We start from the raw sequence: 131,349 nt of genomic DNA on the forward strand, positions 1-131,349 counted from the left end.
TCTTCTCGGGTGCTACACAGGTTGTCGGCTACCTCTCGAAAGGGTGGCATAAGATCAAAACGGATCAACGAAACAAAGGGGTTGAAAGCTCTATTTGCCGCTGCTAGTGGTGGCGGGCATGAAGCGTTCGAACTCCGATACCGAGTGAAACTCCGAGAAGTTTAGTATAGTGCACGTGTTATTTCAATGATCAAAGAAGCAGAAGGTGCCGTAGAATGCAGTCTATACCGCATCACGAAAGAGCTTGCAAATATTTACTTTGATGGTACTGTGAAGAACGTTAACAGTCGATCTCTCATCCAAGAAGATGAACAACTGAAGAAGTGGAAAGAACACTTGGTTTTCAAGAGTATCACATCCGATGAAGTTTCCCTTCTTGTGGATGAAATAACTCGTCACCGTAACATTCGGTACGGACTGTTCCCCCAAGCAGTAAGGAAATCATTTTGGCCATCAATGCACTCAAACGGAGTAAAGTCGATGAATTTGACTGTCTGGAGATCTGCTACTACCACTCGTACGGAAATCTTAAAAATATGAGACCTTTCCAAGAGAGTGGAAGAAGGCTATGATCGTTAAGATCCCAAAGAAAGGGAGTTGTTTTGACTGCGAAAATTGGAAGAATATCTGTTTGCTGGTGTCGTAGAGGTAATGGCTAAAATAATCCTGGAATGCATCTAAGAACACCTCGAAAGCTAGATCGACAGTGAACAGACCGGCTATCGCTTTGGATCTTCCTGCATTGACCATAGTGCGAGTCATTTTGAAACAATGCGCGGAATCCAAATCTTCACTGCGCCTGTTCTTTATCGATTTCAAGAAAGCTTTCCATAGTGTGACTAGGAAGTGTGTCTGGTGCAAGAGGGGCTAGGAAGAGATATGATGACGCAAAATGTCACTTGCAGTGCCAACGTTAAATCTCGGAGGATTTTGAGGTTGGAAGCGGTGTCCACCAAGGTTGCATTATGTCACCGATATTATCTCTTCTTGTTATCGGTGACGGTCATCATGCTGCTTTGTCTGGAGGACGTAGAGAAATTTAATGGACAATGACATTTTTCCTCAAACCCCCAGACTAAGCTAATGTCATCTGTTTGCTCTCTCCCCGATCTCATCGAGTCATGGACCTTGGCCAAATAAATGGCTCTGCATTTGGAAAGAGACGCAAGATAAACTGAAGTTAAACACCAGCAGAACCATGGTTGTCAGTCTGACGTGTTATCGAACTGTCCCTATCTGCATTAATGGGCAAAGCATCCAAGAAGTTTGTATATCTAGAAAGCGTGGTTTCTGCCGGCGGTGGCACCAAGCTGGATGTTGCCCGACGCTTTGGTAGCGCTGGATCCGCTTTCGCTGCCCTGTCTAAAATCGGAAAATGCAACGCGACGATTGCATTGCAGGCTACGCCATGCAGTGAGAAGAAGGAAGCAATTTATTCCCCCATGACCATCTAACCATCCTTCATGACGGGGCGTTGGTCAGGATGGTTGGCTGTCAGTCTCTTAATGTCGTTGCCAAGGATTCGAACCTGGTCGTTTTGGATGTTTGTGCTGTCCCGCTGCTGTAGGCACTTGCGAGGGATTAAGTGTAACGATAATGAAACTGAAGCACAGTCCGCCAAGTATAGGGTATTCACACAGTTAGCTTGTGCTTTAATTTTGCTATCATCACTGTGCAAGTGATAAGCTCACAGTAGCGAGACACATATAAAACTAACACAGATATCTATATGTGACTGGGATTCAAACCCAGAGCAGCGAAATCGGTAGGCTGACGCTCTACTCCCTCAACCATTGCGCTATAGTGATATTAAATGGCTTCCAAACGTCTGCCAAAGAAAATGGACAGGCATTGGGGATTCAAAACCCTATCATTACTGGATATTTTATCGTTTTTATCGCGGAGTTTTCAATGTCATACACTGATTCTGGAAACGAATTAGAGTGAACCATGTCACCAATGTCCACCAATGATGTGAATTATTGCATTATAACTGATGACCTCCCGACGTTTGTGGATGACAGATGTATTCAAACTGTCCAATGGTCTTCCAAACTGATCGTTCAGCTCCTTGGTAGAAGCTCAAAACACACCACACCCGTCCTCTCTCATCAAATTAAGGGCATAATTTTTCTTTAATGAAAGTCTGCTTTCCAAGTCGTGTAAAAAGTTGATATCTAGACCGTTTGCAATGCGAATTTATGTAAATGATTCCTTTCTCCAGTTATCATCCTTTTCAAGAAAGGATCGCTTTCTTCACATTTCAGCAGCATGTCGCATTTAATCAGCATCGTCAAATCTTCTTTAAACTCAAATATCGAGCTTGTTAACATATCCAAATTTCTTTAAGTACAAACGACCACCTTTTTTACGAATCTTTTTTATCTTCAATTTGGGTTTAACTTCATCATTGCGCAATTCTGCCGTCATCAATCTCGGTGGCCTCTCCTGACCAAGGAAACGTTCAGTATCAAAATTTCCAGCACCAAATTTATAAGAGCATTGTCACTGTAGACTTTACACACTTTTCCAAAGACTTCGCTCACGTTTTTCCCGCTACGGAAGTAAAAGATTAAAATATGGCAAAAATCCTGTTTGTCCTTTCATTTTCAACTTCTTTTGAAATCTCAAACAACAAATCGCTCAGTAAATTCTAAACCCTCTACTGTCAAGCCGTATCTGATAAATAAATATATATACCAACAGCCGGAATAATGCCAAATTTACACATTATCTGCTGCAAAACGCAATACAATAACTAAATAGCGAGAGAGAACATAGAAAGACTGCTTTTTGGTCCCTTATCTGAGTACTAACCATTCTCAATAACGCTTAACCTAGTTAACCACTTGTCACTTCGGCTAATTGGAACACATAATGATGAGTTTAATTTTACTGGAGCAGAATTGTAGGATTAACATCCAATAATATATGACTGGTCACAATAATTTCGTCTGCAAATTAAGCCCCTTAATATGTTGGACTATTCACTATAACTTATACTGGAACCATATAATTTCATAACCTGCAGTAAATTTACAGGAAATAAAAAACTTCAACTTGCTTCAACTTTTATAATTTTGGATTGTATAATACTTGAGGGGGGTTTTCCCCTAAATTTAATATAACTTTAATTAAGCTGAATCTGGATCGCATATATTTTGAGGCCTCGATTCTTTAGATTTTTCCGTTGGATAGGTTCTCAGAACAAGATTTATCTTAATAAATGATGGGTATCCTTTGACCCCTAGCTTTCTCATTTTTTAGTCAATATTAAAGGTTGATTCAGTTAAAAAAATTACTAATGAACCCTATAAGACCCCAGATGGCCATAACTTCAGAAAACAAATGCAACCTACTTTGGCATATGGAGAGCTCCCGTAAGATCAAAGTCACCATTCTCTGGGTATCCAGTCATAGAAACTTATAGAGGACGACAGACTGGCTATGTGAAGCTCTCCTCTCGGTGGACTCGGCGTCTCGCTAGCGACTTTAAATGGTGGAAATTTTTTCATGGTTTCATGGCATGTGTTTGTAGTCCTAGTCACACTCCTTGACCTTAAGATCCACGATTAAATTTTGTATTTAGCTACAAAAGTCTTCAACACTAGGCGGATTTATTAAACTTATCAGCTCTAACATGAAACCTCCTTTTCGGTTCTCCTGTATGCTGGTAATATACATCATATTTCCTCTAAATCTTTCAGACTTAAAATGAATCCTTACCTTCTCCCTCTTTTTCGTAGTATTTTCTGTCGCAACTTCAATCCAACTGTCACGATCCTTTCGCTTCATGGCTTGCTGGTACTTGCTTTTTGGGTGCAACTTTTTCATCCCAAAGTGACGAGCACTCACAGCTTGTGTCGCCTATCTCTCTTCGTATTACAGACCCTTCCGCACCTTTATAGTATTATAGGCATTCCATTAAGCGACCAAGTGCATTTACCAACCCACGTAATCGGTGGAAACAATAACTAATAAATATTTCACAAAAAGAGTGGAGAACAACCTACAATGCTACAAACCACCACAGCCATCAGAGATATTGTTAAAGATTCAAATTAACTGTGATCAGTAGTACATACTAACGAGTGGTGAAATACAAATTGCGACTCCTAAAAATAACTTCCATGATTTTAGTTTTCTCCAGCGAATGTGTTTGTATTGTATAAAAAAAGTAGAGACATCTGCACTGCGTTTGTAATCAAATAAACCTCAATAATAATTTGCATAAATTCCATAATCTTTGTTCGATTCTTGAACTAAACTCAAACCAACACGGCGGCATCAGAAACGGTTTCCCGTAAAATTTTCTCCGTGGAAATATTCTCTATTAATGTCAGCACTCGCAAGAAAAACATCTTTATTAAAAGACGTTTGGTACTGCCACATTTTGCACTTTCCATGTAGTAATAACACTGCATGTATCTTATTAGAAGGATGCGATCTTGGACAGGTGTTAATTATTGTAAACATGATCCAAGCAAAGAGTTCATAATGAACGTGCTTCCACGATGTTTAAATCTCAAGCCAAATGACCGGTGCGGCTTACCTTTTTCCCGATAATTATTCGATAGGTTAATAGCTGAGATATAGCAAGGAAGGCTGGGGAAATTGAAAACACCTTCGCCACCGTACCATGTTCCACAGTTCTTTTGCGTCGGTTCGGATTCTCATTAAGGAAGCACTGACGGCAAATAAGAAAGTTAAAGATCGCACCTCGTTCTGTGTCTTGCAATCCTATGCGAATATGTGGGTATATTTGCAATGGCAGAACTAACATCTAAGACATCTGGTGAAGATGGACTGGTAGACGACTGGTTGTGTTTCGATTGCAATCTTACTTGTAGCAACGGTTTCAAGACGTAAAGAACCTACAATATCTTATCTAGATACAAACTGAACTTCTTAGGCCTTTTTGGGCACTTTCTACATTCCCTCTGTTTACTGTTATTTGAGAAGACTAAGTTCAAATCGAAGTCATACGTATTTCACTACTGTACGCAATTTGGTAAGGGTTGTCGGCCAAGATGTACATACAGCATTTTCAATATAGATCGAGTAACCGACTATATTCCATTTTCAAGAAAAATAAAACGAATTCTCGCCCCTGCCCTTGCCCTTTCGATATCGACGAAAATCATTTAGAAAAATTATAAATAATGTCCATCAAAATTCGAAGAACCGACAATTAGAGGAGGGAAAGAAGGGAAATATCTAATTTGGGCACTTAATTGCAGATGGGTCAACTTCAGAAACGAGCTCCAAAACCAGTCAGTGCCCCTTCGACTGGGCAGTTCACTGCCATTGACAGTAATAGTGCCTGTTTCATGGGGATCGGTTGCGTTGCAAGATGCGATCATTCCACTTTTAAATAAGCTGCTCGAGGTAATTTTTGCTATGAAATGCCAGCAAAACATCATCTGCATAAAGCAGTATATAGAGCGTTAGACATTGGATGTCCCGTGTGATAGTGTCCACAACAAGAAAAAAGGCGAGTGGTAAGGTGGCGCTTCCCTATTGAACAGATACACGAAGCGGTTTTGATACACCCGTCACACTTCGAACTTTACTGTTCGGATCATGGTAGAGCCATTTAATCCAGCGGTGCTGTCGTATAGCATACCAGATGAATTCGTATAGCGCACGGTCAAACGCCTTCTCTAAATCCTGAAATGCAATGTAAAATGCGCGATGTTTCTCCATGAGTATCTGCGAGCGTATATTGAGTCAGTAGCTCCACAGTTCTTGACAAACCCGACTTGATTCACGGTTATTTCAACGATTTCGCGAATACAGTTGCCAAAAATCATTCAAAAATCTTCATGGCATGGAACACTACCGGATCGGTAGATAATTTAAATGCTCTGTTGGACAACCCTTGCAGTCAGATGGTGTTCTACCTTCCTCACCTGATTGAAAAAGTCACTGAGCAATAGTGTTAGGTCCCAGCTCTTCGCATTCCAGAACTCAGATGGGATATCATCAGGTTCTGTTACTTTCCTCAATTTCATTCGTTTTATTTCCTCCTCGACCTCAAGGGTGATGACAGGTGGAAGTGTTGCAAATGTCGACAAAACTGGCAGACACGGCGGATGAACAAATTCTTCCGTTGAAATCTGCTCGAAATATTCTCGCTATCTATCCCTCGTGTTCGATATCCTGTGTGCATTCGTTTCGGCTTTTGACAAGTTGATACAGATCTCTCCCGCTATCTCGAATGACCAGTTTTTGGTGGAGATCTTTGACAGTTGACATTCTTTTAGATTTGCCAATTGGCCAGCATTTTATCGTTGAGAAACTTGTATTAGAAGCGTTTTTTTCCGCGAATTTTCACTTCAAGATCCGTATACCAACGTCAGGTATCTCGGTTGATGAATTGCTTACCTGACTTGATCACCCCGAGGGTTACAGAGGCCACTTTATAGATCGTATCTTTAATCTGTTTTCACGATTCTTTCACATTCGTAATGGTTGGTAATCGCGTAAGTGAGATCATTTCTTCTTTCTTCTCTCGAAATTGCCACCATTTAATGGGTGGCGATTCAGTGCGGTCCTCATGCTGTTTTATCGGTGGCTTGATTCGCAAGACGGCAACCAACGGTTGATGTTTAGATGCCATGATCTTATAGGGAATGGCTTTGCAATCAATGACGGTGGAAAAATGTCGGTATGAGAATATAGTCGATTTGCGTTTCACTATTCCCACTATAAAAAGAAAAGACAATCTTTTGATGAACTATGTATCGACAATTACAAGGTTATTTGTGTCCTCAAAATCGACTATACGCTCGCCACCATCATTGCATGCTCCAAACCCTTTTCCCCCCTTAACACCTGTTACTGTTCCCGTTTTCACCCACATGGTCATTAAAATCGCCTGCAATGATACAGTCTTCAGCAGGCATGTTGCCAGTCTTTGCGGTCCGTCCTGTCGCGTCGACTGAATGTTACGCCCTAGCATTTTTCCGAGGTGTATGGCTCAACACAATCATTTTATTTTTAATTGGACGCATTAACTTGGTCGACCAGTCGTGGGACCTGTCACCAAGAGAGAACAGGTAGAATTTAACTTAATGGAATAACTCCAACTATACTTCATTTATCTCTTTTCATGATCTGAGCATTTTATTTTTGTTTTATTCAGGACAGTACAAAATATGCGCCTTACACCCTATGTATGGTTTGGTAACTGAGCTGCAAGTATTCATTTGAGTACGGCCTTTCTCGGAAGTCACGTTATTTTAACGGGAATCCACCACCAATTTGAGCCGGAAACGTGCACCTCCATTGACTTGACGAGGAATTTTAACGTTTGTTGTTACTTTTTGGAATTAGGAATATCAAATCATTATCGGAACCTTTTCGCAGCAGCCAACGAAATTGCTACAAGCAACTGGAACTTGATGCAGGGTACAACAAGGCGCCGGTGACCCTTATTCCAAACAATGATACCCCTTTTTCCGCAGCAAACGAAAAGTGGTCCTCAACCAACGCCTCAACAGGACATCTTTATAATCCTTATAGTTACTGAGGAGGAACGACGGGGGAAATGTGGACGTATTAGAGATAAGCAGGCTTCGAGTTCGTAGAAAACTTTAAACAAGGATCTCAAGTTGGGTTGAAGTTCCAGTGATTCGCAAGCATGGTAGAAATAGTGTTTCCCGCCCAGTGTAAGAAGCAAAAGTTAGTTCTTCTATCGAAGGCCTAAAGCCCATCCGTCATGTTTTATGGTCCTCTCTGTCCTTTTGATACTATAGGAATGATGTCGAAGAGGGTGATATATAACAGGCTGATCTCTTTCGTCTTGCTTGTATCAACGATATCTATCAGAGCGCCAGCTCAACGAACGAGATAATATCAATGATCATAGCTTCAGCTTGGGAGATGATATCCGTTAGTCAATTCTGCAAGATAGTGACTCGAGATATCACGAATACCTTCAATTTTACCAACTGGGGTTTTGGCACCTGGTTTAGGCTAAGTTGGGTGCCCTTGGCTACTTGACCCGGTTAATGAAGAGTTACTTCTTGCAAGGTATTTCTGATACGAAACAGACGACGAGTCCAGAGAGTACATTATAACAACAAATGTTTTTTAAGTTTCCATATTGGCGTCTCTGCTGGAAAATGGCATGTACAATGGGTTGCTTTGTCTTCGCGTTGACTAGTTTTGCAGACCATCTTGCGATTATTTTTGTTGCGAGCAGGTAGAACTATTTCATGAAGTAATTCGCGCCCACAAATCATGGCTACAAATGGTGAAACTGAGCCTAGTGCGATAGGGCGATCCTCATTATGAATTGCATGAAAAATGATGATGTGAGCATCTGAGTTGGTAATTACTGAGTCGTCTCAAAATCGATTATTAAAAATCTGAGGACACTGATCAATATGATATGGGTCATCTTTGGCGAGAATGATACCTAGTATCGGAGGACCCAGAAATATTAGGCGGCTCCATATCACCACCTTTGTTCATTTTGGAAAATATGCGGCTTCTTTTTGGACAAGAGCATTGAACAATGTTGTGAATCGAATCTACTGCATCGTGAGGCACGCTATTTCTACCAGTTAAGGAGGGTGAAACGGTCCGAGATGACTGCGGCCTTCAAACGAGCTATTACGAAGGAAATGGCAGTGAGATGATTCCTACAAAGGTCGTCGATACTTTGAGGATTTTCATCCAAAAAGAAAAGACCTCATGGAATTAGCAGCTATAATAATTCAATTTATGTTGTAAGAATTAATGATTGATGATGGGATTATTATCAGGTCTTATCAAGTTACCCTTTGAATTTAAGACCTTCTCCTCCTGCTCCTATCTCCCAGTAGAACTCTATAAAAGCGTCTCAAATATTAAAGGGTGTGAGATGTCGGATAACGAAGGATATCCCAACTATAGCATTGTCATTTGCAGACAAAAAGATTGCCAGAGGAGCAGGCAATTCGTCAGGGGTTTCCCTCATTCAACTCCGTCTTCCTTGTTGGAGAGATTTCTGGCTCCACTATTCCCCTTTTCTTTTCCAGGTCAAACCATATTTTGATTATTTGGCCTCATATTTGACCATAGCGAATTCGCGTTCATCTTTTCATCAGACAACCTCCTTGATCTTCACAAATGCCGTTTAAGATATAGTTATGCTTTCATGCCAACCAACCCTATCCAGCTGTGATGTGTTACTTTCACGTTTACTACTTTCTTCCAAAACTTGAACCCACACCCATTCGCCAACGGCAACTCTACTTCAACACAACAGACCGACCGATAGGCAAATTCGAAAGACGGCTTGAACTCGAAACACCTTAAGAAGTTCCATATCTCATTTCTTCTGCACATTTCTGGTTGTGATTGCATGTTGATGGCGATGCTGAATATGGTGATGTGGTGATAAGTGAACCGGATACCGAACTTTCTAAGATTTGCACAGCAAAGTTCTAAGGTCTTAATGTCGTAAAAGTTTACTTTGCAGTTGATGGAGATTTAACGCTTCTTTGATTTTGCGGTTTATAGTTTGGTCTGGGAAGTACGTGAGGCACAGTTAAAGTGCTCACTTCAAATAGGATTTTTATGTTGATTGTTGATAAGCTTCTGCGGAAAGTTAAGTTGCAAAGCTGACACTGTATGCAACCTCCTGCGATGTTTACGTCGTCACACGACTTAGTGAAATTTCGATTTATTTTACGTATTATGCGAGAAACGCAATATGCATGTTCTCTATATTAAATTGACAAGCGTTCTACTTCGTCAACGGATTAAAATGCAGTCAACCGTCTTCCACATTTACTAATACGTCCTATGCCTTTATGAAAACCATTAATTAACTGCAGTTTGCATTCCAGGCAGCACGAAACGTATTAAATTAATACTAAATCTAATATTGAAACCATCAGTGATAAGTTCGAATAAGGATGTTCCGCTATCCGACGTTCCCAAGGTATGACAAGAAGGCCTTATTTAGCTTTACACATAAAAATGTTCAAAAATCAACACTTCCTCGGTGTATCATTTGAAGTATGTTTTGTAGTGCCACGGATATGATATGAGCTGAAAATTATAAAATTGATCGCCGCGAACGAACACAATTACGATATGACAAAAAGAAACCATGTCTGTTTATCGCATCAAAATATTCAACGATTTGCAAACCGAAAGCTCAGAGCTCAGGTAACGCAACAGAGAAAATACTATTTTTTCACTGAAACCGCTCTATTGCTCTACTGCTTTCTGCCAGTACTCCGAATGGGGTTATCACTTCTAGATCCGGTCACGACATTAAGCCTTTTTCAGTCAATCTGGCCGTTACATCATTGTTTTATCTGGACACTCATATGATGCGCTAAGTTCTGATGGCTCAGCCTAACCTCGCCGAATTCTTAAGGTACTGATTGATTTTATGACTACAATCAGAACCCCGCTGTGACACGTAACAAATGCCAGGCTATACTAAATACATGGCTCAGTATTCCTACAGATGAATGCAAGACCTACCTCCATCTATACCGAACTAAGGAGTAAGACACACTACTTGAGATGCAGTTCCACGTTTGAGACCCGAATATCTATTGTCCGTTTAGACGTAACCACAACCCCCATGAAACTCCCACCAACCGCCAAGTGCTAATAAATAGACTGAAAGTACATACCCCAGGAATTCAGAAGGCTATACCGGTTCCCATGGTACCAAATAGCCTCTGGAGAGGTTTCGTGCCCGAAGCCACTTCAGATGAATCGCCGTGCTAACTCGGGTCTGATCACTCTAATTAAGACTGGGAACATTCGCCTACTACATCATGACCACCAAATCAAAGTGAGTACAGCGTCTCCTGGTGTCACCATGTGAAGGTTTTCCTCGGCCACTTACCGTTGATTCGGTCGGCTAGGTTGCTGGTCCCCTATCTCCTCGCCACCTCAGAGTACCTGCTAAAGGTGCAGTATAAGTAATATATAAGAAAAACACAATTTTAACTTACTATAAATTCGTCAATTACTATAAATTCAACTACTTTTCGAGAAAAAACAGGTTTAAAGTTGGGAAAGACATGACATTCGTTGTAAAGATTTTTGAGTCATGAAATTGCCGTCAGCCTTCTCCACCGCAAATTGCAAGAGATGAGATTGCACGTGCCAGAAATGCACCCAAAGATTTACTGACAGTTTTATCCACTGATTATGATCAACAGGTGTACTACCCTGCATCCTCGCAGGCTGTCAGTTCGTCATATTTGAAAGCAATGCGGAAGGTGGAACTGTTTGGAGTTACGAAAATCCAGCCTGCATACATGATTGACCAGACCACACAAGCAGAGGGGCCAATGTTGTTATTAGCATGTTACATGGCCTTTTACCGAACCGCCTCCAGTTAACAAATTAGCCATGTTTTGTGGCAATGCTGTAGGAGAGAACAAAAACAATGCAGTCATCCAGTACCTAGCGTGGCGTGTTCACATAAATCACAATGAAAGGATTTCCTTAAAGTTGGTATGTGAAAGAGGAAGTCTTGAAGGTATGGAAACTGTCACAATTTTAAAATCGACATTTTAGCCACGAGGGCCCCTTCTTCCGAACTGATCACATATACTAAGCGCAACTGATAAGTTCATAGCCTAAGGTGCTCAAAGGGTAGTATAGATCCCAGGGCGAAACATGGATTGGTCCTCCAGGTTAGAGATTGGGTCGGGCTGACAACCCTACACGGAAAACAACATGTTACGAAGTCACAAAAAGAGCCTCAGACTCGATTGACTACACAACGACGAACCCGTCAATGACAACGGAATAACGATTTGCGCATTTTCTCATGGAACGGTTTCCTGGATAAGAGTCACTACACCATATATTATAGTGGCCATCCAATAAACCATGTGCTTCTTAGTCAGCCAAAAAATGAAGCCTGCTTTTATCGGCTTTGAAAACATAAACGAAAGGGCCAAGCCTGTCCCAGGTATGATATCAAAATCATATTTGGGGATTTTAACAGCCAAGTAGGGAAGGAACCTGTATTCACGCGATACGTTGGCTCCCATCAAAATACAAATGATAACGGACTGCAGATTATTCAATTAGCAATGTCACACGAAATGTTTGTTGGAAGTACCTGATTTGCGGGGAAAGCACTCCACAAACATACGTGGGTCTCTCCAGACGGGACCACTTTCAACCACATTGACCACGTGTTGATCGAACGCCGCCACATCCCAGCCTTGATGAATGTCAGAACATATAGGGGCACACATACAGACTCGGATCACTATCTCGTTGGCATGGTGCACTTGACAATCAGGTGAGAGTGAATACTGAAGCCATCCACAGCACAACCCCCCCGCACTCCGCACCCCGCACCCCACCTATAAGTGGAAAAAGGGGATGATCGTTGAAATGCTAAAGGAGATGCCCCGTTTTAAGCGCGACCATTGGAGGGGTATCTGCATGCTTCCCTGACGTCACAAAAATCATAGCTAAAATAATCCTGGAACGCATCAAAGGACACCTCCAAAGCTTGATCGACAGAGAACAGACTGGTTTCTGCTCCGGATCGTTCTCCATTAACCACATCAACGCCCTACGGATCATTTTGGAGCAATGCAAATCTTCGGTGCACCTGCTCTTAGCAGTTTCGCCAAAATTTTGAACAGCGTGAATAGGCAGTGCATCAATCGTGTTTTACGTGGGGGGGGGGGGGCAATCTGGGGAAACTAATAGTTGTTATCAAAGCGACATATGATGGCGCATAATGTCATATGTTGTACCGCGATCAAATCTCAGATTTTGAAGTCTAAAGCGAAGTCCGCTAGGATTGCATCCTATTGCCGATATTATTTCTTCTTGTTATTGGTGACATTCTCCGTGCTGCCTCCGGAGGACATGGAGGAATTCAATGGACAACGACATCTTTCCTCAAATACCCCAACTACGCTGAGGACATCTGTTTGCTCCCTCACCGGGCCGTGGAGTTTGGGCAAATGGCTCTGGATTTGGTAACAGTAGAGTTGGACTGAAGACAAACACGAACAAAACCAAAGTTCTCAGTTTAACCGGTAATCGCACTCTCCCCCGAGGAGCGCATGATTAAACCGCGTGGCACCGATTATAACGCGGGCCTCAAGCTAACACCCTCATAGAGGATGACCTAGTATTTACACCATTCTCTTCAATCTCTTGCAAAATAAGGTTTTAATGGATGCAATTTTTGAAGATTTTTTTTACATCTCTGCAGTTTTAATATTTTGTATGGAAAAATTATTATCGTGGTAGTATCTCAGATTACAACAAATTAAGATACACTGCCCACCAGCATATCCGGAACCCACTTTGGTCGTAAAAAAATACAAACGGTTATCAAATTTTGTAGGATAAGTTTGAAGTGGTATAACTTTGACACTAACAGCCGAATTTCCATGAAACTCGGCATGCGTATGTGCGACACTGTCCTCTATGCCCGTGCTAAATTTATTACTAGGATGAAATTAAGGGGTGGTTTTCAGTCTTTCTAAAAGTTGGTAATATAGTATTAGTAACTTTATTGGAGCAGATATGTGAGTGGGACATATTTTGAGGTCTAGATTTCATATAAGTGAATACAAGAAACCTTCAAAAGGGCTGGAGAGAAGTTGATTTTTCATAAACGGGACTTTAATATTTCACGCGAATATCAATTATTCTCGCTAATTGTGACGTCAGCATCTTGGCGTAAGCTACAGTAAATTTGTGCGAAATTGATAAATTTGAATTGCCATAACTTCCACAGTAATAACCGGAATCCCACAAAACCGCAGTGGCAGTATTATACGCGATTCTATATTCTATGCTGTTGTAAAATTTGGTACTCCTGTGATGAACTTGTTTGCTCTGGATAGATGCGACCATGGAGTTGATCGCATCCCAGTCTTCCTAACATGCTAGTATTCTTTGCAGCAGATTCTCTGGTACGAGGACCTCTCCTAGAGTCTCCTCTAGGTTCTTCCTTTCCTCCACAAACCTTGAACAGTGGAAGAATACATGCTCTGGGTCCTCTGGGACTCCATCGCAGTTTGGACAATCGAGTGAGGTATCTAGTTTACACCTGAACAGGTACTGGCGATATCCTCCATGCCCCGTGAGAAACTGGAGAAGATTATAATTAATCTCACCATGCCGTCTCTCTAAACACTCCTTGATGAAAGGGATGAGCCTGTGTGTCCACCGACCCTTTCCCGAGCTTTCCCAACTCCCTTGCCATCTATTTAGAGATCTCTCCCTTTTCGTTTGTGATAACGGAGAGATAGACTTCGCATTATATATATTCGTCATCTTATCTGCCAAGATGTCAATGGGCATCATTCCAGAGATGACGAATGCTGCATCATCTGAGACAGTCCTGAATGCCGATCACACGCTTAGGGCTGTTCTTTTGTAGACTGAACTCAGTTTGTTAGCGTTAAATATAACCTGCAATGCCTTTCCCCAAACTGGAGCTGCATAGAGCAGGATCGAACTCACTACCCTAGCTATAAGCAACCTGGAAGCATGCCGTGGCCCCCCTACGTTCGGCATCATCCTTGCCAGAGCCACACTAGCAGTGGATGCTTTGTTATAAACATGCTGTGGCCTATTGCTAAGCTTCGTGTCTATCATCACTCCCAAGTATTTGATGGCAGGCTTAGAACTGATGATATGATTCCCAATTTGAATACGGGCAAAATTTCTTTAACGGCGCTTGGTGATGAGGACTGCTTCCGTTGTTTCCTCCGCAAGTGTCAGACCAGAACTCACTAGCCAACCCAGCATCCTCGAGGTGTTTTGCGACCACAACCAGCGCTATATCATCGTTGTAGCCCACCACCGTGGCTTTCTCCGAAAAGGGAAGATTAATAACATCGTTGTACACGATATTTCACAGCAGTGGGCCCAGTACGGAGCCTTGTGGGACACCCGCGGAGACAACGTACTCCTGAGGTCCGTCATCGGTGTCATACCAAACCAAACCTCCTTTCTTGTAAATAACTGTTGACAATAGCACCGAGATAAGCAGAAATACCAATCTTCGCCAGACATAACCGTATTAGGTTCCAATTGGCCGAATTGAATGCATTTCTCACATCCAGGGCCACTACCACGCAATATCTGCTAGTACTGCCCTTTCCGCGGATTGCATCTTCGCCAAGCCAGTAACCATTTTGATGGCATCAATGGTTGATCTGGCTTTACGGAACCCATTACTGTCGATCTAAGAAACCTCCCTGGCTCTCGACAACCGGGAGTAATCTATTATAGATTACTCACTCCAGTATGTTGCCCACAGTGTCCAAAAGACAAATAGGTCTGTAGGAGGTTTGCCAGCCTTAGGCAGTACCACCAACTTCTGTCGTTTCCATGATGGAGGAAATATCCCCTCGGACATGCACGCTTCGAACAACTCAGCGAACATGTCCGGTCTGGTATTCACGGCAAGCTTAAGGGCGTTATTCGGCACGCCGTCCAGACCCGGAGCTTTGTTATCTCCTATCCTAGCGCAGATCTCCAGTAGCTCGTCACTGGCGACGGGCAGTATTGATGTGTCGTTCAGAGGTCGTTGGAAACTGTCTATGCCCTCCTCTTGCTGAAGGAATAATCCCTGGATAATTTTTAACAAGAGTGAAGGCACGTGACCTGCGGAGATGATCGGCCTCTGAATCGCACCTTCACAATTCTATAGGCGCTCCCCCACGGATTTACGTCCGCTTCTGAACAGAGCTCCTTAAAGCATTCGCTCTTGCTCCGTTGCGGGCTTCCTTATAGGCGCGCTCTTTTTGCCCTTGGTCGATTCTGCCTACCGCACTCTCAGCCGCTCTTCTAGCTCGGTGACAGGTTGATCGAAGGCTGGCCAGTTCAGCATTCCACCAGTAATTTGGTCTTCTACTGGGAAATGAGCACCTCCTCGGCATGGACGCGTCACATGCTTTGGCGATGCATTGGGCCACATGAACAGCTCGTTCAGTAGAGGGGCCTGCTTTATTAGGTTGGTCTAACCACGCCTCCATGAAGGTCTGCTCATCCGAAGCTGTCTGTCTGTCTGCCTATCTATCTGTCTGTCTGTCTGTCTGTCACACGTACTTTTCTCAGAAACGGCTATACCGATTGACACGAAATTTGGTGAGATAGTGGAAACTGTGAACGCCCAGACATGCAGTGAGTGATATCCTTCTACGTTGAGATTTAGGGGGGGGGGCATACATGTAAAAGGGTATGTAAAATTTTTTTTCACCGAATATAGTCATGTGATATATATAGAAAAACCCCCTTAAAGCCTTATAGAAAATTGGAATTTTTCCGTTTACTCAAATTTAGAGTGTTATCACTATTATTTCCTCAATAGAAGTGCCTGGAAGATATTTTTTCTGGCTAACCTAGTCTTATCTTGATCATATCTCCATAAATTTCACGCCGAAGTCAATGCTAACTGAAATAAGCGTAAAAACAAAAAAATGGTTAAATTTTTCATAATAGTCCACAGCAGTGGTTAATTAAACCACCAATGTATCCTGTTCATAAAAGAGTGCAGCTACCAGGTGTTAAATTTCACCCCGACATACGTTATCAACCTTTTAACTCATAAGAAATCAAAGGAAGTTAGTCGAACCGAGATGCCATGAATTGAAAAATATGCCTGCATATGACCCTTCAGGTTAATCAGCACACATAATCTACACAACGTCCTGCGTTTTGCATCGACATGTAATATGTTAAGCAAAGAATGTCCTTGTGTTAATAACTCGTGCTTCAATTGGGGAAATATTACTTAACGAACTCCTTCACAAATCTGCCATCTTTCCAAGGGGGCTGAAATTTGCAAGTGGTTATAAGTATCTCTGATTATATGATTATATCTGTGGAAAGAATGAATAAATCTCATCTGCGGATATTAAATCTTTCTTTATTTGTAAAGATTATTTATTACGTTCATAAAGTGGTTTATACAATTAACAGAAAACAATGTACAAAATTGTTAAATGTAGAGTTCAGTCAATTATTGCCATTTTACTTAAATACAAATACGCCCTATATAAATGTCGCAAATGATTTTCTTCACTTCTACGGCTAAAATCTATCTTTCCTAGTTACAACGTTACATTATTATCTTTTTATTATCGTTAGTGGGTAGAAAAGTGTAGAAAACGCTCGAAATTCTAGAGTAGAAATGCATGCGATCTTAGTCTAAACTTATACCACACTTAAGCCCGACTAATTGATGTGTTACTGTTATCAGCTACTTGTTATTATTATGTAAGTATGTTACGTTAAAGTCTTATAATTTGTGCGTTCTGGGATCTTATTAATACGAGTATACGCGATACAATCGATTAGAGACGGGCATAACCGGTTATAATTTCACTTTCTGTATCTTTCCTTTACGTATCGAAATAAGAATACATTTTGGATAGTGGCAAAGTTAAAAATATATCATAATTTCAGTTGTTTAATTTAAAATAAATAAATCCATCAAAATAATCCACTATGCCCTTATCTAATGCAACTGCGAAATCTATCGCATACACTCTCGAAATAGATTCGATGTTCAATAGATAAGTTTCCGATAATACGTCGAAGGTTTGTGGCTGCTCTTCTTATTCTGTTGAATAACATAGAATCCTTTTGGTTTTCCGTTGCCAGGGAAGTAATTGTGAATGCTGTTTTTCTTCGATTTAACAGGAGCATAGTATGTTGGTGATTTACGCTTGAAGGATTTCGTATCAGCTGCACCGTATTTACTGTAAGATTTTTCCGCAGTGTCGTTTTCCCAAGGTTTCGACCAAGTCGGAGTGTTTTTCATGTCAATTAGCTCGGCAACATCAACATCGTTTTTGGGGGTATGCTTGCTTCGTCCTTCACCTGTGATTAGCTTCTTGATAATTGGTAGATTCCAGTGGTAGATGCGTCCAGGTTTACCGTTCAATTGAAATCCAAATGAGGAGACCTGTAAAAGAATTTTGTTTTTTTTTAGTTTGTAAATTACTGTTGAAGAAAAGTTGGTAGACTAGTTTTCCCATGAGAATTAGTAGAGACTAAATGCCCTAATAAATCACGGAGCTATCAACCCAGATGAAATCTGCATTAGTTCGACCACAGAGTCCTAATTTCAAAATGCTATATTATAATAGTAAAACTTTCTTTTCTTATCAGCTTTTATCCGGCAGAATACAAAAGAAATTAATTAATTAAAAAGAAAACATTTAAAGAAAAATGATAAATACCCCATGAATGGAATTTCGGAGCCGATAATATATCGATTAACACCGTCTGAATAAAGATGACTTACTAAAAGAGAGATAATATCGTAGAGAACAAAAAATTAATCTAAATTAGTTCTTCTGTTCTCTCTTGTGCCAAATACTTAAAACTGGTACAAATTAAGATTTGTTTCTCAGCGTTTGTTTGTAGTTTTTTGAATCTTTTTTGCCCGAAATAAAAGATCACTTTTCAGACCAGAAGGCAGAGATATTTTGATTTTATTTGCATACCGTCGTACTCGTACTTCACGGTCGATTTTGCCCGCTTTTTAAAGAAAAAGCTAAAGTTTATGAAAGTAAATACAAATAATGCCGACAAAGAGCTCAAGATGCTTTACTAGTTTACAAAGGTGAATATTTTGTACAGCGCTATCAAATACAATTTTTCATTGCCAGCTTGTAGTGACCATGGCTTCGCGACGGGAGCAGAATCTCATCTCTTTCTGAATTAATTTGCTCAAATAATGCATTTCATAATGTGCAATTACCCTAATGTTCGCCGCAGACTGCACATTATTGAATGCATTCGGGCGAATTAATTTTGACAGAGGGGAATGATTTGCCGCATCCCTAGGCGCACGATCATGTTGCTGCAACATGAACACAACAGAGTTCAAGGCGAACGTAGCGGCATGGGGAGCGATTCTTGGTTGAACAGCTAGACTGGCGGGTGAGATAGGGAAAAAGGTTTGGATTGGCACCGGAGACAGCCGTGAAGACGGGATGTAAGGATCGAGGAATTTTCGCTGGAGCATCTGGTGGTATCAAGCAGACCCTTTCCTGACGCTTGAAGCGATCTTTCCCACATCGACACAGCCAGGAGTGTAAAGGGATACATCGGAGCAAAGCAAGTTGCTGATTGTTTTAAAGGCGCCAATGGAGTTGTTATCCCAGCGAGCGTGCCACATAAACCTGAGATGATTTGTTCAACACCAATGCTGGTATTGTTCGCTATTTGACTTCTGCATTGCAGAGAATTGTGATTATTACAAATCCTGTGAACTCGTATGTACCAATTGCCGCAAAGTTCTAAAATTCAAAGGAAAGTACTATCACCGTCGTCTCTTCGGTGTTTTAACTTTGGATATTGTCCTTGCTCGAAAATTCATTTCCGATTCATGTAAAGTTGACGCAAATAACATTGATATTCCGGTGACCGGCAACCCGATCTTGAGGAGATCCCAGTGCGCATCCAAGAAGCTGGCACAGACGGCTAAGGCTGGAGCGAGAAGAGGGTTAAAGCGGTTTTGATATGTGCACGTTCCGCGGAACAGCGAGTGTTCTAAAAGATTTTGGTTAAGAGTTTGGTAATGCAAGAAGCGTGGTTCATTGCTAACCGTACCCAACGCGACGTATCAAAAACCAGCTCTAAAACAACTCCCAAAGTTTCTTTTTGAAAGGAAAATTCGGTTGAGTTTTTGTATCTCAGAGAAAATGAAATAGTAGACTATGTAATTATGAAATTCGAGTTTTAATGTTCTAAATATTTTTAATCCACAAACAGAATCAGCATCACCATAAATACATACCACGCCGAGCTCAGAGTGAATCAACGTTTAAGTCTTAATTTTTTTTATTCGATCTCATTTCTTTTCTTTTTTTTTGGTTTTACATACTTCCTCAGACTTCCTCCCTCTCTCTTCGTCCTTGACCCCGCAAAATCATTTTAGGGACTTCCTCTGAAATAATGGCCTGAGGATGTCAAGGACGGGAGGGAACCTCAGGGACCGCGCCTCAATAAATATCGGAGGCAGAAGAAACTATGATCCGTTGTGGATCTTCCCTCTCGATCGCGGCACACGGATCGGGAGATTTATGGCTCCACGCGAGGTCGAGCCGTTTTTTTTTTAATTTCCAGTTAAGCTCGCGTTCTGGTTTTTTTCGTTAGGCCGTCACGAATTCCTTCGTTGGTTGTCTATTTTGAAATCCGGTGCGGACCCACGCATCGGTATAGACACGTTAATTTTGTATTAATGACACGTGAGGGATCAAAACGCTCAAAGGACCCCCCACATTCCCGAGTCTGACTAGCACAGAGGGGTGCTAGATCGCGTCGACCGAGCACTTTGATGGAGCATCAGTCTTTATGGGTGGACCTTCGCGGTCAATTTCGCCACCTAGATGCTGAGGAAGAAAAATTTTTGAATTGGCCGCCAGGGCAGGACTTATTGTCCTACATATCGGTAGCACAGGTAGACACTCCGACGCATCAGTTGCGAGGGCACTATACCTGACATAACCTTTTCTACAAAACCCTCAGTGTCAGCGATCCAAAGATGGAAGGTACTGAAAAATCTCATGGTGAGCGATCTCCAGCATATTTTCTTGGAAGTGACAAATGGCTCGTCTCACTGTTCTGAGGGGTGGAACATCGAAAAAAACAACGTTGGAAAATTTTCCGAAGCTCTCTCAAGAGGGGTAAATCAGCAAAAAGACCCAGACGCGGGTAGAACAATTGCGTACCGTCCTCTGTGTATGTTGGACATAGCGGAGGAAGCCGCTTCAGAAGCTCTTGAAGCCAAAACTGACTGACACAATACGTGCTGCGAGACACTGCTGACTAACACAATATGGTTTTCGAGCGGGGCGATCCACAATTAATGCAATTGATGAAGTGGTCGAAGCGGTGAAACTGGTTGAGACACACAGCCGTCACTATCGGCGAGTGGTGCTCCTTGTGACCCTAGACGTAAGAAACATCCTCAATTCTGCGAGGTGGTGTTAAATGCTTGAGGTGCTGCAAAATCATTCCCACACTCCAGAATATTTAGCGACTATTTAAAGAATCGTGCCTGGTTGAACATAGTCAGTGCATGCTGGGAATGATGATGCGGTGAGTTAGCAGAAAGATGGCTGAACATGGATTCTCCGTAGCGCAAGAGAAAACCGAAGTCGGTGTCCTGACTAAGGATGGACTTCCCACAGTCCTTCCTATTCAGGTTGGTGAAACCATGGTCTTGTCAAAGTGGGCTGTCAAATACCTCGACTTCATATCATAGACACGAAGATGAGCTTGGTCTCTTGAGGTCCCTTTTTCAACAGTCCGTCCTCCTTTACGATTCCCAGGAGTGGACTGAATCCCTCAGTTAGGAGCTATACCGGAAACACCTAGCACAAGTACCAAAATGAGGGCGAGTTATGTCCGCCGATGGCACTGCCTCGAAGCCAGTAATAATGGGGTAGCAGGAGTTATTCCCATCGGTCTCCATGCTGCAGAACAGAGGTTTTATATTTCACGTAATACTTTGCGCCAATGACTTCACCTAAGAATATGGCATCGATTATTACACTAAATTCTGCCAATCGACAAGATCACATCTGGTACTGAAGATTAAGTTTCTAAAACTTAATTACTAATGATAGTAGATCAAAAGCGATACATTCAATGTAGAGTAATTTAATTGGATGAGTTTCTGTTAACCAGAAAACGTACTCATGAGATGTTTTAATATGATTAGAAAGATCCATTTTCCGATAATTTGATATATTAAGCGATAAGGACGTGGGTGAGTTACCTATTCGCTCATTATATTGTGAATGGAATGAAATTATTCAAAAGGTAAGAGAATAGGATATTGACATCTGCTATTAATGGCATCGAAAGTTTATGGATTATCGGAACCCCTAACTTTCTTTTGCATCAGTTACTTTAGTAATAGAAGTGAAAGTCCAAAGCCGAAAGCTAGAATTATTGCACTACACTAAATCGTACCTGAACTCCGCCCGCGACCGGTCCCAGGACAGACCGACCAAGAAAATTCATCCAATGTCGTTAAAAAGAAAATTACCATGTAGAGTCACAAGCCTCAGGAAACTGATAGGGCGTCCACCTCAGTCGACGCAGCAGAACGGGCCCCTGTCCTGTCGGGAATCGGGAAGGGGGTTTGACGCATGTACAGCGTCAGGACGTAAGTAAGTTAGTCCAAGCACAACAAATATTGACACCCTGACTGGAAAAACCAAGGAACTCACAAGATCCCTTTGGAAAAGTCGCATTCATATCTGCGCTCTGTAAAAAACCCGATGGTCTGGTGCCAGCTGCGGTATTGAACGCAGACGCGAGAAAAAAGGATATAATCTTCTCTATTTAGATAGCTCGCACACTCAATACGGTGTTGGCATTGCTATCTCAGAAGGTTTCTGTGATGCTATTAAATAAGGCAAACGATTAGATGATCCGCTGATGAAGCTCACCATCATATCAGGTGATCACACTATTCACTTCTTCAGCGCGTACGCAACACAGATAGATCGAGCTGATGCAAGGAGGATGCCTTCTGGCAACTTCTCGGTGAAAAGACCTACACCGTGTCCGCTGATGACTGTAACATCATTGCAAGCGACCTTAATTGTTATGTGGGTGAAAAAGCAGACGATAATAGGTGCCATGAGGGAAAGGGGTTCGGTGCGCGCAATAAGGGTGGCGAGCTTATAATCAATTTTGCGGACACCCATGACCTTGTACTTATGAATATATGGTTTATCAAACGATTGTCTCATCCTCCTGCATTTTATAGTGCAAACAGTAAAACGCAAATCAACTATATTCTCATAAGACGCCGAAATTTTACCACAGTCACTGATTGCAAAGCCGTTTCTCATGAGACCATCGCACCACAACATCGGCCGTTAATTGCCATCCTGCGAATTAAGCCACCGCACTGGCCCGCCGCGCATTGAATGGTGGCGATCTCGTGAGAAGAAATAAGAAATGATCTCATTCACGCGATTACCAACCATTACCAATGTGGAACCAAATGAAAGATACGATCCAGAAAGCAGTCTCTGCAACCGTCGGGGTCACCCGGAGATAATTGGCTTTGGAATGACGATGTTGAAATGGAGGTCCGTGAAAGAAAAGCCTCTACCACCCATTCCTCGACGATAAAACACCGGTCAATTGACAGATTCATAAGAATGCCAACCGGGAAGCAAAGAAAACCGTCTTTGATGCCTCAGCGGACTATTACAAAAATCTTTACGACAAACTGGACACTCGGGATGGCGAGAAAGATTTGTATCTACTTGTCAAAAACCAAAACGAACGCACACAGGATATCGAACACTTCTGTTGCGTTAATGACAAGAACGATACTATGCTAACCAACCATCGAGCCGCAACGGATAGATGGCGAGAATACTTCGAGCAGATTTCAACTGAAGAATTTGATCATCCTCCACTTTCACAATCATTGCCGACTTTTGGACCAATTCCACCTGTCAGCACAACACGGGTGCCGTACTCCTTAGTTCGGTAGAGATTTAGGTAATTTTCGCATCTACCAGTATGAATGCTAAGCCATGCACTTGGCATAGACTGGTACCGTTGTTGCTTGTCTCAGCGGGGCTTTGATTGTGGTCACAAAATCAATCCGTGTCTGAAGAGGACCGTAGGATTAAGTCTCTACGACAGATACCTACGTAAAACACTCATGGGCTTAACTGTCAGCGCAACTGAAGTCGAGGAAGCAAAAAAACAAATGAAGTCGGGGAAAGCAACAGGACCTGACCACATCACATCTGAGCTCTGGAAAGAGAAAGGCGATGTCCCAACCCAACACTGTGGCTCAGTTAATTCTTTAACCGGGTTATTCAGGAAGGAAGAACACCATCTGAGTGGCAAGAAGGTACCACAGTTCCAATATGGAAAAAGAAAGGTAGTTCAGCAGAATGTTCAAATTACGGTCCGATCCCATACCATGAAGATTTTTGAACACATTCTTGACAACCGTATTCGCGAAATCGTTGACATAACCGTGAATCAAGCCAGATTTGTCAAGAACTGGGGAACTACTGACGCAACATACGCTGCGCGGTTACTCATGGAGAAACACCGTGAGAAGCATCGCCCTCTTTACATTGCATTTCTGGATCTAGAGAAGGCGTTTGACCGTGTACCACACGAGCTCATTTGGTATGCTTTACGACAACACTTAGTGCCAGAAGAGCTCGTGCGCTGGGTTCAATTGCTCTACCACGATCCGAAAAGTAAAGTTCGAAGTATGGCAGGTGTATCAAAACCGCTTCGTGTCTCTGTTGGTGTTCATCAAGGAAGCGCCCTCTCAGCACTCCTCTTTGTTCTTGTGATGGACACCGTCACACGGGATATCCAACGTCCACCGCCCTACACACTGCTTTATACAGATGATGTTTTCCTAGCATCTCATACCAAAAATGATCTCGAGCAATTTGTTCAAAAATGAAATGATCGCCTCATGCAACACGGTCTCAGATTGAATTTAAACTAAACTGAATTTTTGACGACCGATCCCCATGAAACAGGTGCAATCACTGTCAGCGGCAGTGATCTGCTCAGAACTAAGCAATTTAAATACCTCGGGTCAACGCCATCAGCCAATGGAGAACTGCGTTATGAAATTGCTTCACGCATTAACGCAACCTGGATGAAGTGGCGTTCCACAACTGGTGTTCTTTGTAATCGACGTATCAACGAACGTCTCAAATCTAAAATTTACCGCAATATCGTCCGTCCAGTCGCTCTCAATGGTTCATAGGTTTGGCCAACTATAAAAGAAAATGAACGGCGTCTTGCGGTAATGGAGACGAAGATGCTACGTTGGACTAGTAGCGTCACACGTTTAGATCACATCCGAAATGAGGATATCGCGGTCGTTGTGGGGTTGCACCGATCGTGGAAAAGTTGCGAGAGAGGCCTCTTCGATGGTATGGTTACGCAATTCGTGCAAACGATAATTCACTTGCCAGGATTGGTCTGAACATTGAAGTCGATGGTAAATGATCAAAAGGCAGACATAAACAACGGTGGCTTGATACGCTAGAGGGAATTTGAAAGCCTCGAGATTGGACCCAGATCAGGCATTCGATAGAGCCAAATGGCGAAACCGATCACGACGAGCCGACCCCGCTTGCAAATAGGACAAAGACTGAAGAAAAAGAAGAAGTGTATCAACGTACAACATACCTTCCAGATAGCTGAGAACCAAAATTTCACCGAAAAATTCTCTCTCTGTTTTGATCTTTCCTCAGAATTCAATCTATATTTTCAATACCTCGTTAAACTCCTTCGTAAGCACATTTGCACATTACACAAGTCGATCAATACAGTGAAAATATTTCCTGAGAAGTTCAAAGACCCAACTTCACTGGAAATTAAAATCTTGTGAGTTTATTTGTTAGTAATTTTAGCCACTGGCGCTTCCTGGTCAAGAACACCTCATAAAGTTGAATTCCAGTATCTCCCTCTATTTTTATGTGCGCCGCTGACAGTTTAAATTCAAAATTAACCATCTGTAATGACACTGCATACATTTCTTTGTAAAATTATCACAAGGCCTTGAAATGCATCAGTAAATTCAAAGAAAACCATACACAATACAAACATGAACACATGAACAAAACGAAAGATTTAAGCCAGTAACCCGATTGTAAATAAACACAAGAAAAGAATAAATAATGGAATTCACATTCTTCCACAAAAAATTCAAAACAAATAATTAAGCACTCGATGGTATTTTGTTTATCTGTTTCAAGCAATGGTATGAATTGCTGTAGGTGGGACAGGGCTAATCGGTGATAGCGCAAGACATGTACTTTAACATACTTGAGGATTCCGACCTTAGTGCCTATCATACGTACATATATGAAGTGAAATTGATCAGTGAATGTTTTCTAATCTGTAAAATAGGTATTATATTTCTCTATTAGTTCCAGAACCCAAATCCAATTAGTGAGACAATTTATCTTAATTTGTTTATCGCCAGATAATAGCTTGTTAGCTTTAATTTCACAACAAGCCTAATTGTCTCATTTCTCTTTTATGTCATTTACATATCTTTATATCGATAACAAATTCAATAATGTTGACAAATTATATTGGGGGTTATTCAACCGCTTAATTTGAGCATTTGTCAGAACCGTTAAATTTATTCAAATTCTCGAAGATGAAACGACGTAAATTATGCAAATGGCGTTTTAAATAACAACCTGTTGGTTAGATACACACAGATTTATCCAGGGCCGATGCGCTTTTAATCATAAAATTATTAAGAACACGATATTGAAAATATTTTAGCGATTAAATGATAGTTTCCTGTCAGCTCTCCACACTCTTGAGTCGCATTCCTAGTTAGAGGACGGCGTGTGGCGAAACCAACGTCAACATTACTTTGCATTTTTTACTGCAGATTTTTCAGCCGTATCAATGTTGTTACATTGAGAAGCGTATGGAATGGGTTACCACTGCCGCAGGGTTGATATTCTTATTTAACATAAATAATGTCTCGTTCAGCCCATTCGATTAAAGAATGTTTAGAATTTATATCAATTCATTTTGAATCACGCCCTGTGGGCTCTTGATAATTCTTTGCTGGCTAATGTGGTTTTCTTGGAAGCGAATTCTTCCTCTCCTCATTACAGCCATAACAGACTCTCCTTTCTATATTAATCACTTGAAGATTAATTTTCAGAATACACATACCCATTTCTCATCAAAAACAGCAATCACATCACTTGGCTTTCAATTGAAAAGTTGCTTCCGCTCATTTATCATTGGTGGTAACCCGGAGTTCAAGAACATCAAAGAGCGATTAAAGATAAAATTTTACGATAATCTACATTCACTGTTGGCGTCTTAGAATCAAGGTGGCAATATTTCAGCTTTTAAGTATGCGAGGTGCGATCCATGACAGGCACTTTTCTTTCAATTTCATCCCGGGGAATCAAGGTTGCTAAACTTTCGCTACCTGTTCGCAACAATTTCAACTATTTGCAATAACCTGGACACAATACAATTTTAATGGCAAATCTCGAAAAAGCGCCCACCAAATTCCGATGTATTAGCCCAACATTAGAAATTGTATCTTTTTACAGGGGTCAATCTTCTATCCAAACTTTTTTCTTTGATCTGAATGCATTTAGCTTAGGTATGGATGGGCATTGTTATTTGATGTTATTTGGATACACACACCGATTTCATTAGAACTTAGCAATGAAATTAATGAGAGCCATTTGTGCGGATTATTGTGAGTAATAAACGTTTAGTCATTTGTTAACGAAATGGCTTAATTGAGGGATGGAAATTAAGATTGATTGGAACTCATCAATTTCTATAAACGGAGGAATTATCGGTTAACCGTCCTCACAATTTAGATAGAAACGTGAATAAATTCTCGGGAAATTTTGGTTTTTTATATGGTCGGATGTTTATTTAAGTGTTATAACAGTACCCTGAATACCAACAGATATTTTGCTGCATTTCGAATTCAACACTGAAGCATTAACGGTGCATAAGTACATTGTTAATCACAGATGAGTTCATTGTTCGTTAATGAAGATCAAAGCGAGCTCTAAGCTTCATCAGGAAACTTGCATATCAAAACTAATGCAAAGAGTTAAAAATACTTCAACCATCTATTCACCTTACCCGATAATTCAGTAACTTGAAATGCAGTGTCATACGGAGGCACGTGACGAAAGTGGGGCGACCTTTTCCAGGCTCAAATCCCGATCGTTTTGCATCTTTGTGGGATATGGGCATACACATGGACACATCAGGAGATATACATGTATCGCCATCCTCAAACGTAGGCCGAGTAGATGGAACTAAAAGTAACACCCGTGGTTTAAAATTGGCTATGAGAAGTGTAGCCAAAAATCAAGCCAAATATAAAAGAGAAAAAAGTGATATTTTTTCGTCGCATGGGTTTGACAGCAAAATACCGGCGGTTTTTGGCAGTAGGCAAGCGGGCTCCTGACTGCCGATACACAGCAACCGTATTGCATTACTACTGGGTACTGTGGCATCTAATGTTACAAGAGATAGAAGCGAGATGGAAATTAGCTCCACGCCGGATTCTCTCAAGAAGAACTCCAAGGTCGATGACAACGCTGGCCTTGACTAATTGAGAATCGCCGCGAAATTAGGAAAGCAATGTAAATAGTTCGTGCATGGAAACGATTGGCTTTAGTGCAAAAGATAAGAATTAAAAAGACGAAATCGGAACAGCGTTTTTTTTTTCACTTGGGGAATGCATGGGAATGAAGCAAGAAATTATGTGACCCTCGTCACATTCAGATAATCTCGCTCTCTCAATTCGCTGATGGATTATGTGGTTTGAGTTTATCTCTTCATAAATTTGACCAGGCAGGATTGCCTCTTGTCTTGGTCGTTCCTTATTTGCTTTAGAAAGTGCACATCTCCCTTGGAGAATACACACGACCTGAAGTCTGCCTCTCAGCTCTGTTTTTTCAAGGACTCGCTGCCCGATATGCACTTTAATGCAATGGGTGCAAGGAATTTTAGATAATCCAGATTTGATCATATTGTTGACTCGGTTTTTAACTGGTCCCCGAAGAGGCAACAACCGTTTCCATAGTTGCCCTTTAAGCGAAAGAGAGATTTGCGTAAACCCCAAATGTTATTTCCATTTTAGACTATTTATCCAGAGTAAACGTCGTGAGCGTCATTGAAAGGTCATAAAATGTTTATTAAACTGCAAACAGCGCCGTCGGTGCTCCTATTAGGTTCGGCCACTTCTAGAATATATTTGATCTCTTCCACCATACTCCGGGGCTTAAGGGGAGAGTTAGCATTAAATCATATGGTTGGAAAATGTGATTTTGCGCTGATAGATGTATGCTGATGACCCAATTGGTTCCCCACAGATCTTCTAGTCTAATGTTTCCTGTTTACTCCTTCTTAATATTCCAAAAATTGTTTGCGGCACTTCCTTTTCAGTCTCCATTGTTATATGTTGGTTATCGCGTGGCTTTCGACTATTCTCATAATGGAGCAAAAGTCATCCTCATAACTGTTATACAAACTTGGCATCAGACTTGTCGAAGCTAGCTCTGTTTTCGGTTTGGTCATGAAGATCTCGCTGTTGTTGAACAGAAGGGATTGGCCATCAGCGCGCTTTCAACTGCCTGCAATATTCCATCCATAAGATTGAAATTTTCTTCTATATAGATTACTTTTCCAATGTGGACAACTATGTTGGTGACTAGTCTGAGTTTTTGACAACCGATTCCCATAAAACAGGCACAACCACTGTCAGCGGCAGTGACCTGCCCAGAACTGAGCGATTCAATGCAATCAGCCAATGGAGAGCTGCGTTATGAAATTGCTTCACACATTAACCCAACCTGGATGAAGTGGCGTTCCACAAATGGTGTTCTTTGTGATCCACATATCAACAAACGTCTCAAATTTAAAATTTACCGCGATGTTGTCCACCGTGTCGTCCTCTATGGTTCTGAGTGTTGACCGACTATAAAAGGTAATGAACGGCGTCTTGCGGTAATGAAGACGAAGATGTTGCGTTAGACTTGTGGCGTGACACGTTTTGATCACATCCGAGATGAGGATATCCTCGATCGTGAAAAAACTGCGGAAGAGGCGTTCCGATGGTATGGTCACGTAATTCGCGCTAACCAGAATTCACTTGCCAAAATTGGTCTGAACATCGAAGTTGATGGTAAATGACCAAAAGGCCGACCGAAACAACGGTGACGCGCTAACAAGAAGTCACTTGCCAAAATTGGTCTGAACATCGAAGTCGATGGTAAACGACCAAAAGGCCGACCGAAACAATGGTGACTTAATACGCTGGATGAGGATTTAAAAGCCTCGCGATTGCATTCAGACCAGGCATTTGATAAAATAAAATAGCGAACCGAACGACGAGCCGGTCTCACTTGTAAACGAGACAAAGGCTGAAGAAAAAGAAGAACTACAGGTTACTTCACTAACTAAAAAAGATAGTGGTAGGGTGGAGGGTAAGGTAAAAAAATGTCTGATTGAAAGCGTGTCTGTTTCGACCTATTCCTAGCATACCAATAAAAGTAAAGTAAGTAAAAAGTAAAAAGCCCTACCGTGAGTAACTGTAGACAGTATACCATGGGCTGCCGGCTAGTGCTTCTATGCTCTGGAGAAGGCCAGACTATTAAGGTTATACATACGGGAACTGTAGTCGACCAGAAAGTGGAAAAATGAATAGTTAATTTCATCCAGGAGAGCTATGTATATTGCAACGCTATCTTCTTTGAGTGAAGAATCAGTGAGATAAAATCGGGTCGGAGTTTTGGGTAGAATGAATTTGAATACTTCTATGAAAGTATCGACTACTTCCAAGGGAATATGGTTAAATTTAAACAAAGTATCTCGTTACAGGAAAACAAATGGATTAACAGACAGTTATTTTTATAGAATTTTCTATCCAGTAGTTACCTTTCTGCCTCCGATATTCTCGACATTTTCAAACCAAGTGGTACAGCCACAGTATTAAGTAGCAAAAGTGACAAGAGTAGTAAAATTCCACACCGCCTATTTATCAAACTGTTTCTACCCCGCAGATTCAAGCTGAGGTAAAAAAAAATTGACAAAACTACTGAAAAAGAGAACAGTGAACGGTGAAGACACGCCAAGCAAAATAAGTTAGCTCTCAACGGAAAGCGCATTCAAAGTAGTGAACGGCAAAAAGCGCCGCGGAATCCTCCACAAATACTCAAGACCGAGTACGAATCGAAGTCCTTGTAACAGACAATAAGTCCGAGCTGTCGCGAATCCGCGAGAAAACTTTTAAAAATGGAAAGCTAGCTCTGAGGAAATACAAGAGGGCGCTCTTAGAAAGCAGATGCCAACATAATCCATAGGCTCCAAGTGACCGTCATCATATTTCAAACAACGATTAAACAGACGTTCAAAAGGCTCAATCCTGAACCGATGTCAGTAATACAACAACATCCACCGGAAATCATTAAGTAAAAACCTCATGTAGAGGCCCAGCAAAAGCAACAGCACCAAAGCAGGTAAAACTTGCACTTGTTAAATCAACCAGAAGCCATGCGACCAAGCAAGCGACTACACACTCCTCAGTGACACAACCGCGAACGACTAACACCAGGAAGGTATTATAATTCCATTAATGTCAACACTCGTTGTAATAGACCCTTTGAATGATTTCAAACAAACCAAGCAAGACATACCCCTCCTAACTATTACTTCATTGAGAAGTCAGATAATTCCGGAGACGTCTCTATAGCCAAAAAAGTTTCGTAAAGGCAACCATTGCCTCGCCTTTGCTTTTCCGGCTCAAGAAATTACTGAAGAATTAAAGCTATAAGGAGTGTCACTTTCAACAAAGAAGTTCAAAATAAACTGGTATTGCAATGCAAGAGCTGCCAGCGTGTGAGTCATGCGACAACCCATTACTTCTCAACCTAGCTTCAAGTGTGGCCACGTTCATGGTCTGAAGTAATAGTACAAAACACTGGAGAAGGTGCCACAGTACACCAATTTCTGGAGCAATGGCTGCCCACAAACTACCGAAACTGGTCAAATTCTATTAGGGTCGTGATGAGGAGAAATGCCCAAAACGGAGCACCACCCTCCCGACGCACTCCCATTCAAACCACTCGAACGTCGAGCCATTCTGCTACCAGGTTTTATTCGCAGATGCCTTGTGAAACGGTGCACACCAACCGTCCATCCCCATCCAGCAAACCCTATCAACGGCTCAATCCCAATCTCCCCGAATTTCATGGACGTTAAGATCATCAAGATCATCAACCGGACTCGCAGGCACAAGTTCCAGTTATTCTTTGACGAACACAAAGCCGATATAGTGCTTCTATATGAAACTCAGTTTTCGCAACTTAAACTTTTCCGTACTTACGTCCTTATATACAATAGTCGCATCATAGCTGGTGGTACAGCCATCCTTATCGCTGCAATATTTCTATTTTACCAATGTGTCTCATCCGCTACTAGCTTGAAATGACCCGAAGTTACACTAATTTCTAATAGTCCTAGTCCTGTTGCAGTACCTCGATACCCCCGGCTTCCAACGAATTCGCTCCTTCTGCGGCTCCCAACCAAGAGCACCAGTAATAATAATTAACTAACTCTGCCCTGATATGAAACCGTAGCTGTCTTCGTCCCTCTTTCTATTTTTTAACTTTGGGTGTTAAACCCAAAAAGAGAAATCCGTGAACCATAAAGGGTGAGAGTAAGTTGCTCTCCATTTGGTCCGGCCTAACATCAAGTGGATGCAGACTTAGGACTCATCAATCCCTAAACAAAAATTATAGTTAAGTTTTAGGTTTACCAACCCACCAAAAGCCAGCCCAGAAGGCAAGGTTCTTTAGAACTAAAAACTTGGAGATCAAAATAATTTGGTTTAAGATATTAAGAGGTGGGGATACAAACAATTTCCATCTTCTCGAGAAAATTTAACAGAACGCTTAAGTCTATCTTAAGCTCAATCAATATTCAGATAATTATTCCAATTAAACCTAGTTGCAATCCATAGTTCAAACATACATATCTCTACATATGTACATCAAATGATAGAAGAAAGGTATAAAGAAGGTGTGATGCAACAAAATAGCGAAGATATCACGCTGGTTCTTGCCTGCCAAATAAGACGTTAATTCTATCAGTCGCTTCAAATTATACACCATAATTGAAAAACGTGATGTATCACTTTGAAAAATTGGCAAACGAAGAAAATAATACTAAAAGGCTTTAAGCAAAGAAATAATCAACGAAATTAATCACAGGAGGGTGGGTATTATCACACGGAACTACCACCCATAGGTTAATGTGATGATTTAATTAACAAGATTACAGGCTATTGGAATGAGGCAATGATTAGGCAAAAGGTATTTCAATCTTCGCGAATAATGTGTTGTTGATTAAACTTCCAAACGAAATTCCTGTAACAAATGCAAGGTTTTTCTGGCTTGGGCTTGTATCTATTGTTCAATTAAAGAGTTGGTAGTGATTACATTATGTTAGTGAAGATGGATAATGATGAAAAGCACACAAAAGATGCTTTTTTGCTTAAATATCCAATTATTGGCTTTAGCCGGTGACTGAAAAGAAGATTCTTTTTTGTGTAATTAGTACTTCGGTATTCCGAAAAAAAAGATTCCAGTCGATTTTTTGGAAGATATTGAGTATATATTGTTTATGAAACCTACTTGAAAGGCTATGTTGCCAACTAATTTCTTACATCGGGTCATCACATGGTAGCTACTTTTTTATCAAAGCTTCTCCATGTAACCAACTCTGTAATTCTACGAAATAGGAAAATTGTACAACATATAGCCAAAGGCCAACATCGACCATAGGTAACGCAATTGCTACGAATTAACCCCACCAAGAACCCTCACCGAGCATGGTTCGAAATAAGGGGAAAATAGTTCCACTGTGGGTAAGGACTGGTACTTCTTCAACGTGGTCAGGCGAGAGGTCATCGACATCACGGTCGCATCTCCTCACATCGTGGCTTTAATCGGAGAGTGGAGAGTATCAAACGGTATCACACTCTCGGATTCCAGATGCATTGATTTCATAATGGGCATGGATCCGCCTCAACCCACTCCATTTCGGAATCCACGGAAGACAGATTGGGTGATGTATAAAATAGAATTGAGCGCCCGAGTCACGATCCCTAGGAAGCGCATCAAATCCATTGCTGGAATTGGGAAGACAACCCAGATGATCACAACTAACAAGAGAGAAGCTTTCGGCTCAAGTTGCCAACGAATGGTAAAACACAATGGTGGAACTCGGAATTGGCAAAACAGAGGAGAACGACAAGGATGCTCCTCAATGGTGCTCTGAAGTGTGATTCAGGTGCTATCTGGAATCGCTATAAAGAGGTACAGAAGGCTTTAAAGAAGAGCATAAGATCCGCTAAACGATCATCATGGAGACGCTTTTGCGAAGAGACTAACTCTTTTGAGGCAACCTCAAAGCTGAAGCGGATTCAGGTTAAAGAACGTAGCCCCGAAAATGCACTTGTACTGATTTGGAGGTCTGCATGCATGGGCATGTTTACGCGCAGGTCGGGTAGTTGGGAGAAAAACACCCACCCGTCGATAAAAATGGCAATGGGAAGGACACCCAGAACAAGGAACTAATAAGGAGGAAGAACAGAGAGTAAAAGTTATGGTGCAGGGACTCGGATCACCAGAACCGATGACTTTAGGGAGTGGCAAAGCAAGCTCCCAGTCGTCGATATGACTCGACTGCAAAACCTCGGTAGTGGATTACTTGACCACCGTTGCATCTAATACTTCAAGTAGTCTGGAGAAAGAAAAGTTTAAAGGGAGTACATTACTCCCGAGAGAGCCTGTTTGAAAGAGGCGGAAAAATGATTCGTAGACTGAGCACTCGTCAGCTTATAGTGAAGTGACTACACCTGGACGGAAGATCTCGCAGGAACTAATGCCTGATCCATTTAGGAGAAGCTCGACGATCCTGCCATCTCGCCTGAAGTCAATGACGGATGGAAATCAGGGAAGCTCCCGAAAAACTAATAAATACGGATGTGCACAGGGGGAGAGCCAAACAGAATGACAGTGTTTGAATACGGACGACTACCAATAGTCAGGCTGAATTCTAAAAAACAGTGATCTGAGAGTGTGGCATCATCTAGTACTCGCCAGTTTCTAATCAACTATAACAATTTTGAAGTGCAGATTGTTAGGTCAATTACTTCACTTCTTCTTGGCCCCACGAATGTAGGAGCGCACCCTACGTTCACGGTCATCAGACCAGCTGAAGTGATAAAATCAAACAGCTTTTCTCCTGTAGGATTGCATTTGCTACTGCCCCAACAAATATGCTGAGCGTTCGCATCACAGCCAATTAAAAGTTCAAGGTCACTTGATTCTGTATACACTACCAGATCCCTTAGTTCTTGCGTGGGCGGAGGGTACAAAAAATCAAAGGGTAAGTAGGCAGAGGCCACTATAACGTTTCTCCTCTTACCATTAACTTGGGTATTGTAAGTTCACCACAACAAGGTGCTGGGAACAGAATTGTCTCAGGGTGGTTGCCTCTAACAATTTTGGCATCATAACGCAGGTCCTCGTTCTCGAGGATCTTTCATCGAAAAAGATTCTAGGCCCCTTGACTGATCCAATACCACAGGTTTTGTTAGAGCGAACCAGAAATATATAAGGACAGTCTTGCAATTTTGCCAGCTTTGCCGCCAGTAGATAGGAAGAAGGTTTGGCTAACTCGTATGTTTGTAGCCAAAAGTGCAGTCTAATATGAAAACCACCGCTAACTGGAAAGTCTTCTGCGTTCAGTTTGGATCTCACCGGAGTTATCAGCTTGTCCTCACCTTCCACCTTCTTGCATCCGTTGTGTAGCAACGTCCATGTCCTCATTCCCAAGAAACTTTACCTTCTTTAGCAGTGCCTTTCGTTGTCGTCGGCAAAAAGCCCTCCCAAATTCACGGAGTCTAGGCTGCATGGATCTATTCTCACATACCAGCGTTAGACCAGTTGCTTCCACATTACCAGGCTCCCTTTCTTCCTTTTTCCGAAGGTTCTGATAGGCGAGCCTGTAGTTCCTTCTCCTTTGCGGCTAAAGTTTCCTTCTGCTGAACCTGCCTCCCCCGTATTTTAGAAGAGTTAGGTAACAGTGTCACCGACCGGCCTGCCGTAATCAGATTTCCAGTTCCTCTCATTAAGGAAGTTGCTGTACTATCCTTTTGGGCTAACTGCGCCGAAGACACCGGGTGTAGGTTTTCCACTAAAGTGGAGAGCCTGCCTTCTACAGATTTCTCAGTGGGGGAACATGAATTAGGTGAGGCTTCCGAATTCCGTGTCTCGGCCACGACCTGATTTCTCAGAGTCGCGGGTGGATTCGAAATCTGTGACTTCTTACAACTTGTAGAGTTACAATCCGTTGTTTCCATCTTCATATGTTTTTGGACACTCTTAATGTAGTAGTTAACTACGACAGGCTCCCCCGCGACGGCAAGGTCAAGGTGGAGAAAGCTCTAAGGGAAGAGGCACAAGTACAGGCTAAAAAGTAGGAGATTGTGATAAAATGTAAAAATATTGATGAAGTCACTACGCGAGACCCTAGAAAACAGTTTGGACCAATCGGTTTGCACGAGTCCGCATTCAGAGAACTCAGAAATCGCGGCACCAAAACCCCTAGGGAACAGCGTATAGGGATGTTATGAAGAAGATAAGAGGACTAACACCACAACTGACCTGCCCGCAACTTCAGAAGAATCAACAATGATATAGTGTATCACTGCTCTTCCCCTCATAAAGGAGAATGCAAAAAAAAATATAAACAGGCGCTGAACGTCTTTACCATACTTGTGGTAACCGATTCTCCGGCAACTCTAATTTTCTCAGATTTGCCGGAGAATCGGTGACAATAAAGCTCCTGATTTGGATTCCAAATATAGTCCTTAAACTCGCTGTTAAGACTAGACCCGACTGGTTTATCAACGTGCTTGCTAGAATAAGAATAAGTTTTCCCCGATTGGTAAAAGTGGCAAAAATTAATTTTGCTCCCGAAGCCCAATAGACAATCAAGAGATGCATCATCATACCGCCCGATTTCCCTTATCGACACGGTAGGAAAGATGCCCGAAATGGTTTTCTAGAATAAACTTCTCTCTATCATAGAACATAGGGGTCATCGACGCGGCAGTTTGGTTTTCGTCAAGCTCATTCAACGACCGACGCCATAGGCGTAGTTTTAAAGCTGGCTCTAATAAATGTTGCGCGGTGATAACATTGGACACCACATGGTATGGGTAGAAAGCTCACTTGCTAAAACGAGTGTGCCTAGTTATTTGACTAAGTTCCCCGAAAATGACCGATACGGATGGGAGATCTAAACTAGCCCGTCTCAGCCGATATACCACAGGACTCAGTGTTGGATCCTCTCCTGTGGGAATTGGTGTACAACGGGGTCCTTGTCCTTCCCGTGCCAGGGGAGGCCACGATAATCGGTTTTGAAGGGGAACTAACCGTGGCTGTCATCGCAAAACAACCTGAAGGTGTTGAAGTGTTTGCTAGCAAAAGATGTCTACAATATGTGGCATTTTAGACGATGGGAGGGGGGATTATTTTTCAAAAAAGAAAGGTTTTGGCCTAAACCCATGTTTGTGAAAATGACAGGTTTCAAATGACCAATTGCTATCAAAAGAATTTCTCATGCTTCAGGAGAATCCCACACTAGCGGAGATTTTATCCAGTAAAAGCTAGAAAGGTAATTTTTGCCAAATGCAAACACCAGAAATTATCATTAATGGAGGCTACTCGATGACCCTTCATTACCTCTGTTGTCATAAATCATGCAAATATAATATAATGGCTCAATGAGTACCTTCGGTAAAGTGAATTACCTGCAGTTCTACATCAATGTGCACCAATGGATAATAATGGGCTTCCTCGCCGCAGTTTTTATTATATTGAAGGATGGCCGACTAGTACTCGACAAGTATCTTTGCATGTTCCACTTTCAAGTTTCATTATCGATTTATTGTCAATAATCATAAACATGACAATGCAGCACTTGGCCACTCGTTCCACCAATAAAATATGTATCAGTTTTACGAGTAGGGAAAGAATGTTTTTCTGGGAAACCCTAAGACCTACTTTTTATGTGTCTGGTTTACCCCGCATGCAGCCAATAATTCAATGGAGACTTGAAAATGGCTTGGGGGATATTAAGTATTCTTGGTACGTCTGTGGGATAGATGGGATTATTGCTATTGGATCACTTAATGGGACTTGGCTGTAAATTGAAGCTATGTAGATTTTTATGCTTTTAAAAAATAAAGGATTGATTTCATGTGTCTTTTCCCATTTTTGAATCTACGAATTAATAGCTTCTTCCTTAAAGGGCATGAGACAAGCTTAACCTTCAATACAAATTTGGTATTTCTTATATGCCTCACTAGGATACGAACTGCAAAACAAGTCAGATGTATGCAAACATTGAATAGTATCCTCCAAATCTGCAAAAGTCCAATTGGTAACATTGAAAATTACTCACCTTCTTCGTTCTGGCGCTCCCATGGAAGTTGTTGTCATGAATCACATTCTGGGAAGGAGCCACCGCGGTCTGTGGAGGTGACGCCGCCGGATATGCCGTCTTGGTTACAGCGTTCGCGTTCGGATTAGTATAATAATATGGATTCGGTGGAAGTTTTATAACGAACATGTGTGAGTCATCAGGACGTGCATGATGACGTGATTCAACGGCCAACCGCTTGCGACTATGACTCGCGGGTATACGTAGTTTCGATAAACCCAGCTTACTAGAAAAACACAAGAAGGTGAAAGAATGCAGAAAAATTAAATTGAATCCATTAGAATATGGGGGAAAAGGTTTTATACGTAAATTTATTGCACATCAAAATTAGTCATGGTATCGTGATGAAAATTCCAGTGTCTATGCGTGGTACTTACGTTAAGAGTTGTCTGTTGCTCACGTATGCCTTCTTGTTGCCGGAAGGGTTGATTTTATTTGGATCATGGGTTCGAACTTGAGCGTCTGTTTCATGGAGTACTCGCGGCTGCTTTTCCTCGATTGGAGATGGTTTTATTCGGACGACTCGTGAATCTTTGGTGTCTTTAATGGGCGATCCATTGGTCAGGACACAAATTGCCAGTAGAGTTAGAATACTGCAAGTAAGAAAAAGACATATATGAATAAAGTATTTTCAGAATAAAAACAATAGGAGGCTAACTTAACATGCATTTCTGAAATCTCAAGCCTCTCCTATGCGTGTAATAAAGATAAGTCTATTGAATCATAATGCTAGTAAGATTTAAGTGGCTCCAAAAGGTCGAATTGACAAGGTAAGTCTCAGCACACCCGAAAAAAGTCTTCAAAACTATGCTAGCGCTTGAATAGACCGATTTCCACGAAACTCGTTAGGATCAAGCTCCATATTACAGCCTATATTGCTGCGTAATTTCGTGGTACTAGGATGGACTTAAGGGGGGTTCTACAGCCAATTACAGAAAATTATAGTAATATACTGTTATTAACTTTATTTGAAGGGATATCGGTATGGAGGGTATTTCAGAGCCTATGCACCATATAGTAGCAGCCTCTTGATTTTTTTCAGATTTTTTGGTTCGGCAGTTTCTGAGAATAATTTATCGTTACCGCAACAATCCAATTGGATCAGGGCCTTGAAGTGTGTTAAAGCACTTCATTCAAGACCGTAAAGGATTACAGTACCCTATAGGGGACAATGTGGTCAGCATTGCACTCGCCCGAGATTATTACCCTGATTTGATTCAGGTACTCATTCGCAACTGCGTCGACAGGTATCCGACGTCAAATTACGGTACAAATTCCACTCACCTATCAGTTGACGAAGATAGAAGTCACCTGTCAGTTGATGCCAGGTGCTACGTGCGGCACCACGAAATGCCTATTCACGTATGTTCACTAGAAATTAGCTAGTTACTTTAGTTTGGTGGAAGAATCACAACTCCCCCTTAAAATTGGCTATTCAATGGCCTCCAGTCTGTGGGATTTGCGGAATTTTGCGAATCTGCGATTATCCTACTGAGGCAGAGAGTCCGCAGATTCTTCGTTAAAAAAATCTTATCGAGTTGTCTTCGTCTGAGGAGGCTGAATAAATGTATATGAAATGCAGGGTCATCGTTTCCGCTTCTTCAGATTTTTTTGGTTTTTCCGTATGGTATTTTAAGGAGTAGTGTCACATTAAAAGCTCTACTATGGTTTTTATGTCCTACATTTTAAGGGACAACCAAAATGCCTCTCTAGTGGCCTCAGTGTCTGTCCATTTGGCTGCGTAAATCCTTGCAATTTTAGCCGTAAAAGTTGATAGTGAGATACCAACTGTTGGCTCTGACTCTTTTTTTTTTCTTTAGCCTTTGTCCGGTTCACAAGCAGGGTCGGTTCGTCGTTATCGGTTTCGCCATCAGGCCGTATCAAATGTTTGACCTGGATGCAATTTCGAGGCTTTTAAATACCCAGCCTATCAAGCCACCATTGTTTTGACCGACCTTTTGGTCGTTTACTATCAGCTTCGATTTTCAGACCAATCTTGGCAAGAGAATTCTCGTTAGCGTGAATTGCCTTTTATAGTTCGTCAACACTCAGAACCATAGAGAGCGATAAGACAGACGACATCCCGGTAAATTTTAGATTTCAGACGTTCGTTGAAACGTCGATCACAAAGGACATCAGTTGTGGAACGCCACTTCATCCAGGTTGCATTAATGCGTCAAGCAATTTTAAAGCGAAGTCCTCCTTTGGCTGATAGCGTTGACCCGAGGTATTTAAATCGCTCTGTTCTGGGTTGACAACTACCGCTGACAGTGATTGCGCCTATTTTATGGGGAAGGGTCGTCAAAAATTCAGTTTTGTTCAGATTCAATCTGAGACCGTGTGATCATTCCATTTTTGGACAATTTGCTCGAGATCATTTTTGCTATGAGATGCTAGGAAAACATCATCTGCATAAAGCAGTGTGTAGGGCGGTGGACGTTGGATATCCCGTGTGAAGGTTTCCATAACAAAAACAAAGAAAAGTGGTGAAAGGGAGCTTCCTTGATGAACACCAACAGAGACACGAAGCAGTTTCTATACACCCACCACATTTAAAACTTTACTTTTTGGATTGTGGTAGAGCAATTGAAACCAGCGCAGGAGCTCTTCTGGCACTAAGTGTTGTCGTGAAGCATACCAGATGAGTTCCTGTGGTGTATGGTCAAACGCTTTCTCTAGATCCAGAAATGCAATGTAAAGAGGGCGATGCTTTTCGCGGTGTTTCTCCGTGAATAACCACGCAGCGTGCATTGCGTAAGTAGTTGCGCAGTTCTTAACAAATCCGGCTTGATTCACGATAATTTCAACGATTTCGCGAGTACGGTTGTCAAGAATGCGTTCAAAAATCTGTATGGTATGGAATAGTAACCGGAACGGACGGTAATTTGAACAATTTGCTGGACTACCTTTCTTTTCCATATTGGAACTGTTGTATTTTCTTGCCAGTCAGATGGTGTTCTACCTTCCTGAATAAACCGATTAAAGAATTCACTGAGCCACAGTGTTGGGTCCCGCTCTTCGCTTTCCAGAGCTTAGACGCGATGTCATCAGGTCCTGTGGCCTACCCTGATTTCATTCCTTTTATTGCTTCCTCGATTCCAGTTGCACTGATAGTCCTAGAGGGTTTTACGTGAGCACCTGTCTAGAAGACTTAATCCCACGGTCTTCTTAGGACACGGATTGATTTTGTGACCACAATCAAAGCCCCGCTGAAACAAGAAACAACGGTACCAGTCTATACCAAATGCATGGCTTAGCATTCATACTGGTGGAAGCAAGACATACCTAAATCTCTACCGAACAAAGGAGTACGGCACCCGTGTTGAAACGCAACATCACGTCGAGGCCTGAAGGTCGCTTTTCGCTTGAGCATAACCACAACCCCCACGAAACTCCCACTAGGGGGCCAACCGCAAACAACCGAGATGTACTCACATACAACAGGAGTTCACCCGAAGTATGAGGTTCCGGGGACTATCCCGGATCCCATGGTATCAGTATACCCCTGGTAAGGTTTCGTGACCAATTTGCCACTTCAAATGAGTCCCCGTGCAGACTCGGGTCTGATCGCCCTGATTAGGCCTTTGGAGCATTCGCCTACTGAATCACGGCCGGCAAACCAAAGTAATTACAGCGTCTCCCGGTGCCACCACTATGGAGGTTCTCCTCGGCCACTTGGTTTTGGTTTGGCCGATAGGGTTGCCGCCCCACCTTCCTCGCCGCCACCTCTGAGCACCAGTTGCGCTGACAGGTGGAACTGATCCAAATGTCGGCAATGATTGTGGAAGTGTAGGATGAGGAAACTCTTCAGTTGAAATCTGGTCGAAGTATTCTCGCCATCTATCCGTCGCGACTCGACGGTTGGTAAGCAAAATACGGTTCCTGTCATTAACACAACAAGCTTTTGGCAAGTCCATACAAATTTCTCTCTCGCCATCCCGAGTGCCCAGTTTATCGTAAAGATTTATAATGGGCTACTCAGGTGGCAGCGATCGCTTTCTTTGCTTCACGGTTGGCATTCTTGTAAATTTGACAACTGGCGAACGTCTCATCGTCGAGAAACTTGTGCTAGAGGGGTTTCTTTTTACGGACCTTCATTTCAACATCGTCATGCAAAAGCATGTACCGCTTACCTAGCTTGAAGACCCCGAAAGTAACAGTGGCTGTTTTGTGGATCATGTCTTTCATTTGACTTCACGATTCTTCCACATTCGTAATGGTTGGTAAATGCGTAAGTGAAATTATTTCTTCTTTCTTCTCAGGAAATCGCCACCATTTAATGCGCTGCAGGCCAGTGCGTTCCTCACGCTGTCTTATCGGTTGCTTAATTCGTAGGACGGCAATCAACGGCCGATGTTGAGGTGCGATGGTCTCATAGGGAACGGCTTTGCAATCAATGACGGTGGTAAAATGTCAGCGTCTTATGAGAATATTGTCGATTAGCGTTACACTGTTCCCACTATAAAATGTAGGAAGATGAGACAATCGTTTGATGAACCATGTATTCATAAATACAAGGTCATAAGTGTCCGCAGAATCGATTATATGCTGACCACCCTTATTGTGCGCACCAAGCCCTTTTCCCCCCTGGAACATGACCATTAAAGTAGCCGGCAATGATGATATAATCGTCAGCAGGCACGTGACAAGTCCTTTTTTCGAGAAGTTGCCAGAAGGCATCTTTCTCGGTATCAAGTCGACCTGTCTGTGGTGCATACGCGTGAAGTAAATAGTGCGATCAGCTGATATAATGGTGACCTTCATCAGGCAATCATCAAATCGTTCGACTTCTTTAATGGCATCAAGGAAACTCTCTGAGATGGTAATGCCAACACCACATTGAATGTGTGGACTACCAAAATAAAGAAGTGTATAACCATTTTTACGGCATTCGCGTTCAATGTCGCAGACTTTGGCCCCAAATCAGCGGGTTTCTTGCAGAGCGCAGATATCAATGCGCCTTTTCCGAAGGCCTCTTGCGAGTTCCTCGGTCTTTGCAATTAGGGTGTCAACATTTATCATACAGACACGTATTTGTTTTGTTCGGACTAATATATTTGCGTCCTAACACCGTCTATGCATCAAGAACGCTTACCCATTTCTCGACACGATCGAGGCCCGTCCTGCCGCGTCGACTGAGGTAGACGCCCTAGTATTTTTCCAAGGCTAAATATTAGTACTGATCATCTTGTTTCTAACGACATTGGATGCATTTTCTTAGTGCGCCTGTCGCGGGACCTGTCACCAAGGGAGATCAGGTAGGATTTAGCATAGTGGAATATCTCCAACTATACCTTATTTATCTCTTTCCCTGATTTCAGCATTTTCTTTTTGTTTTACTGAGTATAGAACAAAGTACGTTGCCTCAAACCCTCCTCCTTTACCTAGGCTTAGGACCAACACACTGTGTTAATAGCATGGCAGAGAATGTTAGCTCTGACTCTACTGTTGTGGATCAATACCCTTGGGATATTCAAGTAGCCTGGTACCCACATCAGTTTCAGCAGCAGACACACCACCGCACTTAGTGCTGATAATGCTGCCTGACTATCGGAACAGATTCGGATGGTGAGACCCAACCATATTTGTAGCAAACATTGTTCTCATACCATCGTCACATAATTTTTATTATTTTTTTCCCAATTGGCGTATATTCCATACGATTTCCCAATTTAACGACTGTATAAAATGATGCTAAAACTCGTTTTAGTCTATCAAATTCGGTTGCGGGAAAAACTCACGAACTACAATATCCAATTTCAAGCAATGAATCAATTTTACTCATAGATACTCAAAATAAGTCTAAATTCATCCCAACTGACACCTCAGGGTCGATCACTAGAAGATGACTAAACTCAAAAGGCGAAAATTCCAAGCGCCAGCACATAGTTTCACTGAATGAATAAAAATGACAATGGCTAATTCGAGAATCAAGACAATGTACATAACAATTCGCTGGTGGCATGGAATAACTGGGTAAATCGATTTTCACTCAAAGTTGAGTTAAATTGATTTATAATTAGCTGTCACGCTCCTATTGCAATTTAAAAGCTTGAAACCTCATTTCATTCCATTCTATTAAATCTAACCATTGGAAATTTAATGGTGCAAACTTTTTCAGGCCCTGGAGGAAGACTAGAACTTATCATAAAAAACTTAACCTATTTAGAGTGAAAGTCCCAGTTATTCCATTTGACCACCGAATTGAACTGAAGCTTTTAGTTAGAACAAAACTTCATTTATTATCCTCATCTCTTGCCATTTCACTTACATTGAGCTCTTGTATAAACGATGCCGCAAGACTTATAGTTCAAAGCTATAAAAAATATACAAAAAATATATAATATATAAATATACCAAGATTAAAAAAGTACGAATATACCATAATGAATAGGATCATTTCTTGTGAAACGAAGGCAGCAAATCCATGTGCTTCTATATTCTCTCATTTCATCTCATTTAATCGGGTTACATTGAATAACCCATTTGCAATCATTAAACATTCTTACACTTTTGTGTACATCACGAACACCCTTTGAAACTTCTGGTAAATATATAACAGGATAATCCCTTTTAAGTTTCTTCTCACACATTGCCAATATGCACTTCTATCCGTACTTCTATAAACCTTTATAAAATGTAATGAACTTGATCACAATGCGCTTGATATGTAGGTGCAATCATTGCAGAGTTCAAACCATTTCTTGGTGCTTTTTCTGCATTACTCACTTAAGACCACTCTAATTGATTAGTTCAGCACGTTTCCACCATTCCAAATGTTTTGCTTTGAAATCAACTGAATGGGGCTCAACCTCGACACTGAGCATTCAAACGTGCTATAATTTGTAGTGGAATAGTCTCATTTGAGTATTGAATTAAAATGGAGCAGATTTATCCATTCAATTGGAAGAATGTGTTCTGATTTTTTTTCCAAATAACGCGCCAAAGGAATACATGTCAGGACACAGGTATTGCAACCAATATGCAACTAGCACTGAAATAAGAGGAACGCGATTGCTTCACCACATTTCCACAGCAGAGTCTCCTCTTTACAACACAGGCTGTGATCCATATCTAAACGCCTGAAAAACACGTAGGAAGCAAAGCAGTTTCCCGACGTTGAATCTGAAAGCTAATGATCCATCACTTAGAAACTGCAACTTCTTGGCTACTGCCTTTGGAATGACATCATACTCGTATAGCGTGCCTCAGTACTCATAACGACAAACAGCCATTATAAATGTTGCTCGTGCGGGCTCACTCTTTAAACCGCCTTGGAAACTATGAAGACTTATTCAATTTAAGAGGACATAAAACGCGGAAGAAATTCCATAATGTTGTAAAGATGCCTTTCAATGTGAAAGAGCACTTGAATGGTGAGAAGATAGATAGGCGACAAAAGCGGACTTTACAAAAGCGTAAATGGAGAATCATTGGAAAGTCTTTGTGCTAGAAGAATTGATACAAAGTTTCTTTTTGAGAATGAAGCAATAGAGAACATTCATTTGGTTCACTACATTTTCTTAAGTAGGGAAGGAAATCTTAAATGATCGATTGGATTTTATTTTGCACAAAGTAGATACAACTTTAAAATTTCCATACCGAATAGAGAATGAGAACTTAGAATGAACAATTGAAAGACGATATAAGCCAGATTCCTCAAGCATTGGATTAAACTAAACTAAAAACCGAATTCCGTAATTTCTACTCAACGCCTAACATGAAAAGAAGAAAGTGAAAAGAATGGCCACCCACTTACAGCTCACCAAGCACACCCAAGAGGTAAAGGCGACAATATACGGAATAAACCCAACCGAGCCTATACCTGCATATCAGGAAAAAGAGCATCCTAGAAATGAAGCTCAAAACCATCACCGCAAAACACGAACGCCACATGGCAGTTGAAGAACCTAAGGTAGAACTCATATCTCACTATGTAATCAACAGATCTGAGGTACATTTAACCCATAAGCAACTCCTTTACAAAGGACTAAATTATGACATCAAAGAACCCACTTTTCCTAAAAAAGATATCATAATGGATGTCGACAGCACCAAACGCAAGGCTACGGAGAAAAAGAAATCGACTAACAGCAAAAAATCATTAAGGGATCAAACGAGAAACCCGTATATTACTTACCTGTAAACGAGAACAGTGGTCATTATGAAGAAGGATACATATGATGACCCAATATAGATAAAAAATAGAAGGAGCTTCACCTTATAAGAGTGGAAATGGAAGAATATCACAGAATGCAAAGCAACTATTGCGAAAGCCAATGAACCCAGAATGGCTAAGCTTTTCTCTCTATTTCAGAATCAAGTGCTAATGACTAAGGCGGGAAGAGCCATCCCAGAATCCTAAAAAGAAGGCGAAATTGACCGTGAAAGCCCGCCCACAAATTTTGAAGCTCCATCAAAGTGTTCCGTCGACAAGTGCTTTCACGCCTACCCCCACATAAAGCGTTTAAGCACTTCGATCCCTCACATGACATTGCACAAAAATTCACGTGTCCTTGGGTTCGCACCGGATCATGCAAAATAAACAAATGGGGCTATTCCCATGCACCTTTTGAATTATCATGACTTGAGTTAATCTAGAAATTCAAAAATAAACAATTCGAGAAACCGGAAGCCAGCCGCTTCAGATATGAAATGTTTTGTGTATTCCTTTTATAATAATATATCATTTGAGTGTGCTTTGAACCGAATATACCACATGCATATATTATGTCAGAATACCTACATTCAGTCTTGAATTTGCAAAGAAGCGACAACTTTGATCTATTATAACTTTGTTACTAATAGTGCGATTTCCACCAGAAGCATGATCTAGTCTACATCTCTGCAAAATTTTCTGGTGCTAGGATGGACTTAAGGGGGGTTCCGCAGCCAATTACTAAAAATTATGTAATCTACTATTATTAACTTTATTTGAACAGACATCGGTATGGGGAGTATTTTGGAGCCTAGGCCCCATATAGTGGCAGTATCCTTTTTTTTCAGATTTTTCGGTTGAGGTGCTGAGGTGGTGCTGAGAATGGGTTCGTTAAAGAAATGATCACCTTCGACCCCCTGCACTACCCACCTTTCCAACAAAAGTCAAAACTAAGGCCAGCTTCGAAAAGTACTAACTGAGACCTTTCATTTGATACCCCATATGACTACATTTTATGAAAAAAAATTTACCCCTCCCTTTTATATGTATGGGGACCTCCCCTTAAAGTCAATGTACTGTATGCATCCACAGTTCCCACCTTTCCACCAAATTTAGTGTGAATCGCTACAATCATCTCCGAGAAAAATGCGTGTGACGAACAGACAAACAGGCAGACGGACAGACACACAGTAAACTGATTTTAATAAGGTTTTGTTTTGAATAGAACCTTAAACAAGTCGGGAAACCGGAAGCTGGACGCTTCAGTTACGAAAGGTTTTGTGCATTTCTTAGTACGTAGCACGTGATATATGCATATACAATATTATGTGAGAATATCCACTTTCAAGTGATATTGACATTTATAGCCTTGAATTTGCAAAGAAGCGACAACTTTGACGTATTATAACTTTGTTAGCAATAGTGCGATTTCCACCAAACTTGGTAACATCATGCTCTATGTTACACCCTATATTGCGAAATTTCGTCGTCCTAGCATGAACTTAAGGGGGGTTTTGCAGCGAATTACTAAAAATTATAGTAATATACTATTATTAACTTTATTTGTGCAGATATCAGTGTGGAAGGTATTTCGGAGCCCAGGCACCATATAGTGGCAGCCTCTTGATTTTTTTCAGATTTGTCGGTTGGGTAGTTTCTGAGAATGGCCTCCGTAAAGGAATGGTCACTTTCAACCCCCCGCACTCCCCACCTTTCCAACAAATGTCAAAACTAAGTCCGTTTTCGAAAAGTACTAACCGAGACCTTTAATTTGATACCCCACATGACTATATTTGATGAAAAAAAAAATTACACCCCCCTTTTGCATGTATGGGGACCCCCCCTTAAATTCGACGTAAGAGGATGTAACTCACTGTATGCGTGAGCGTTCACAGTTCCCACCTTTCTACCAAATTTGGTGTCAATCGCTATAACCGTTTCCGAGAAAAATGCGTGTGACGGACAGACAGACAGACAGACAGATGGACAGACAGACAGACAGACAGACAGACAGACAGACGGACAGACAGACAGACAGGCAGACGGTAAACCGATTTTAATAAGGTTTTGTGTTTACACAAAACCTTAAAAACGGCTCGACCGCGCGTGTGGAGCCATTAAACTCTGGACCCGAATAACAGGATCTAAAAGGAGGATACGCGACCAGTCGTATGCTCGATCGATGTTTGCTCCGCCTCAAACTGATAATGAGGCACGGCCTTTGAAGTTTCTTCTCTACTTTGGCATCTTCAGGCCATTACATGGTAGGAACAATCTCCAAATCTCCCGCAAAACTCACTGATGGCATCTCAACCTCTTGTGATACAAGATATACTCAATAGAAGAAGCACCGAACGAATCGTTTCCCGCTACAGTATAGGAGAATAAATAAGCAAAACACGGAAAAAGAGAAACGCGAGAATCCACTATTCTTTGTCTGAAATCCATGAACGATATAAGAATTCCCCAATGGGGACGGCCGGACCAAATGCTTCACGCTCATCCCTTCTTTCCTCCCTACAAGAAGAGAAGATGAAAGCCAAATCACGACGAAATCCACACCAATCTAATGATCGCTGTTTGAAGTCCGAAAATTGACTGAAAACGAAGTAGAGGGAACAGCCAAGCACGCCTCACGCTATATACATCTGTTTCGAACCGAATACTCGCCATCAACCAACATCCCCAACAACGAAGAAAAAATGTCTCTTCAATCGCTACGAGTATCCAAACGCGAACATTTCCAATTTCATGTATGATATCAGAAGCGAGAAACAGCGAATATTGGGAACGGCCAGGCATAGCACCTCGCTACAATCCTCCCTTTCCAACTCAATATGCGTTCACTCCGCTTCCTCAACACAACACAGAAGTAAAAACATTGTACTTTTCTTCCTTCAGATTCAAAAAGCTAATCGCATGCAAAGTATTGGGGATGACCAGGCATAGCACCTCGCTACAATCCCCCGTTTCCTACCAAATACACACAGACGATCAATTTCTTCCTCGCCACACAAGAAAAAGGATCACTAACCGCGCGTCGAAATCTAGAAAGAATTGTCATTCACATAAAGACAGGACAGTTCCCAAAAGCTCCGACGGCACAACCTTTCAGCCTCCAGCCATCAAGGTCCGTATTCCAAAGACTTGAGAGACGCTCCCTTGCGAGGCTTAGAACCTCAAAACACCACATAAAACGAAAGTCAGAGCAAGGCACTATACAGGGCCTGAAAGCATCTCCAACGGCACCAGAGAGGCTACCCTTTCCAACAAAACGCAACACACTTAAAAGAATGACTCAGCTTCCATGGTACACTATAAGGAAAGGATAGGAAAACTCTACTCTACCAGATGGAATGGAAAAATGAGGCGTACGAAACCTTGCTTCTGGAGAAAAGGGTTGAAACCAACAAGCGAGCTCCACGCGCGCGGTCGAGCGATTATTTTTAAGCTTTTGTGTAAAATAAAACCTTGTTAAAATCGGTTTATTGTCCGTCTATTTTTTTGCCGATAGGAGATGGAACGCGTCAAAAGCTACCGCAGGCTCCTGTCACACGGTTCTGTGGGACTCTTACCCACTAAAACCAACTCCTTCTTTCTCATTCCACTCTCCCCGCGGGACTTCCATTTGGTATTACGTCAGGAGGGTAGATCAGAATTTATTCTACGCTCGTGTTAACATTCTGGATGACTTCTTCCTGCCTAAGCTTCTTACTGATGGCTGCAATCACCGGATATCCCATATGATTCTGTGAGTCCAGCAGCCTTTTTCTGACTCGTCCCACTCCTCCTGCCATTCCACGAACTGTCGCCATAGGGTAGGAGATTCTCCGGTGAGATATGCTCGATCGTAAAGTCGTTTTCTTTCTTTCGCCAGATCGGGACCATTCCTGCTGTCACGCAAGCTTCTTCATTGGATATTGTTTTGTAAGCGCAACATGTTCGGAGTACATTTATGCGATACGCAACTCCAATCTTTCTCTTGTTTGCTGTATTTTTCAGTGCATCTGCCCCGACTGGGGCTGCATACAGTAGGATTGAACTGACCACCTTCAAAATAAGGAGTCGACGGCTCAGCCTAGGGCCATTTATATTTGGTAGCATTCTCGCAACCAACGCTCCGATATTATATGCCTTGGTTGATACACCCCCACCTGTAATCTAAAGTTTAACCTCTGGTCAATCATTATGCCTAAGTACTTAAGCGCAGGCTTGGAATGAATTGTTTACGTTCCACTTTGTCTTCATGGCTTCATGGAAGTGAACTTTCTCCGATTGATAATAAGTATTACTTCCGTCTTATATTCTGCGAGGTGTAGACCAGCATTCTCTAACCAGGATTTAATCTCATAGACTGCTTCATTTGCATACAGCTCGACTTCTTCGAGAAGGCGCGCAACAACCGTCACACCAATATCTTCCGCGAAACCAATGGAAGCCACAACAGTAGGAAGGTCAAGCGCTAGTACTCCGTTATACACAATAATCCACAAGAGTGGCCCTAGAATGGACCCTTGTGGAACTCCGCATGTCGTTTAGTATAATTTCATTCCTTCATCTGATTTGCAGCACAGGACCCTATCGATTCGGAATTCGGCAACGATAGGCACCAGGTACTTCGCCACGCCTAAGTTTATTAGGGACTCAAGTACCTTGCTCCATCTAGCGGAATTGAAAGCGTTCTTCACATCGAGTGTCATCACTGCACAACGTTTGTCCTCGTCAAGTGCGGCCTTAGCTTTATTATCTACTAGGACAAGGGCATCCATTGTAGACCTCCGCTTTTGAAAACCGAACTGGTTCTCGCCGTCCTTTTCGGCAATTGGAAGTAATCTCTTATAGATTACTAGGTTTTATTGGTTTATTGTCTGTCCTTCTGTTCGTCTGTCTATTTGTCTATCTGTCTATCTGCTATAAGCATTTTTCTCGGAGACGGTTACATCTATTGACACCAAATTTGGTATAAAGGTGGGAACTGTGAACGCTCAGGCATACAGTGAGTTACATCCTCTTACGCCGAATTTAAGGGGGGTCTCCATACATGCAAGATAGGGGTTTAAATATAGTTATGTGGGATATCAAATGTGTTTGTTATTTTTGTATGTCGGGTGATTCCCCTTTCATTTATTTTTCAGGATCCGGTGCGCACTCACGCCTCGGAAAGGGCACGTTTTTTGTTTTTTTTTTTTGCAAAATAACATGTGAGGGATCGAAGTGTTCGAAATACCCCCCGTCATGAAAAGACATGAAATGGGAACAATTTTTGGGAAATTCAAGACGGCCTACAGAAACATTCACTTTGAAAGTGGAAACAAAAGGGAAACCCTTTCCTAGATATAAAAATATATAAACCAGAATATCGGGGCAACTATCTGAATGCTACCTTTCTCCTTGAGAGTAGTGTTACCAAAGTGATTACAAGGTATTATTTGGTCCCTTATCTATGTATATCAATAAACGCTACGTCAATAGAGCAAAAACAGTCTAACGAAATTAGGGCAGTGTCCTGTGAGTTGCCCCAAGAATACAGTCAAAATCTTCCCTGCTTGTCATCAAACCCTACGGTTCATTTTGGAACTCGCCCCTTCATCGATTTCGGGAAAGATTTCGATAGTTTGGAGAAATTGGTAACTTTTATTAAAACGACTAGTGGTGCAAAATGCCATGTGTTGCATCGTAGTAAAATCTCAGAGCAATTTGAGGTCGAAAGCGGACTACGCCAACGATGCATCTTGTCACCCATATTATTTCTTCTTTTTATCTATGAAGTTCTTCATGCTGCCTTGTCGAGAGGAGGAGTTCAATAAATGATCACATCTTCCCTAAAATACCTCGAAAACGTTGTTGACATCTGTTTGCTTTAAAGCCGAATCTCGAACCTTGGCCAAATGATTCTGGATTTGGAAAAAGGGGCAAGTAGAGTTAGACTGAAGATAAACACCAACAAACCCAAGGTTATCAATCTGACGGCACATGGCATCCTCCCTCTCTGCATAATTGCATAACATCAAAGGCGTCAATCAATTTGTATATCTAGAAACCATGGTTTCTGCCGACGATGGTACCATACAAACAACGTGACAATTCCATGGGGGAGGAACGGGTATTAAAGTGTCATAAAACAACAAAATTAATGTCGCATCATCTTGTGGGAAACAAAAATTGTAATTTTCAACTGTTCACAACCATAACAGACAAAGTATGAACTGATCAGTCTCCTGCCGAGAATCCACACGACACAGTCGCACGTTGTCGATAATTTCATTTTCCACAGCCACTCGCAGATTCTCAGCACTCTTCACTTCTGCATTTCTGCTTATTGACGTAGCGACTAAGGTACGACCATTATTTTTTTCGCGATGAGAAGTTAAATATTGAATGCACACATTTTCATATCTTTCGAAAGGATGAGTAACGTTAATTCGTGCAAAAAAAGGCGTAATTTTGTAAATATTTATTGACAACACAGTTAAAATCTCATTTATTAAAATCAAATGGTATATAAAGGTATAGCATTCGAAGAATATTGTGAACAATTTTCATCAGAGAATATTAAAGAATAAGACATTGGCAGCAATTATTTGGAAGCGTTTCCAAAAGTAGAATTGCGGTAACCCCCCCCCCATAACTTGCTGCTTGATCATCTGAAATCAAATAAGTCAGGAAACCGGAAGCTGGAGGCTTCAGGTATGAAAGGTTTCGTGTATTTCTTTTATAAAGACATTTGAGTGTGCATTTGTCCCATTAGTACGTAGCACGTAATACGTGCATATATTATGTGAGAATATCCACTTGCAGGTGATATTGAAATTCAAAGTCTTCAATTTGCAAAGAAGCGACAAATTTGACCTATAATAATTTCGTTAGTAATAGTGCAATTTCGACCAAACTTGATATGATCATGCTCAATGTTACAACATACATTGCCTTCGTGGTGTTAGGATAAACTTAAAAGGCGGGTTTTGTAACCAATTACCAAAAATTATAGTAATGTACTATTATTAAGTTTATTTGAACAGATATCCGTATGTAGGGAACATAGGCATCATATAGTGGCAGCCTCTTGATTCTTTTCAGATTTTCCAGTTAAAGAAATGATCAATATCTACCCACCGCACTCCTCACCTTTCCAACAAATGTCAAAACGGTTTCGGCTTCAGAAAGTACTAACCGAAACTTTTCATTTGATACCCCACATGAATATACTTGATGAAAAAAAAATTACACCCCTCTTTCGCATATATGGGGACCCCCTTTAAATTCGACGTGCAATTATATAACTCATTGTATGCGTGAGCGATCACAATTCCCACCTTTCCACTACATTTGGTATCAATCATTACAATCGTCTTCGAGAAAATGTGTTTTGGGGGGATTTTCCAAATAACTCTTATTGTTGTGCTGCGTAAGAACTCCGACACATCACTCCAGGAAGGCATCTATGATCACATCTTCATAGACAGTCTTGAAGGCACCCAAAACATCTTTGGCAAGAGTATTACCCGCGTGTTTGAACGAATCCAATAGATTAGCAGCTGCACTTTGTTGCCATTCCCACCACGACTCCGCACTGAGTCAGGTATGAGACGTAGTTGCTTATATTCCTTAGTTTTGCTCCGATTCATCTTAAATTTTCTCACAATTTTCTTGAAAGTTTTTCTATTTAGAAAATCATATAAAGAAATGCAAAAAAAAAAATTAAAAACGTTAACCCCCCGCCTCCCCCTTAAAGAAAAGCCCACCTACTTTGATGGTAGTGGTGGGGCAGAACCGAATCTGCCTGGTCACCACCTTCGACCCTTTGAAGAAATTAAAAAAAATTAAAATTAATGGTAAAGCTCAACACGTAGGCATTAACTACTTTTCAAAATAAACCAGGATTGACCACCTTCATTTTCTTTTGGTCAAGTGACAGGCTTTCTTGAACCAAATGATGTAGAAGAATAAATTAATTAACAGAAATATCGCTTTTCTGGATGACAATCCATGCCCATTTGCTATCAAAACATTATCTGCAAATTCAGGTAATTGAGGTGCGTCCGCGGACCCGACTAATTTTCGTTCATTATCTGGTTTAATGCGTGAAAATAAAATCATCTAAAGAAAATTTTGGTTGAAAAACAGAATGTATAGACTGAAAAGACCACCATCGTATAAACCGATGGTAGTTGTGGGGCAGAACCGAATCTGCCCGGTCAACCAATGCCAGTCCTTTGAAGATATTTAAAAAAATTAAAATTAACTTTTCAAAATAAACCAGGATTGACCATCTTCATTTTCTTTTGCTTGAGTAACAGGCATTTTTAGACCAAATGATGACTGAAAAGACCACCACCGTATAAACCGAAATCTAACATCTAATATCTATCTATAAAAACCTGATAAACAAAGTTGTATACATAATATCGTCAATTATGTTCCTGGTTCTTCTTCACATTCCAGATAATCAATCAAAAAATTATTCCCACAAAAGCACCAACTCTCAGACAAAAGCCATGTAGACTTTCGCCAAAATCATTGATGACCCAGAAAGTCAAAGACAACTATCAATAGACACCTTTTATTATTCGATTGTGGCTCGAAGTGACTCGTTATCGTGTCGTGCATCACAGAAACCTCTCAGGCTGTAGTACTGCATTTCGCCAATAGAATTCCAGCAGAGACAAGTGTGTCGAGACACCGTAAGCAGTAAAATTACAAACCCAATTCACATTTTACAAAGAAATTTACTATCTAGTTAAAGAATTGACATTGACCTTCAATTTACATAAATATATAGTGATGCCGGTGGTTATCTATGCACGACAAAAAAGGGCCTAACTCAGCAATGACTAGGTGCCCATAGCAACCACGTACAGAGTATGCAGGCAATGGCTACTTGAGGAATTATCTCGGATCTAACTTGCTGCTCAGCAGTGCACTTAGTCATGCTATCAGTCAGGTTGTAGATAGATAGGCGGTTCTATCTGGGTATAAAAGATGCACTACAGATTCTTTCTAATGGGAACATCACGTTTAGGGTAAAATGTGTTGTTAGATACAATTATAAATGATGACGAAGCGTTTATTCATTCGTGTGGGAAAGTTGCACTTATGCATTCTTTTCAGCTTTGTTGCGGGATCAGCGTTTTGCAACTATTATCTTTATTGAAAAGATACCTTAATACCGGGAAAGCATCAGGCACCACTTTGGAGAATGTTATTGATTGCAGATTGTGTAACGTTGGACTCCACACATTGGAAGTGGTGTATGCATTTGGATACACATAATAGTTCGAATTCCCAAAGGAAATTATAGAGCACAAAAAACCACCGCGTCATAAATCCACGTCCTAAACAGTGAAATTCCGAACCCAATCCATACAATCAGCTCATCCCAAAAAAGAAAGCCCTTGTTTCTACTCCATACACTCCATCCGCTCCACCTAGTCAAACTATAAGAACAATCACGATAATTTCCATATGAAAAGATTTCTCCGTCCGTGATCTAAGATGAAGGCAAACAAACGCACATGTAAATTCACTGGGAAATCTCAGACTAACCAGTTGACCAGAACATGCTGAGCTGGTCCACATTATTTAGATACCCTCGCAGATAGTCATCTTCAAGTAACTCAGGTAGATTACCTTCCTATAACAACCGAATGGCAAGAGAATAATCGTTCTCTAAGGTTAATGGTTATTCCTGTAATTGATTAATAGGATAACGAGTGCGAATAGTCATCGTGGTGAACCTCAGTGTAAAGGTGCATACGCAGTCTCTGATTGATGAAGAGCTTGAGAGCTAATGTGTTTGCTTGAGGAAGTCGTTACACTGGAACGAGCTGAAATCATCATCGTGCTGAAGGGATTTGCTTAACGAAATATGCTAAGTGATTTACTTGTCTCCTTATTTCCTTGCTTCTTCCCCCTCATCCCATGTGGAACGCATCCAATTTAAATTTAAATTATTTGTTCTATACAAGCAACATGTCCAGTGCTAGATACGAATGAACAAGTTGTAATTATGGTCATTGGAAAGAATTGCAATAATCGTGAGATATTACCATTGGACATGAAAAATGGATTGGAGACAGATCTCAGTTGGGTCGAAGATCTCTACGAGCTTCTTTGGAACTCTCAGATACTTTTTTAAGCTTCTGAGATTCCAATCCATAAGACTCTGTTAATGCGAATTCAACTTTCATTCCGACTTTTAAGAGTTGATCTGATCCGATCTACACGTATAGCATCCCTGGTAATGAAGATTAACATTAGAGTAGGAGGTGAGTAGTAAAAAGCAGCCTGATGTAGGATACCAAGAGCAAGTGCAAAAATGAAGAATCAAATGAAAAATCGACATTGCCCAATACCAGAAAAGAAGAAAAGATGACTTCAAAAGACATACTTGCTCAGGAAACACATCGACTGGTGCCGTGAAGTAAAAGCTGACAAATGTATGGCAACATACGGAATATATGCGTTTAGTGGGGATTACACGATGCAATCACTGGCAATTCAGATGGGTAGAGTTCCCGATTGGTTGGTGGGCAGAAAAACCTATACTGTACATTAAGGAATGTATTTAACGAAAATACAGCAAAATAAGCGACCCTCAAAGGACACAGAAATGGTTACAGACAGTATCTGCAACTTCTTGAAATGGGTCACCCTTGCACTAGATTCTTTAGTATACCCGAAGAGTCAGGACACATGACGTTTCATTACCCTGATTGGAGACTGAGAGAAAGAGGGTAAATAAGACGCAGAAAGCTAATGTATACTCTGATGGCATATTTAGAGAGATCCTCAAGTCAGGGCAAAATTAATAATTAAAAAAGTGTAAAAAATTGTATTGACGGAGGAAAAAAAAAGGTTTTAAAGTTTTCTCATGATGCCAAGGTAAACTAAAAGACAAGCATGAATTTTACTAGGTTAGCGTTAACTTGAGGATCTTAAGCTGGTCTTCATAGTTATCGAGAGCCGAACGTACAACCTCAGAATTTGAGAGGGCAAACCGCTGCCAGTCAATTTTTCTCGGTAAGGTGGGTGAGGTAACTAATTATTGATGGCCGCTCTGAGGTGCCCAATTAGAGCTACTGTGCACCGTTCTGCTACCAAAAATTATTAAGACGACAACTGCTATGGGTAGAGCTAGCGAGCAGGGTCCAGCTAGCTCAGAAGTTCATAGCCAGCCTGTAATATTCACAATCAGCAACAACCCCCACCCTGAACTAGAAATCCAGCCCAAAAGTATTCGCGATCGTGTCCTGTTAGAGACGAGCCAAATACTCCTTGAGTTAGCACAGCTGCTGAGCCCTCACCATTTAAAGTCAGCGGCTATTAAAAAAAGTACGAGCAGATTCCACCCAGTCACCAGCGAGGCACAGACTCTGTCTACCGAAACAGTGGCAAGAATAGAGCCCCACCTGACCCGTCCGTCAGCTCGCTCAATCCCCTCTATATTCCTATCAACGGGAACCTAAAGGAAGGTGGCTTTGAGCGTATTCCCCCTCCCCCACCAAATTTTTCAGTGCATCCCTGCATTGCCCCACCAGGCTGGTGAATCCACGGCGAGTACAAAACCATAGCGTCAGAAATACCTACATTAGCGAATCCAAGGAGACCGTACTGTGTGTATTGAAAAAAGCCCCCGCACCGACTTTCACAGGGCACTTTTAATTCGTCGGTGAAGAATATTATTTTATAACCTGTCCACATATTACCGGGTCTCCATTCTGCCTTGATTACAAAGGCTATTACAAATTTCCTCGCTAAGCTCAGTTTAGATGTGTCACAGCTCGTTGGAAATGCCTTGAGTTCCCGAGATAATTTGTCTAGGATGTTAGTATGGCAATAGGGGTCAAACATCCAGATTCACAAATTCTGACAACACTTGGAAGTATGGAAGTTGAGGGGAGAACTGGAGAGCGACAATAGCACTGACATGACTACGCTGTTCTCTGAATCCCATTAAGCTTGCTCTTAGAACCACTTTTTGCTCAGCGCCTGCTACCTCATAATACAATCGAACGTTAGAAAGAAGTGAACCGCGGCTGTGTACGTTCACAGGACCATCTTCAGCCGAAACCCCCATTTCTTTACAAAGGCCCCCTTGCGAGCGTAAAAGCCTTTATAAGCCTTTTCAACCCTGCTTTATATATTCAGTTTTCAATTTAACTTAGGATCACACCAAGATGCCTTACATTGGAGGAAAGAACCAATCCCTGCTCATTTAAATACAGGAGGCAAAATTCCAGTACCCTTGTCTTGATGGAAATAACATTAGCTCAGTTTTGGTTGGATTTATGCCGAGCCCGCATTTTGCAACCCACAGACCTTTTAGCGAAGACAAACCTCCCCGACATTAACACCACCAAGTCGCCGACTACACCTTCATCCGCTTCTGTATAAAAGGCTTAGAATTTCATCCATCACTATCAATCAAAGAACCGGAGTGATGGTGCCTCCCTGAGCATGTATACTATCCAATGCGTAACACATCCCTCCAATCCTATTCTAGTTAGAGCTTCCTTGATGGCTTTGGTAATAACTTTGTAAAATGTTCCCTCCATATCCAGGAAGGCAGGTACATTGCTTGCAGTATGATGACCGCTCGATCGTGCTAATTACCTCGTGAAAAGTGATTTCGGTGGATTGGCGTGTTGTTGTAACATGCTGAAACTTGGAGAAGGGCGTCCTCCTCATGATCGCAGTAGATATCCAAAACGCGCTTTAAGGTCTTCAACACGAAAGGGGCGAGGCTGCTTGGTCGAAAGTCCTTCGTAGACTCATGGTCGTGCCTGCCTGCTTTTGGTATGAAAATCATCCGTGGCGTCTTTAAGATGGTACGTATCCCAAACACATGGCACAGCCCTTTCTTGCTGCTTTTGTAGCAATACTGGTATTAGACCATCTGAGCCCAGAGGTTTATATGCGGAGAAGCTTTCCATAGCTTAGTCGATTTTATCTGGGGGATGTACATCCTCCAAAAAGGATTCTAGCACACAGTTCTCATCACTGGCTTTAAAGTGTGTACGGATTACCAACTCCAATATCTGACAAGGAGTTTTCAAGCTTTTTAAAAAAGGATGGGCTCCTATGTTCCTTGGCCACAATCTACGTTTCGCAGGCTCGTTAGTGCTTTCAGTGTTCAGACAGTGGTCCACCCTGGCAGTTGTACCTTTTCAGACAGCTCTGTTTGGAGACTTCATGGCCGATTTGTACCTTTTCGGGCAACCCTTGTATTGCTGCCAGTGATTGCGCCTGTAGCTGATGTTGAAGAGCTTCCTAGACAACATGCTGATGTTGAATAAATCTTCATTTCACTACAGTGCTAGGCAATATATTATTACACGAAAATTCCCATTTTAATTTGCGAAAAAAAAAAGAATTCCAAAAAAGGACAGTTAAGAAGCTACAAGGCTTATAGTGCAAAGAAATAAAACGTATAACACATCGCACCCTAGTTACCATGAGTTTTCATCAAATTGAATTTTAGCTGATTTTTTCCCTCTCATCATCCTTTATAAAGTTTTATGTAAATGAAAACCTTATCCAAATGGCTTCTAACATATTATAACCCGCTTGACTTTTTTTACCAGCATGTCTCTCTGTCACTCTTCAGTTGCCCAGAAACGTAAGAAAGATAGGTATGAAATTTTTAATATGATCATGCGATAAAAGAACTAGCTTGTCGCTTTAAGTTTATTTGACATTTAAATAAACATCAAAACTGTCATTTAACATTTAAATAAAGTCTGCATTATAGCAAACTATAAAGCTGGAAAGTTTGGTACAAATACAATTATTGTTCATGTTTTAAAGGTTTTAGAAAACTAACAATTGAGTTTCTTCGTCTCCCTTTCACAATGGTAGCGGTCTCTTAGTGAAACATAAATTTATCCACTCCTTTTTAAGAAAACTTTCCCTCTGTGGGCTATTTTAACCCTGTCCACTCTCAACTCTCCTCAACTTCAATAATAACACGAAACCTTCCTTCACAACTTCGCCCTTTTCAAACTATGTGCCTCCTTTCACATTATTTATCGCAATTTATCACACTATACAGAGAATATTCAAGGTTCCCTTGGGAAAGTAAAAATCTCAACTTGCCTTCCTTGCCTATACTGTCAACGCCTGCAGTTTGCCCATTTAAAATTTCTCAATATTTAAAATTTTGAGCATAAGATAAGTGACGTGCTTGCTGGTTTGTCTTCAGCGATAAGTTGCAGATACCTTTTGTCCCTAGCAGCGAGCAACGCGGATAGCAACTAACGAACAGACTTTGAACACCTAGCTCATCACTTCTTAACCGCTTCCCTAATTTTTGTTTAGGGAATGAGGTGTCCTAACTCCACATCCACTTGGTGTCAAACCCTCATGATCCACAGACTCCTCTTTTTGGTTCAAAAATTAAAAGAGGGACTAAGACGGCTACGGTTTCGTACCAGGGCAGAGGCAACTCATCAGACGCTGTCTCACCTCTGCTCTGGAACCAGGTGAAGGAGAAACCTAGAGAAAACTTTGAGTGAAGCACTGATGTCGGCAAATGTGATGTGTAGAATGCTAACATCGCAGGATGATTGGGATACGATCAACTAGGAAGTAATTTAGTCAGCATTGCACTTGGCCGAGATTATTATCCTAATTTGACTCAAGTACTCATTCACTGACTGGTATCCGACGTCAAGTCACGATACAAATCCCATTGCCACCAGTGAGATTTGATCCGCAACCTTCCGTACGACTCAACTCAATGATTGTATCAATCAAGGACAAACTGCAAAAAGTGGAAGAGGTGAGGAAGGCACGGTTATGCACGTCGCACATAGAAGATAGGAGAAAGAACTAAAGTTAGCTAACTCAGCCCCATGATGTAATGCTCGGGGCAGGGGGAATCGGGTGTGGTTTTAGTGGGTAAATATCCAACACTCTGCGTGTCCAGCACAGTTTTTTGAAGACCTTCTTACAATAACAAAAAATCGGTAAACCGGTAGCTGGACGCTTCAGGTATGAAAGGTTTTGTGAATGTCTTTTATAAAATCATTTAAGGTCATCCCGTGTGTCGGGTTGGAGAAATCGATTTTTTTTTTTTGCATGAATTGTATCTATATATAGTGGAGAATATGTTGGCAAAGGGATTTTCCGATATTCCGAGTCCTTCAGAAACTACAGGGTTAAACAGGTAAGGAGTTTGCAGTCGCGGCTAGAGTACTCGATGAGAAAGAGCATCGAATCTTTTTTTATCTGTTAGTTTTTTACCTGAGCCTTATAAATTCGAACACAGGTATAAATATAAAAAGATGGAAAACCAATCAATTGTCTAAACTTATTTGCTGTTCGGAATAAAAAGGATAATCCAGTCTAGGGTGAGCACTGAAAGACGTTCAAGTTATAATCAGTTATATTTTGTTTTAAGTATTGTGCTGTTTCTGTGTTCAGTGATTTTTTTAAATGGATCATACGAAAGGAGATCGCTTTAACGTTCAACGTCATGCTCGCATTAACAAACGAATATTTCATGAGAATCGATAGTTATCAGAGAAGAAAAAGGACTTCGCATCAACATCAGCAAAGAAACTTTTAGCAAGCATGAACATGGATGTTCCAATTGCGACAAGTTTTGTATATTGGATTTTGCTGGAGTTTTCTCGGGTATTTCTGCAAATTTCTGCAAATAATAAAATATACCTGGTAATAAAAAAGGAATACGTAGGACATGTCGAGAAAAGAATGGGAGCGCGGCTTAGAAATGCAAAGAAGAATCACAAAGGCATTGGTGGAAAAGGGGCTGGAAAACTTACTGATAAGGATCTCACTACATTTTCTGGGCTGGCTATTCGTCGACACACAAATTCGATAGAAGGAACGAAGCAAGAAATTTGGGCAACTTTCATCCATAAATGTTCTACAGACGAAAATCCTCAGCATCAAAATTGTCCAGCAGGCGAGGACAGTTGGTGCAAATGGCGCAAAGCGGAAGCTAAAGGAGAACTGGATAGTTTTCACCACGAGAAGGCACCTTTGACTGAAGAAGTTCAAACAGTCATCAAACCAATCTACGAAGATTTGTCACGAGATGATCTCTTGAACAAATGTTTAGGAGCAGAGACCCAGAATAACAATGAGTCGTTAAATGCATTGATCTGGACTTTCGCTCCTAAACACCTTCATTCTGGGGCCAAGATCGTAGAAATAGCCACTTTTCTGGCTGTAATTATTTTCAATGAAGGATTCAATGGCATTCTCAAAATCCTAGTGGCAATGGGATGTCAAGTTGGTCACATATGTCAGGTTTATGCCGACCGCGGTAATAAAGCGCGAATTTGGTGGTCCGAATGACGACCGACTGACCTCGCTAAAAGAGCCATAATTGAAACCAGAGAGCAACAATCGGCCTAACAAGACTTTTTTGAAGAAACCGAGGGTGCTCTCTATGGACCAGGTATAGCAGATTAATGGTGAATTTAAATTTCACTGTTGATAATCACATTTAAATTTTCAAATGCGTTTTTCTCGAAACTGCATCTTGAAAATCGGCTGCCACCATAGCTCAAAATCTTTCCAACCAAATTCTTTGAAATTTTTACGACTTCTTTAGTACATATTTCTACGGTCCGCAAACTAGGATAATTGCAATCGGACGGGTAGTTTTTTTTTTATTCATAAAAGAAGCCGTAAAAAAACACCAAAATCCAAAAAATCAAGTTTAAAAGCCCACCAAAAATTTACCTTTTAATATTTTCTAATTATCCTAGTTTGCGGACCGTGGAATATTGTCCACATTAAAATGCCGTTTAGTTTTTTTCCCTCAGATGAACACAGCGCCCTCCAGCGTGGCAGCAGAAAAACACCTTTTTTTGGACATGGGTGCATAAATTAACACCTATTCCGAAAATTAGCTACGATATCAAGCTGAAAAATTTATCACATATACTAGAGATATCGATAAACACATGGTGAAAAAATCACGTTTCTATCTTTATCCGATCCTTCAAAATAATTTTCCAAAAAAAGGCAAAAAAAACGGCCTTCACACGGGATGACCCCCTTAAGTGGGCATTTGTCTCATTAATACCTAGCATATAATATATACATATAATCTGTGAGAATATCAACCTTCGCGTGATGTCGACATTCAAAGTCTTGAATTTGCACAGATATCGATATGGAAGATATTTCGGAACCTAGGCACCATATAGTGGCAGCCTCTTGACTTTTTTTAGAGATTTTTCGATTAGGTAGTTTCTGAGAATGGGTCCGTGAAAGAAACCAACCCCCCGCACTCCCCAGCTTTCCAAAAAATGTCAAAACTAAGACGCGCTTCGGAAAGTACTACTTTAGATTCTACATAGAACGATGTAACTCACTACATGCCTGAGCGTTCACAATTCCGACCTTTGCACCAAATCTGGTGTCAATCGCTATAACCGTTTCCTAGAAAAATGCTTGTGACAGACAGACAGACAGTAAACCGATTTTAATAAGGTTTTGTTTTACTTATAGTCCTCGCCGGTCTCCTTAGTGAAGGACGATGTAATACAAGGCAAAAAGATACTCAAGAATTTCAATTTCATTATCATTACACTTAATACTATGTAAATGAAAAGCATTCAGTAACAGGACAAGTACAAAGAAAATATAAGTATCTTTAATTCAACCTAAAATTCGAACCTAGTTCGCCAGAACCGCGACCAAGAAGTTGGTCCAGTCATACGACTAACCAACTGCAAAGGTTTGAAATTTGTTGACGCGAACCAAAGAGTCGACGATCTGTTTTGTTGTACACTAGAGAACACTATAGTCGGCATTGGGATCATCCATCACTATTACCCTCATTTAACCCAATTGCGAAATGTCCGGCATCCATCACTCTCTTCTCTTCTCCTCTCTCCTCCTCCTCTATTCCATTACCCCCTCATCGTCCTATTTTCAATTACTCCAAGCCCCTCCTCTATTCTTTCTCGAGTGTTCCCCCGCTAGTTCCCCTGTCTTTTCATTCTTCCCTCCATCTCATGTTCTTTTCTCCTCTCCTTGCAGCTACATCCTTCGTTCTTCATCCACTTCCTTCCTGTTTTCCTCATTTGCTCGTACCCTTTCCTTTCCCTCATATAATACATATACATATGTTAAACCGTCAATAATATGCTTATGGAAAATTCAAAGAAATCAAATAAGTGTGTATTTATCAGATTTTCATCTTTGAAAGTTCATAACTTTCGAGATTTCTTTAGTTTCCCTGTGGAATATGAAGTTATCAGCCATCACATGATCTGATTAAGTATCTACAAAATTTGAATATCATATTCAGCAAACATATCTAAATATAAAAAAATATAGACGACTCACGGTTTCATCAAGAGAAAACAGACCAGATTCGAGAAAACCTTTGAAGTTTGTCAATTATAACAGGCTCTGATTGCTCGGATTGCGTCTGACGGCAGCCTCTTGATTATTGTTAATTCGTCATCATCAACGGCGAGACAACCGATATCCAGAACTGCAGACATCCCGGGTTTGCGCCGAGATCCATCAATTCGATAACGCTAAAAGCTGTCTGGCATCCTGACATCTAAGACAAGGTCTGCCACGCTTTCTTCTTTTTCAACATAGATATTGCCTTCATAAGCTTTCTGACCCTCTCATCGCACCCTATTGAATCAGATTTTATCCACAACTAGACGCTAATAAATTTCGTCGTTATATAGGCTACAAAATCGTCCATCCTCACGTAGGGGATCAGAAAGTCTTCAGAGGATCTTTCTCTGGAACTCGGTCTAGAATTCACAATTTTTCTTGCTAAGAACCCAGATCTCCGAGGAATACATGGGGACTAGCAAGATCATTGTCTTGAACAGTGAGAGCGTTGACTCTATGGTGAAACGTTTTGAGAGGAACAGAGTATTACTTATTTATTGTTTATTGTTAATTAAATAACAAAATTTGAATATCGCTAAGATAACGAAAATATCGTCGAATCATCTCAAGATGTAACGATTGCGTGTGGGCGCACTGGATGCGCCATGCCCCATATAGGGGTCAATGCCAGCGATATAATCCATATTTTCGAACCTTCGCCGCCCAACATGATCAGATTTTAATTTTAGTCCATTATTACCCGCTTGGCACACTTGATTGGCGAAGTTCCGTATTTCACCTTTTCAAGTTCTAAATTTTAATCAGTGTAGACCAAAATATTTTCGAAAATCGAAAGTCAATGCCCCGGAAAGAAAGTTATCCAACAAATTTGGAACCCACCTGTCAGACTATGGAAAATTAAAAATTTTAAATTCTATATAACTCAATTTGTTAACCTAACAAAAACCACCTTTCCTGGCTGAGCTGGCGATAAATAATCTCTTAAATGAGAAGAATGTTTCTCTCATTTGCATTATCGCTAATAATTATGAATGCAAATATTTTCATTTTATTCAAATTTCACTCATTAATTTAATTAAATTCTCAACCAACACTACATAAATATATTAAGCGAAGATACATATATTCAGATAAACCTCACCCATTCGCTCCTATTAAATCTTGTCACAGACTGGACAGCAGAAATACATGGACCGATAATAATCTACATGTGTAAACATATCCTTTTTGATTACTCTACAATGAAATTAATTTCCTGCTGTCCTGTAACATTTCTCAATCCGCAGAGGATTAGTTTCAATTCCCAACGCCAATTATGGTAGTAGACACAGATGGTGTCATGCTGATTTAGCATGTGCATGGCCGCAAACAAAACATAGATTTGTTATTTTAATCTTATGTAAATCAGGTTAATTATCTTCCATTGAACTTTGAAGATTTTCATATAATAAATAATATAGCAAAGTTGCTTACAGCAATGGACCCGGGTCACCTCTCAGAAATAATAAAATTTGGAATATCTTAAAAATCAACCGTTAATAAAACAACACTATCCGGTTAAAGGCCTTTTGGTTTACAGGCAAATTTCTGAGAAATGTATACTTTGCCGACAGCAAGGAAAATGCTGGAGAGCTAAAATTAATTCTTTAATTAGGTTTTCCGCTGATTTATAAGAGCTTAACTGTCAACACGACTTTGATGCCCTGAGAAGTTTCTGCAAGGTCATGCCTTTCGTGGGACTTCAAGTGCGACTCGCAAAGAAGCTCCAAAAATTGTTACTTTTTTTGCAAATTATGGAGACGGTTGGCTGAACGAGAAAATTTGTAAGTTACATTTTATGGTTTAGATACAGTTGGGCTGAATTACAGTACTTAATTAGTTATCTTTAATTTTGGAATGTAAATTACATCTTGGTGGCAATTAGTATCACGGACTATGTTTTTAAATTAACCCAAAAGTTTGACTACATTCTTATATCTACAAGGCCATTATAGAAACAGATTCCCATTAACAATTCGTGGCAACATTCCACACAAAAACACAGATCAGGAAGCATGTGAATATCATAACCAGAAGGGTGTTCTCTCCCAACTGAGAAAAGGGTTGATTGCTGATTGGTGACCTAAAGACCGATACCAAAGGCAAGTTTCTTGGAATTGAATAAAATAAAAATCACAGCTCTGGCTTTCTCATACTTCCCAATCCTCGCTAAGAAGGTTACAGATCTCAGACACCACAAGTACCCGCAACGGCAAGCAAGACCATTGATCAGGGTCGCGAACAGAAAAACCAGAGTGGAAATAATATGAAAAACAGGAAACGGGGTGGAAAGTATACGGATCTGCACTGAATCTGTACGAGCTCTCTATAATCAATTTTTTCAGTTAAAACTCCCGAGAAAAATTCAGGCGCGGAGCGAATTCTCCCTTACCAACCCCCCGAAGGGCGAGGATTGTTGAAGTGCCGAAAAAAACCTTTGGGGTAAATTTGAACAGAGAAATGAACTTCGAAAAGTGTAAGGGAAAGTCCGTTTTAGTAGCAGAGGTAATCAGTTCAAGGGCTGCATTTTGAAGGAAAAATGCGGCTATCAAAGCTTATAGATTATTTTATTTTTTTAGAAAATGGAAAATAGTAATGCAAAGTTGGAGTAGTTTGGTGTAATGTAATAAGGTGAACTACTTAAAATTGTCCCAGTACCTAAAACAGAAATTAACCAAGTCGCTGTTGGCTGTAAGATTGTAAAAATCAAGAACAGGAACAAGAACCAATTTTAAAAACCTTAAAAAAGAAAAAGCTTGCCAAAGCTAATAATCACAGTACGTCTAATAGGTATTATCCGCACTGAATAGTTGCGGACTTGGGAATGTTCTGTTTTTTCGTACACGGAGGTGGAAAATCTTAGAAAAACACGTCCGCCTGAGCGTCATCTACGAATAGTTCCTATAAGAGATAATAGAGAGGTTATAGTGAAATCCTCACCCAATCCTTTTCGCAAGATCTCATGAAAGCAAGCATGAAAGGGCAAGATTACTCTACCGGGAAGGAATACGCCGCATAAACGCGTCGGCTACAGCGGGAGCGTATGGGATTCGCACCCAATAAAAACACCCCAGGTCTCTCCAGCCACAGCTCCAGCCCCGCGGGGCCACCGTTTAGGTATTACGTCGCGGGGTAGGTTTGTCTTTGGACACCCGTCCTTCTCCTCCTTTCGGCTTTCCTCCTTCTTCGCTCCTTTAGTAACTCCTCCTGTATTTGCACAATTGCGGAGCAAACACCAGTTCTCCTCGGACCTCAGCATCTCCGCAACTAAATTCCCCGGGCTCACGTTGCTGCCCAACACTTGGTTCAGGTTCCTCCTCTCCACTGCAAATCTTGGGCAGTGAAAAACCAAATGTTCCGGACCCTTCCATATGCCACCGCATCTAGGAAAATTCGGAGAATTATCCAACCCAAAGCGGTGCAGATACTGTCACCGTGTCCCGTGAGGAATTGGGTAATGGGGTAGTTGGTCTCCCCATGTTTCCGCCCAAGTCACACCCTAATGTTGCGAATGAGCCTGTCCGTCCACCGAACCTTCGTAGACTCGTCCCACTTGCGTTGCGTCTGAGCTTGCCGCATTTCTATGCTCTGTGTTCCCCTCCATTCTTATCCGTACACATCATAGGCACTAAACCACAGGTAGATACTATAATTCTAGGGTTAGGTTAGAGCCAATGATGTGTGCGGATAAGCTTTCCCAATACATTTGCAAGTCTGGGATCATTAAGTTGAGTAGACAATACTGTGACCATAATGTAAAGTTTCAAATTGCTTCAATTCAACGTTAAATAAGTTTGTTGTGTGAAACAAAACCTTGTTAGAATCGAGTCGATGTCTGCCAGTTTGACAGACGTCTGCCTGTTTGCCACACCCAATGTATTTGGAAACGGTTAGGCCGATTATCACGAAAATTGGTGGGAGCATGTGGTCCGTTGTTCCCTTTATATACAGTAAGTGGCGCCATTTTGTGTTTAAGGGCGGCTCCCCATACATACGAATGGAGGGTGCAAATGTGGCCATATGTGACATCAAATGAAAGGGCTTAATTAGTACTTTTCGAAATTGGTCCCGTATTTGATATCAGGTGAAACGTAGAGGAGTGAGGGCTCAAAATGTAACCCACAAAAAGTGTGATAGGTCTAGTTCTCAGAGCCTATCCAACCAAAAAAATGTGAAAAAATACATCTCGTTCCGATATCTGTACAAATAAAGTTAATAATATTTTCAAAAATTAACCGAAAACCCTCTCTAAATTCATACTATAAGTACCCTTGCAAAATGGATAATAGAACGTATAACTAGGGGAAGTTTGAAGAAAATCCAACTATCATTAACAAAGTTATTGAAGGTGAAAGTTTGCCATTTTTTGTAAATTTCGTGCATTCTAAAACGTATATGACGTCATCATAACATATCAATTCGTTAATATTACAATAAAGTGAGCTCACGTGAATGGAAGGTCACAGGAAAACATTTCGTTTTAGTTTTTCAATCATTTATATATCTATATCAATAACTCCAAACAGCCATATATATGTATTTATATGTATATGTATATGAAGCTTTGGGGTAGTGCCTAATTCAGATAGATTCAGATAGACATTGAACAAGCAGTATTCAATATACGTACTATATATGTCATATATATACTTTTAGTACAAAGTAAATCGAAAATAGGTATATGATCAATTTATTTGATTCATATATAAGTATAGCATTCGGTAATAGTTAGCAATGTTTGTTTAGAGTGAGCGTCTACGTCTTCAATATGTACGTATAGCTTGCAGTTTGAAAAAATTATCAAGGAATATTTTGAAAGTTTGAAAGTTTCTCAAGTAAGATTAATACAAAATCTTTATACCCGAAGCGCCATCTTTCGGTATTCCGACTTGTTTGTATCATATTTCTGAAAATGACGACTATGTGATTCTCGAGAAATTCAAGAAAGTGAGAAAATGATTGCATTGGCATTGGATTTGAATTAGAAGACTCCATCGTTGAAGGCATTTCGGGAACTATTTGATCAGCCATTGAAGATAGTATCAAATGGTTCCCGGATAACGGCATATAGTATATTTTCAAAATAAAAGCCTAGCCTAGAATGGAACTGTATTCTAATCGACTTCAAGTAAATAATATATCTAAATGATCTAACATGGAAATTGAGCAGATGTTCATTACCCCTTTTATGGACTGTATCTGCTAATTTGATATTGAAATTAAATTATAAGTTTTTGAATAAATCTAGAAATTTCTAAAGTGCCCGTTTTGGCATTTTATCAAGGATATTTCCATAAATGGTCCAGAGATTTTGTATCTTTACCGACTTCAGATCGGATGTGTGGAAATGTTTAAAGAAATAACACCGCATTTATTTTCTTCTTATTATTATTCTTTTAAGGGAAAGTCGCACCGCGTCCTTAAAGAACCATTGTGCCCCTTTTACTGGTTATAGTGTACCTATTAATCATAGTATCTCAAGCAAGCCAATAACCGTCAGGAACTTTAGTATGTTCCCAAACTTCCAAATCTTTCAATTTTGCATCTGGTATTAAGTGTTCTCCCAGATGCCTTGACCTACTTTTCACAAGTGCCGAGCACTATCCTAGGACGTGTAAAGAGATCACACCCCGCACAAAACCTGCTGGCAGTGTCCGTAGATATCCCTAGCTTCCCTAGGTGATAGTTTAGCCGACAATGACCAGTGAGAATTCCCACTATGAGTCGAAGGTTCTTTGTGGTAACGTTTAACCAATCCTTTGTGCGCATGGGTTCGTATCCCCAAATAAGCACCGTGGACTGCTCCATCCCTGGTAGGCCCGCCCAGTATAGTTCCCTCAACCGTTCCTATTAATTTCTTAGTGTCATAGCCATGAAAACGTTTCCGATTCCACAAAGGCGTTCTGGTCCGTCTCTTTTTGGCTAGTTCGTCCGCTGCCTCGTTGCCTCCCAACCCAGCATGACCTGGAAACCAGAGTATCCAGATCTTGTTAAACGGGCCGAGTGTATTCAGTCAGTCAGTGTAGCAGTTTAGAGTTCACCTGGTTGGTCCTAAGTGCCTTGATCGCTGCTTGGCTATCGGTGAGAATAGCAATGTTCTGCCTATAGTTCCTTTGGAGATTAAAGGAGGCACATCTATCTATGGCGCATATTTCCGCCTGGAATATGCTAGTGTACCTGCCCATTAGCTCGAAGTACATTTTCCTTGGACCAATGACACCGGCACCCGCTCCGTCTGTTGTAAGGAATCCGGTAGTGTACCAGGTAATCAGTTGCTGATTTAAGCCACTCCCAAAGTGTTTCAAACTTCTTATCGAACCTCGTTGTCATGTTATCCCTTGGTATCAGTAATTTGGGATACCGCCTAGGAAGAATATCACTCTTCCTTCGGTTTAGGCAGTTCCCGCCTCACTGATACTCCCGGCCCGGCCATCTTGAATATTGCCCTCCTTGCCTGCATCTGTATGTGCAAATGGAGACGGGTTAATCCCAGAAGGACCTCCAGACCTCCTCATTGCCCCACTGAGACACACGCAAGCCAGTTTTTGGAGCCTGTGTAATTCCCTGGCTTGTGTGCTGAGTTCGATTCTTTTAGCCCAGATTACCGCTCCATAAGTAATCATTGTCCTTACTATTGCAGTATATATCCAAAGTAGCATCTTCGGGCTGCAACGGCGGGCTTCAAGTCATTAGAGCCCTCGTGGCTTCTTTTTAGCCTGTGCTCCAGCAAAAATAGTTCAACTAACTTCACTCTGCAAGTTCTTCATGATTAAAGATAAAATAGCGTATCTTAAGCATGTAATGGCAACCAGTTCTGCCGATCCAGCTTGTTTTATTTATCTGTTTATGACAAGATAATTAGAAATTACATGTGACTGCGGCTTATTAGACGGTTCTGAATATGAAAGAAAACATTATGGACTCATTCAAACTCAAACTTCATCACAACACATAATTCGGTGCGGAACAACCCAGATGAGCATAACCACCAGAGATATCGTATTTCAACACTTCAGTTTTCCAGAACGTTACATCTGATTTTCTACGCACAATATCAACAAAAAAAGCCAACTGAAAACTTTAGTACTTAAGACAATAATAAAACACTTGATACCCGGTCACATGAGTTCATTGCCGTCTTGTGGTTGATTCTTGTGGTTATTGTTTACCTGAAGTTCCAAGCATTTTATCTCAAATCGGCGGCATGGAAAAAAGTAAGTTTCATTCAGGTACGCTTCGACAGTTCCACTTAATCATCAAATTAAGAAATTAAATAAAATTCATCCCAGCATCCAAGAAAGGCTCACTTCGATTAGATAATACACAAACACAGTACCCTGGGTGCAGTCAAGGTCTTCCTCTCTTCTGAGGTAAATTAGTCTAAACGAAATTGAACTAATTATGTTAGAATAGCGTGAAATAGATAATGATCCCGTTAGGTTTGAAACGAATAATCCAAGATGCTGATCATTGGTGAAAATTTTCTATGGCGATTGATGGAGCTGTTAATCTCCCATGTAATATGCGTTGGGGTTACGTGTTTTTGGAAGTAATTCATTTCTGGATTCGATCCGCCTACTTTGCCACAGCTCACATTGGTAGCTACCTTTTTTCAACTCGTAATGATTACGGCGTGGAGTTTATTATAAGACGTTTGATGGCAAATTGTAAAACCACAAAAGCATTCTTATGTAATGATAATAATTGTCGGGCATGCGCCTAGTGCGGATGGTTATAAAGAAAAATTAGAGATCAGTAAGGCAATGAATGACGTGCCCAGCTTGAAACGATATACGTTTATGAAAAGATATTATTCCATTCAAGTTTTTTTCATTATTTCAGAGCAGTTAACTGAATTAGGAAAATATCTACATTACTTTTGAGAATGAAAGAGGATGTCATTATGTAGACAATAGAGTTTGACCTTCAGAAATTCTTCATAAACGCCTGGAATAATGTTGTGGCTGTTCTTAGCGGGAGTTTATTTAATGATTAAGTAATCGAAAAAGCCATACTAGCGCCAACATAAATGGGAAGAGGAATGTAATTGACCTCGCCGCCTCATCTAGCGAATAGAGTTGTCATTGCAAAAAAAAGGTAATTTGGTAAGCCCCTTCCTCAAGAAGTCTAGACATTTCATTATTGGAACCCAAATTTTAACAACGGGGGACGTAGAAAATTTGTTTTTTTCATAAATCAGGAAAACATATAGACCCGAAGGAAAATCCGCAAATCATGATCGTATGGTACAATTAAGGATTTTCCAGGTATGACAGCCAGTTGCCGAATCATTAGTGGCCTAGTCCTTGGGATACTTATACATATTATGCATTTAAAAAATTGCACATTTGTACTACCACAGTTCAATAATACAATGATTTGCTGATGCCCAACATAGTCTTTCTAAATTGAACAGTGTTGACTCCTGCAATGCATACTTTGGAACATCCTTGTACTCGTCATTGTGGAAGTGTCACTGATGACTTTTTAGTAGGACTTCAATGGTGTGAGTTATCTCAAAAAAAATTAAATGGTTTTTCTAAAGAGTTTTTATTTTGAAATTTATTAAAATTATTATTACGTTTTTTTAATTCGAATTTCAGACTATTAATAATAATAATCGTCGTAAGCCTCTCCTTCTCCTACAAAGTTGTTCTTGATTTGTTAACAACCGAACGTGGCGTCACCGTTTTTCCTTCCAATAAAATTTGTCCTTGCTTCCTCGGTTCCTTTTTGGGGCTTTGTTGCGCATGAATTCATTGAAGCCAGCTCCGTTGTTTCCACAATTTTGGTTATTTTGTTGGGCCTTCACTCAGCCTTTTTGTCTTTAACTGTCTTTTGACGATCCAAAAGAATCGTTCACTCTCTCCCTAATTCTCTTAACCGCACTTTGCGTTTGGTGGGGTCGTCACTAATGTTGCCTAACTGACGTTTGCTTTCCTTAGCTTCGCTATACCGCACTCTAATGACCCTGGCTATGTTTTGAAAGGCTTGGTACATATTGAGCTTAGCTCTTATGAATTCGGGCAACTACATTATTTTCTCTCTGAGCAGAACGAACGATTCGTCCGTATTTAGAGACTTTTCCTCTGCTTAGTTGCCAATTGTTTACTTCCGTATTTTACCGATGTCACGAACTCAAGAAGGGGGCCTCGGACGGGATGGACTTTACAACGACGAACCTGGCAACGACAACAAAATAACGATTTGCGCATTTTCTCATGGAACGTGTGTTCCCTGTACAGACCGAATGCTCCTGAGCAGCTAGCCGATAGCCTGTCTCAATATAAGGCTGATATGACAGCGTTGCAAGAGATGCGATGGACAGGGACCAGTTTCCTGGAGAAGAGCCGCTACACCATATATTATAGCGGCCATCCAGTGAACCATGCGCTCGGAGTAGGTTTCTTGGTCAGCCAAAAAATGAAACCTGCTGTTATCGGCTTTGAAAATATAAGCGAAAGGCTATGCACTCTGCGTTTGCGAGGCAAGTTTAAAAATGTAAACCTCATCAACGTTCACGCCCCTACAGAGGAGACTGCACAGTCGGATACAGATACCTTCTACGAGGCAGTTGAGCGGACCCTCGAAGCCTGTCCCAGGTATCATATCAAAATCATACTTGGAGATTTCAACAGGGGATTTCAAGTAGGGAAGGAGCCCGTATTCAGGCGATATGTCGGCTCCCATAGCTTACATAGGAATACCAATGATAACGGACTGCGCATTATTCAGTTAGCAGTATCGCACGAAATGGTCCACAAACATACGTGGACCTCTCCAGATGGGACCACTTTGAATCAAATTTACTACGTGTTGATCGAACGCCGCCACCTCTCAGCCTTGATAAATGCCAGAACATATAGGGAGGCCAATATAAACTCTGACCATTATCTCGTTGACATGGTGCTCCGAGCTCGAATAACAACACCACCCACAATCCCCTCTGACAATCAGGAGAGAGTGAATACTGAAGCCATCCACAACACAATCCTCCGCGACACCTATAAGAGGGAAATGAACACGCGACACCTATAAGAGCAGATGAAGCATCAACAAATGATCTTCACAATCACCTGAAGAACGTTATCATGGATACGGCCACAAACATACTTGGCCCCAGCCGCAAAAGGAGTCGGAACGGCTGGTTTGACGATGAATGTAAGCTAGCAACGGAACGGAAGAATGTCGCATACCGAGTAATGTTGCATTCTCAAAGAACGCGGGCACGCGCAGAGACTTATCACGAACTCCGTCGAGTGCAGAAGCGACTTCACAGACGGAAAAGGAAGCCTGGGAGAACCAACAAGTCTGTGAACTAGAAAAGTACAGGGAGCAACCGCATCAGGCGCGGAAGTTTTACCAACTAGTCAGCAGGATGAAGCCTTACACCACGATGCTCATCCTGCCGAGCCAAAGAGAGAAATCTGATTTCCGACAGAATGGGCATATTTGAGCGATTGGTTGAGTACCTTGATGAACTACTGAATAACCAGAACATCGGCGAGTTGGATGTCCCGCGAACTGAAGACGACGGAATTACAGCCGTATTAGTTAAACATAAAGGCAACCAGTTAGACCAAGTGGTTCATTAACTTGCGCTCAAGGTATGGTACAGCCAATCAATGTCTGACGACTGGCAACGAGGCATTATCTGTCTCATACATAAAAAGGGAGATACCACACAGTGCAGCAATTATAGAGGTATCACGTTGCTGAGTACCATCTATAAGATATTCTCCACTATCTTGCTAGGCCGGATAGCCCCATACGCCCAGAACATCATTGGCCCATACCAAAGAGGCTTCACTCCAGGCAAATCAGCAACAGATCAGACGATATCGACATCATGGGAAGAAAGACCCAAGACGTACAAACTGCCTTCATCAAGATCAAACAGGCAGCGAGTAGCCCGAGATCTTGGGCTGCACATCAATGAAGGCAAGACAAAATATATGGTGGCAACGTCAATACCAAAAAGCAAATAACCAACAACATCAAACCGCATTGGTCACAGGGGAAGAATAAGGATAGGAGACTACAGCTTTCAGACTGTTGATAATTTCTCCTATCTAGGGTCGAAAATCACAACCGATAACAGCTAAGATGATGAAATCCGCGCACGGTTGTTGGCTGCCAACAGAGCCTATTTCAGATTACAAATACTATTCCGCTCGAAACGTCTCACCATAGGGTCAAAGCTCTTACTGTACACGACAATGATCTTGCCAGTCCTCATGTATTCCTCGGAGACTTGGGTTCTTAGCAAGAAAAATAGCGAACTCTTGGCCGTGTTCGAGAGAAAAATCCTCCGAAAAATGTTTGGCCCCCTACATGAGGATGGACGATTCCGTAGCCTACATAACGACGAAATCTATGGGCGATACCATGACCAGGTTGTGGATAAAATCCGGCTCAATAGGTTATGGTGGGCGGGTCACTTAATCCGTATGGATGCGGATAATCCAGCCCGGAAAGTCTATAAGGGCAATATCTATGGTAGAAAAGAAAAAGAAGAACGGATACCGGTTTTTGCGCCGTTGATGATGATTCTTTTAAGTTACACTAAGAACTTTACGGAACAGGTCCTACCTATTCTCCACTTGCATAGAAACAGGAACCCCTAGTCATTTATCGTTAGATATCCTGAAAAATAGTTTTTTTTTTGCTAGAAAAACAAACGCAATTTTCTTTTTTCGCATATAATTCAGGGGTAAGATGGTTCTTCCTGCAGTGTTCCTTATCCTTACATCAAATCAATTAATCACTGGCAAAATTATGAGTTCTCTAAGAAGACAGCACAATGGTTAGCCTCTCAATATCGCTGCGCAGTGTTAAGGGTGATGATAGCACGATAGCCAGCCTCTCAATCTCGCTGCACAGTGTTAAGCGTGATGATAGTGAAACTGAATCACAGTCTCACTATGTGGATGCCCTATACTCCATCTAGCATAACGAACCACCGTGAAATGCTTTTTGTTGAGAAGTTGGGGCAAGTCTTAAAACTTAACCCTTTCCTGTCTCGAATCCAGTGTCAGACACTGTAGGTACGATCCATAATGAGCCCATAGTGACATGCAGTCTATTTCCCAATGACGACTTCTAGCCGGCAGATCCCAAACCCTTTCTAATATTGAGAAGAAAGTAACCCCAACCACTTTCAACGAAGGAGGGACAACCCCTCACAACTCGAACGCGAAGAAAATTCAAGCAAATTAGCCCAAGAATCCAGAGATTTCTAGAAAACTGTCGTACTCACAAAACTAGAAAGATGAGGATGAAAAACAAGCAACTTTACAGAAAGAACGGGGTAAAACGGAAGCTCACACAGGAATAACATCATCTTGCATCTCCATTGAGGCGAAGTATGGCAGAATAAAAAAATATTTTCACATTGGGCGCCATTCCTATACCTCTATAAAACATACATCAATGCCAAGGAAGCATTCAGCGTTTCGCAAACTGCAATTATTTTGCAATTTTCTCCTGTTTCGTTGGCTTGTCAGATCAAATCGATTTTTAGTCCAAATTCCAATTTGACTAGTGCCTAACCTTTATAACTAGCAAAATGTTAACTAAATGAGATTCGACCGAAGAAATCAAGGATACCATACTTCAAAATTCAGAACAGTTCCTGGAGCCTGTTGATGAAAATAAACTTCAAAATTAGCACAGACAACATATAAAACTCCCATAAAATTAAACTGATCCTGAACTTGAACTCCCTCTCAGAAGGCCACCATTCTGGAACTCAATTACTTCTACGTCACAGAACATAATAGCACAACTAAGTAAATTGCTTCTGCAGGTTCAACGGTCACCAATGGTCACAATGAACGTATAATGGTCTGTTGCTGTTACCTAGCCCACATGCTCCCGTCATATTTCCTTTGAAGAGTCCCATAAAGTTACAGAAGGTGTTGTGATGGTTACGGGCTGAACTATTAATATTCACTATCATGCACATTTGTAGCTCCATCCACTTGGCGCCCAACGTGAATTATGGAAACAAATACGAGTAGTTTATGCAATTTTGTGTATGTTTAGACACAAACGTGCGGAAAGACGTCGCCACCCGTAACACTTTAATTTTCAACGTCTTCATATTGCCATTTCAATTTCTTAGAAATGTTTACATGCTCCATGGGCATGTTAATTTGAAAAGGTGACAGACATGTCGAACCTTTTGTCGCATGCAATTCTTATCCCAGACTAGCAGACGAATGACGAATAATTCTCAAGTCCTTTTATTATTCCTCGATGGTCTCGGGAATGTTAAGCGAAGCACTAAGATACATACGTACATACATTAACATATGCACATGGCTAGTGGACTAGCAAGGGGTCATATATTTGAAGAACACCTCGAAGAAAACAGTTTCGTGTGAAAGTTCTTGGCGGATATTTCTCAGAAAAGAATACTGAATGGATTTACTCGGAGAATTACATATTAATATGGCAGAAACTTATTATACCGTAGCAAGCTCCTTAATCGCCATGGCTTTATTTTGATTGTAGGATTTCCTCAAAGCACGTTAATGAGTACTGCGTTGTTTTAAACTATTGCGGAAACAACAAAAGAAATCCAGTAGAAGGTTTGTCAATGAAATAAGGGAATGAGACAATGAATGAGGGAATCTTTACGGAAATGTGGCTGAACCAGCCTAGTATACCAAGCACCTGCAAAAAGAGAACTATCTAAGTAGCATAATTCATTGCGAATAAACATTTAAATTCTCATTCACTTAATCCCCCGATATTGTCGTCACGAGTGCGTCTTCTAAGCAACGTGAAGACCCAGGAGTATCTGTTGCCTTAATCTCTGTTGAGAAGTGCGTCTGCCCGGGTTCTATAAATTTCTAAAACGTCTTTCTCGCTTATCTTAGGTTTTTCAACAATTTCACGTTCTCCTTGGAAACGATGTGGTCATTTGTGTCCTTTCCTACGATCAAACGACACACCAAGACTCATAAACCAAGGAAGAAAACGAGGCAAATTGTCCCTGCGGAAATTTCATCAAAAACCCAAATGGTTAGTGAATGAAGTCCACAATATGGAAAATCAGGTTGAGACTCGATCGGTCAAGAATTCATGCGAGTTCTCCAAGGCTCTTCAATTGTTCAGGGAAGAGAAAGACGAAGCCCCGATGAGTATTGTAAACAGTTAAAAGAAGCCCCGATGGGAACTCCCTCTTCCCGTTGATTAAGAAGATCTTCATGGCCAATGACGTTAGCTTCAGCCGCTCTGATGCCAAGGTTTTGGAAGAGATATATGCACGACATCTGCGCTATTATCAGGAAGGAAAAGGAAGTCGAAAATAGGCTTGGCTTAATCAATTGACTAAACCCCCGTATCGGGTTCATCCTGGAAATGGAAAAGAAAGGTCCTTTCTTAGACCTGCTGTTGAGTAGAAAGCAAAAAAGCAACTCCCAAACAAGTCATGTCCAGCACTTAAAACTATGCTCATCAGCACAAAGTCACCTCTTTCAACCACATTATCTACCGGACGCTAACCCTTCCCATTTTCTCAGAAGGCGTGGTGAAAGAGACGAAGCACATATATTTTAGGTCGCTAGACTGAATGAATACACCGACCTGACCATTAGCAATTTAATCCCCAAACGAAACAGGATGCTTCAACGTCAAGAGCCCAGACTAGGTCACAGGTCAGTGTTGATGGATGTCACGTATAAGCATTCCTTGAGCTCTAGTACCCTGGAGACCTTACTTTACAAGCGCGAATCATATTTTCCCCGAAGAAATAGGCGCCCATCTTTATTGTTACCAATGATGGTTGTCAGTCGATTGTGTGTCGATTCATCACCTAAATTTCCACGGAATATTCGTATCAGTTTTCAAAAAATGCCACAGATTTAATTTTTATATTTTTAACGAAGAGTTCGTACAAAAAACAATACGAGGCCCGACCAATTTGCATAAAAGATGCAACTGCACTCCAGATGTTCAAATTCTATGAAAAGTTATGCTTCGAGAAACTTGTGTTGAACACCCTCAAAACCGTTGTTACTGACCACATAAAATACATTCTTTTGTGCTTGCAGTGTCGAAACTGCACGTTCAGTTGATCCCAATCATTGCAATAACACATAACAAAATTAACTAAGCCAAAATGTACCTTAATATTTTTTACGTAACATTTAAGATCAAATTGAGCAATTTTTATGCCAGGAGATAAACATTTTTTAGCCGGTAAACAATTAAGGAAGGAAGGCCAGCGGTATATGGATTTTTTTTTTTAATGATTTGAAGTTGAAAACGCTCTTGGTTTGGTGTTGAACTTCTGAATTGTCTGAGTATGTAAAGAAAAATTTTGATAAACAATGGAAAAAGATGCTTTGGTTCCGGAAATATTGATGTTTGCACAAATATATCAGATCCGCCCTTCACTTAACCTTGTTAACGTAAATTGACCAAATTGGAATGCAGTTGTAGCATAAGCTAGGAGTTTGGTGTAAAGAAAAATACCATGTTCTTCTGCGGAAGGAAGAAATAGGATATCAACTTTCTAGACAATATAGGGGCAGATCAAATTAATGACGAAAAACTCCGGAGATCATGAGAAGGGCAGACACCACATATTATTTGGAAAAAAGAAAATTTAAATGGTCTTTATTATTAATTGTGCCATGATGTTGAGTTGCGTTCTTCACTGTTAAACATTAAGATGATTACATGTATTTCTAAATAGTTCGAAACGAGATTAACATACTGAAATGGTTGCTGATTTAGCATAAGAACAATTAAGGCACTTTAGTACAATATATTCAACCAAATACAAAAGGCTTGAACAACGCTCGTATTTGATAAATTTTCTCTAACAAAACCCAATCATGGCATCAGCAAGCTTTTTGTTTTTAGCAAGTGTCCTCACCAGATAGTTTTGATTGTCAATTGAAGTAAGAAACTTTTGCTTCTTCGAAAAGTGTAAAAAAGTGAAGGTAAAGGTTGTATTTTCAAAGCCATTCCCTTAGAGGTGAAAAGTTTATGGAGTCAATCTTTTGAACCCTAACCCCACAGGGATAAAGAAATGGATAAAGGAAGAAGCGGAAGGCTCTCATCCTCAAACCACGTTGAGGAATCAGGGCAGTCACCACCCATTCCAAAGTTATGGCGATTCAAATGGAGGGTATTTTGATACCATCATCGTAAAGTTTTATTTAAGGGGAAGAGTAAAGAGGGCATACAAGAGAAAGGAAAAGGTTCCGCCATTCAACCCCGACAAAAACCCCACAACGGTCACTACTTCCTCCCCCGATAGGGACTATTTTCGTACCATCAATAATCACCGTGTTGGCGGTGAGGGAGTAAAAGGGCAAGGAAGCGACTTATTTGTAACCCTTTTGCGCGGCGTTAATTGACCTAATAATCAATCAAGATTATTAATGATACGAAAATTGCCCCTTTTCGGAACGGCATAACCTTTCAACGGGGATAGACGCTCCAATTGTCCAACGGTGTAAGAAAATAGGAGGGGGGGGGGGAGGGAGGTTCTCCTCTCGTCCTGCTTTATACCGTCCCTAGTAAATCAATATTTTCACCATAATATCAAAATACCCCCGTTTGAAACGCCACAACTTTTTGAGGGAGAGGGGAGCGATCGCCACGGCTTTTTAATGAGATTTGAGAGAAGATTTCCCGCTTCTCTTTTCATACCCTTCTTTCAGGTTCACAGTTTAGTCCTACCTTGACTTGATAATAGCCCCACTTTAGGGCGTCATAATTTTTAAGGCAGGATGGTCGCGTGATCTTTTAACGTGTTTAGACTGGACACCTTTCCTTCGCTTTCGGATATACTCCCCTTAACAAGGTAGAGTTGAAAATTCAAACTTTATCATGATGATATAAACAAGTCGCGATACCGAAAACCGGGAGCTTCGAATATAAAGGTTTTTTGTTCATCTTATGTGAGAAACTGGCTATGCACGATTTTCCATTCGTACATAGCTAAGAATACAAAATATTCCGTCATATTTTGCCAAGCCCCACTTATACAAATCAATGACATAAATACTGTGTTCACCCTAAATAAACAAACATTGTCTATTACCGCATGACGATGCATGCATATATATATGTGCGCATCTAAACTGATGTAATGCATCCTCACACATTTCCACTTTACTCCGTGCACAAGAGCATACATATATATGTTAGGTACGTAAATTAGAAACCACTGGTAATCAGAAGACACATGTCTATTATATTGGTTACTACCCGCAAGCTTTATTAGCATATATATACATATACTTACACATGTCTATCTCGAGTAATTGACGCTGAATTGCGAATAGCTAAAAAAAATCAAAAGGAACTCCAATCGACCTCGCCGTTCATAAAAATTCAGTTTACACATATGAGGATGATGTCATACATGTCTTGAGTGCCCTCAATTTACTCGAAATGTGAAACTTTGACCTTCTATGACTTTGTTAATAAGAGTCGGATTCGCTTCAAACTTTTCAGGATTATCTCCTACATTATTGTCTTGTGACGTCAAATTTTGCACTCCTGGGATGAACCTAAGGAAGGCTGGAAGTTTCCAAAACAGGGTTATATACCATTATTACCTTTATTTGTGCAGATATCGGAATGGTATGTATTTTGAGGTCTAGATTTCATATAGTTGCATCACTACGATTTTTTTTCAGATTTTTCGTTTGGATAGGTTCTGAGAACGAGACCTGTTTTCTTTTCGGGGCGCTCATTTTGTGCCATATCTCCTCTATGTATCCCTCAATATCAGGAAAAAGCTCAGTTTGGAAATGTAATAATCATTCGATACCCAACATAACCATGTTCTGTGAAAAGAAAATCTACACCCTCCTTTCGCATGTATGGGGAGCCCCCTTAAAATTCAACACAAAATGGCGCCATTCGATATAAAGGGATACACAGGCCACATGTTCTCCCCAAATTATGTAACAATCGGTTCAGCCGTTTTTGAATAAATCGGGTGTGACAGACAGACACAAAACCTTACAAAGCACTTTGAAGGGCTATAAATTGGTAAGGATGGAGAGAGGTTAATGGGGGCCACGAGCTTTGAGGGGGGATTGGAGAGAGGGGGCCTCACCATTCGCGTTGAAACGTTCGGCGGCGAAACAAGCAACGTTGAAAAGTTCGCATCAGAGCGTGTTGCATCAAGACAACCCGCTTCCACTTGTGGGATACATGCTGCACTTCGGCGGGTACATCGGGTGAAAAATTTAACAAGATTACTGAAGGAGTTATGAAGAAATAAAAAGGCCGAAAAGACTGGAGGCAGCTGGGAAATAGACCTAACACCTATCTTCAACGCAGACTGTAAATCACAGATAAGTACCATGTCAAAGGAGAAAGATAATATGACCTTAGAACATAAATCGGGTATGACAGACAGACAAACAGACGGACAGACAGACATTGAACCGATTTTTATAAAATGTAAAATAAAGTGTAAACACAAAACCTTAAAAAGCACTTTTAAGGGCCATAAATTGGTAATGAGGGAGAGAGGTTAATGGCGGCCACGAGCTTTTCGGAGGAGGGGGGAATTGAAGAGAGGGGGCCTCATCCTTCCCCTCCTCACCTCATCTAAGGCTGGGGTTGAAATTTCAACCTTTACCAAAGTAAGTTTCGAAGATCGAAAGAAATTAAACCTGAGTTGCACAAAATTGGCACCATATCTGCCCATATACTTGCAGCTGTTTGATGCAATCCCCGATATGGTTTTAAGTCATCGACAAATCAAAGTAGGCGAAATAGTCGAGATCACAGGCATATCACAAGGCGAAATTGTGAAATTTCAACAAATGTGTGTGTGCCGCGTTTGCTCTCAGTGGAGAATAAACACAATTGTTTGGTCGATTCTGAGGCTATTTTGTTGCTCTTCTGTTGCAATTCTGATGAATTTTTGCTCCCATACATTGATATAGGTGAAACGAGGACCGACGATTACACATTAAAGAGCAAAGGAACAGTCAAAAGGAGAGAGAAAGTAAGTAGCTTCCCACGTGGTCCGGTCCATCATCAAGTAGATGCATCTTCATCAAAAAAATTCACTTCCCCTTAGATTAGGTCTAAACATACGGATTTCATTACAATATAATTCGCATTCATGTCGTATGTAAGATAAATGGAGCGATTACCAGTGTCTGATGAGCTGCCTGATGACAAAGCCGTCAGTCAATTTCGTTAACAAAACAGTAGGGTTTTAGAGAGCCTCCGAAGAAAGCAAGGACAGTGAAATCGACTGGCAAATTTTCTAGGATGCACGCCGAATCATCTATACCGATTACTTTGAAAACGGAAAAACAATAACTGGAAATTTTCAAAAGATGCCTTCCAAAATGTTACCTCAAAAATTCGGGAAATGCTTGGGAAAATGTGTTCATCTGAAAGGGGACTATGTCGACAAATAAAGAAAAAAATTCTTAAAATATTTCGTTTTTCTATCTTTTTGAAAAAACCTTTTGAACGAACCTCGTATACACAAATGGCCTGCAAGTATTCTTGTCAATCTTATATTTGTAAGGACTGCGGTCAACATTGTTATCCTTTCCATATTCAGCACATATACGGTCATACATATCAGCTAAGTATTTCCAATATTAGCTTTGTTCAGACAATTCCAGAAAATGCATTCTTGCATTTTCCTCTAAATGAAACCAAGCCAGGCTCATAATTGTTTCCATGCTTTTCCATCCGCGCTGCAGAAAATTCACCTGATAATTTTGATATTATCATATGTTCATTGAAATCATAATCCTATGTTAACGGAATTCTACTGGTAATTAAACATACACACTTCTCGCATACGCTTGAGTAACAATCAGATTAAAATGCATTCTCTTGCATCGCTTTCACGTTTTAAATTACTCACGCATAATTAACTTGTGAGTAAAGAAACAAAGAATGCTGATTAATTCTTTACTCCTCATTTATGTTAAGAGATGGTTTTCATTGCATTCTAAATACATACCTTTAATAGATTACAACAAAGTATCTATATATCTACATATGCTTACCTACTATCTTCTGCTAGTTTGGTCTGAAATTTATAGCCCGTATGCACGTGTACAGGAAAAACGTTCATCTAGCGGAAAGTATTGTACTTGCTTCTGTAGTATATCTATCAGATACGACCAATTTTCAAAAAAAAATAAATATATATCACACCGTTTTTCTCCGTGCCAAAATGTTAGCTCACATGGACACCCCATTGTGTCACAACATATGCTTTCTCTGTTGTCGTTTATCAAATTTCACGGTCATGCATCATTTCAGACAGATGAGCAGTAACAATGCAGGAAATAATGCAATCTATCTTTGAAAATTGGTTGGGGAGAAAGTTTATAGATTTGTTGGATAACTAGCCTCGACCTGATGTTTTCAGAGATTCTCTTTTACCTTACTTAAATTGAAAAACGTGTACAAGGCACTTCGCCTCATTTCCCCGATCAAATCGCTAATTGAAAACTAGTTAAACATAAATTATACATTTAATTCGCATTAAAGCTCAGGCAACCAGTGGAAATAAAAATTCTTGAAAAACAAAAAACCACCGCTTGAACTAGTGATTCCAGGGATAATGGCAGAATTTCATTAGTACACTTTTCAATAAGATGAACATAATTTTCTTTTTCAAGTAAACAACTCCAAATGAGTTAATCAGCGTAGAAAATTGTTATATTAGGAAAATTAACACAAGAAGAGGAATCTAGGTAAGCGTACTTAAGAGAAATTCACTTGTAAATGATGCGTTTCAAATATTTTGATACGGAGTTAGCCATGCAGTAAATTGAATATTCCTAGCATATATGAGTATCTTACTTTGCAGGAAAGATATAAAAACCATGAATATCAACATACCAGCATCCGTAATGGTTAATTTCAGTTATCTATTCAAAGTATCTCAAAAAGCAATCACAATAAATATTCATAAAAATTTTTAGTTGTTCAAAACTAAACCATTTTTCAAATATTTTAGCTTAAAATTGGACATAACTGCGACATTTACAGCATAAAGAGAAAACCAGATAGAAAGTATGCGCTTCTTTCTGAATAGATGGCAAAACGCCTAATAAAGCTAAACCTGAACCTAAAAAATCATTGTTGAGCAATAAAAGATACGTTGGAAGATATAACTTTATTCTGAAAAACATGCCAGGCCAATAAATTATATTATTTTGAATAGAATTCCAATCAATGAATCTTGAATGACCATGACGTTTTTCGATTAATTCTGATCTTAATTTGGCGCATATTTACATTAAATCAGAGTAAATTATAAATGTATAAAAGTGTCTGCTTTGAAGATGTTCTTCGCTCTCATGCTTTCACATGTAGTTTGCATATTTCAGATAGTCTCGGATGCATTGATTAGTTTATCTGTGCATGAGATTGAATATTGACTTTCATTTTCTGATTTTCATTCATTCCAAGTTTAGATAGTTGAATTTATGATAATTATATCTGGATTCCATTTTTCTCTATTTTTAATTTAGAATAGAATCGAAATTCATTCACAATGCAAGGTGAAATCCTAAAATGAAATATTCTTTATTGTTGCAAAGTTTCAAATAACCAACTTTATAATTTTTGTTATAATTTTGTTAGTAATAGTGCGGTTTCCACTAAACTTGGTATTATTATGCTCTATATTATGCCGTATATTAGTATCATATTTTATGGTTCTAAGATTTGTAGTCAATTTCTAGAAAATAAGAGTAATATACTACTGCTACCGTTATTTAAACAGATATCAGATTATTTCGAAACCTGGATACCGTATACTGGCAGGTCCGTCTTTCCAGATTTTTTGGGTAAGTAACTTCTAGGAGTGCATAAAATGTCAGAGCTGAGCTTTGAAAAATACTACTCAAGACACACATGACTATATTTGGGGAAAAAAATGGACACCCCCTTTTGCATATACAGTGTACAGTAACTTAGAACGATGTCATGCCAGTTTCAAGTATCAATTGTCAACCGTTTCTGAGAAAATGCATGTGACAGACAGACGAAAAAACAGACTGTGGAAAGATTTTAATAAGCTTTTCTTTTACCCAACAAAAAACCTGAATAGATTATGTACAAGGAGATGAGCACCTAAGCGCACGCGTTCCTAGAAATAGCCTCATTTTATACCGATGGACTTACCAGGGCGAGTTTTGTCAGAGTGCTTGTCTACAGCTGTTACGCCCCACCAAGTACAATAATCAAGGAGGAGAAATCAAGGAACCGAACGCAGAATGTCCACGGGCAAATATAGGGTTCCAGCACGTCAGAATGACTCTAAGTAAATGTAGGGGTTATTTATAAAACCCGACCTTAATGACTAGGGAAAAGCATATATATTCCAAAGTCGAGCAGATTTATCAGCCTTCAAAGAATTGCCATCATATACTAAGAACGGTATACCAGGGGCTCACAGGGTGATAGCCCTTCTTCTCAAAACAATAAAGACAGGGATAAAAGAGTTTCTAAACCACATGATTGCTTAAAGTAAAGATATCTTCAGATGGTTGAAGGGACTGTTTAACCCTGCGTTGGAACGACTGACGATCATTGAAAACAATTCAAAGTAGCAAGTGGCGTATCAGCTATAGATTTATTATCCGGGTGTACCTACATAAACCAAGGTTACCTTCGGTAACAACTCTTTTAAGATCCCTGAGGAAATCGTGAAGATTATGGAAGCCAAAAGGGAAAAAGCGAGTAAAGCAGTAGACTTGACGACTGTTAAATAAAATTGGCTAGACAATAGACCCAAGTCAAGGTCTCCTAAGGCGCAAGGTGGCCATCACAGGTATGATAGACAAGTTCTAGTTGATGGTCCCATGGATGATTGACGCTCTTCTCCAATGTGACACTATGACATTGGAAAATAAATTCAATCATCAATGAAACCATCACCTAAGATAGCCAGGGGAGTTCGGCGCAAAAGTTGCGTCTGTGGTAATTACGAGGGTAATTTCGAAGAATGACGTTAAAATAGTGTTCAAGAACCCTGGATGTGCAGAAACCGAGTATGTCAAGAAGAATCATCAATGCAATTTAGGCACCACTTGCGAAAGCCATAAAATGATAAGCAATATCAAGCGAACAGATTGGAACGCTTATGCAAAGCATCTGAGTAATAACATGGCTCATCTTGAAGGTTGCAATGATATTAAAAATAAACCAGAATTGGAGGCGATTGTGAAGGACTTCAGCAGAGAGATCATTGGCGCGTATGAGACCAGTTATCTGTTTAAAATGGTCACCGGACCAAGGAATGTGCACTGATGGAACAAAAACGTAATCAAGATGAGGGCAGAGGTTCGAGCTGGTTAAAAAAAACTGGAGACTGGTCAAGAGAAGTACTAACAGCATATACATAACAGTATGATCAGGAAAGCAAAGCGAAGTAATTTCGGGAGATCATAAAAGCATGCAAACTAAAGAAGGTATACATGCCTGGATGATGAGGAATTACTCGATAATGAGGAGGAGATAGTGTAGACGTCTCAAAACTATTCATTTCCCAAGATCCTATCTTCTGATGAAGGATAGTACAATCCTTTCTGACGCTTGGGGATGCGATAGAATTAGACTGCGATTAAGATTACTAAATTTACTAAATACAGGAGTGCAGGGCTATACATAATAATCCAGTCAAAACATCCATAGTACCATTCAATATCAAGCTTAAGCTGGAACCATTGAGGTGTTGAGCTGTCTAAACTGAAGAGAAATTGATATTCCTTTGGGGGCGGTATTCCGAGGTGGATAGCATGGAAACAAAGTCTCAATTAGACAAGAAATTTGAAAAACCAATATGTAACATTTCGAACTGGAAAGGTATGGTAGTGATTGCTTACACCCAGAATTGATTACTCCGTATTGCGACAGATCCCTCACAGCAGAGTTAACAGTCGCATCAGTTTCCGAAAAAAATGTTTTTAGCCAATGGGGGCACATCAGTATATTTCAAGCCGAAATACACGCCATAGATAGATGTGCTTATTTCAATCCCCAAAAAAATATAGGAATCAGAACATTGCAATTCTAAGATGCATAAATCCAACCAGGTATTCCCAAAACTAGTATAACAAAGCTTATGTAAATTAGATATCTTTGCCTAGTACATACTATTGTTCCTAGGCTATATTGGGATAGAGAATCATGAAGCAGTAAATGAGTTTGTTTGGAAAGTAGCGGAGATGATGGATGGACAGAATGGACCAGAACTATTTGCTTGAATTGCGAAAACATTCATGGTCATGACACTTAGAAAAAAGGAGGGATAATTGAGAAAACCATACAGGGTGTTCTTGCCAAGGATGAAATAGCCTAGTCTTTGCTTAACATATGACCCCTAGCCCTCAAAGGATTGGACTTAAGATTTCGTCCAAGTCGTCTATTTTTGTATATTTGGGTTCTACCCCAGAATAGAAGGGCCTCTGGACCAGAAACCGAGGAAGAAAGCTTTTTTTTCAATTGGTCTGGTCCATCCGCTTGATGGCAGACCCTCATACCCTCAAATAAAATTCATTTCCTCAACCAAAATTTACCTCAAACCATTGTTTAAACCTGACTAAGAATGTTAGGACATTGTTGGCATACTTTGTCCGAAATGCAATGAAACCTCCTCCTCTGGCTCCTTGAGGCCGGGCTCGATCGAAACGTTGAAAAATACAAATTTCTACAGAAGCAGGTGAAATTTCTCGGCCACATGACTACCCCTGAGGAAATTCAACTAGAAAAATACAAGGATGAAGTGATAAAAAACTTTCCCCTGTCAACCACGGTGAAGGATCTACGAAGGTTCTTGGGGATGTTAAACTCAATGCTTACTTTTTTGGGCTCAAGACCAGGGACTTCCGCAAAGTTGCGTGGTCTAATGAAGTCACCTAGGCGTTTGAAATGGTCAAACAACAGATTGTTGATGCTACACTGCTGGCATTTCTTCGACCAATTGCGCCCCTAGCTGTATTCGTCGCTGCCTCAGACACAGTAGCAGGTGCCACTCTTCACCAATAGGTAAATCAAACCTGGACACCGTTGGGCTTCTTTTTGAAACAACTCATCCTAGCTCAGCCTATCTACAGGGCATATAATCGTGAACTACTCGCCGGGTACATTAAATTCTTCCGCTTCTCCCTTGGGGGCAGGCCGTTCGCCGTGTTCACGGGCTACAAGCCCCTTAATTTCGCGATTGAACAAAAACCCGATAAAGCGTCTTCGCCAATTGAGCTTCATCAGCCAATTTACTTCCGACATCCAACACGTGTCTGGAAAAGACAACGTCGTTGTGGACGCTTTGTCTCGAGGTGACAGTCCCCGCCGCTGCCAATTATACGGCAATCCCCAACGCGTAGAAAGACGACGCAGAGCTTGGGAGTCTGAGGGTAAACTCCAAATGCAAACTCAAGGAGTTTCCTACCTTTGCCTCAAACTCCTACTTACTCTGCGAGAACTCAGACAAGGGACCTTGGCCATTTATTCCGGCCGATTTTCGCAAAGACATATTTCACACAATACACGATCTTACGCACCCAGGCATTAGAACGACGAACCTGTTAGTCACCGGAAAATACTTCGAGCGGTCCATGAACAATGACGTGAACTCATCGCGAGCAAGAAATGAAAAATCAGCATGCACCTAAAAAAGAAATTAAGCGTATTCCCTCGGTCTGCTAAACGCTTCAACACCATCTACCTCGATATCATTGACTCTTTGCAAGACCCGCACGGATACAAGTATTGCCTCACAATCATCGACAAAAGCAATACCTCTGACTGACATTACGGCACAATCATGCGCCGAGGTGCTCTGTCGAGAATGGATTCCGCGCTTTGGTGTACCAGCCGTAATCATGGCGGGCCAGGGAATGCAATGTGAGTCTACTCTTTTCTCGGAGTTAGGCAAGTTCTTGCCTTCAAAAGTCACAAGGTCACTGTATATCATCCGCAGTCCAATAGGGTGCTGGAACGGTGACACCGGCCGCGGTCATTGAATTTCGCAAACCTCCACCTTCGGACAGCCCACCAAAATGAGTTCCTGGCCAGCCCCGTGGTAATGGTGTACGAGGTGAATCTACGACTTCTCGCCGACCCTGTGCTGGATATCAGAGCAGAATTAAGCAACTCGGGCATGCTGTGCCTACTCAAGGACGCGGTTTCGAAACTCTTTCTGGTGGATGGATGCACCAGGTCGACACCCCCAGGGACTTCGAGTGATGCGCGCAACTCCCCATTAGGGTAGGCGCTCTTGGAACCCGGTGCATACGACGGCCCCTTTAAAATCCTGGAGCGAAGGGAGCACTCATCCAAGCTCAACGTTCGGGTTGGACCTAAATGGTCTCCATATCCAGGCTGAAGGCCTTCGCCGAACCGGGGGACGCTACAAAAAAGTGTACGCGAAACGTCAGATTCGCCCGGTAACCCCGTTGGCGGGATCACGTCTCGGGTTCCTCCGCTAAACCCACGCGGTTTTAGCTGGGGCCGGAGCGATATGGCGACACATCGGAGGCATGAAGCAAGAGTACATTTCTGGTGGTGAAATCGCCTCCGCAGACGCACTGTACTGCCGCCGACACGAGTGGCGTGAATTTCCATCCTTCTTTTCCAAACTGCCGACCAAAACAGACATGTGGCAGTCCCTCCTGCTATTACACGTGCTTTTAAGCTTATTTGAATTTAATAAAGAAATATTTCTGTTCAACTGCGACTTTGCATTCTGGACCAGACTATTTGTGGAAGGCATCCTCCTACACTTTCTAGATCCCAGTAGGAGTTAGATATATAAAAGCAGCTTCTCAATATATTTGGGTTAGCAGGTGTTAAAGGAAAGCAAAAGCTCGATAAACTACAACTCAGTGCTATCAAATACAGAAGAAGGTATCAGAAAACCCAATTTCCTGATGATGTCGAAGCTACTTTGATAAACTAAGACAGGAAGAAATAAAAAAAAACATATTTGATCTTAGCTCAGTTTCACAGCTTACCGACAAGATTGGAAAAGGGAAATACAGAATTCAAAGGAGAAGTGGCTTACGATTGGTTTTAAAATGTAACTTATAGGAAATAAGGAGCTGGAGACATATATGATTGAAAGTTTAAGTGACAAAGAGGTAGGTCTTTGATACGTAGAAACTTATCAGAAGTAGAAAAGTTTTTTGTTACTGGGACTTTTTCATGCTATTAGAGAAATTAGACAGCCAGGATCTCTGACAGCTCAGTTAACTTTTAAATTCATTATCACGTTGAAACTATTACAATAAAGGAGACTATTATTGTCGTACAAAGTAAGCAATGGACAAGGACCAACTTGTATGTTGGGAGTAGGACGAAGTCACAGTACCACGTGCACAACAGGGCTGATCTGTTACCATTAACTAGAAGCGAACGACAGACTTTACTTGAAGTCGAATTAGATATACCGATTATTGTTACAGCCATGGCATCGATATACACAATGTCAAGATAGAGCTCCATGTAAACCTTGCAAGGTTATGACTCCATCAAGCAGTGGACAAAGTATGTCATGCTCAGGAGTACTTACTTTTTTAACAGTTATATTCCCAACAAAATAAAATATCGTTTCAGTTAATATCATGCAATAATAGTTGATGTTATTTTCTCGTACATTTAATTGAAACATTTCCAAGCACAGACGTAAATAAACAGGATGCCTCCACCCAATTGCATAACTTGAATTAATAACACTTACTCAGTGTATTACAGAGTTGGAGTACCGAACACATTTTTTTAATAAAATACCTCATTAATTCAATTATACATTACAATTAAGATAAAAATATCCAAACCTGAGCAAAGAAAGCCAAGGCCAATGAAACCATAAATCCAAAAATCAACACTAACTTCTCCGCTAATCATTCCACCGCAGTATCTCAAATGCAAATTACCAAAGTTCCCATAAAAAAAAAACTCTTAAACTTGCATACTTGGCCATGATATCATCGTCTGCACAATTTTCTCGAAAAACCATGAAGAAAAAAGTCTTGGTAAATGTACACTTCGGAAACATTCATTATCTCAATTTATTTCGTTTATCCCACTCGGTCTTGGGCGAATTATGTGGGCAAACCATGAGGAAGAATTAACAACGTTGCTCACTCACCCGTTCACGTTCGACTATATTGCATTTGTCCAAGAAAAGAACTACCATTAACCCTAACCCTGGCCATGTATCAAGAGTGCAAGTTAGCTCTTAATAGACTCAAATCCTCAACAGAGTAATCCACACACCGTAAAGTAAACGAAGTAGAACAGCAAATTGCCTTAACCTGTATGAATTTCCTTTCCAAACTCCTACAATATTGAAGCATAAATTCTCCCTTGTATCAGTCCATGAATAATACATTGAATATGGTACAATGGGTGGTAACAGTATTTCAACAAGGATATACTTTGTAGGCGATGCTTCAAGTCTATATAGAGCAAATAAACTCTTTCAATAAAGATTGAATTATCCATTTAGAGGTATCAGAATGTTCTATCAAGTTGGGAGCTGTTTTCAACTCTATTTTCATAGAAGCGAGTGCTCCTTGGATCCTTGGGTATTCTCGTTCCTTCCTTCAAAACCTTTTTCTGATAAAAAATAATTAGAAGTAAATTTATTAGCAATTTTTGAATAATACCCAGAATAGGTCATCATGCATAAATAGGGTAACTTGTTTATTTAAGAAAAATATCTTCATCATTTACTATATCATCGAAATCGTCATACAAGGGAGGTCGAGCACCCAAAACCTCCATGCGCACGGGTCTGGTGCAATTTGTTGGATAATTTGCATTAAATTGGCTTTACAGAAAATTAGTGATTAAGATTAATGTATCTGGTGGCCACACATTCAGAATGGTGACGGGATTCCCATGGGGTCGAAGTTTAAATAAGAAAGTATTGTGAGATCATATTCTGATCCTATCATGATGGAATCCAAATAGATATTTTTACTGATATTGGCAGGAATATACAAATATAGAGTTTTCATTGAAGGATTTCCAGAGTACCGTGGATTTCTAGCATTCTGACGGCATTTCATTCCGAAAAATCTGCAACAGAAAACGGTATAGGATATGAGTTCCTACCATATCGTCGGACTATCAACTAAACACCTCCCCGTCGTCAGAGAGCTAGTGCGGAACCGATTGTCACATTACTTCGGGCTAGTCGCCAAACTCTCCCGCCTTTCAGAGCCTTCAAATCAGGGAATTCCTTTCACCAACGGGAGGGGAGAGGAGAAAGGGAACAGTCAGTTCAAGGAACCGCTACCATCCGGCTCCTCCATCGGTCGAATTCTATCTTCTCAGTCACGAGAAGGACCCGACCGTAATGGGCAACAGGGCTCAACCTATCAGCACTCCTCAGCATCTCTTCTACAATATTCTCTGGAGAGAGATCCCCTCTGTTTAAATAGAGCTGCTGACGACTTCCATGCCACCTTCCACAAGAAAAAAAAATGTGATGGGCGTCGTCCACAACTCCATTGCAAAACACACAATCCGGAGATCGCGCCTTTCCAATCTTGTGCAGGTAAGACTGAAAATCTCCATGCCCACTTAAAAATTGGGTAAAAAAATAGTCAGTCTGACCATGCTTCCGATTCAGCCACGCACCTAAGTTGCCGATGAGCTGCGAAATCCATCTGCCTCTAGTTTCATTTTGCCAAGAGAGCTGAAACTCGTCTAGAGTGCGTTGCCGTTCTTCACAAGGAACAACCTCCCTCGGCTCATCTCCCTTGCGCTTGTGTATGGCTTGACGCTCCTTAGCAAGAAGGGTAACGGGGATCACTCCCGCGATCACCATTACGGCCGGTTCAGAGACAGTGCGGTACGCAGATGCCTCTTGCAAAGCTCCCCGTCTCTGCACTTGTACGAGACGTTTACGATACGCCAAGAGCGTCGGCCCATACCTCTGTGCAGTAGAGGAGGATATACTCATCAGGAGACTTCGCAAGCCATTAGCCTACTTAACACCGAAACTATAGCTGCAGCCTTGTTCGTTGCTGCTTTGATTTGTTCAAAAAAGCTCATCTTTGAGTCAAGAATCAGACCGAGGTACTTTACCGCGGGTTTTGACTCGATTATCGACTCGCCGAACGATGTGGGACGCGGGGTCGGAATTCACCTTTTATTCAGGATGACTGCTTCGGTTTTTTCCAGTGCACGGTTGAAACCATGAATAGTCATCCATCCGCTTACCCGTCGCATCAATATGCCCACTTTGTTTTGGCAGTGCGTCCAGCGACAACCGCCGCGACACGATCTGCATGTCGAGTTTAAGTAGACTATCATAGAGAGCATTCCAGAGGTCCGGCCCTAGGACGGATCCCTGTGCTACCCCCGTCGTGACTTCCATCCTCCTCTGACCATAGATCATAGAACAGGGAGCGGTTCCTCAGATAGCCCCTCAATATCCGTAAGAGGTAGTTCCGCACGTGAAAAGTATTGTCTAGTGTGCTTAGAAGCCTTTCCATCTTACGGAATTAAAGGCGTTTCTGACGTTAAGGATTATGAGGAGCACCACCCGTCGAGTTCAACGGCTATGTGCCTCCGCTCGAACGGCATCCATGACTTGCATGACAGCATCGACTCGGGATCTCCCTGCTCTAAAACCGAACTGCCGGGGAGATAAACCTCCGCAGCGCGTATCACTTCAGCAAGACTACTTCAGATACGCTTTTCGAGCACTTTTCCAGCAGTGTTAAGCATACATAGTGGGCGGTATGAAGGCAGCAACTCGGGGTTGCCTTTCTCTTTGTAAATCAGCGCAAGCTCGCCACTTTCTAATGAGCAGGGAAAATGCCCTCTTTCAGACAAGTGTTGAACGCGCGGAGCAGTCGGTCTGACCAGTGTTAGAATACCAGTTTGTATGCCTCTGCGGGACCATCGAGTCCTGACGCCTTCTTGCTTTTCATAGAGACGACTGCCTGTTCCAACTCTTTTATAGATAATAGTGCACAATCCTGAGCGCTCTCCGCGCCGACATCATCATCCCATACGAGGTGCGCAGGAAATAGTGCCCTTACAATGCAGTCCATTTGCTCGACCTTAAGTGAACAGGGTTTCCGCAGAGCCCCGATTTTTCGGGTTACCAGTTTGTAACCGAGTCTCCATTCACCTCTTCAACCAGATAGTGCCAGCAGCGAGCTTTGCTCTTGTTTATTGCGCTGCGGAGTCTCCTTTTGGATGATTTCTACTCCGTCACTATGGTATATGCCTCCATCCGGTCGCTTAGACGTTGTGTTAAGCGGCGGAGCCTGTGACACTCCTTCCGGAGCTCTGCGATTTCCACTGTCCACCAATACATAAAAGGTTTGCCACGTCTCGATGCCGCCTGGGTATGGAGGCTCCGCAGGCCGTCGTTATCAGGTTCATAACTGAATTTACGACAGTGTCGGCTGCAGCGCCACCAAGTACCCTTCAACGGGGCCCCACCTGTTCCGGTGTTCACCTTCGCGGCGTTCCATGCACACCGAGAGTTTATGTCGACCACTTCGAAGGCAATGTATTGATGGTCGCTTACCAAGAAGTCTTCCAGAACTCGCCCGTCCAGTAGCGACACCAGTGATTTCGACGTGAAGGTTACGTCTGGAATGCTTCCCTCGCAGCCCGGGCTCCGGAACGTTGGGGTGGATCCACCAGTCCTGTTCTCGCTATCATTTCTCATTCGACGTAAGATAGACACTAAAAGACATTACCCCTGAACACCGAATCCAGACAAAGCCGTCCCCTCGGCCTTGGGTAAGAACCCTAAGGAGGGTGCCGTCCCGAACGATTTCTGCCCTATGAGCTGGAGCTAGTCCGTTTTATCATGTTCGATCAACAAAATTAACTTTAAACCCTAGTAAAGAAGCAATCTAAATTTCCAATTGACGTCTTCTGTCGTTTTTTCGTAATGGTTCGACATAAGCACTTCTACAGTAGCTCCCCCTTCAGAATACACTCAAAGTCAGCCTTGTTTGTTGTGAAAGGCAACTAAAAATATGGAAATTATGGGCTAGTAACCTATGATTTTCAAAAGCTTCGACCGGAACGCCAACAAAGTTTCGAATACTGATTGGTCCCGCCGCGAAAACTTTTGGGTATTGAACACTAACTGTGACTGGTTTCTGATATGTGCGTACGCTCCTCGGCAACGGTATAGAGGGTCTCCACAATGCTCGCTTTCTCAAACTCGAGTGAGAATCCCAAGAATATTAGCTCGACGTTTTGGGCTTAAGCGAAGTAAAATGGTGGGACTCTGTAGGGTACTCTTCTTGCCGCTATGCTTATGTACTCTAGAAAGCCAAGTGATAGCACACGCGAATCTGGTGTCAGAATCCTTCTGGCGGCTACCACAAGGCACGCGCTCTTGACCTGGAGCCGGTTTCTTACAGGATTCTGACTGCAGGATTCCGATCTAAGTTACGGAGCATCACAATTATACAGTGCTATACACGAAGTTTTTCGACATAGTGGAGAAGCACGCTTCCCCAAGCAATTACGGCTCCCTAAAAGTGTCATTGTGATCGCAATGTATCGTAATGGTGGACTCTAATAATACCTTGCTCGGACATGTGATGGAGAAACATGGTCTTGCCGACCGTAACGATAAGAGTGGGAGGTTTATAGATTTCCAAAACTTCCACCGCATCGTCATCGGTGGCACATTGTTCGAACACTGTCATTAAGTCAGTTGGGTTTTAACTAACCGACACCGTTCCAGCAATCAGATTGGCTGTTCTGCGATTTACAGGCGATTTAGGAGTTGCCTCATCGATCTGCGTAATCAGAGAGGTGCTAACATCGGTCTTGCAAGAGATCACCGTCTTATGGTCGCTTACTTGCATGTTACGTTCGCCACTTCTCGCAGGAATATACGTTAAATAATTCGCCAGAAAATGTTGATGAGCATTGGACCTTCATCAAAAATGCTCTTGTTCTGTCCCGAAAGTACATCACAAGAGATGACTGATTGCTGATTAAAAGATCTATTGGTATATTCATAAGCTCGAACATCGATACCATGCGAAATTCCGGAAAGTTGAACGTTGTGTGTACCATAACAAAAGGCAATCTTTTGTCGCGAGGTCGTAAAAAACTTACCTCATGTGAGTCGTTCACTCACCATACGAAAAAGTGGAGGAAATAATGCTCGAAAATCGTTATGTTGACATTTGAAAGATAGCAGAGACTATCAATATCTCTTATGGATCGACTAAGCCATTTTTATGCATCTAGATGAGCCAATTCGTCCTAAACAGCCAGATTTTTGGGCAGACACCACTCTCACTCTTTGCCACGCTGTAACATTCCAGTCTGATTGCCACTAAATTTGTAGCCAAACACCAAATGAAAGCTATCTTTCAGGGGCCGTACTGGTCCCTACAAATTTCTCCTGTTTCTTAAACACAAATATTCGCGCCAGAAGTCGATTGCGGTTACAGCCTTAGAAATTCGTTGAAGAAATTAAGGCCATTCTCGTAAAGGTCTATCAACATTTGTCTTATATCTTGTCGTTTTCTTTTAATCAATACAGACCAGAATTATACATATAACAGGTAGGGCATAGCACGTCAACCACACTCACGCGTGATTGCCAGAATTGCACTTCAGCTCCCCCAGGACTTTCCGAAATGCCCACACTCATAATCTACTGTTCTGCGCTAAGTGCTCTTAGGGCGATCCATTCAGCGACCATTTTGGAAGAGTTTATTACACTGCAAGGAGTAGCCAGAAATGCAATTGTCGCATTTCTTTAATGTATCACCTTTCCACTGCCACTTTCGCCTTCCGAACACAGTGCGTAAGAGTACCAGGCCTGAGCGCCGACCAAGTGTCAGGCTAGCGTACCCCGATAATAGAACGCAGACAGGTATTGACGAAAATTTTGAGCTTTCGGGCAACAGTAAAGTTCACTTTCCATGCGCAATTCCCATATAGAAACACAGAAAGAACACTAGCACAGAACAGTCTCAACATGATCTCGGTCTTGAGACTTCCACATTTCCAGATTTTAAACACGGCAGCGAAAGCGGATCTAGCGCTGTTAATGCGTCCGGCAAAAGTCCGCTCGGTGCCACTCTCTCAGAAACCACGCCTCCTAGATATACAAACTGATCGACACTTCACACGATGACCCATCAAACTGAAAACCATGATTTTACTTATCTTCAATCTAACTCTACCCGGCCATTTTCCCAGGTCAATGACTCGATGAGAGAGCAAACAGATGTTATCAGCGAGCGAGGTGTTGAGGAATGATGTCATCAGGGCCATTGAACTCCTGCACGTCTTCTGGACAAGGCAGCATTAGGAACGTCACCGATAACGTGAAGAAACAAAATCGGTGGAAAGACTTCGCCTTGGACCTCAAAATCCTTCGGATTTTACCTCGGTGCATCACGTGGAATTTTGCGCCATCATAAGTCGCTGTAATACTAGCTTCTAGTTGCTCACGAAAGCCCCTCCGATGTAAAGCACGCCAAATACATTCTCTTTTCGCCCCATCAAGAGCTTTCTCGAAATCTAGGAGCAGGCGAAGCAAAGATCTAAACTCCGCGCACTGTTCAAAATGATCCATAGAGTGCTAATGTGGTAAACTCAGGAAGATCTGGAGCGGAAACCAGCCTGCTCTCTCTCGATGAAACTTTCGAAATGTTCTTTGAAGCGTTCCAGGATTATTTTAGCTATTACCTCTGCAACGGCAGGGGACACGCAGATAACCATGCAATTGTCACACTCAGAGCGGATGCCCTTCTTTGGAATCTTAGCAATCACACCCCCCACTTCGACCCTCTGGGAAAAGTCTCGGATCCTCAAGAATGGAAGCAGCAGATCTCTAGCAACTGCAGGTTTGAGTGCATTGATTGCCGAAATGATTTTTCTTCTGTTTGAAGGAACTTCCCCGAATGTAATATGGGTAAGAACCGCGGTGAAGTGTTGCTTCCACCTCTTCAGTGGCTCATCATGGAGGCTGAAGAGTAGACCATTAACATTCCTCACAGGACTATCGAAAAATTTGCCACCACATGCAAGCTCTTTCGTGATGCGGTATACACTTCTGAAATCATTGCGTTTTGTGGCATCTTTGGCTTCCTTGACCATCCATAGTCAATAGAGCCTTCAGTATCTACCGTTCGTCGATCTGCTTCCACGATTCCGCAGTCAATCATATCTTATGACGCCCTTTCGGGACGTGGCCGACGACCTGCACCCGAGAAAAGAGCATTTTTGATGGCAGCCATGTACTTATCAAGCGGGTTACTCAGTGTAGCGAGCTAGACCATAAAAGCGGTCAATGTTAAACTTAAGGGTTCGTAGCTATCCAAACCTGCGAGAAGGGTGGACGCAACACGCAAGCGATGGCAAGCGGCCATCAGATGGTGATTCCTTTCGAGGCCAATGTCGGCGAACCCCAGCATACAGGATGAACCACTTGCCTAACTATTTTCAAGCCTGCAAGGAAATAATATTTTGCAACTTTATGTTACCTTTTACAATTGCGTTGGCAGACAACAAGGTGCAGACAACGAAGAAACTTACTCAGATCAGGACGTTTAAGCAGGAGAATTGAAAACTACAATGTTAAAAACCGCCTCCCTTCATCGCTTCAGAAGAAGAATTTAGGGCAGGCAAATATTCTTAGGGAACTTATAGATCAAAAGCCCCCTTTCCGCCCCAAGAAGTAGTGTAGACTACTAGCTTCTGGCACAAACTCCGCGAATAATATGGACAGGTTCGGCAATAATCAAGAGGCAAGAGGAGTGAAAATATACGCATTTTTGAATAAAACTATGATCCTTTTTTATGTAATATTGTAAATCTATTAACAATGAATTTATTACAGAGCCTTCCTAGAATAATAGCAGGATATTGTTTCAAAAATCTTCAATCCCAAATAAAGCCCTACTTCTTTGTAAACGTGAAAATGCAATTTAAATCCCTTCAAAATCAGTTTATTGAATCATTTTCGTTTAAAATTGTCCTAGGCTAGGCACCTTTATATAAACCTATGGCTGTGATAATACGATTTCGCAAACAAAGCACCCTTTTTTCCTGTCCAAATACTTCTACCAGTTCGAAAAACACAAAAACCCACATGCACACCACCCCCATCACCCGCAATGCTTCATAATACAACAAAAACATTCACCTGCAATGGGAAAAACATTGAAGGAAAAGACAAATAACAAGAAAACACAAATCGATTGTTTCCTGGCAGGATGCCGACAACGATATTTCCTTCAATAGACTGCCGGTCCCAACTCCTTCTATGAACAGTAAGTAAAAGTCAGGAATGAGCTACACACGTAAAATCAATAGCAACCAAAAGAGAGAAATTACCTTAGAAAAAAAAGCAGACACAAAACCAAACCAAAGAAAACATCCAGAAAAACAGGATAATTTGCCAAGTCCCTGAAGGCTTTTCTCGATAGCTCGCAAAATGAAAAGTCCTGCAAGTTTCAGTGCAAAATCGCTTCACCCTCGATTTATGTGAACATGAAAGACCGGATTAAGTATTTCTCGGAGATGGTTAACGCACGAAGGAAGTGAAGTATCTGCAAGGAGTTATTAGGACGGTTGGGAAAGGAAGAATTGTACAGCAGATGAGAAAGGCAGTGGTGCGTAAACTTTTAATGCAGCTAATTTCGATATTTGATTTTCTTTCAGTTCCGGAACTCTTTGTGATGAACTCACCACTAACACTTTTCAATCACTTTTCAATGTCGACTCCCAACTCGAAGGGAGCTTTCTAATCATGATCATCATTATTATTCTTCTTCGTCCGTTTTACAAAATGAAGGCTCAAATTAGCATTCTGATTTCAAATTCATCAAATCTATTAGCATTTTCAAGTCACAGATGCATCAGTTGACTGGCGATTCTTTTTTTCGGATACTTCACTCAAAATTGGAATTCCCATTTCCAACTAAATCATTAAAGATAATTTCTTGTATCTAAATGAATTCAAGTGTGCACTTGCCAAATAATCATAAAGTACTTTCTGGTAAAAAAAGTAACAAAAAATGGGGATTTTAGATTTTAGCCAAAGTCATTTTCAATGACTGTGTATAAATAATTCATTATTTTGCATCATTAGAATTATTTGGGAGTTTCTCTTCAGTGAAGATATTTGGATCTTAATATAACAAACATTCAGTTGATTGTTGGGCAAATATTATTCAGGGAACAAATCAATATTTGGAGACAAATAGAATATAAAATGACATCGATAAACACATGTGCCATCTACTCAATAAATAGTGGGTCGGCAAACGAGCAAAGAGCGTCAATGACACAGCAGCTTAACATAATCCCGGATATGTTATGGAGGGTAAGAACTCTTCTATCTGCTTGTGTCTGGGAAGGAAAGATACACACGAGAAGTGGACTACAAGTAATTCAAAGCATGACATGATTGGAGTCCTTTTTGCTTAAAGTATAAATTATTACAGAGAAAGAACCAAAAAGGATTTGAGATTTTCATTTAATTATTAAGGAAGCGTTCTTCAACATGTATTGCATGCTATTGTAGAGGAATGGTAATAAAAAAGATGCGAAGCAATAATTCCTTAAGCTAAAAAGCATGGGAGCAAAAAGTGGCACTGATGAAGACGTTGAAAGTCCATTGTACAGACCTCAGATTATGGTGGTGTAACCCACGAAATTTACATGCTCACTCCACTGTTTTTAGAGATTTGTCTGTGTACTCTCCGCATGGATAAACTAGTAGCGGATATCAGAGAACGAAATACTGTGCAGTATTGGAAAAAAGTATTGATTTCCCAAGCGGAGTATAACAGAGCATAGCATAGCCCCAAGGACTCAGATCCGTCTAACAGAATATCCCCGATCCGTTTATTCCAGTATTTCTGTTAGTGGATGCCACGGCGACTGGATTACATCAACACCAAAAACGTGCAATCTGATGATAGACAGGGCACTTACATAGGAAGTATTCCGTTAATTCCACTTCCTCGTTAATATAAAAGCTTTCTCTCTTTTCATCGGCTTCAAGGCTCCCTATGATAGCATAGCCAAGGTAAAACTGTCTACAGTCATAAGAGAATTCGGTATCCCGACGAAATTTATAAGACTGACTAGTATGACCCTGACTAATGCGGTAGGCCAGATAAAAGCAGCAGGTTCACTTTCCAGACCATACAACATCAACAACGGTCTAAGACAAATGGATGCCCTATCATGCGTCCTCTTTAACTTGGCCCTGGGAAAAGTGATTTGCGATGCTGAAGTGAATGCGAAAGGTAGCATCCCCTTCAAGTCTACCCAATTACTGGGCTATGACGACATTGACATTATGGAACGAGTAACCCGAGATGAACAGTCTACCTTCATCCAGATCGAGCAGGCATTGCAAGATCTCAGGATGCACATTAATGAAGGCAGGACAGAGTACATGGTGGCAACATCAGCACAGCGGACAGGACTGCAGCAGAAGTCGCGGCCTTGATTCGGCTAATGGCGAATGTTGGTTGACCTATATCTACCAGGAGACATCTCCTTATGGGAGCAATGCAGTCGGTTCTGCTCTATGGCGCGGAGGTATGGACTGATGCCCTTGACAAGGAGATGCATCGTAAGCGCCTTGCTTAAGTGCAGAGGCGGGGAGCTTTCCGAATGGCGTCATCGACAATTTAGAACGTACCGTGAGATTGATTACTTCCTTACCCAACTTCTAAGCAACCCCGAAGACTTGAGTTCTTAGCAAGGAATACCCCGAACCCTTTGCCGCGTTCGAGAGATCCGATGAATTTTTGACCTTTTACATGAGATAGATGATTCTGTAACCTCTTTTCCTCTTTCTTCTTCTTTTTCTTCAGCCTTTTCCCTGTTCACAAGGGGAGCGGCTCTTGGTGATCGGTTTCGCCATTTGGTTCTATCAAATGCCTGATCTGGATGCAATCGCGAGGCTTTTAAACTCCCATTTAGCGTATCAAGCCACCGTTGTTTCGGCCAGCCATTTGCATGCTACCCATCCCATCCCATCCGAGTGAAGTCCCTTTAGCGCGAATTGCGTCACCATACCATCGAGGATGCCTCTCTCGCAATTTTTCCACGATCAGTACAACCTCATATTGACCGCGTATATCCTGATTTCGGATGTGATCAAGGCATGTCACACCACTAGTCCAACGCAACATCTTCCTCTTCATTACCACAAGACGCCGTTCACTATCTTTTATATTCGGCCGTGATGTTAACGAAAACTGTGAGCTAACGTAATAATGACGGTCATTTCCCATGTGGTTTTTTTTAGATAACAGCACAGAGAGAACATATTTTAAGTGTAGAATAACCTCAACTTGATGTTGGAGAGGAGGCACAATGATTGCGATCGACCAGACTAAATACTTTCATTGATTGGTTGGCGTTAGTCTTCATTCCAATGATTATTCTTGTTTTATCCGGATTCAAATCAATTCATGCTTTGAGATGTCCCCAGTATAACCAAAATTTTTAAGGAATGATATAGGAGTCTGTTGAACTCACCAATATAACGATGCAAAGTAACATGAAGAACAATCCTTATCGTGAGAAGTGGCATTAGTATCAAACTAGATACCTTGATAAACTCTACTTTAAGCCGCAGATTGCTCAATCGGCATATATTCACTTGACTTTTGGTCACTTACCATCGACTTCAATGTTCAGACCAATCTTGGTCAGTGAATTTTCATTGGCGCGAATTATGTGACCATTGCATCGAAAACGCCTTTCTGGCAGTTTTTCCGCGATCGGTGCAAACCCATATCGATCGCGGATATCCTCATTTCGGATGTGATCAGAACGTGTCATGCCACTATCCGACTTAACAAATTGCGGTGATCGGGTAACCTAATCCGTATAAGTGACCCGCCCACCGGAACCTTTTGAGCTTGACTTCATCCACAACCAAAAGGTCGTAGTATAAATTCCATTATCATAGAGGCTACAGAATCGACCATCCTCATGTAGAGGGCAATATCTATGATAGAAAAAGAAGACGTGGCAGACCACACCTCAGGTGGAGCGATGGCGTAGGTCAGAACATCAGAGAGCTTTTACGGATATCGAATTGATGGACCCCGGCAAAATCGAGATGCCTGGAGTACCTTACTAAGGCAGAACTTGATCAGATGCTGGTTATTACGCCATTGATGATGATGATGAGAAATTTATTCTATTCTATTCTGAACTGATGTTCAGATGGTGAATTGTGGTCAGCTACACTACTGTTTATTTAGTTCTGACAGGGAAATTTGGTGTGTCTAGTGACATTTGTTCTTATGGAAACCTTATTTACAGTTTCTGATAACACCACCATTCGCCAATGCTACTGACACTCCAGCCCAAACTAGCAGTTCCTCTTTTGCTAAGGCATTCAAGACTTCATTTCGTTCTGCGCCACACTGACTAGGTACCCAGACTAGTTCTACCGTATTGAATCAAGATGCAAAGTTCAAACAAGTTCTATATTCCCGAACAATTTTTGAGATAATCAAGGAATTACTCAATGCCTTTAGGGCTACTTAGCTCTCGCTATAGATTGGGCTGTGCCTATCGTTCAATGACTAGTAAATTATAGAGGTTGACGCTTTGTGAATGTACTTTCTGAAAATCAAAAGTGGATTCAGTGCTCCCAATGTCAATTGCAAGTATCTGTGTCTTCCACATCCGTTGTTTCTCTATAAACCTAAACGAATTAATCTATGCAGTGCTCTGAATAGATATATATATTCAAATTGCCTCGATTACATCTGGAAATACAGTTCTTGATAATGAAACTAACGTACGAAAAACCTTTGTCACATCTTAGCCCACCACACTACGGGTGCGCAGGCGAAGATCGGTCTAATGATAGTATATGAGGCGTAAACCCCTGCAATCAAGCAATAGTCCGTCTCCATAACCTACAAGTTGAGAGCACTCGTTTCTTTTTGACCTCTACATGTTTGTTTCAAAGAAGCTTCTTATATAAAATTTTCCCAGGTATTTCGCCTCTTCGAAAAGTTGAAAGATTATTGTCCTCATCGTTGAAAGACAACGATCCTTCAGCTACCCCCTTTTTGTAGAAATTAGCTATCAGCAAATCAACAGTTTGTTATATATTTCTATACAGAGAGAATAAAGAATAAAGAGCAGACTAATTAGAAATTTCCATGCTCGCAAACATATTATTTGTCACTCAACGGATACGACCTTAGCGCTCTCTTCCGAATATCACGCTCAACCAGATTCTCGAAATATTTCAATGGGAATAATGTTAGTCTAATTTATTTGGAGTTTAAATTACACATCTTTTCCAAACTTTGACACGAAGACTACCCTATCCTTCTGTCGAGAGATGAGCCAAAATGGGGCAAGTTGGATGGGATGCGACACAATTTCTCAAACGACGCTGCTAAACTGGTGAAATCTGGAGAACCTTAAACAAATGATTGTGGATTTAAAAAAGAGGCAAAGAGAGCCGAACTGAAGATGAAGAACATCCAAGGCGCTGTTCGTTTCACTCTTCAAAAGAGAACAATGAAAGTTCCGAACAATTTATGTCTATTGGTAACATGGTTTCTGCTAACATTGACAGTAAGCTACAATGGTGAATCTATTTGTTGGAACTTCCTTTTTGGTGGAAAGGATGTATTTTGAAGCCTCGATTTCGTATAGATTGCATCATAGCATCACATCTGATTTTTTCCGATTTTTCGGTTAGATAGGTTCTGAGAACGAGAGACAGAACTCCCCATATGACTACCGTCTAACAACAAACATTATACCCCACGTGAATGAGGAGCCGCCTTAAAGTTAATATAAAATCAACCCACTTATTGCATATTGCATGTTTTTATCAAATTTCATGCCAATAACTTCAGCCGTTTCGCAATGAATTGGCTGATACAGGCAGATAAATGGACAGACAGACATCAAATCTAAACTAATAAGGTCTGGTTATACACAAAACCATATGGTCATCGTGGGGGTTGAATATCGACTTTCATATTGCAATGCCATTATTACCCATTGGTAACGAACGAAAGAAATAAATTGTCCACCTGTATAGGTTGTTTTTACTGCCAGCCAACGATACTACTCACATCATTACATCAAAACCATAAATCTGGGGCTATTTTGCAGATTCATTGTTTCCTATCACTTGGTAGAAGTGGACTCTGATCATTTCTTATCAATGGAATCACCGTAATAACATATCTCACGCGAATAAGTTGTACTCGCACTTTTTGTTGGGAAGCTGGTTACATGCCCAAGCAGATTGAGCACTGATTACAATTTGACGACTAAGTACTTTGAGGAGGAGATTCATGCTTTTGTTGGTAGCAGAAGTAACCCCCCCCCCCCAGCTCTTCAAGTTTCAGGTTGACAAAGTGGGTCATCCTAAAGCGGAGTGTCAGACTCTTCAAAACCATCAGTTTATTACCTTATTACTAAACATACATTAAAATCAGCTTACCCAAATTTAACAGACATACAAATACAAAACTCGACTCACCTAGAAAGAAATAAGAAAAATAAAATTTAGAATACAAACTGACCATCATGAACACAATTGATTTAAAAAAAAATGCATTTCCATTCTTATATACATTCTCTAATATTTTAAAAGTAAGTGGTATGGTCCATTTTTCTTTAGAGAATCCCTTTGGGCCATACCATACATATATCTACCAAATTCTTGACTCTAATAATAACTTTATGGAACAGTTTCATGTCAGCCTCTTCCTTCGTATTATTAATTTATTATTATTGTATCCTCGATAGGACTGGACGATGAACATAAACATCCATCATGAATCGGGATTCGAACCCGGGACAAAGAGGTTTGAAAGCTAACAACCAACTAATTCAACCCCCGCACAATTAAAGAAGTATTACGGCCATAATTCAACCAAACTGGCACTCAAGTTGGTATAGGACAGAACGCTATCAAGTTACTTTTTGATGTCAACGGAAAAGCAAGTAAATAAATGTTGGTCTCTGAAACAAAGGGCCCACCAATAATCGACCTGGACCAATAAACAACATGGGTTAAGTTAGGCTAATAAAAAAAATAGAAGAAACCGTAACACCAAGCACTCAAACCAGAATAAGCCCACTGTATTATCCCCGAGTGGGTCTATTCAAATAGTTCTCTGCCAGCGCTTCGTTTTTACGAATCTAATGAGATCACCTCAAGAGAGTGTGTAACGTTTTCGTTGTAGTGAATCCTAGCAGGATATTCTCGCCAAGAATCCTGGAAAGACAAGCAGACGCATACAAAACCCAGCTTCCACTGGGCTCATTAGAAGCCCTACTGGAATAATCATGTCCTTCTTTCAGGTTAGTACAAATGACGGTCTAATGTCCTCAGGTTCCTTTCCAAAGGTGTTAGCATGCAGCTATGCATTCAACTGTACGAATTCTTGTGCCTTCGATCTACAGAAGACAACTAACAGCGGTTGGCATGATATCAAAAGCCCTTTCTGATATCGCGGTGGTGGAGTTATACATTTATTAAGACAATCTGCCCCGTCATTACTACAAAAAACGCCAAAGTTTCTCGCACCCACATCAGGATCACTACATTTAGCCAGCTGAATTTAAACTAAACTTGGAGATAGTTCCATTCCAACTTTCCAAACTTTCTACCAACTATTCACTTGCAATGTGGTAACTATTTTTTTCGATGGTTTCGTTTAGTCTCATTCTCAGACTTTACAAAAATACCCTCACGCTGGATAACCTCTAGTATCAAATGCAAAATTTAAAAATGTAGATAAAGACTGCCCCAGAGAGCCTAGTACATGAACTGACGATATTGACGAAACAAACGAAAGTCACAAAATCGCCGGAAAGTGAATGCTTTAGGCTCTCATTGTTGAAGAACTTTAACTGTATGACTGTTCTATATATTCGAGAATACTCTTAACTTATACAGAGATTCTTAGTACAGGGACTTCAGACTATTTCTCTAAGGGCTTGACAAGCAGCAAATTCACAAAGAAAGAATAACTTCCGCCTATCATAACTTCATTAACAGTAGTAAAATCCACTTGTATCGTATTCGGAGTTACGAATCTAATTTACAATTAAAAAAAAAAATTATTAAAAATCCACGAATAATCGATATATATGCTGAGGTCAAACAATTGACTACTTGATAGACTATTGCGGAATTTAACTCTCTAGGAACTGCTCCCCTGGGGTCTCTCTCTAGGAGTTAAACTGTTTATCTACCAAGAACACTAGTGCGCGGTGACACCCACATCCAGTACCAGGTGACCCCTACTATTAAAAAAAGCTAGTTTGCAGTCGAGGGATTGACTTGTCGTTTCAATGAGAAAGCCTGACTTTACTGTACTCCTGTGGCCCCTCTTAACAACCATACTTGTGTCATCCATATGAGCACTGGTAGCAAAAAGAACAATAAAAACAAATAACAAACAGGACCCATACTATAGATAAACTGATGTATCAGGTACACATCCCCGGAAAAGCGAAAAATCGATGATAACGGGCAAGAAGAAATAAATTGGGAGGTTGCTGCGAAGACCACAATCACAATCTGTCTTTAGAAAGTAAGGACCAGAATTACGTCTAAGATTGCATACAAGGCATCAATATAAAAATAAGCGTCAGTAGCACAGGTGCCAAATTTTATCTGCGCTATCTAAAGGAACACCTCGAACCGGAGAACTGAAACCTTCAAAACAGCTATGAGCAACAGAGATCAACCCTTTGTGGGACAGAATGCCTACCAGTAATTAAAGCCAAACCAAACAAGGAAGAAACCTAAGGTAGCTCAGGGGTAAAGGTAGAAGCCAGGAGGACCGAAATTAGCTAGCTAGCAGAATAAAGGGTAACCCACATCATTTCCGGGGTAAATATTCACTCATTAGGAGGAGGAAATCATCGAAAATCATCAACTTATCGTAGGGTTAATACGTAGGGGATATAGCGCCAAGGTTGTCTTCAGCGGCGTAACGTGACGATGAATACGGTGAAATAGCGCAAGACCACACTTCCTAAATTGACAGATGGAAGGGAACAGAACTGCCGACATGTATCGGAAACAATCTACTCGGGTACACATGAGGACAGTCTACTTTCCTGAAACTGAAACAATGGAGACTGTGAAGCTTCTAAGCCTGCGATCGCCCAAAATGATGGCATCCGCAGAAAGCTGTGCGGCGCGTTCCAGCAAAGCGGAGGACAACAACCCACTTTTCAGAATCGGGTTGGAGGACCGATCTATTGAGTTAATCACAAGCAACAAGGGCCGTATCATTTACAAATTCGATAATATGTTTGTACATGTGCACAAGGGAAAACCAAAAAGGGATACTTACGAAAATATATCAAATAGAAAATCAATCGGAATCCAAGAAGACAGAGCGTGAGCGAGCGAGTATATGGACTTGCTGCCTATTGAAGAGGAGAGGCACTAAAGGATAAAGGCAGACAGTTACAGGCAAGTGCCACGTCAGAGGATGAGCAGGGTACTTTGACACTGGAGAAGAGGTACAATCATCAATAGAACGAATAACCAGCACTAAGATAGTTCGGGCAAATCTTTACCGTGTAAAAGTTGCATCTGCAGTAATTGCAAATTTCCAAGAACACCGGGGGCGGATTTGTCGTTTGCAGGTAACATCAGGGGTTCCTTTTGCGAAAAACCAAGCGTCCATGACAAGAATCGTGAGTAAAATTTTAGAATTCAGAATTTCTGACTGGGGATCTCATGGCTGTGGTAAGTTCGATTGGAAATCAGCGGGAGAACTCGAGAAGTGATGGGGCCTTTGAGTTGCCTAGGAGATCCCATCGTCAAAAGTCATTAAACTGTTGAAGTAGTGCGAAAGGAGGGCGCTACCACTTCTCCTTGGCTGCGATGCTAACGCATACAACGGTATCTGGTGAAGCAGCGACAGCTGGCGAAGAGGTAAGCACCTTCTGAAAGGAATTTATCCATAGCATAAGGTTGGAGGTATACAATATAAGAAATAAGCCAGACTAGCAGTAAGAACTGGAGAGTGTCGGAAGAACTCTCTAAGTCGAATCAGGAAATAATAAAATTCGACGTTAAAGGGAACTCTGAAACAAATAAAATAGAAAGGAGTCAAATGAGAACAGATTGGGATTCCGGTGATATCAGGAATGAACTTGAACTGGAGATAGTAGTGGAGAAGTCATCATTGACGCGTATGAGGGCAGTTATGTGGTTTAAACAGTCATTTTAGGGTTGAAGAGGAACCTAGTCAGAATGAGAAATGAAGTCGGAAAATATTTCAATAGTATAAAAAGAACCCAGACTTAAAAAATCTCAACTATACCATTTTATCAAAATTCCTCCTTCTAATCCATTTGATTCAAAAGATGAAGAACATTGAAGAGAGTAACAAAAGTTCGTTCCCCAAAGCCTATAGTAAAACAAAACAAAATGCTGCCATTTCCATTAACGTGTTCAATAGTTCTTAGTTGAGTCAAAAAGTCACAAGACAACATTCTCTCTTCGATTTGCAATTCCAACTGTAAAGTACTTTCCATAGTCTCATGAGTAAATCATTATCGTATCTTACAATATAGAAGGCAGATCACAGTGCATGATATCCAAAGGGTAACCAAGGACCGGATTACATGTTAAAAAAAAATACGAACTTATCGACGACCAATAAAAAATTTGCTGATGAAATATCTTAGTTAGGTATTCTCAACGCTTTTGTTCTTGATCAATAACAGTTTGGGGCATGCTAACATGGCCTCGTCCGAGCGTAAGCAACATAATATGAGCCACCCTCGAACCCCCATGTTCAACCTGGCGACCAAAGTTGAATCAGTCACTGCGGTCATAAAGGTGAGTTCACCATGAAATTACTTTTCCTTGCTTTTTCCTTGATATACAACGTATTTTATAGTAATTTTTCTAGGACCCTAATAATTGCAAAAGATTAATTATGTTTAAAATTTGTTGAACACTGAACCCGCTTGATGACAGACTGGGCCAACTGTGGAGAATCTGGGACTGAAGAACATCCAAAAGGTGAGATACATACTTATCCACATGCACATAAAAGTAACTCTTGAAAAGGTGCAGAGCTACGAGGATGTGTGGTGGGTTAACAGCCAAAATTTCGGGCACATAATCCAAAATTGTGCACAGGAATGCGAAGTGCGCGAATAGTCACCAAGCTCAAGATCCTTTAACTAGAGGGCCACATCGCAACAACTGCGCCAAATTGATTATCCAACTAATTATCCCAGACTACCAGCTTATAAGAAGATGGAAACTAAGAGGAAGACACCAAATTAAGCAAAGTCTCTCAAGTCAAACAAACTTTGCCACAACTGTCACAAAGCGTGATAAGTCCTAGCTGTCAGAAGACTCTTCTCAAACCGGTGGCTCAACCCAGTCCCAATCAAACGTGGTCTCCGCCAAGGAGCAGAGTCAATTTGCTATTATTAAACTCATAATCATTTCATCGAATTTGATGTTGCCGATGCTCGAAAATATATCAGAGGAACTTAACGAAACCCTACTCACCTAACCACGGATAGTAGGCAGGTTTCAGTAGTTTCCATCTATAGATGCTTCTCTCTAACTAAATAACTAAGCCTCATTTTCGGTGGGGACTTTAACCTAAGGCACACCTTAAGGGGCGGTATAGTCGTAGATCAGAATAGAAAAACCCTACTAAAATAGATCTAAGCCAGTCATCCACCAGCTTAATTTGAGATGGTCTTGCTTGATTCACCGACAAAGCATGCGAGTCAATTTATCGTCGAGAGGTCCTTGCTGTCTGAGAGAACAACTTAGGCTTTGACGCAACATGTTAAAAATCTTGAGAAGTATGTCTGATGATTTCACAATTGAGCTTCCTCATCTTTCCAACTGCAAAAGCTGGCAATAGCCACAATAAGATCCTTTGCATACATAGGCTGGAATAAAATCAAATCAGACGTAACACCAAGGCGGAACTTGAAGAAATTCGCAGAAAAAACAGAAAGAAATGGACAGAAAAAAAGAAAAAGCTATCATCGTGTCTACCGACACCATTGAGCCTGCTGCATACAAAAAAGTAAAACTAAAAAAATCAATGAGTTTCAACACAACCCACTCTCACATAATATTAGTCCTTGCGGAATCTTTTGAAACTCAACTCAATTCGGATTTTAAGAAAGTATGAAGTGGGGCGGGATGAACCTCTTGCCGGTAACATCGTGGATACCGCAAAGTTTCATTTAAGGCCAAGTCTCTCTTTATCTTCACGGTTGAGATTCCGACTCCCAATATCGCACAGACCTTATTCAATTCGCTGATGATATGCCTATCGTCGCATCAAACCTCCACCCCAACAGGACAACCAAAGCAGTTGCATGGTAAATTTCTACAAGTATAGAGAAAACACAACAAAATAAATTAGGCAAAATTGCAAATCTGTATTTTAAGGAGAAAATCCTGATACTTGAAAGGTTAAAAGCCTAAAGCAGAATCAGGAAAAAAAATTTAGGAAAAACTTTGAGTATACAGACATGCGAAACGAGCCCATCTAACATCCTTGACATATACTCATACTGCACGGTAAATCGCGACAGCGACCACTCTTCAATCAGAACAAGATTTCTATGCCGAAATCCAAACAATGGAAGCAGCAGATATTGGAAAACTCCAAAATGGCGAAATAGTATGCAAATATGCCGGAGGGTTGTAGGAAATCTTGCAGACATGTGAACGACATCACGAAGTCGACAGCACCTACTCACAGGCAACTGACGCGTAGGAAACCCAGATAACTTCGAAATAGATGGGACGACTCAGTTGACAACACAAGCTACAACGCTACCCGGTTCCCGTGATTGCACGACACGGTCGCTCTATCGAGAAGAGTGGGGTGCCTTCCCAAAGTCGCTAATTCAGCAATTTTTACAAGTAGGGTAAAACAACCCCGTTGGCCACATTATCAAGGATTTGGCGGGAACATCCTTTACTTTTTTTACACTTGTGGTCTGGTAGGGGTACATTTAGGCTTAGCTCAAAATATCATGTAAGCGCTATTGTATATATAATAATAGTATTAAGTTAGGTGAAGTTTGTAATAAATTTAATTTAATTTGATTTAATTAATTATTGAATTTTAACTTAAATAATCCTTCTCTCAGCTTTGATGTGGGCGTAATTAAAATAAAATTTAACTGTCTTCTGAAAGCCGGAAAGCCGGAAGCTCGGCGCTTCAGGTATAAAAGGTTTTGTTTGTTTCTCCTGTGCATATATTAGAGTGCAGAACTATAACATTTATACATAGCCCGCTGTAAATATGTATTTAGCATGTCAGAATACTCACTTTAGTGTGATATTGATGTTTAGTACTTAAGGATGCAGTAAATTTACACGGTAAAGACGAGTTTACAGTACTGTAACTATGTTAGCAATAGGATGATTACATGCTTCATACTATAATCTATATTACTACGAATATTTATAGCTCTAGGATAAACTTAAGGGGGGTTTCTAATCAATTTGCCCGAAAATTTGGTAATATACTATTTTTAACTTAATTTGAGCAGATATCGACATGGGGAGTATTTTAGGACCTAAACACCGCATAGAGACAAGTTCGTGATTTTTTTCAAATTTTTCGGTTGGGTAGTTTCTGAGAATGGGTCCGTGAAAGAAATCATCCCTTTCGATTCCTCGCACTGCCCGCCTTTCCAACAAATGTCAAAACTAAGACCGGCATCGAAAAGTACTGATCAAGACCTTTCATTTGATATCCAACATAACTATATTCGGTGACAAAAAAAATGTGACCCCCCCCCTTTTGCATGTATGAGGACCCTCCTTAATGAAAAGGATGTTATTTACTGCATTCCTGGGCGCTCACAGTTCCCACCTTTTCACCAAATTTCGTTCCAATTGGTACAGTCGTTTCTGAGAAAAGTGTCTCTGCCAGATAGATCCACAGACATTGAACCGATTTTAATAAGGTTTTGGTTTGCAAACAAAAAAAAATGTATGAATACCCGACAACCACCTTTGCTGATGCAGGAAAGAGATGAAGCAATATCTAATGAGTTGCTTCTGTCCTGGACGAAGCGATCATTCCCCACTTTTAGTGTAAGATTAGCAAGAATAGCTAGGTAGAATACGGACTAAGCAGACCTTAGGATTCGTTAAAATTATTTTGTGGTCACAATTAAAAATAATGCCCTAATGGTATCAGTTGACCGATCTACGCTGAGTTAAATCGTAGATGCTAGAGCTGCACCTGAAAAAATGGTATTTTCTCGTGGACTGAAGACTAATTCTCAACTAAAGTAACGAACTAATCACATATATTAATCTGTTCGAAATAATCTGACTTTCCAAGAAATAAGACTGACATCTCTGCTATCCCAACAACTCCATAAGTATTCATTCGCATACATTGAATGTAAAATTTATCTCTCGATGAAAGTTCACCGAACTTTCTCGTGATATTGTAGACAAACGATGGCAATCAATAACGAGTCTGACAAAATTATCATAAACAGACTTCGAAATAGTGAAATACTGTAAATAACAGTCCTGGTGCAGAATTGATCTAAAGTCTTTTATTTTTACATAAAAAAAGACTATGGAAGATCAATTTGATTTTTACCAAACTCCTGTGCCCTCTATCCATATAATTCCAATATCCCTTACATTTAGTTACATATGTACATATCAATGGTAGGGGCGGAAGTCACGGTACAAGTACCACTCATCCATTCTGAATTACGAAGCCATTTGAAAAAAAGATGATTGGATTGGAATTTAACAAACTGAGCCAATTTAATTATCTACAAAAGTCAGACCAAACTCAATATAATCCAAACACACTTCAACAGATATCTCTTGCTCTTGATGTAACCCTTTTCGTGCAAGGGATGCTTTTGCTATAGTAAGTACATCTGTACTCATATGTACAACGTTCTGGAAATTTTTCTATGGCTCTAGATATAGCATATGTATATGAAAAAGTACGTATTCGCACAAATCATTTCCAGGATATTGCGTTCCAAATTTCTTAACCCTAGTAAAAGCCCGAAACTGTTAGGTCTATCCCCAAAGCAGTATAGATTAAAAATTAATTCTCTGCATAGTGCACACTTAGACCACTATCCTTTAAAAAAATTTAACACCGAACCTGACCTATCTCATAAGCTTCATCTTCTACGCGTTACGTACCTTATGGAATGTATCCTCAGAAGATTCATTTTCTCTCTCCTCTGATTAATCGTTGCGATTGAATTTATTATTCAAAGTGAAATTTTCTCACAGTAGCCCTTTTTCAACACCACCAGCAAATAATACAAAAAAGTACACAAGAATCACGCAATCCAACTCAAATTACATACACCGTGAGTCGATATAGATCTAATGTCTTGGACAACTAATGACTCCACCAATTCTACAAAGAATCAACTACGTAACGCTATCTTGTAGCAACTTAAGCGTGAAATAAAGCACTTATCACTTCACTGATTCCACTTCTTGAAGAAAGCCAGTTACGCCACAACACGTCCGTCTTAAGATAATGTTGCAAACCGACTGTTGTCTTCGCCGGCGGTCTTTACCACTTTACCACTGCAGCGCCTCTAATAGAAATCGGAATGAAAATGATGACCAACAAAAGTACCATCTCAAACTCTAAATCAATTCCATGTCTGCGAAACGTCTTAAGCGCTCCCTTGGCCAAGACGATGGAGAAGATGCTGGTTCCATATAAGATATAACAGTAAAATCCTCCAACACATATGACTCTATGACGATGATGATATTGAATGGCAATGACGATTGGGAAAGAACCGCACCGTGCAGCACAACACTACCACTGACTGCCGGCTTTCTGCAAAAATCCACCTTCCCTGGCCCTGGTCTGGTTCTGCTTCGGAAAAAGAAGTCCACCAATGTGTTCCATATGTGAGGATTATCGGGAAGTTGCAGTGCGCAGTATCTTTCATATACACAAGTGTTACGCTGTCACGTATCCAAGGCATCCGTGCAGTCGATGTCTGCATATCCAATTCACCTGAACCGTGAACCTTTGGTTAGTCCTCAAATATTAGCGAATCGTGCAAAAGGAATCAGTTTAAATAGGTCGAAAAGGATTTGAAAAGTTCAAAATAAATAAATAATGTAGGATGACGCTAATGTAAATCGATGCAAGCCAGCATTAATGGCATGCTGAATGCAGTAACTCAGATAGTAAATCTAGGACTCACTACTAAAGGGATTAGATTGGTTTTTCGGAGAAGGTACTTGCTCATTATTTTAATATGATAATAATAATAATCGTTGGCGCAACAATCCATATTGGATCAGGGCCTTGAGAAGTGTGTTAGAGCACTTCATTCAAGACCGTAACGGCACACTAGGAGGCAATGTGGTCAGCATTGCGCTCGCCCGAGATTACCTGATTTGACTCAGGTACTCATTCACAGCTGAGTCGACTGATATCCGACGTCAAATCACGATACAAATTCCACTGTCACCAGTGAGATTTGAACCGCGAGCTTCCGTACGACAGCCTTGTGCTCTAACCACTCAGCTATCCGGACATTTTTTTACTAATTTTTAATTTATTATAAAAGTACAGATATTTCGGAAGCAGATGGTCTTGTATTGTTAAAAAATTTTTTTTTTTAAATTTTCCTCCAAAGAGACGTGGTTTCTTCATCAACTGGCTTCACCTTCTGCAAAGATGGGAGTGTTACGAACATCCTAAACAGCAAAGTTAGTCAGCTGACGGGTACTTCACCAGCTTGTACAGATGAGACCGAAAGCAACTCTACACTCTGAGAAACAGACATCGTTAGTAGCCAGACCCACCATGCCTTCGTGTAGTCCTTTTACGATAAATTTGTTCTTTCTGGAGCGGTGCCATGCAGAAGGATGCAAATCCTAACTTTGTAAATCACAACCTTCCTAACTTCTTAACCTTATAAGCATTGGGCAGTATTTCCAACGCTAAGCAAATCTGACAATCAGGGTAAACCTGGAAGATATACGTTTATTTCTCAACAAAGATTCCTTTTAACTCGATACACGTTTCCCCATTAAATAGTTTCTTTCCACTCTTGGCTTATAGTAAAAAAATTTGAGATCTTCAACCATCAATAACGAACTGGAACATCTGCATCCTGAATTTCAAAAATCAATCTAGCATTGGCCAGAGTTTCCTCAAAAATAGTCCTAACTACGTTTGGAAAAGGAGAAGGAGAGTGCCACTATAATCTCAATCAATATCGTCAGTAATCCAAAGGGATAGACCGTGATTAACGCGCAATGCCTCACATAGCGATCTATGGCAATCATATACATATTCTTTGGAACCCTCACCAACACAAAACATGTGAAGTGATGCCCTTAAGTTTCATCTATAGTTATAAATCGACAGAAGATTTGGATCCATTTCCACGAAAAATCGCTACTTAACTGACAATCTTTTTGGAAATGTCCTGTATGTATGTTAGCTCCCGCAATTTTAGTCTGTGCTCATCCAGTACCACTTTGTGGATATTTTTTACCATATCTAACCTGACCACTGTGATTTTCGTTTGGTAAGTCGTACAGCCTCGTTTGAACCTAATTCCCCCCTTGACGATAAAACGCCTGCTAATTGGCAAATTTATAAGAATGCCAACCGGGAAGCAAAGAAAGCGGTCGCTGTCACCCGAGCGAACCATTTCAAAAATCTTTACGATAAAATGGACACTCGGGATGGCGAGAGAGATCTGTACCGACTTGCTAAAAGCCGTGATGAACGCACACAGGATATCGAACACTTCTGTTGTGTTAATGACAAAAACGGTACTTTGCTTACTGATCGTCGAGCCGCGACGGATAGATGGCGAGAATACTTCGAGCAGATTTCAACTGAAGAATTTGCTCATCCTCCACTTCCACAATCATTGCCGACATTTGGAGCAGTTCCACCAGTCAGCGCAACTGAAGTCGAGGAGGCAATAAAACAAATGAAATCGGGGAAAGCAACAGGACCTGACGACATTGCATCTGAGCTCTGGAAAGCAAAGAGCTGGGACCCAACACCGTGGCTGAGTGAATTCTTTAACCGGGTTATTCAGGAAGGGAGAACACCATCTGACTGGCAAGAAAGTACCACTGTTCCAATATGGAAAAAGAAAGGTAGTCCAGCAGAATGTTCAAATTACCGTCCGATCCGGTTACTTTCCCATATCATGAAGATTTTTGAACGCATTCTTGACAACCGTATTCGCGAAATCGTTGAAATAACCGTGAATCAAGCCGGATTTGTCAAGAACTGCGGAACTACTGACGCAATACACGCTGCGCGGTTACTCATGGAGAAACACCGTGAGAAGCATCGCCCTCTTTACATTGCCTTTCTGGAGCTAGAGAAAGCGTTTGACCGTGTACCACACGAGCTCATCTGGTATGCTTTACGACAACACTTCGTGCCAGAAGAACTCGTGCGCTGGGTTCAATTGCTCTACCACGATCCGAAAAGTAAAGTTCGAAGTATGGCAGGTGTATCAAAACCGCTTCGTGTCTCTGTTGGAGTTCATCAAGGAAGTGCCCTCTCACCACTCCTCTTTGTCCTTGTTATGGGCACCGTCACACGGGATATCCAACGTCCAGCGCCCTACACACTGCTTTATGCAGATGATGTTTTCCTAGCATCTGATAGCAAAAATGATCTCGAGCAACTTGTTCAAAAATGGAATGATCGCCTCATGCAACACGGTCTCAGATTGAATTTAAACAAAACTGAATTTTTGACGACCGATCCCCATGAAACAGGCACAATCACTGTCAGCGGCAGTGATCTGCCCAGATCTGAGCGATTTAAATACCTCGGGTCAACGCTATCAGCCAATGGAGAGCTGCGTTATGAAATTACTTCACGCATTAACGCAACCTGGATGAAGTGGCGTTCCACAACTGGTGTCCTTTGTGATCGACGTATCAACGAACGTCTCAAATCTAAATCGTCCAGTCGCTCTCTATGGTTCTGAGTGTTGGCCGACCATAAAAGACAATGAACGGGGTCTCGCGGTAATGGAGACGAAGATGCTACGTTGGACTAGTGGCGTCACACGTTTAGATCACATCCGAAATGAGGATATCCGCGATCGTTATGGGGTTGCACCGATCGTGGAAAAGTTGCGAGAGAGGCGTCTTCGATGGTATGGTCACGCAATTCGTGCAAACGAGAATTCACTTGCAAAGATTGGTCTGAACATCGAAGTCGATGGTAAACGACCAAAAGGCAGACCTAAGCAACGGTGGCTTGATACGCTGGATGGGGATTTGAAAGCCTCGAGATTGCACCCAGATCAGGCATTCGATAGAGCCAAATGGCGAAGCCGATCACGACGAGCCGACCCCGCTTGTGAACAGGACAAAGGCTGATGAAAAAGAAGAAGAATTGGGAAATCTCCATGTTTTGTTATACGAGAGTTGTTTCAAAAATAAGGTTCCCACATTTTTTCAGGCACAAGGAATTTTTTATTTGGAAAAACGAATAAATCATTGGAAACGTTGATCTTCAAAATATTTTTCTAGATAATCGCCATTTTTTTCTATGCACTTTTTTTTTGACTAGTAGTCTTCACTTTTTCAATCCCGCCACAAAGAAGTCCGCTGCTTATCCGTTGAAAAACTTCGTCTTGCCAGGCCTCAAGGGGGATGCGCAATGACTCCCCAGCCAAATCCCCCGATTAAATCCTTCGTTTGTAACGAAACAAGCGGACGGGCATTGTCGTGGTGCAGTCCTATGCCTTTGGTGAGTTTTCCCCTACAATGATTTTGGATTGCCCATCTGAGCTTTTTCACGATCTCACAATAACTTGTCGAGTTTATTGTGGTCCCTCCAGGCATAAACACGATAAGCAGTCCAACACGCCGATCCCAAAACACCGTTGCCATGACTTTTCCTGCTGACGGCTTCTGCTTAAACTTCTTTGGTTTGGGACGGCTCGGCGTGTTTCCATTGGCCAGATTGTTGTTTTGTTTCCCGAGTAACGTAATGACATCACGAATTTCTACTGGTGGTAACTTTTTGCGTTCAAAAATGGGATGACCGCACGAATTTCGCACCTGGCGGTGACGGCGATGACGAGCTCCATCCTGGATGGCTGTCAGGCCGATACTGACCGTCGCAGATGGGCGATTGTTGTTGGGATCGATGGTGGGGGAACCAGCGACCAAAACGGTGTTGCCAGATTTCGGCATCATATAATGGCAACTTCCTAATTTTTTAAGGATTTTTGGGTTGGGGTTGAGAATGGGCCCATACAAGAAATGGCCACTTTTCAGCGCATCCCACTTAGGAATTAAATGTCAAAATTGAGATCAGTTTGAAAACTACTAACCTAGCCCTTCATTTGATAACCTATATGACAATATTTGGTGAAAAAATCTTACCCCTCTCTTTTGCATGTATGGGCCCCACTTAAATTCAATCGGTGCAACCGTTTTCGAGAAAAATGCGTGCGACAGACAGGTATTAAACCGATTTTAATAAGGTTTTGCTTTACACAAAACCTTAAAAGGAATGTTTTAAGCATGAAAAACTACTCCCTGGTTAGCATGACTGATATTTCATCAGACAGTACAGGTAAAATCGAAAGATGCCTGATATCTGAGGAACAGACCCGGCTAGTATTCCATTTTGTCAAAACAATGACTGAGTCATGGTCCGTCTTGGCTAAATTTGTCTTTCGCAGGAGCTGCGCCTTGCAGCGAGACACAATTCATGTCTTCGTTAATAGCAACTTATCTAACTTGTTCCCCTCTTAAAAGTTATACAGTGCTTACAACGTTTGGCAAAAATAACAATCAAAATAAGTTCCGCTGTGTTTAGTACCATTAACCCAATAGTGCGAAGATAGAAGAAGTACAAGCTAATAAAAAAGATACAAAAAATCAGAAGATATGCCTTGATTTCTCCACACCCTCCCTTCAGCGCGATACACTTTCCGCAGGGATGATCAATAGTTTGGACACGTTTTAAACGAAAGCACTATCGATCTCATGAGTTTTTAGCACAACTTTTAGCGGAACCATAATTTCTCACCAGTGTTGGATTAATCTTTAAAAAAAGTGTTGTGTCAGTTTTTGGGGAAAAAGTATTATTTCACCAAGATAACCGCTTGCTTGCATATCGTCGTTAACTGCCAGTTATCTGGATGAAACAACACTTTTTCCCAAAATACTTCCGCCATAACCTTGTCAGAAGTAAGTTTAACATAAGAGAGAGAAACTAGAGGTCTACCAAAAATGTTGGCAAGTCCGGTCGAAAAAGAAGAAGAAGCGCCACTATAAATAAGACTTAATGGACGTGTAATTTCTAGGGGAATGAGGAAAATCTGCATTCCGTCACTCTTCAAGCAGTGTTAGTGACGTAATTCACGCTGACTTGACTGGAGAATATGGGCAATTATAGGTTTCCTCAAACGACTGCTCTACACTGATGACATCTGAATACCCTCTCACACTTACAACACTGCTTGCTATTTCGAAATCGAGGTCTGCATACCCGACGACTTCAAGGTATTGTCCTGATATAAAGAGCCTTTAAAGGCTCTCTAATCTTTAAGAAAGTCCTCAGAAAGGTGGACAACCAATACATAAGGTCCATACGTCAAGCGAAGAAGCCTTAATTATGAACCCTTGATCAGCAACGTCTCGTCGACGAAGCGAGAATCTTACTCAACTAAAAAGGTAAGGCTGTCATTAGAGAACCATCACCAAATCATAAAATTAAGGTAATCGAAACAGAACACTCATGAAGCAGGCCGAAAAATCAGAAATCTGGTCATGAACCACCACCTCTCTGCATCGGTTTGAAGTTCAAATTGCAAACACTACGGCACTCGTCCTCATACTGCACGGGTAGTTTCGTAATGGACAGTGACATCACACACAAAACTTTCAAGGACTGTCAGCAAATAGACCAGAGTTTGAGGAGCGGAAGGGCGTGTTGCAACAACAAACTTGCTGTACGAACGGGGATGCCAGTTTTTTATCCGCAGATTGCCAAGAGGATTTCCGGTCAACTTTTTAACTAAATCCGCTATGTAGTATTGAGCGGTGTTGCTTCATATAGGACCGGAGGAACCTTCTTCGACTAAGAGCGCTGCAATTGATAATCTTATGTGGGACTATTGTGCTCGGGTCCTACTTACCGCTTCCTTGATGTGTTCACTGTCCTTATCAGGCGATTAATCTGTCCGATATATCTTATTACAATCGCTGCACGTTAGTCGGTAGGTATCGCTGTTTTCCTCCACTTCCAGTTGAGACTTTTTTATCAAATTCCTGATCTTATTGAATAGGTGGGGGAATACTTATCCGCCTCGTGGTGGCTTCCTTATGCTGCGAAAATAGTGTTGTATAGGCATGCCTATTATGTTGCTTAATTTTCCTTACCAGCAGCTTCTCAATAGTCTAGAGATAATACCCATTCTTGACAGCAGTGTCAATAATATGCTGTCGTTCCTTATTGAAGCTGTATTCCGAAAGAGAGTATGTGGTCGGTCGGTGAATCATGCAATTATAGACTGTCATTTTTGTGGAAAATGAACGGTGTTAAGTTGCTGGCATCATTCTCTGTGTTGCCGTTGACTTACGGTATATTTCGAACTCAAAATTCCCGCTGGAATTGACGATATTCCGATCTAGGAAGGATAGAGCACCATTCTTTTCTACCTCTAGTGTAAACTAGATTTTATGATGAATCTTGTTTATCGAGGAGATGATCTTGTCGATATCGTCTTTTCCAACAATCGCAACTACGTCGTCTAAATACCTAAACCATACTTTAGATATGATTCCTCTCGACTCAATTTCTTCTTCGATTAATGTCGTGAATCTTTCAGTGAGTAACGGCTAGAGGAGGTTCCCCATCGCTACTTCCGAAGTGGTTTTGTAGAATATATCCCGAAATGTATAGTTTTCATTCATGCCTGGCAAATTGGAACTTTTCTTCTCCATTCCAGGCCAGATCCAAACTGTCTCAGCGATCTTTCGAGTCCGAAAATTGACTCTTTCACTGGCGTGTTGGAAGGCATTGTGCCTTCAGTCGAACGATTGTATCGATCCGATACAACGATTGTCGTCCTCACCAATCCTCTCAAAGCGTTGCAGCTTCTGTATTAGTTCATGGGAGTTAGCCACTGAATACTTACGCTCGTCGTCCCAAAAGCCTGGCAATCATTGATCACCTACTTGGTGATGTTGTACCTCGGTGAGTCCAAATCGGTAATGATTTCTCGCATCTCATCTCCCTCATTGTGGATTTTCGGTTGACATCTAATTCTTGGGAGCACATGATTTGGCATTTCGAGTCGCCCAATGGTCGGGAATACCAGACTAGCTCCCTTCAGCACTCGGCCGACCCTTTTGATAGATTGGGAAAGCGGGTTGTTTCGCAATTCGTAGAAGTTTCCACTCTTCAGTCTCCGAACAACAGTCTGGTTATACTTGGCTTTGTCCGTAACGATGATGTTATTTCCCTTGTCCGCCTTGAGAAAATATAGCGGTTTATCACGAAGTTCCCGTATTGTTTTTGAACCGCGTTTATAAATTCTTGGTCTTAAATAAAGTGCTCTAATGCACTTCAAAGCCCTGATCCAATATGGATTGTTGTGCCAACCATTATTATTATTATTTTTTTATTTAGAAGGCGACGTCTCATTATAATTTCACACTCAAAAGCCCGGTGTAGTTTCGCGGTTAGTTGCTCGATTGGCATACCCGATTCTGCGGCTCCTACTGCCATCTTGAGATGAGTATTGTACGCCCATAATGCGATACTATTCTGTTTAGTATACAGAAAATTAAGAGTCACGGTGACATGTTGCATCTCTAAATTCAGAGCTAATTTGCTATTAACGCGACCCGATTCCAGTATTACGCGATGGAACTTCGGTATTACGCGGGATTTCTTCAAAAAGCGGATATTCTCGTTGTTCCTCGCTATTATTTTCTTCCGCCTCAACAACACCATCAACCTCGATTGTGAAGTCAAAGCTCATGCCAACGACACAAATTCCGTCACACACAAAATCAACTTATTGACCATTTTCACGTCCTCATAGCTACCAAAGGTGTGACTGAGCCAATTATGGGTGTACTTGATGCTTCGAAAGAAGCAAAACCACAAAGGTATTATTTATTGCCTTCCACAGATGAAGGGTACCACTCCAACCCAAGCATTGGAAGAGTCATTGGGAGAACTGAATCTAGTTTTCGCAATGCCTTTCGATTCTCAGATCCCCATACATCTGTTTGGTAGAAGATATGATGTTATCTTGAAACGGAGAGAAAACTGGGACGAACCAGAAGAATGCGTGTCAGGATATACTCGAATAAAAACGAGAAGTGGGCTTTTCCTTTGGGAAAATACACCACGGTCTTTCAGATTGAAGTGTATGTAATCCTAAAGGCTGCATCCTGGATGATTGACGAGCGGTTGAAGGGCAGGCGCATCGCAATCTTTAGCGATAGTCAAGCTGCATTGAATTCTTTCTCTAGGTTCAATACGGTGGATTTACTCCTTTAGTACCTGGTCCTTGTGTTGTAGAGGGAAATGAAATCTCGGATGCCTTAGCAAAAGAGGATTCAACTTTCCCCATGCTCGGACCGGAACCAGCAATTGGGGTGCCGGTAGCATTGGTTGATGCTGCAATCAAAAACTGGGAACAAACTCCCCATAATGACAGGTGGTGAAGCCTTGATGCTGCTAGACAGACCAAACTCTTCCTGTCAGAACCAAACAAACATACAGCAAAGTTTATCCTGTCGAAAAGCAGGAAGACTTGCAGAAGTATTATGGGCATTCTGATTGGCGATAATTCATTAGCTGGGCATATGTTCAGAATAGGAATCATCCAAGATGATACGTGTCCATCCTGTAATGAGGAAGAGGACTCCACTGAACATTTTCTATATGAGTGCCCGTTTACGAACGCATCAGACATCAGATTTTTCGTGCTGATGTGTTCCAACTGCAGCGGATAGCATCACATCCACTAACGGAAATCCTGCGATATATAAACGAATCCGGGATATTCCGTTAGACGGGGGAATCGAGTACAATGGACCACTAAGGTCCGAGTGCTCAGAGACTTTGCTTCTCCCCCGCCTCAAACACACACACACAGATCCAAGTTGAAGATGACACCAACGGCAAGATGTGTGGAACTACGAGAACGAAGTACATGACTAAAATTAAAACGAATTTACTCCCCCTCTTTAGCCGCATTACGCTGTTGGATAAACCTTCCAAAGAAGTCTTTGAAGAGATTATCATCGTCTGTAATTAATTTTTTAATACAGTCTATTCTTTCACGTCACCCAAACTGGTAGGTTGGTGTCTGGGCTTGGTAAATGTGTTATGCCTTATTTAGTTCCAAGGCTGCGGTACTCTATAAAAGTATAGGCGTTTCCATAATAATGCCAATTTAAGCCTTCGTTTTAGATTTAGTCAAACTCCACCTCTTACCAATTAAGTCAAATAAGTCAAGTATCTTTCAAAGTAGAAGACATGCATTTGCTCAGGTGACCTCTCCTTGCATCTCTTTTATTCCGACAAGTATCTTCCCAAATAGCGAACGATTCCTATCTACCTTACCAGCTTAAGAGAGTACAAAATTGAAAATTCATCGTTGATCGATGGATGTTGGAACAAGGGGCATCTCATGCCACTTATTCGAAAGGAAAGTGCCAAATTAATGATTTCAAATCTCGTCCAAAAAGATGCTCTCGAATTTATATGTATGAGCGAAAGTTATTAGCTACTGCGAAATTCACGGCCAAAAGTAAATTGCTACCTTTTCGAAAATGCATTTCACTGAATGACAAGCCAAATCGAACATTATTAACCCGAATTTGTCTTGATTGATCTTCCCTTCCTTGATCGATTGGCTGTAGATTTACGTTTTTCTTCAAGATTACATCATTCCAATTCCGAATTTTTGTAATTCTTACAATGTCAGACTCAGCGGGAATTCAACATTACCTTTGCGTCCCGATGCATCTAAGAAAATGGAAAGGGGAGAGAACTTGTAGTGCTAACAACCGAAAACACGAACCTTCATCAAATGCCCAATTAGCTAAATCGAATGTATTACACACTAGGTCTGAAAGTATTTTGGGTGCATACGTTTGGAGAACGACTAGCGTGGAATCTTTTGTATGAATGCAACAAGCCGGCATAAGTGTATTGCTGACCTCCCATAGTGTGGTTAACGCGCATCCACACTATGGAGGGCGGCCGGCTAATGAATTGCTGCCACTTTCCAAAGACTCCATTTGTTTTGGAATCATGGGAGAAGCACAGCAGGGGCCGTACACAAGGTGAGCTGGGTTCTTCGTAAAAAATGTAATGTGATGTACCAATCATCGAATTGAGCGGTCTGTTTTGTTCTTGGGACCAGAGGAATTTCATACTAAACTTCTTTGATTGCTTTTCACTGTGGACTCTTTGATCTTCCCTAAATAGTCGCGTACGCACTGAGTGTGCTGGTAATTATATGACTTATTTTGAGCTACAAATATCAAATACCAAACCCAACACTCAATTATCTCGAAAACTGCCATGTAAAAGGAAAAAACCTCTATGACTACCACAAACCAGTCAGGTGAGGTCTCAATTAGTGCGTGCAATGGCAAGAAAAGTACTTTTCTCCCTTTAACCAGCATCCAAGGCTGCATGGACAGACCTTCTTAAATCATCATATCCGGCAACGTTATTACTTCTGTCCAACATGAAGTATCAAAACGGAGCTTCAATTCCAGTTTAACTGCCATCAACCTAGAACTTTTATGACTCTAATAAAATCCTTAGATCTCGTGCTCCGCGCCGTAAAACGTGAATATCAAAGTGTTAACTACGCGCTTGACCACTGCAACATGGTTTCAACTAATGGCCGCCAACAAATATCTACAATTTGTCTCATTTCTAGCCGACTTTGTGCTGGGCTAATTACATATTCAAATTTCACCAACAAACTGCTTGGTCATTCGCCCAAACTAATCGTTATGTTTGCTTACGCCATTGCTAAATCACTTGCCTAACTCAAAGATTTGGGTTACTGACCCAAAACACCAAAAATTTCGTACGTTCTCAAGATATATCTGAATGAAATATTGGCGGGAGGTTGTAGTTTCCCATTCAAAAGCACACACTCCGTCAACAAGTTTATGCGTCATTTCGCAGATAATCTGTGAATTTTCAGTGTTAATCAGGGATTTCTTCCATACCTAGAAGTCGTTTAAGCCAGAATCATAACATCGTATTGCAATGAGCAAGCAGATTTTTAACGGTACGCTAAATCGCTAATTATTTGAAAACGTGGTTATACTCGTATCTGATAGTCTTACTTTCGCTTCCAGGGAAAAGATGAATCAACGAAATTTTAATAAAATACGCTTGGCAATTAGAAAACAACAATGTTAGCGATCAGTTGCTGCTTTTTAATCGTTTATTTGTATCTACAGATGAGCATTCACTTTAGCCTAAATTATATCTGACGATTGATGGAAAACGCAAAAGCTCATCATATCAGGGGAATTCTAACGTGATTCACATCTCAGCCATTCTGCAAAAAAAGACCCGGTAAACTGACGATTAGAAACCACAAATAAGCAGGATTTTATGCAAAATTTTCCCGTGAAAAGTGAATAACACAACACAGCAGGAACTAGGTTCAATGATTATCAAGATCGATTGAACCAACGAGAACCATTTTAGCATTTGAAAATATTAGATTTTTTTAACCTGGTGAAATCTTCGAAAAGATACAAGAGGCGGGCCGCGCCTAGAATACCACGTTTTCGTTTACGTTTATTGGGGTATAAACCAGTCATCGTCGTCAAAGGTAGTATAGGTCCCACGGCGAAACGTGGATTAGCACCCACGATTGGACATAAAACCTGGTAAAAGCCAGCTGAACCAACATCAACAGCTCCACTACCAAAACCTATCTCCACCTCCATGTGGTGACCGCTGGAAGCTCTTGCTTAACAAAAAGCTGCAGACGGAGAAGGATGAAGGCGAGTCTCCCGCGCCTAAAAACGGGACAAATTGTGCCAAATAGTCCTCCAGGTTTGGGGTTGGGTAGGGCTGACAACTCCATACGGAAAACCGAAGTTGCAAAGCCACAAAAGGAGCCTCGGACTGGATTAAGAAGACGACGACAAACCTGGCAATGAGAACGGAATAACAACTTGCGCATTTCCTCATGGAACGTGCGCTCCCTGTACAGACAAGGAGCTATCAAGTAACTAGGCGATACCCAGTTCCAATATAAGGAAACCTACTGTTATCGGCTTTGAAAGCATAAAATATAAGCCTCATTAATGTTCATGCCCGTACAGAGGAGACTGCAGAGTCGGAGAAGGATACCTTCTATGAAGCAGTAGAACGAACCTTCGAAACCTGTCCCAGCTATGATATCAAAACCATACTTTTATACATTTTAACAGCCAAATAGGGACGCAGCCCGTATTCAGGCGATACGTTGACTCCCATAACTTACATAAAGATACCAATGATAACGGGCTGCGGATTAGCAGTGCCACACGAAATGGTTGTTGGAAATTCAAACAAACGTGGGCCTTTCTAGACGGGACCAATTTCAACCAAATTCACCGTAACACCTATAAAACGCAAAAGGATGCCGCAATAACCACAGCCCATAGAGATCCAGGAGATGAAGCATCGACAAATGATTTTCACAACCACCTGAAGAACGTTATCACTAATGCGGCCAGAAACATACTTGGCTCCAGCAGCAAAAAAAGTCGGAAGGGCTGGTTCAACGATGAATATAAGCTATCAACGGAACGGAAGAATAATGCATACCGGGTAATGTTGCATTCTCAAAGAACACGGGCACGTGCAGAGACCTATCATGAACTCCGGGGAGCGGAGAAGTGACTTCACTGACAGAAAAAAGAAGCCGGAAGAACCAACACGTCTATAAACTCGAAAAGTACAGGGAGTAACCGCACCAAGAGCGGAAGTTTTACCAACAAGTCACCAGGATGAAGCATTATACACCTCGATGGTCATCTTGCCGAGACAAAGAGGAAAATCTGCTTTCCGACAGAATGAGCATATTCGAGCAATGGGTTGAGTATTTTGATGAGCTGCTCAACAGCCAAAATATCGGCGAGTCGGAGGTCCCGTCAACTGAAAACGATGGGCAAATGTTGCCACCACCAAGCATAGAAGATAGAGTCCACCGGCTTAAAAACCATAAGTCGCCAGGGGCCGATAGAATTACAGCCGAATTTATCAAATATGGAGTCGATCATTTACACCAAGCGGTTCATCACCTTATGCTGAAAGTGTGGGACAGCGAATCAATGCCTGACGACTGGTGACGAGGCATAGGTCGGACAGTCCCATTCATCATCACTCACACCAAAGAAGCTCCATTCCAGGCCAAACAGCAACAGATCAGATTTTCTCTCTGCCGCAAGCGATGGAAACACTGTTGGAATATGGTATGAGATAAATACGAGAGGCACCATCCTCTTTAAGTCCACCCAACTACTGTCCTATGCTGCCGATATGGACATTATGGGAGGAACAACCCGAGGCGTACAAACTGCCTTCATCAAGATCAAGCAGGTGGCGATCGGCGCGAGATCTTGGGCTGCACATCAATGAAGACGAAATATATGGCGGCAACGTCAGCACCGAAAACCAACCAACCAACAACATCAAATCGCACTGGTCAAACGAGAATAATAAAGATAGGGGACTACAACTTTGAGACTATTGATAATTTCTCCTATGTAGGGTCGAAAATCACAACCGATAACAGCTACAATGGTGAAATCCGCGCACTGTTGTTGGCAGTCAATAGAGCCTATTTCAAATTACAAAAACTGTTTCGCTCGAAACGTCTCAACGGAAAGTCAAAGCTCTTACTGTACAAGGCAATGATCTTGCCAGTCCGTATGTATTCCTCCTCCTGAGTTCTTGGCAAGAAAAACAGCGCACTCTTGGGAGGATGGACAATTCCGTAATCTACATAACGGCCAAATCTATGAGCTATACTGACTGACTGGTTGTGAATAAAATCCGGGTCATTAGTTTGCGGTGGGCGAGTCACGTAATAAGTATGAATGAGGATGATCCAGTCCGGAAAGCAAAGACATCTACAGTAGAAAAAGAAGACGAAGCAGACCTGGCGGCCTCCACTCTCTAATCGTGGTGGTCGCCACCTCTTCTTAAAATATTATGGGGCCTCAAAATGGGTGAAAGGTGTGGAGAAAAAAGCAAGTGGCCCGTTTTCTCCAATCCCGCTAAAAAACTAGTGACAGTCATCCCTCTTTAAAAAGTAATGGGGTATTTTCATTTCATCTCTGTTTATATAAGGTTGACATCTGCCCCTTAGTAGGGTGTTTATCTTCAGTGTTGCCTCTCTTTCCAAATCCAGACCCATTCGGCCGAGACTCATGACCCGATGGGAGGGCAAACAGACGTCACTAGCGTAGTCGAGGTCGCAGTCAGCTAGGCCTGTTTAACACTCGAGAAAAGAGCATTTTTAATAGCAGCCCAATGCTCATCGATATTCTTAAGCAGATTACTCAGTATATTTGCCGGTTCGACTAGCAAGGTACGTCTCCCACTGTCAAGCGACAGCTAAATGATACAAGCGGTCAATGTTAAACTTGCCAAATCGCAACTCCC

The 131,349-nt window shown here is 41.2% G+C and overlaps 1 protein-coding gene across 1 annotated transcript; it reads right to left on the bottom strand.

Annotated features, from left to right (window-relative positions):
• Nucleotides 1–16,872: 16,872 nt before the first annotated feature.
• Nucleotides 16,873–116,496, bottom strand: LOC119658256. Its single transcript, XM_038065541.1, has 4 exons — nt 115,839–116,496; nt 38,469–38,684; nt 38,053–38,317; nt 16,873–17,932 (listed from the first exon to the last, which is right to left on the bottom strand). The coding sequence occupies exons 1-4, from the start codon at nt 115,865–115,867 to the stop codon at nt 17,534–17,536; spliced, it is 909 nt and encodes a 302-aa protein (XP_037921469.1). The 5' UTR covers nt 115,868–116,496; the 3' UTR covers nt 16,873–17,533.
• Between the last annotated feature and the right edge of the window lie 14,853 nt (nt 116,497–131,349).

The sequence above is a fragment of the Hermetia illucens genome, chromosome 5, assembly GCF_905115235.1.
Source record: "Hermetia illucens chromosome 5, iHerIll2.2.curated.20191125, whole genome shotgun sequence".
NCBI classification, from domain to species: Eukaryota; Metazoa; Arthropoda; class Insecta; order Diptera; family Stratiomyidae; genus Hermetia; species Hermetia illucens.

Bases quoted from the DNA above. Each gene is read 5' to 3' on its own strand.
- LOC119658256 (XM_038065541.1), bottom strand. From the start codon at position 115,867: ATGAATCTTCTGAGGATACATTCCATAAG. The intron at 38,685-115,838 runs GTACGTAACGCG...TCTTACTTGCAG, and splicing joins CTGAGGATACATTCCATAAG to TATTCTAACTCTACTGGCAA. The intron at 38,318-38,468 runs GTAAGTACCACG...GTGTTTTTCTAG, and splicing joins AGCAACAGACAACTCTTAAC to TAAGCTGGGTTTATCGAAAC.